Here is a 121896-nt window from a genome sequence, read left to right as displayed (position 1 = left end):
CTCTCAGCTAATGCTGAACTACTGTGAAGTGCTAAAAGTTAATCTAATCCAGTGGTTCTCAACCTGTGTCCCCCCAGATGTTTTGGCCTTCAACAGTTGGTAAACAGGCAGGGATTTCTGGGAATTGTAGGCCTAAACACCTGGGCACCCACAGGTTGAGAAGCACTGATCTAATCAAACAGAATCACTCAGAGATCACGTTTTCTGCAATCAGGACTATGCTAAGTGCTAAATGTATATCACAACATAGAGCAGCCTAAACAGACGAACCCATGTTCATATGTAGTGTTGCCTAAAGACTTGTTATCAATGGGGCAAGCAAGAATTTTCAATGGGACTCTTATCCATTTAAGTCAGACTGGGTTGCAAATTAGTATGAAAGCACAGAAGGACATCATAAATGTTTCAGCTAAATTATCAGAAGACATTGTGCAAAACCTTGTAAACTGTTGAAAGGGCAATATGTTTTGTATGGTTGGTTACAGTGGTTCTCAACTTATGGGTCCCCAGTTGTTTTGGCCTACAAGTCCCAGAAATCCTAGCCAGTTTACCAGCTGTTAGGATTTCTGGGAGTTGAAGGCCAAAACATCTGGGGACCCACAGGTTGAGAACCACTGGGCTAGGGAAGGAACCTGATGGATTGTCCAGCTTTGTGGCCGACGTGCCACCATGACTTCACCATCTCCAGATTCTGGTATTTGGACACATGCCTGATACAGAAGGTTCGAATCCTGCCTTCTCCAATTAAAACATCACAGGGAAGAGGATGGGGAAATATCTCAACCTGTGAACTTTAGAAGTTTCTAGCAGGTTAGTATTACTAACACTGGAAAAAAATTGACCAATTGATTGATTTGCTACAAGGCAGGTTTAGATGAGTTGATAATGTTTACAAAGAAGCCCCTAGAACCAGTTTTTAGCAGCAATATAATCAATGTTTGCAAAACTTTCTGTCAGATGCAATCAAAATGAGAAGAGACAGATGAGAGAAAATGTGTTAAATGACTTGGTGTCTTAGAATAACATTTTTAGCAGCTAACACCAACTCATAAGGGCCGGGCCTTTTATAGAAATGTGGTGGAGTTCATAACACAAGCAGAATGCCTTGAACCATACCAGGATTTTTGCAGTGACATTATGCTGGTTAAACTCTAAACAGACACAACAGTTTGTGTCTTTTTTCAGGTTCTGCATTCAGTATACAAATTTATGGATTTAACTTGTGGATTTTATTATTCATGGGTTTGATTAACACCTTCTGGCAGAAGCTGACCATAGAATCACTTGGGTGGATCTAGAGTAGTGGTTCTCATCCTGTGGATCTCCAGGTGTTTTGGCCCACAACTCCCAGAAATCCCAATATTTACCGGCTGTTAGGATTTCTAGGAGTTGAAGGCCAAAACATCTGGGGACTCACAAGTTGATAACTACTGATCTTTAGATTCTTAGAGATGTGTTCTCTCATGTTTTTTCTTTCTTTCAATACATGCTTTACCACTTTCACTGGAGTCCTGCAGCCCTAACCTCTGGGAATGTGGAGGGTCTACTGTATTTTAAATTCATTTATTTCCTGCATTTCTCCTGCTGTGAAACCCAATGTGTCATCTAGGTCTTCTGATCTACATATAATATATTAGAAGACATAAATGACAACAACTGAACAAATCTTCATGTGCCTCCATTTTGATCCACATCAGCATCATATGCATAAATCTATATTCATGCATAATCTAAATAAATGTACATTCATGCATAAACTTAGATTAGGGCAATAGCTAATCCAATCCATCCACCTTCCCAATTGAGTCCCCTCTAGATGTGTTCTATTGCAACCTATAATCAATGTTGGCAGGAGGTTATGACAGCTAGAATCATAGAGTTGGAAGAGACCTCGTGGGCCATCTAGTCCAATCCCCTGCGAAGAAGCAGGAAAATTGCATTCAAAGCACCCCCGACAGAAGGCCATCCAGCCTCTGTTTAAAAGCCTCCAAAGAAGGAGACACCATCACACTCCGGGGCAGACAGTTCCACTGCTAAATAGCTCTCACAGTTCTCACACCTGTGTCTGAACACATCTGAAGGTTGGAAAAGATGGAGTTAAATCAAAGTATCTAAACACTCTTCAAAATGACATGGATCAATGGCTGTTTCTAACTTCAACCCAACTTGAGATTGCTTACCAAAACCAGTGAGATGTGGAACAAGTTTTTTTCCAGACCTCCTCAAAGACTGTTTTCCTTTTGCAGCCATCACAGTATTTTGTTGTTCTTGGCCATTAAGATACTTTGATTCCCAGCTAAGGCAATGCGGTAGTGTTCACTTGTTTGGCCACAACACCTCTCCTTTCCTACCAAACAGCATTTACCAGAGAGTTGGAGACCCCTAGAACCAACAACTTGTGAAATGATTTCGATGAGCATATGAGTATGTGTATGTTCCTGTTATCTACTTCCAGTTACAGTAGACAGTGTTAATGGTTGAATAGTAAATCTACATGCAGGTTAGTCTACATCAGGCATGGGGAAACTTTGGCCCTCCATGTGTTTGGACTTCAACTCCCACAATTCCTAACAGCCGGTAGGCTGCTAGGAATTGTGGGAGTTGAAGTCCAAAACACCTGGAGGGTCAAACTTTGCCTATGCCTCGTCTACATGCAGTTGAATCCACTAGGCATTTTTGAAAAAATCGTTTTATATCCAAAAGGAAACTTCTCTGCTTCATATAATCTTGATGTTCAAATTGTGTTGAAAATGCTTTAAAAGAAACCTCAGAGAAAATCAATACAGAACTAGAAATACATTTACATATACAATATCCTAGCAATTTTGATGACGTTTTCCATTACTGGAATATACCTGAATTAAAAGAAGGAAAATCCCTAAAACTCTTTATCAAAGCTTAGAAATACTGCTTTAAAAACACAGCTGATCTGCGAGTGCAAAAGGCACACATTTAGGGATTGTTTTATTATTATTATTGTACAGTAATGCAGAAGGAAAAGAAAACGGGTTGGAATCATGTTATTTAGTGACTAAATTGAATGTCTCCATTTGTTTTTGGTGTCCCAAAGCCAGGACTCAATCTCCATTTGGACTTATAACTTTTATTTTCAAAATGCCTTGTGAATCCATCATGTTCAAGGATAACTCCCTTTTTTTGAGTCAAGTGTTGTGTACAGAAGTGCTACAAACTAAGTTATCATTTGTGAGATCTTTAATTTTTGTTGAAAAGGTAAAGTAAGTGATCTTTTTTAAAAAGTGTTTGCACTCTTGTTATAAATTCGTAATACTTCATGACAACCACCAATAATCTTTGTTCCCAGCATCACTGTCTCATTGTAACTTTGGCACCTGTTTTGAAGAAAGAAGCTTTAATAAATAAAGGAAAGGAAAACTCATGAACGAACTGTAATAAATAATAATCATTATAATAACTTAAATCTCAATAAATATTTTTCTCTAGATTTGTCTCTGACTGGATGCATTGCATCGAGTAGTCTCTGCTCACTCACGACGACCCCAAATAGAAATGTAGTTAATTAAGTAAGTGATCTTAGTCCTTTTGTAAACCACAAAGAAAAAAGAAAAACAAAGATCCACGTATTTTTCTTATGGTGTAGTCGAAGCAGGAATAAGTGATTAAAAACACAACTTGCTTTTTCAGAGAGCAGAAAAGGAGGACCGAACCTAACTCTCATCCCTCCCCCAACAGAATAATCATACGAAAGTTCAATTCTATGTGGGATAGAACTAACAAAGCAGGCCCCTTTGGTACAGTTTGCTTGGGATAGGTTTTCAAGTCTGTGTGGAACTTTAGCTAGCTTATTGAAACCCTTGCTTGACTTGTGCCCAATATACTAAAAATATTTTTGCTAGCATCTTGGACCTGGGACTCAGGTTACTCCAGTGGTGTGAGAACTTCAGAAGTGCCACTACTTCCTGTCCCACCAGGTAACACGAGACGCCCCATGCCATGTGAGAGACATCTGTGCCTGGCCCTTCTCCAAGCCAGAGTTAACCCAATTTTCTGAAAGTTACCCCACCCATGAGAGGAGAAGCTGCAGCAAGGGTTTCTTCTGCACGGTGTAGCACTTCTCTCATGGTGCAAAGAGGAGAGACTGTCATATTACAGAAAGCAGGGGCAACCTAGTGATTTCTTCACTACCACGATGAAATGAATATGGAGCCTAAATTATGGATTCTAACACAGACCTTAGAGTTACTGGATTTCAAGCCCTTGGGTTCTTTAGAATGTTATCAGGTGCTCCTCAGGGAGAAAATTAGAGATAGTAGGCATGAATGACAACCTGCCCAACACTACTAGCTTTAAATATACAGCTATAAGAGAATATTGACGGAATTCTAAGTTGCATTTTCAGTTGGGTTTGGGTAGACCAAAGAAACCCAATAGGCCTAGCCACCAGTCTTCAAGAACTCTGAGCTCTTCTTAGAATGTGCCCAAGCTCTCTTCATTACACTGTTTTGCATCTCCCATGTTCCCCTTCATTTGTAGTCCCAAACAGTTACATATCCCATCCCTAGCTTGCACACCCCACCTCTGCTTCAGATAGGGCTTTCAATATGGCTTGCTGCATCAGCTTAATGAAGAAACTAAATAATTGCTTGGCAAACCAATTGACATGGGAGAGTTGCCAGAGGTTAGAAAATCTTAAACACTATGCTTTAAACAATCAAACCCAGCACAGGGTTGTGTATGTGATTACTTTGGTGTGCAGTAGCTTCAGTGGAGCCAACCTTTTTGTCTTCCCTATCTATGCATTTTTGTCCTCCTTCAAATATAATACCCTTGTAACTGCCAATCCCTTTTCTGCTACTTTGTTCTTTAATTTCGCACCATGTTCCTGCTTGCTCTGCTCGTAGGATCTTCATCTGTCTGTACCCAGTGGTAAATGCCCTAGTGGTAAATGCTAGATATTGCATCTGTTCAAACTACAATTCTCATGAGTAGACTTCAATGGGAGAAAGCCATGTGCCTTGGTAGAATAGGCGGTTCTACTGGGAACAGCGAGAAAGAAGGCAATTATTCTCTTTCTCAAAGGTGTTAACTGGCACATGGCTTAGATGCCCATCAATTATAAACTCCTAAAATTATCACCATTTGCAATTCTCTTAAATCAGGAATCCTCAAACTGTGGTCCTCCAGCTTTTTGGGCCTCCAACTCCCAAAGCCCTAGTCAGCTTGTTGAATGGTCAGGAATTCTGGGAGTTGGAGGCCCGATCAGCTGGAGGGCAGCATTTTGAGGATGTCTGTGTTAAACTGACAGGATGACATTCTGAAATTAAGGCTAGCAGTAGTGACTGTTAATTCTAATTCGGTAACTTATAAAGCCACTTATCAAACAGAGGCTGTGTTATTAAGCACCTGCTAAGCCAATATTTGCCAATGGTGGATCACCTCAATGCAAATGGTGGCAGTCACCTTCATCCATCCTGGATGTCTGCCCTGAGCATTGATGTCCATTTGCGTTCCTGTAGAAACAAAGACCTCCAATGGTTGTAACTTCTCCAATCATCCTGTACTGGATTTCAGTCAACCAGGCTCCCCGTAATTGCCGTTCTCCTGTACGCTTGGTCCTCTTCCTTCATTCAGAGCCACCATTCCATCTCTTGGGGAGCCTTGGTCCCTTCTTTGCCATTTTAGCAGGAATGCAATATCATAGCAGTGTCCAAACACCAAAGGACGTCAGACGCATCCACATTTTTTAGCGGAATGTTTTCTCAGTATATGGTAAGTTGATAGGTCATCATCCAAAAATGAAAGGTCATCATCAAAAGCAATGGGTCTGCAACAAGGCTGTGGTCTGATTTTGTCACTGACCAACTTTCTGTTTTGCGTTAAATTGTTTAATATTTGGTCATACAGGGTTACGGCAGACTCGCACGAACCACTACAATATCGAAAAATCAGCTCTTCTTTGGTTGTGTATCCCAACCCCAAGTCGGTCACGTTTAAGTGTATCTCAGCTAAGACACAATCCCGATTTTTGACCCTTTGGCCTCTCCGTCCCTTTCTGCTGCTGGAATTATTTCTGTTTTTGTCTGCATTTTGCCGGTTTCTTTCCCGTTTCGAGAAAAATGGAGTTGGTTTATCGGGTGACCGCTTCAGTCTTTGTATAGTGGCTTGAATAAAATCCACTACATCACCAAGCTGGTTAGGATAATCCTCAGGCATATTAGCTGTTTCAAAGAGAAAGACAGGAAAAATTATTTATTTATTCACACAGGTTTTTTTCTACACTTCTTCCCATATATTATAGTGGCAGTGATCCTGGACTGTGTACACATAGAACTATAAAACATTTGCCCTCTCACACACCCCAAGCCCTACCTTTTTTTGATCCCCGCCTTTCCTCCAAAACATCAAATGTATTGGCTGGTGAAGACCACAAGAACAATATATAAGTGTCTAGTTATTTTGTTATAGCTGAATGTACAGTGATGAGGCACCTTACAGGATCTTGAAAACAGGTTTAAACTACTGATGCATTGCATAATTTTGGAATGACAACCATTTCAAGTTTAAATTAAGTTCCAGAATGAGCAAAGCTAAAGTCAAGACCCTGCATCAGAGGTTACAATGCATAAATTTACAATAACATTGCAGCATTGCTGTCATGATATGCAACCATGATAGTGAATTTTGACAATAGACAGTGTTGTTATACTATTGAGACTTCTGTTGGGGAAGATGTCACTTTGTGCAACAGGGATTCCTACTGGACATTGGCACACACTGTGCACTGGGACACACTGCTGGCTCCATTTGCGCAAAAGGCCTGATGGAGAACATACATCTTCCCTACACTTCTGTGAAAATGGCAATTGTACAACAGCACAATTCAACTTTACATGATTATAAGTTGGGTTAATATTACAAGAACTTTCCAACAGGATGCTAGCCTATTAACGTTACAGCTATTTGATGGTTTTGGCTTATTGATATTATTTTACAGATGAAAGATCAAATTCACAGTTATCTAAGGTTTTTTTTCCTTTTTATTTATTTTAATCTGGGAAATATTTTACCTTTCTTTGCCAAGGTTGCAAAGATTATAAAAAATACTGCAAAGAATAAAGTTTTACCATTGAAATTAAAAGTATCATATCTACCCATGTACAAATTGACCTCATATATAAATTGAGGGCATTTTTTGTGGCTACATGTATGGATTTTGATGTAACCCATGGCTAAGCCTAGGGTAATTCTATGGAGAGAGGAATACACAATTTGTTCCTACTTTGCTGTGTTTTGCCGGGATGCAGGACACGCACACAGGCTGGTCCTTTGCACACACACAAAAAAACCTAGACTGAATCATTAAAATAGACACTTGAGTAATCCATAAGTATCGAATCAAAGTCAATTCAGCCAGATTCATGCATACTGTATACGTTTATGTATATACCTAGAAATTTTAGTCAAAGATTGACCCCAATAAACCACTTCAGGTGGTCAGCTGTTCCTTGCCACCAATGCTATCTTCCCATCAAGGCATTCAAATATGACAGGAGTGGCACCACGGTGGAAACAGTAGAGGAGGGTCAGTTTCTTTTTTTGATAAGAGTTAAGGTGTAGTACTTACATTAAGTTGTGGATAAGTTGACATAGTTTATTGGAGTCAATCTTTGACTAAAATTTCTAGGCATATACATAAACATATACAGTATGCATTAATCTGGCTGAATTGGCTTTGATTCAATACTTATGGGTTACTCAAGTGTCTATTATAATGATTCAGTCTAGTTTTTTTGTGTGTGCAAAGGACCAGCCTGTGTGCGTGTCCTGCATCTCGTCAAAACACAGCAAAGTAGAAACAAATGGCAACTGAATATAGGTGGACAAAGTTGTTTACTTCTGGTGCATATCTCATTCGTATTCTCACCCATCATTTCATTTTATTTCCACAATAATCTTTTAATTATACGCATATCTATTTATTCATTTATAGCATATATGGAAATGTTTACTTTCTTCAAAATATACATTCAGATATATATATTTCTTTTGCTCAAAGCAAGCAGTTGAAAGTCGTGGGTGTGTATCAGAGGTGGGTGTCACTTCCCAAGTTCCCATGCAGTTGATGTACCCTTTTGACCTCCTGAAGTTTCCTGATTCCTGGAGAGGAATTCAGAAAAGGCCGACAGGTTTTCATGGTGGGATGTACCCTAAAAAACCTCCCTCCTCATGCAATATAATTAGAAGTTCTCCAACTGTTAACCTGTGGAGTTGCGTGCAGTCATTTTGAACTGTTCTTGTTATTTGATCTTCCCACATGGCATAGTATGAAAGAAGAATACTGATTTACAGGTAGATGAATATAGATATAAAATGCATATCTTGCCTTTCTACTAAGAGAGAGAGAAAGAGAGAGATCCAAGTGACTTATGAAAGTACACAATTAAAAATAAAAGTTGGCCGATTATCAAAACCAGAAATCAAAAACATATCAAAAGATTGAGCCAGTACCCAAACGGCTACAGAAAATCCACTTCAACAACAGACTAGCTGAGATGACAAAAGCCTGACAAGAAAAGAAATCCCCTTTCCTGCCAGTAGAAGAGGAAAACACACAGAGAGAAGTTAGTCTCTTTTTACAGGAATTCTATAGTGTGGGAACCAACACCACAGGACCTCTCTTAAGTATCTCATCAGACATGTTGAAATGGTGGTGGCACCAATGGTAAGACTTCCCTGAAGATCTTAAAACCTGGGAAAATACAGGTCAAGATCCTACAACATTAGGCAGTGGTACAACAAGACACCTCCCTTGTCAGAGTTACTTATGTTAATGCCAAACATGCACCCTGTTCCCCCAGAAGAAAACCCAAATAAACCTAACTTCTTAAGTCAAGCAGCATTCACACAGCAGGGTTTCCAAGGTATTGCAAACTGCAGTCCTGAGAAAGTATAGCTGCAGCACTCTGGCTGTGGAGCCCCTTGAGATTGGCAACAAGAGAGCCCCCATGGGATTCTACTGCAGCTGCTTGTTGTAACACACCACACAATTGGGGGAGTGCCACAGTCAAGATTCGCCACACCTTGATAGGCAGTGTCTCAAAAAACCCCTCGATCAGGAAAGTGCATGGCTTTGGGAGTCAGGTGTGCTCATTACCAAACATAACTATAACTCATATTTCCAATTTTAACTTTACATTTGGCCTCCCCTCTGTTTTTAATTGTGTGTTGTTTTATTGATAATGTTGTTTATCTTATTGTCTATGTTTTTAATTGCTTTGTTGTTTATTGTTTATTGTTGTTTATTGCTTGTATTGTTGTGTTTGGGCTCAGCCTCATGTAAGCCGCACCGAGTCCCTTGGGGAGATGGTAGCGGCGTACAAATAAAGTTAATAATAATAATAAATAATAAATGTTATGAGATCACAAATCCAGCTTATAAATACTAAATAAGATGCTGGTCAAAGCCTTTTAAATAACCTGGTATATATCAGGTCTTGGAACTGATAGCATTTTGAATTATGCTCCCAAGAAGACAGTGAAATTTCCTTCTTGAAGAAGACACAAAGCTCTCTGTGACTGACCCCAGTCAACTGTTTCAAACTTTCAAAAAATTAGGTAAACTACAAAGCAGCTAACGCTGTGGCCAAAAGCCCCCCTTTTAGTAACAGGGGTTATAAAAAGGGCACACAATTCATGCGTCAGTATGCTGAAATGTTAACAAAACCAACAATCAAAAATGAAATCTCAAATTAACTACAGGCTTCACAGCAAAACCTATAAGGCACTGCTGAAATGGAAACCCATTAGCAGCATTCATTAATGAAAAATAACATCAAAGATACTGAGGTCAAATAATGTTTAAATGATTAATGCTTGTTCTGGTTCATTACTTTACTTGCTGCCTTTCTAATGAAGAGTGGGAGATGCAGGAGGGCAGTTTAATTTATTTTTCCCTTTGCTATTCCCCCTTTCCATGAAAACCGAAGCCTGGACTGATCAGAAAAGAGAAGAAACCATGATATTTTAAAATTTCAGATATAATTAATATGGGTGAGGGAAAAATAATTTGAATTTGCATTGTGAGTTACTGTTTCAGTTATGGAGTGAAATCTAGTCATGCTTCAAATTTCACTCTTCTCCAAATGTAATGAAATTCATAAAACCAACCCACATGTTGGAGGAGACAGTACTGATGAAAATACATGCATTAGTGAAAGTAAAATGTCTTATATTAGGAATTTTGCAAAATTGTGGTTACTAGGTAAAGATGCATACAAAATTGTATGCAATTAGAACAGACTTGCACAAAAATTCATACAATTTTTCATATGGACTCAAAATGGTGCAAATAGAGTGGAAAACCATAAAAACTAAAAGATTTGAATGATTAACTTAAAATTTCTGTTAATGAATTGTTAGTGGTCATTACACAATGGTTGTGATAAAGCTGTGCACGTTTACAACACTATGTTAATAAAAGTTCGCCATTCTGCGCAATTGACTCTTAGTTAAATAAAACTATGAAAAAGTGAGAAAATGTACGATTCATGTTTAAACCTCAGTCTACAGGGACTAATGCAGATTAGTATACAACACTATGTAAATAAAAGTTCACCATTCTGCACAATTGACCAGTAGTTAATTAAACCTATGAAAAAGTAAGAAAATATATGATTCATGTGTAAACCTCAGTCTACATATACTAATGCAGATTAGTATTAAAAGAAAAATCCGGCCCGGCCCCTTCTGTACATGAGGTGTGATAACAATGGAAGATTTCCATTTTTAAGAGATGAAAGGAGGATAGCTAACTCTCCCAGGTCTTCCCATTTGCCTCCAGGTATTAAAAAGTGAGGTCAAAAAAGACAAGGCTGTAAAAGAGAGGAGGGCTCAGTCTGCTTGATCCACGTGTCCTCTTTGCTCTAAAAATGTCTTTGGATGTAGTTGTGGCAGATCTGGATTTATACAAAAGTACATAAAGCATATTGAATGTGGATATTGGAAACCGAAGTTCAAATCCCCACTTTGAAGCTTAGTTTTCTAAACATAAGCAGTATCTCGCTCCGGAAGTAAGAGGGATATTTATATCTTCCCGATCAAACAACTATGGGGCGTACCCATGTGGCAGCATATCCCTAGTTGGAGAAGGAATCACGGGGCAAATGGGTGCTGCGCATGCAGTTCCTTCCCTTGATCCAGCTGCTGGAGCTGCGTGTCAGGAAATTGCCGAGAGTGTGCCAGTCAGCTATTTGGGGTAGTGGAAGCGCTGGATTTAGTTCTGTCTCCACCTGCCAAACAGATAATCAGCACCATCCTTGGCGGTTCTCTACACATAGGCCAGACTGTCGCACAAAGATCCCCCTTTCATTGGTTGGACCTGTAATGCCATAAGCAGACATGGACTACCGCTGCTTCCCGTACCTGCTCCCATACGTGAGTTACCCTGACTTTTCAAGCACATGCTTTCTCTCCCTACCAACATGCCTTTGCATGGCATAGGAGAAAAGGCAGATGAAGCACTTGAAGGGAATGCTGTCATCTCTGTCTCCTCTCCTCACAAGTCACAAAGCGTCTACATACATTCCAGTGTAAGAATGCATCAATTAAATCTGTTTATACCCAGCAAAATAACCACATTGTGCAATGCATCAAAAATTCTGCAGTGAAAGTTACAAACCTTAAATGGTATGCAGATGGCTTAGTTTCGTAAACAGGCTCAGCCTGCATACACACAAAATAATCCAATACGTGGTATTTTGCAAAATTTGAGAGAGTTTGATGTATAGTGACAGAAGGTGATGCTAACCGCAAGGTGACTAAGTCATCTTGGTGTGGGAATACACAACTCTGGAAATCTCTGGTGGCTTTCTGCAGACAATATATGTGTGTTTTCACAGCATGTTTATACAAAAAGATGTTCAAGGGTATGTATTCTGCAAACAATCCAGTGGTTTGGGAAATGCTAAGAAACCTTGTTTTAACAGATTTATGTGATAGGATAACATAGGTATAACCTGGACAGAGCTTCCAATTGGGCCTCAAACATTGTGTAATATTACAATAAGATTTTCTTTCTTGATTGAAAAAATCAAGAAAGAAAGAAAAGTTTTACTAGGGAGAGGATGAAAAGCAATGAGAGGGGAACCTAGCAAGATCAGCTGGAATGGGAGAATTATACCCTTGATATAATTTACAAAGTCTGAATCTCATTGTGGGCACTATGCGTGTGTGTGTGTTTATTTAAAGATGGGTTCAAAGCCAACCTTAAAAACTGGCATAGACACTGAGAACTAGCTGGAGGTCAACTGTGACCAGCAGTGCTGTAGAATTTGGAGAGGTGTGAATGGAGGGTGAAAAAGAGAAACATGCCAAGAGGAAGGCGCATCAAGCCAACCCTGACTGGGACCGCCTTCCACCTGGAAACCTCACTGCAGGAGAACATGTGGGTCAAGAATAGGGCTCCACAGTCACCTACCTACCCACCGCCAGGACACCGTACTTGGAGGACAATCTTACTCGGACAATGAGGGATCGCCTAAATAAGTAGTGTGTATGTATGTGTGTATATATATATATATATATATATATATATATATTCAGCAGCTTGTGTAGGGAAGAGACAATTAGGGGCATGTGATTGTCTGTGACCAGCTCCTACTAACTAAAGGGAAGCAGCCAACAAACTGACAGAAGACCTTCTAAGCTCACTCTGCGCAGAACAACTAATGCCAACCGAAACATTACTTTATCACATTAAAACAAAACAAAACACAAACAAGTAGACATTTTCCACAGACATGCCCTTCAAAGTAGCAAACCAGTCTCTGCTCATCTCGTATTGAGATAAATCCAGACGTCACTTCTTTAAAAAAAAAAATGCTGTCTGTGCCCCTGTTCAGAAGATTTAACCTCACTTCTTGCTTCTGTGATAACTGGATTTTGAAAAAAAAAATAGCTTGTTGTAGAAACAAGGATTTGTGATTCAGCTTCAGCTGAGACACTTTTTCCCATGATAACTCTTACAGGAGTGAATTTCCCTTCCTAGGGGAAGATTTCTCTCACTTCCTGTTGTCTCATCCTCATTATTAACTATGAGTTGTTTGTTTGTAACTTGGGGACTGCCTCTACAGCCTTCCAGAAAGACCAGGTTTCAAAGGCAAAGGAATGAATGGCGTGTAAGGAGATAAGGAAAAACTGGGAACCTACTTCAAGTCATTGTTTTCCAAATCAAATCTTAGCAAGTCTTTCTTTCTTATTCTAACTTCCACCAGCCAGGATGATGTGTGAAGAAATGAAGTTGAGTGAGATAATATTAATAAAACACACCAATTATACGTTGGCCCCATAACTTCAGCTATTGGGTGAGTGGAATAGAAATTAATAATAGGGTATAATTAACTGGACTTAAAACAACACACTAAGTAGGATTTGGTGCTGTTCAGATGGGATTATTATTATTATTATTATTATTATTATTATTATTATTTGAACACAACAAGATGAGTCCACAGCAAACAAGATCATGTATTTGTTTACTACTATATTTGTATACTGCTCTTCTCATCCCTCAGGGCGACTCAGAACGGTTAACAAAGCAAATACAATACTTAAACATGATAAAAACAGTTAAAAACAAGTTAAAAGAATAACATTATAACAATCAATAAACATCTGCTCGGTATTGTATTGGATCACATGTCAGACACTTCCCAAGTGTTCAGAACTGTGTGATGTATCGGCGAATAATGCATGCAGATCCCAGTAAGGTGGACTTTTGCAGATGGCAGATAGTAATTTTATCAGCGCCGGTTGTATTTAAGTGCAGGCAAAGGTCTTTAGATACTGCACCCAGTGTGCCGATCACCAATGGGACCACCTTGACTGGCTTGTGCCAGAGTCAGGAATATTGTGCTCCAAAACTCCAAAATTTGGAAGTATTATTATTATTATTATTATTATTATTATTATTATTATTATTGTTTGCCACAATCCTGTTGGATGGTGTAACTATGCTAGTATGGGTAACAGTAATGGTGCAGAGCTAAAATGATTGTGAGTTCAGCAGAGAAATCTGTTGATGTCAATAACCCAAGAATGCTGCTAACAGTCGTTGAAATACTTCAGAGGTCAAAAGCCGATAAAGTCCCTTTCATTGAAACAGACCAGGCTGAAAAGATAAACAGAATGATAGGCCAGAGAAGCTGTCACCAGAAGTCACAAGAATGAAGACTAAGGGAGCAGAATTGGGAGTGATGTCTTACACAAATTGTGTCCTGTGCTCTAGTGTGATAATGGAGCTCGAACAGTTGGGGGTGTTTTGGTTGTGCTGCAGCTGTTTGCCTCAGTGCTAAGTGAAGCATGGCTGTGTTTATTTATTTATTATTTATTTACTATATTTCTATCTCACCTTTCTCAAGCCCAAAAGTGACTCAAGGCGGCTTACAAATCGGCAGCAATTTGATGCCACAACAATTCAAAATATACAATTCAAACATTTAAAATAGCCGTATAAAATCAATATAAAATGAATACAATACAAAAACCATTAAAACAATGTCTTCCTGTTAATCTCACTTTCCAGAAGCATCGTCTTACCCTTTCCATGTTTCAGACTTACATAATTCCTTGTTTGTCTGTCTATTGTCCTCTTAAAGGGAGGCACAACTTTCTGGTTTACTTTGATAGTTTGAAATGTGTTATATTTGTGTGTTCAATTACTGTTGATTTTGTATTATATTTTAACGTGTTGGAAGTCGTTTTGGTTCCCTTCATGGGAAAAAGTGGCATATAAATACAGATTTAATATTATATATTATTTCTCTTATAGGAAGAGATGGCTTTCTCTAATACCTCCCTAAAGTCACTAATAACCATTTCAGAAAGGGGACTAGCTACGAGAGATACAGGACTTTATCAAAGGAAACTACTATTCCACTACAGTCAGACTATCATTGATAAGAGAATACGTAGGATATTGCACCCCTTCAATCGCACAATGATGGCTTTTCTGCAATTATACTTCCATAAACCTTCATAAACCCACCTTTCCAGTGTTCCTTTATTGTTTTAAATTTTAGGGAAATTTTGCAGTTAAATAACTACAATTCAATAACTCCAAAATATAAAAAATAGCAAATAATTTTTTTTGGGGTGGGATGGGGGAGGAAATGAATCCCACTCCATGATGTCATTCTACTGATGGTGTGCTAGCACAGATGTAAAAAAGGACCTTTTTTTAACCAAAGTAAATGATGGGAATGATGTTGGATTGGGATCAATTGACGGGTTTTACTATGTCAATAGCAAGGAACAGGAGAATCACAGGGAAGAGACAGGTCAGAAGTGGGATGCACACGATACAAAGGTGACAGTCCAGCTGCAATGCCAGTTTGCCTATCAAGTGAGACAATGTTCATAATTTCTGACATGTTCTTAACAGCATGCAAAGGAGTAAGTCTGCCTTATGCCTATGTATGCAACTGGGGAGGAGGGGGGGGGGTTAATATGCCCTTCTACTCTCTGCAATGACTGGATGCACCTCTGGGCTCACTGTAGAGTCCTCCTCCCACGGGTATTTGTGGCTGGTGGTGAGCAGAGGAATACTGGACAGGTGTCACAGCTAGATGCAAAATGATTACATCATCACCTGAGATCTCCAGAATAACCCAGCAAATCTCAACACCTGGCTATGGCAACACAGCCACATAATTTTCCAGGCCTCTCCACCAGCCATGGTGATACAGTGGCTCAATGGTAAGTCTGAAAAGTTCACGGCAACACAGTGACTCCATCCATGAAAGCCTTTGGCAACACATTAAATCTGAATTATTTGCAGGGTTAATTGTAGAAGAATTCCACATGCAATCTACTAAATTATGCTGCACCATACAGGATTCTAGCCAGAACTAGCATAAATCACCAAGAAAGAGAAACTTGAATATTATATATATATATATATATATATATATATATATATATATATATCTCCTGTCCCCTGCCACATGTGCTGTGGCCCAGTCTGTGTATATGTGTTTTGTATGTACATATATTTGTGTATATATGTGGTTTAGTGCATGTGTTGTAATGTATTTTTTATTTTTTGGCTTTTAAAGTCTCTTCCGCTGTGTTTTGCAGTGTTTTTATGAGTGATGGTCACTCGTTGACCTGTTAAGTGTATTGTGTCCAAATTTGGTGTCAAGTTGCCCAATGGTTTTTGAGTTATGTTAATCTCACAAACGAACATTACAGTTATATATATGCATACACATACATACTAGCCGTCCCCTGCCACACGTTGCTGTGGTTCAGTCTGTGTATATGTGCCTTGTGTGTGTGTATTATATATATATATATATATATATATATATATATATATATATATATTTGTATATGTGTATAAATGTGTGTTTGCGTATATATTGCATATATATGTGGTTTTGTGCATGTGTTGTAATGTATTTTTTATTTTTTGGCTTCTCTTCCGCTGTGATTTTCAATGTTTTTATGAGTGATGGTCACTCATTGGCCTGATCGGTGTCTTGTGTCCAAATTTGGTGTCAATTCGTCCAGTGGTTTTTGAGTTATATTAATCCCACAAATGAACATTATATTTTTTTTATTTATATTGATACACACACACACACAAAGCATTATTTTGTGTAAGAATTTTTACAGAATACAGACCGGCGCTTTCCAAGGATCCAGAGGGTGAATGGTACAGAAGAAGGCAGGAACAGTGAAAGTTAAATCATTTGGCCAACTTGAATCATTCCTGGAAGAAAAACGTGGCTTCTTTCCAAAATGCAAAAAGGGAAGCCCAGGAAAAATTCCAGTGGGACGAGAAGGAAAGAGGAACAGACGAGGCAGAAGAAGAAAGAATGTAAATGTGGTTTTGCATCTGCTGGGAAGATGCTGAAGAGGCGAAAGCAGCCTGAGAATCCTACTCTCTCAGGAAAGCAACAGTAGAGACTACTGTGTATACTTTACAACAATAACAAAACCACACTGGGAGCACAGTGCCCTATGTGATACAAAGGCCATGGATGACCTAAAGAACAGTGGGCGTATGTGGCATTTCTGCATATGAGGATGCTTGAGATTTTTACTTACTAAAATTCATCCTCCTGGCCACTTCCTTCCCTTATGCTATGTGTAGACCTTCTCTCCGGCTTATCAGCCCTGAAGCAAAACTGGCCCAAGTTACAATGGTCTGTGAATTTTGCTGTATTTCTCACTAGAATGACACACTTTGAACTTGACTTTTGATCAGACCTTTGGAAATGTATTTTTTGGACTATAATGCCATGAATCCGCCAGCTATCACAGGCAGAGGAAGATTCAGAGAGTCGTGTTTCAAACAACAACAAAAATCCATATTTTCATGCTGTAATTATGATAGAATTCTGGCCATTCTTGTATAGCAGGGGATTGGACTAGATCACTGGTGTGTAACCTTTGCTCTTCCAGGTGTTTGAGGCTTCAACTTCCAGAAGCCCCAGCCAGCTTGGCCAACTATCAGGAATTCTGGGAGATGAAGTAAAAAAAACAAAACCTGGAGGATCAAAGGTTGGAAACCACTGGAGTAGATGGTCCTTGAAGTCCCTTCCAACTTTTTCAATGAAAAAACACTGTTGTGTGGATTTTTTGGTGATGACAGCCTGGTTGTGGAATTTCCTTCCATCAGAGATCTCTGCCTGTCCTTCACACTTTCATTTTCCAGAATGGCTTGTATTCTGTTAGGAAGTTCCATCTTTGTAAGCCAACATGATTGTGCAAAACTGAATTGTGCTTTGCAGAACATCTCTATTCTTAGTAATGAATGGAGACATAGCTACATCATCAGGACTATTATGCAAGTGGAGCCAGCAGCATGCCAATGAGCAATGTATCTCAGTGAGCACCATGTCTTACATCCAACTGTGTGATGGAACATCTTGCATGGTGTCCCATGGTGCACCTTAGAATTCAGTAGTAAAGTTCTGTTTTGTGTTAGTGATGTAGCTCCTTTTATGTCTTTGATACAGGATCTCAGACATTGATTTACACAGACTAGGACAAATAATGTAACCAATTGATTACTGCTGTTTGCATTGTTTTAATGGTATTTTGAGTCCATATTTTGCAATTTATTATTTGTGATTTGAACTATCTGTCGTTGTAAGATTGCCAGCCACCTTGAGTTAGATTGCATGCAACCAAAATCAACAAAGTTCTTGATCCCATCACTGAAATATGCAGCCAACTCTCTGCCATCCATACACATGGTAGAAGATGTGCACCAGATCTCCATGGTATTGGAAGCTCTAGGGAGATCAGGAATCTTGTTATATACATGTTATGAACCAGAGCTTGAAAAAAACATGGCCAATTGTAGTCCAAACGATTAACTTTTCTGAACTCCATTATGAGGTATATACACACTGAATTCACTGACTTTGGGGCAGCCAGGCCCTCATTGGAGTTGGATTTGGTACATACAGAGAAATAGAAAGCATAAGCAGTTCAACTGTATTCTTGTTAGAGAAAATAAAAATAAAAAATTCATCATGAAAATCCCAATGAGAAAACCCCAACGGAATTTAGTTGCAAGGAAATGTGAATCAGATGGCAAAGGCTGGAATTCTGATTGTACTCAGTGGGATTTATGTCAGAGTAAACATGCATGAGATCCAACTATGGTACATAAGCCCTCCATCAAAATCCATTCCTATGAAAGCACTGGGTCATCTCTGGAGCAAGTGGTTTGTGGATTGCAACCTCTGTCCAACAACAGTATTTTCAGCAACCTAGCCCTCTACAGAATCAATGTCGAGCTAGACTATTGCTCTCAATTAATTACTTGCGAAATGAATTTTTATAAACTCCACTTTAGTGCACTGCAATATACTTCAACAGTAGACTTGTCAGCTTACCAAAAATGGCTAAAATCCATAAACTACTTAAACCATCTGTCAGCTCAATAAACAGCATAGTTAATAGTAAAGTTATTGGATTTTTTCCCAGTTAAGTCTTGCAAAGTCAGTAGGTCTTTGTTAGACTTATACAGTCCAAAGTGTGAACATGTTGCAGGAATTTGACATTAAAATGCATTTTTCCATTCTTAGCAGTTATGGAATCATGTAAAAAACTATCTGACCTTCCGAATTCCAATTATTTTCTGCTGGAGATACCCAAGAAGAATAGTATAGATTTCAACAGCCTTGAATTTTAAAAAATTACAAAGTAGTTTGATTTTAGACTTGACTCAGTTTGTTTCAAGAACCACCTTCCATGTATATTCTAAAGGTTTCATGGATGCCAAATGAGATGACAATATCATAGTGAATGAACAAGTCAAGCTAGGCATCTTGGTTCCCAATGTCTTCTGCATCATTAAAACCGTGGGCCAAGCCACAGTTTTATTACCTGTCTGCTTTTCATGTTAGCACACTTTTTGTCTTTGGGCTGGAAAAGTAGAAACCATTACAGGGGAGCTGGCTATTTGGACTTAACTGGGGCTTAAACAACAGAAAGCATAATTGTTGGAAAGATGACGTGTGAGCAGCAATGAGGAAAGGGGAGCTTATTTCCTTACAGTTCATTTGGCCGGCGTAGGGAGTCAGCAGCCTGTTGGAAGGGTGTTCCTCTTCTGTCCTCTTTAGCACTGAGTTGGCCTTCTCGGAAGCAGTCTTACCAGCGGGCAGAGGAAAGGTCGATATTGTGTTGAGTAGCACCACGCAGACAGCCACCACATCCCATAACTTCATCTTAGATTCCCTTCCAGCGCAGGACCCTGGCAAAGGGGAGACATGACATTAGTTTTTGCCTCTTCCCTCTGAGCTCCACCCATATGATTTATACCCCAGTCTTCCCTCCAACCTCCATCTTACCATCCTTTTCCAAATTGCCAACCTTCTGTGTAATTTTCATATTCCACCTAATATCAGTACAGAGTAATGACATTAGCCAACACACATGTTGGTGCCTCAAATGTTAGAGCTGTTTCCAATAATAATAATAATAATAATAATAATAATAATAATAATAATAATAATTTATTTATACCCCTGCAAGTTCAATACTAATCAAGGTGGCGAATTGCAACATTCACACTTGCCTCAAGCAGACAAGAGTTATTTCTACAACCCTGGATATTCCACAAATAGATAAACCCTACTATTTATTTATTTATTTATTTATTTCCTGCATTTGTGACCCGGCCTTCTCATCCCCAAGTTTCCAACAGACCTCACAACCTGTTGGAGCTCAGCCTGTGATTGTGTTTCAGGATCAGGGTGCTTTGGATGTGGGAGTGATGTCAACGTGTTTCAAGATGAGTTTCAAGATGGCAATGGTTTGGTCAGGGATCTTGATGCAGAGAATGACCAGGAGATCCCTGTTCAAAGTGTAGTTTCCCATGAGAATGTCCCTGAGGGGTGTGGGGATGATGGTGTGCTTTCTGAATTGTTACCAGAGATTTCCCATGATAGGGAACATGAAAACAGCTCAGCACCTGGCTCAGCTGCAGAAATTAATGAGCAAATAGATAGATGCAAGGAGATTAGTCGATACAGGAGAGCCAAACAGTGGCTTCGGCGGTCTGCCAGGCCCCGAGAAAAAAAGATAAGAAATTCTCAGTTAAAACAAAACCAATTTCTGAATTCTAGAGACTTAGCTAATGAGGAGATAAAAGTCCCAAGTACAGGATAGGTAGTCAGATGAAGTATCGTTTGGAATCAAGTCAAGTTCTCATTCTTGTTCATTGAAGTTTTGCTTGGGAAATTTATGTTTTAAGTTCCTTTGTTTTATGGTTTTGATTCTTGAATTCCATGCTTTTATATTCATATCTTGGGTTCATGTTTCCTGATTTTTTGCATTATTTTTGGGAAGTTTTGACTTTGTTTTAATGGACTTTGCTGGACTATTACCCTGGACTACTTTGTTCCTGCTTATCTTCTTACTCAATTGGATTTACCTATTTCTTTAAAGTGTTTTTTTTACCTTACTGCTTTTTAATAAAAGGATTGTTTTCCATCCAACGGTGTGGTGTTTAAAGTCAGAGGGTTTTTCCTGTCTTGGAATGCAACATAACCTCTCACTTGCCTAGTTTCCGACAGACCTCACAACCTCTGAGGATACCTGACACAGATGTGGGTGAAACGTCATGAGAGAATGCTTCTGGAACATGGTCATAGAGCCTGGAAAACTCATAGCAACTCAGAAATGCTATACTTTTAAGGACACAGATACTGCTTGCTATTTCAATTCCTTGCCTCAGGTAGAGCTAGAAAACCTACTATCCGAAATCTTGGTGAAGATAATCTTTACCAATTGGCCGATCCCATATACGACAGATGTTCCTAAGCCATTTGCTCAGTAGGAGCCCTACATACTTGATACTATCTGGGAACATGCCCATATACAATCAAATTTAGAAGGTACCTATTTAAACATACATTGAGAAAAGAGAAGGAGAATATTTTTATGAGTAAACTTGATTTTCCATGTCCCATTACCATTTATGATGCTGATTGGGGCTGATAGGAGTTGCAGTCACCCGACTTTCTCATCCCTACTCTAGATATAAATCTAAGTTCTAGATTTCCTATAGTGAAATTTAAGACAGAAACAAAGCAATATAAGCTTAATGCACTTGGAAGCTCAGTCTCTTGCTTCAGTCCAATAGACAAGTAACAATGCTTAGATTTAATCTCCCCACTACAGGACTGAATTGATACGAGTTGTAAGACAGGCAAGTTATACAAGTGTATTGCAGCATGTGGATAAAGCTGTCATATGTGGTTTTGGGGCTTTAGCCAAAAGCTTCTGAGTTTGTGGTGAACAAGAAAAAGAGAGAGTGTGAGAGCTGTGAATAGCACTCTGGAAAGAATCTGTGAAAAGGCTTTGACCTGTGTCTTCTTTTTTTTCCCAAGGAGAAGAGAAACAGGAAACTTACTGGGAGGAAAATGGACTGGACAATTTCACCCAACTGAGTGGATTCCAGTTGTGTTGGAGTACAATTCCCAAAATCTCCCAGTCAGCAGGTTGGGGAAATTTTGGAGACATATTATCCACTATAGCAGAATTTTCAAATTTTGAAAAGGTTGGGGTAGAAGATACGAGGCAAATTGCAGTACTAGAGTGGGATTAGATATCACAGGAAAACAGCTTCTGATAGCTGCTGTTCTTATTTTTCTTTATGTTGACTTCAACTCTCTTTTAGGATTTTCTCAGAATTTTTTTGTTGTATGTCTTAGCGTGCTTCTACACTGACACTATAAAGCAGAACTGTTCCAGAAATCTGTTTGAGGCTGGGACAATGGCCACAGTATCCACTGATCACCGATCAGAACTGAACCCACCAGTATATATTTTTTCTTAACCAGTCTGCTGAGATGCACTGATATGCATCTCCTTGTCCTTTTGGGATCAGTGCTGGACCATGGCAGGGTACAGGAAATGAGAAGAAAAGGGCGGAAAGTGAACATTCTCATAGGAATGATGTGGTTTCCCTCCCTTCTGGCCAGCTGTGTTTCGGCGATTTTAAAAAGTGCACCAGTGCTAGCAGTATCCTGACAAGCACTCTGCATTTTTCCATCTCGGCTTAAAGCCCTGCATGGGCTATACTCTGACCAGTTGCAGCATGTTATCTTTCTTATGTCTGACTTTCTGGTGAGTTCTTTTTAATGCATTTTTTAGGCTTAATAAACACAACATGCAATGGGAGGGGGATATTTTCTGGCTACCCTGCCTCCCAAGCCAGCTGCAAGCTGTATTATATGGTTTGTGTAGATCAGTGGTTCCCAACCTGTGGTCCATGGACCACTTGTGGTCCGCAAGAACAAAAATATGGTCCACAGCTTCACCATTAATACACTGTTGCCTTGAAACCACGTGGCAACGAAAGCGACTGGTCTCGCGAGATCCTCTTATAGTGCTAAGGCAATGGGGATGTTTGGAGGGGAGAGGCTGACCACCCACAAATGATTACTACTATCACATTAGCTCTATATTTTTAAATATGGTTTTCTGTGGGTGAGCAGATGGCGACTACTGGATGGCATATGTTCTCTATCAGAAGCTAGAACTGATGTGGTCTGTCCAATCCAATTTTCTGAATCAATTTTCTGAATCAAATAACCAAATTGAATCTAAAGTTGACCAAAAACTGATTCGTAACCCTTATGGTACTAATGTTAGAGAGTGGTCTCTGTTCAAAGTGGTCCCTGTTAAAAGTGGTCCCTTGTCAAGTGGTTCCTGGCCAAAAAAGGTTGGGAACCACTGGTGTAAATGACCTTGAGAGAGCACAACTTGTCCAAAGGCACCTGCAGATTTATCTGAAGAAGGATTTGAATCCTGGTTTTGAGTCCTAGTCAAACACTCAAGCCACTATACCATGCTGGCTGTTTGCACCACACAAGTATTTTTTAGAGTAACTGTATTCAAGAAAAAAACTCAAAATAAAACATACAAATGATTGTTTTTAGAGATGTAAATAAAAAAACTACACAACTACATGCTATCATACAGGACAACATACTAAACAACTCTTAACAATAACAAAACAGAAAGACAAAAGCAAAACATACACACAAAAAGAAAAACCCAATAGCAAAAACAGATCTACAAACTTCCTAATGTCTATCTAATGGTTTTTATCCCTTATTAGTTTATGCTGCGTTTTAATGATATTATATAATTATCCTTCTGCTTTTGGCTCAACTCAAGGTAAAGGTTTCCCCTTGACATTAAGTCTAGTCGTGTCCGACTCTGGGGGTTGGTGCTCATCTCCATTTCTATGATGAAGAGCCAGTGTTGTCTGTAGACACCTCCAAGGTCATGTGGTCAGAATGACTACATGGAGCGCCATTACCTTCCCACTGACCTACTCACATTTGCATGTTTTCAAACTGCTGGATCGGCAGAAGCTGGTGTTAACAGCGAGAGCTCACCCCACTCTCTGGATTCACACCACCGACCTTTCAGTCAGCAAGTTCAGCAGCTCAGAGGTTTAACCCACTGTGCCACCAGGGGCTCCACTCTACTAATGCATCAGTTGTACAATTGACAAATGCCCGCATCGTTGTTGTCAAAAGGTAATAAACACATCCCAATCTTTCCTAAAGTTAGTCAAAGACTTGTCCTTAGTTAGCATACAATCATGACCAAGTCAAAATGGAAAGCAGTGGTGACTGGTGGCTGTCGGATCAATTGAGTGGTGAATCAGTTTCAGATTTTAGCCCGAAGTTTTAAAGCCCTAGTAAGAGGCTGGAGGAATCTAGTCCATTTAATGTTTGGATTAAAACCCTGAATGGATCTACCACCTCACTGACTTGGAAGCAAGCTACCAGCAAACACTGATGCAAATTATGAAAAGAATGCTCTGCAGATTAGTAAAAGTTTGGGGAGTTCTCTTCTCTGTATTGTCGAAGGCTTTCATCGCTGGAATCACTGGGTTGTTATGAGTTTTCCGGGCTGTATGGCCATGTTCCAGAAGCATTCTCTCCTGATGTTTCACCTGCATCTATGGCAGTCTGACCTCAGAACCTGTGAGGGTGCTTGCCATAGATGCAGGCGAAACGTCAGGAGAGAATGTTTCTGGAACATGGCCATAAAGCCCAGAAAACTCACAACAACCAAGCTCTCTTCTTGTTTGCATCAGTTTACCTTATAAGTAACCACTTCTACAAAAAAAGAAAAAGAAAAGAGAAGTTCCACAGCTAAATGATACCTGGGCAGTACCCGTTCTATGATCTGGGAACCAGATGTGCAACTTCCCAATATACTCTTTGCTGTAGTGTGAAAGGTTACTTTTTGGGGCCACAACTCCCCCTGGTCTTGTTGGTGGGAGATTGAGAACTACAACCTGTAAAAAGCCATGTTCCCAAGCTCTGCCCTCTGCACAGGATCACAGGGCCTTTCCATTTCACCTTCTCTGAGCCCCATGTTATCAGCATTCAGAACAGTTTCCACGGCTCGCTCGGATATAACTTTCTGGTTTTGAACTTTTTTTAACTTGTTTTTTTTTAAAGGGGGAATTCAGATCAGGCTACAGCTAAACGGCCTTGATCCGTTTACATAAAGAAGGATCCTTTGGCTCTCACATCAAAGAACCAGTGATTTGGCAACTTTCAGTCATAAAACATTATATGGGTACCAGTCATGCCTGGTAAAATGGGAACAGGGACGGCGGGGGGAGGCGGGGAGTCATTTGCAAAGCTGGAAGAACATGTAACTCTCCCTTGGCTGCATTTTCCAATCCTGGTTGAAACTATTATCCACCCTGCAAACAGGCAATCTGGGACCAATCAGGCATTTCCCACCCTCTCAGCTAGTTCACCAGACCAGGCTGGTGTGCAGGCTGCATTGAATTCCACTGCAAATATCTCAAACTACAGTGTGTAGTTCTTTCAGAGGTGGATTTCTGACTCGCTGCTGAGGTACTCTGCACAGAAATTGAGGGGAGGCATGGCAATAACGGAAAGTGCTGGCAGATCCCCTGCACCATCAAGACCCAACATGGTGTAGCAGTTTGAATGCTGAACTAGCAATCTTGGGGTGGGGGTGGAGAGTGTATAAATTCCCACTGGATCATGCAACCCTCTGGGTGATCTTGGGTCCTTCTACACCAGGCATGGGCAGACTTTGGCCTTCCAGGTGTTTTGGCTTCAACTCCCACAATTCATAACAATTGGTAAGCTAGCTGGGATTTCTGGGATTTGCAGTCCAAAACACCTGGAGGGCAGAAGTCTGCCCATGCCTGTTCTACATAGACACTATAATTCAGTTTGGATGTGGATTAAAATGAGCTCATTTTGTGGCACTATGCCTACACAAGCACACCAGGTTGGAGGCTGGGACGGTGGTCACAATATCCATTAATCGCGACTCGGCATTGAATCCTGGAATCACAGAATCTACAGCTGGATAGGCTCTGGAAAATGCTTTTTTCCCTTTGAGATGCACTGATGCACATATCCATGGCTGTTCGCGATCAACGCACCGTGCCTACACAAAAACACCAGGTTGGTGGCTGGGACAGTGGGCACAAGATTCACTAATTACGGCTCGGAATTGAATCCAGGAATTGCACTATCTACAGCAAGACAGGTTCTGTAAAATGCTTTTTCCCCCTTAACCAGTCCTTTGAGAGGAACTGATGCGCATGTCTGTTCGTGATCAATGCACTGTGCCTACACAAAAACACCAGGTTGGAGGCTGGGACGGTGGCCACAAGATCTACTAATTGTGGCTCGGAATCGAATCCAGGAATTGCACTATGTACAGCTAGACAGGTTCTGGAAAATGCTTTTTTCCTTAACCAGTCCTTTGAGATGCACTGATGTGCATACCCATGGCTGTTTGCGATCAATGCACCGTGCCTATACAAAAACACCAGGTTGGCGGCTTGGACAGTGGCTACAAGATTCACTAATTACGGCTCGTAATCGACTCCAGGAATTGCACTATCTACAGCAAGACAGGTTCTGGAAAATGCTTTTTTTCCTTAACCAGTCCTTTGAGATGAACTGATGCGCATGTCTGTTCGTGATCAATGTACCGTGCCTACACAAAAACACTAGGTTGGAGGCTGGGACGGTGGCCACAAGATCTACTAATTGTGGCTCGGAATTGAATCCAGGAATTGCACTATCTACAGCTAGACAGGGTCTGGAAAATGCTTCCCCCCCCCCCCCCCTTAACCAGTCCTTTGAGATGAACTGATGTGCATATCCATGTCCATTTGACCATAACAAGGCACAGAAAATGAGAACAAAGGGGTGGAAAGTGAGGGTTCCCATGGGAATGATGTGGTTTCCTCTCCCGGGGGAGTAATTGTTTACCTTCTAGACAGCTGTGTTTTGGCATTTTTAGAAGTGCCTTAGTCTTAATGGTGTCTTAATATTTGCTCTGCATTTTCCAGTATCAAATCAAGCCCTGTATGGGATATACTCTGATCAGTTGCAGCACATTTTCAGGCCTATTTTGGACTTTCTAGTGGTTTTTTTATATGCTGTTTCTGGTTTAATCTGAGCTAAGGAGTGCATTGGGGGTGTGCATTTTTTGGACACCCCGCCCTCATGCCAGCTTGAAACTACATGATAGTGTCTGTGTAGAAGCACTCTTTGCCTATTGAAACAGTAGTGGCAAGCCTCCACTGAGTAAATCTTCCAAAAATAACCCTAAGATTGGATTGTCATAGGTCAACATTGGTTATGTGGCACACTAATACCCCTTACTATCTCTACAGCCAAGGTATGGCATTGTAATGATGGAAGAGTATAATTGTGTGTGTGCAGAGTACCTATCGCTTCACTACTGAGCTAGGAGCCCTTGGTGGTGCAATGGGTTGTGCTGGCAGGACTACTGACCAAAAGGTTGGCAGTTCGAATCCGAGGAGTGTGGTGAGCTCCCACCTGTCAGATCCAGCTTCTCATGCAGGAACATGAAAGAAGCATTCCACAGGATGGTAAAACAACCAGGTGTCCCCTAGAGAACATCCTTGCAGACAACCAATTATCTCACATCAGAAGTGACTTGAAGTTTCTCAAGTTACTCCTGACATGAGAAAAAAAAAAACCCCACAGAGCTAAGGGGAAAGGATTTCTTTCTGGAGGAGGAGCTCTGCACCAGCCAGAATTTCTCCACCAACCTGACTAGTAACCATGCTGGAAAATTATAGCCCCAAAAAGTAATGTTTGTAAGTTCCACAATGGAATGACCACACTCTTTCTCCTCAAAGTCTGGATTAGGGCTTCTAAGGCAAAGGACATGAAATCTAAATGACACGGAGATCCAACACCTCTCCCAGTGCTTGGATTTCAACTGGATTACAGCCTCATCCGCAACCCATTGAAGATGAGACGATTGGATTTAACCCGACTGGCAGCACATCCTGAACCAATTAGATCGGCCGAAACTACACACGTAGAGGGCAATGTTCCCCCTGCAGAGTTTCAAATGCTTGTTTACTCTTGTTAATTTTGGCAGAATACTACTTCCAAGTACTGGGTTAAAACCTGCAATTGGCCCTGGCCTGGAATTTTGAAACACCAGGAATAGATGTCGTTAAACCCTTGCGAGGTTCCTCGGGAAACTTGTTTGCTTTATTTTCTGATTAACAAATCAATGCCATGCTTTTTTAGATAAGCCACCATTTACTAAAGCAACAGAAATACAATAAAAATGTCAAAACCCTGCTCAAAATGTTGGAAAGCATTTAAAGGTATATAAATAGGGGCCATCAGATGGTGTTCAACCATAACTCCCTGCATTCCTTATCATTGACTGTACTGTACAGGGGTTATTTCTGAAAGATAGTTTTCCCCAAAGACAAACAAGCAAAGCCCCAAACTTGTAAATGTTTGTGTTTTCTAATTAAACTCTGAGTTGGCTATGATGGCTTAGGGATTCTGGGGGCTGTGGTCCAAAACAGCAAGATTGCATTTGTCGAGAAAGTAAAGACAGCCCTCCACATTTGCAGTCCCTTTCAAAAAGGGGGAAACCATGAATAAATAAATACCCTTTTACCTGAGAAAACACCTCTATAGGAACCTCATCACATTGATGAGGTTCCCTGTGCTGATTCACCAGCCTCTGTGGCAAATCTGCTGGACAGCGGGGCAATCCCGGTGCCCCGCGCCTTGCCAACAGCGACACTTCCCTATCAAACATGGGGAAGCATCACTGTGTGACTTCCCCCTGTGGTAGCCCCATTGTTCCTAATGGAACAACGAGGAGGCTACTGTGTTACCTGTGTAGTGTCCTAGGACACTGCCACCCAAATTGAGCAACTGAGTCTCACTGGAAGAGAGGCTACATTGTGTGCTGGGGGGGGGGGGTCCATCATTCAACTAGGGCATAACTTTCCTAGGATGCTGAAAATTCTTTGAGTGATGAGGTTCTAGGAATTTCTAGGACCCTTTGGCTTTCACATCAAAGAACCAGAGACTTTCATTCACAAAACATTATATTGGTTACAGTCATGCCTGATAAAATGGGAACAGGGATGGCTGGGGGAAACCAAGAAGTCATCTGTGAAGCTGGAAGCGCATGGCTTTTAAAGAGGCTGGACGGTCATCTGTTGGAGATGCTCTGAGTGTGATTGTCCTGTTTCTTGGCAGGGGTTTGGATCTGATGGCCCCTATTTATATTCCTTTAAATGCTTTCCAACATTTTGAGCAGGGTTTTGACATTTTTATTGTATTTCTGTTGCTTTAGTAAATGGTGGCTTATCTGAAAAAGCCAACTCTATGATTCTATGACTCTATAGTCAACTTTAGCCAGAAGTTGACCACAGTATCATACTGGAAGACTTGGAGACTCCTAAAAAGGTGTCCTCTTTAGGAAATAAGAATTAATGTATGATCGACGTCTGGTGGAAGTTGCATGTAGAATTGCACTAGAGGACCAAGATATTCCCAGAGGAAACTTTTTTTTTCAAATCCATTTATAATCAAATCTGCAAAGTTCAAATCCAGAAACGTGAAGGGCTGGCTGTATTACATAACTGGAGGATGAGAGAGAAAAAAGCCCCTTTTCTCATGACTGACAAAAAGGCTTATTAGTCTTCTTAGAAGGGCCTCCTTCAGTTCTTAATAACTGGACTGTTTTAAAAGAAGCCAGGTGGCACCTTGCATAGAACCAATCATCACGCAGTAAGGGCAGCATCTCACCTATCAACTGATTCCTAGTTTATAAGGCTGGCATCTTGAATCCTTGAATATATATCCAAATGCAAACTTGCACATTGCTGTTTGAGGTATGTTCCACCCTGTCTTATGGAACTTGCTCTTCAGTAATCTTGTTTATCAGCCTCATCTTCAAGCATAGCTTGGAAACATATTCTGGACAATAACTCCCCAAATCTGAGAGTCAACATAGCCATTGGTTACGTTAGCTATTCTGAGAACTGTCCTCCAGAAAGTTACTTTTCAAAGTCCTGCTACTTTGATTTATATCCCTGCATTCTCTCAGTCTCAGAAGAAGGCAAAGGCAATCCCCCCGGAACAACTCTTGCCATGACAGGGTTGCCTTAGAGTTGCCATAAAACAGAAATGACTTGAGACACACAACAACAACAACAACAACAACAACAACAACAACAACAACAACAACAGGGTGTTATTGGCCTGTGACTCCAATACTCAGCATAGCTTATAATAACTAATAATGCGGGCTACACTCCAATAAGATCTTAAATGCCCCTTTTCTACACAGAGGTGCCAAAGGGGATGCAGGCTCTGAGCTCCTTCCACTATAACTGTTGCTGTCTTCCTAAGAGTAAACACCCCCAAACAACCAAATAGGTTTATGGCATCTTAAAGGAAGACTAACTAGTTTTATTTGGTATCTGCTATAGCCCACTTCTTCTATTGGTGAAATTTCCATTTGCAAGTGTACTCTGTATATGCGTTAGAGCCCCTGGATAACTGTACTTCACTCATTCCACCATCTGAAGCATAAAATGGCCCAGGCCAGATTCCAGCTCTGAAAACCACACAGCTGATTCCATTTCAGGGGTCAATAGAATCACTTCTCGGAGAGTGATATTTCTCCCTCAAGCATCATGAAGTACATGTCACCCATCCTTTAGACATGAGAGACAACAGCAAGAGAACAATTTCCCCTAAGTGTGTATTTTCCTATGGGCTACTACACACAAAATGAATAGCATGATAATAGCCTCTAACTAGAGGGGCCATCTTGGTGTAGTGCTGGACTAGGAATCCAGGGGACAAGGGTATGAATCCCAGCTCAGCCATAGAAACCCATTTGAGCAAGTCAACCTCAATTATCCTTAGAGGAAGGCAATGGCAAACCTCCTCTAGTACAGGGTCACCATAAATCAGATTCAACTTGAAGTTATGTAACAAAAACAACAATTATGTTTGAACTAAGATTAAGGGATGTGATATCCCACTGGATGAAATAAAGGATAAAAAATTAGATTAATGGATTTGATAAGGTCTAGCCCACTGCTTTTTAAACTGTGTTTCATGACCCCAAATGCGGTCCCTTTAGCACAATGTTGAGGTTACAAAAAATTGGCAACAGTAAAAGGTTTCTGAACGTCACCCATTTACACAAATCTGTTAGCCACAACATGCAGTGTTTAGGGTGGACTCTGCAGAAGATGCTTCAGGTGTACTTCATAAAAAGGGAAAGTAGCTTGTTTAGCAAGCCTTCAAAATACAGAGCTATTATAAATCAATGTTTGATTTTAATGCCAATTTTATACACTGAGGTCATGTGAAAAATAATCACGAAAAAATGTATTGGGTGGAAATGGGCCATGACTGGAAAAACATGAAGATGCCCTGTCTAGCCTTCAGTTTTTCTAAGGACCTCATCTAAGGACCTGTAGGCAATTCGCCAGCCTCCGTAGTAAATCAGCAGGGCAGCAGGGCAATCCCAATGCTTGCTTCCCGCCTGCAGTGAGGCTTCCCCATCACACGTGGTGAAGTGTCACCATGTGGCTTCCCCCTGTTCTGGCCCTGTTGATTTAAACGGTACATGGGAAGGCTCTGTGTTCTGGATACAGCATCATAGAATACTTACACACCAGTTGAGTCTCAGAGTCCTGCTAGAAGTGAACCCACATTGTCTGATGGGTGGCATGGTGCTCTGTGGCTCAACTGGGGTGAAAGTGTTCTACTACACTGCCGAAGACTCATCTGATGGGGTCATAAGTGAACTTAATTCCCAGCTTTGCTTAACTAGCTATGGGAATGGGTTAATAAGATATAAAATAATCTAATAGGAAAGAAGATTCCACCTGAACATTGGGAAGAACTTCCTAATTGTGAGAGCTGTTCAGCAGTGGAACTCTCTGCCACAGAGTGTAGTGGAGGCTCCTTCTTTGGAGTCTTTTAAACAGAGGCTAGCTGGCCATTTGTCTGGGGTGCTTTGAAGGCAATTTTCCTGCTTATTGGCAGAATGGGGTTAGACTGGATGGCCTACAAGGTCAATGATTCAATGATTCTAGTAGAACCTCTGAAACTGTATCTCTTCAATAAATGGGGTGTGTCTTAGAATTGCAGGTGCTTAAACAGTATAGTCTCTCTTATCCAACCTTCACTCATCCAACATTTGGTATTACCCAGCGCTCGGATCCTCAGCTGTTTCAATACATTGAAATGTTTTGGTGCTAAATTTGTAAATACAGTAATTATTACATAATGTTACCATGTATTGAACTGCTTTTTCTTTTGATTTGTTGCAAAACATGATGTTTTGGTGCTTAATTTGTAAAATCATAACGTAATTTGATGTTTAACAGACCTTTCCTTAATCCCTCCTTATTATCCAACATTTTCGCTTATCCAGTGTTCTGCTGGCCCATTTATGTTGGATAAGTGAGACTCTACTCTCTCTCTCTCTCTCTGTATGTGTGTGTGTGTGTGTGTGTGTGTATATATATATATATATATATATATATATATCAATAAAACTTTTTCTGTTGGTGATCCTAAAAATAGTATGCACCTTACAATCAGTGGTGTCTTACAATTGAAGAAATACAGTAAACGGAGGAAAAAATTCTAGCAAAAACTTTCAGTAACTCAAAAGTGCTATTAGATTCCTTCATATCTTTTTATGCAAAAACAAGACTAAGATAGGTATGTCTTTGAATGCTATTACAATAGCATGCGTTTTAAGACTACGAGCATGTGTGAACATTACAAAAATGAAATTCAGTGTAATACACCTTCCCTCAATATGAACTCAGGCATACCTACTGAATTTAATTGTCACACAGTTTAATATGTGGCTGTCAGATGGTCAATCTAAGCAACCCCAAACGGTATTAAATGTACAGCAAAGTAGTGAAAAATGTTCCAAGACAGAATACTGGTTCATCTAACCTATTATTGTAAAAGGCAGAGGCTCGCCAAGATTTCCGGGCAAAGGTATTTCCTCTGCCTCAGGAGTTCTTAACCTGTGGTTTTCAGAAGGTCAGTGAAAAAGTTGCAGAAACAGAAATAACAAGAACCACCAAAACATTGCTTTCCTCTTGCACTCGATTTCCTTCCTGTTAATTTGAAAATTGCATTTAACTCAGGGCTGTCAGGTGTTCCTTATTATAAGGGATGTTCCCTATATAAGGATTGGAAAAGCTGAATCAGGTCCCACCACAAATCCCATATTTATGGGGGGTTGGCCTTCATACAACCAAAAATGCATGCATCATGTAATGAATGAATATGGACAATGTTACAGAGAAACACAGTACTAAATAAACTGTAACCTTTTATTTACTGTCTAGGTAGAACACAAAACTGGTAATGGGTGTTGCTTATCAAACCTGCATATCACGACTTTCAGCTGTTGTGTATTGCTCTTTTAAAAACTTTGCAAAATTAAGATGCTTTGAGTCTCCTTGTGGAGAGAAAAAGTGGGGTATAAATAAACATAATAATAATAATAATAATAATAATAATAATAATAATAATAATAATAATAATAATGTATTTTTATGAGGAAGGGGCTCCATAAACAAATACACTCTGTCTTCCTTTTCCCTCTTCAAGCTTGGAAATGTTAGGGTTGCTGTGAGTTTTCCAGGTTGTATGGCCATGTTCCAGAAGCATTCTCTCCTGACATTTCACCCACATTTATGGCAGGCATTCTCAGAGGTTGTGAGGTCAGGGGAGAATGCTTCTGTAATATGGCTATGGTATGCTTCTGGAACATGAACATCTGGTTCCCAGATCATAGAACGGGTACTGCCCAGGTATCATTAAGCTGTGAAACTTTTCTTTTTTTGTAGAAGTTATTACTTATAAGGAAAACTGATGCTAAAAGAAGAGAACTGGGTTGTTGTGAGTTTTCTGGGCTTTTTGGGCATGTTCCAGAAGCATTCTCTCCTGATGTTTCACCTGCATCTATGGCAAGCATCCTCACAGGTTCTGAGGTCAGACCTCACAACCTCTGGCGATGCCTGCCATAGAATCATAGAATTATAGAGTTGGAAGAGACCTCATGGGCCATCCATGCCAAGAAGCAGGAATATTGCATTCAATATTAGATGCAGGCTAAATGTCAGGAGACAATGCTTCTGGAACATGGCCATACAGCTCGGAAAACTCAAAACAACCCAGTGATTCCAGCCATGAAAGCCTTTGACAACACCTTGGAAATATTACTTTTGGGACTACAGCCTCAGCAGTCTTGCCAGCAGCCAGGATGGCCATGGGCCAATGTTGTTGCAATATTCTGGATGCTGTAGTTCAAAATAACTATCCAAAGCTTTGTGGGGCCTCTTTGAACCTCAGCACTTTGGCAGATACACTTTCACTAACCCACATCTCAGCAGACATATAAATATACACATAGCCTTTACATCGTACACATTGCAGCATGTGCATATGCACAACACGCACTTTCGCCGCTAACATCTCACTGAACACAAAAAGTCACTCTCACCAACTCCACCTCCCAGCCCTTACAATTATAATCAGTGTAATGCTTTACAGTATAAATAATTGGCTAATCATGTTGTTCATCACTGCCCTAGAGTCTACTGGATACTTGTGTGTGCACGCACACACGCACGCACACGCACGCGCACACACACACATATGGATACTAGAAAGTGAATTTGAGACGTTTTGCATGCAAACGTGTATTATAATTCTCTTTATCAAATGGCAGCACCCTCTTTCTAGCTTACTTTAACTCTATCCATTACAGTTGCCTGTAATCCAGTTTGGATTCAAAGGTCAGTCATCCCCAAAATAAGAAAAACACATCTTTAAATCCTTTATATAAGAGATTCTACTGAAATCAGGTCATCTACCTTAGGGTAGATGACCTGAAGAATTATATCATGTATGGTATATAATGTCAGATTGCTGCATTGCACATCAGTTACAACTCTTTCACACTGCAAAATTATGACAATTCCATTTATACTATTATGGTTCCATTCTATGGGATCTTGGGATTATCATTTGGAAAGAGGCATTAAAGCAGAACATTTCACCCAACTACGAATGCCTACAATTTTACAGAATGCCATTATGACGACCAAAAATGTTACAGCTGTCTAGTATGAAACATGACTGAGATAGAACTCCTTCCCTGGTCTGTGTTCAAAATTAGAATGGAGGAAAACAAGACTTGGAATAATGAATCTGGAAACTGAGCTCCCTTCTACACTGCCATATAATCCAGATTATCAGAGAAAATAATTCACATTATCTGCTTTGAACTGGATTACATGAGTCTACACTGCAAATTTATACAGTTCAAAGCAGATAATCTGGATTTTATATGACAGCATAGAAGGGGCCTGAGATGTGCAAACTGCAAACTTCCATGTCTTGTTGGACTGGAAATATCATAATCCTTAGCCAGCATAGCTAATGGTGAAGAACATTGTGTATTACAGTCCAATGTGTTTCACAACCCCTTGTGTTCAGAACCACAACTGAAACAAGGGAAACTTCAAAGATACATTTTAACAAAGATTTATTTACAACCCACAGACATTCAATTCTACTCAAGTACTTCAATCATAAGTACACAAGGGAGCTGTAGTAGCGCAATGGGTTAAATCCTTGTGCTGGCTGAACTGCTGACCTGAAGGTCAGCGGTTCAAATGCGCGAGACAGGGTGAGCTCCCATCTGTCAGCTCCAGCTCTTATGCGGGGACATGAGAGAAGCCTCCCACAAGGATGGTAACACATCCAGGCATCCCCTAGGCAACGTCTCTGCAGACAGCAGATTCTCTCACACTAGAAGTGACTTGCAGTTTCTCAAGTTGCTTCTGACATGATAAAAAAGTATACAAATATACAACAGCTTATGCAAATACTCTTATTTAACTGGTTTATCATGCACTACATTCTTAGAAAAACAACCATTCAGACAGAATTGCAGAGTTTGAATGGACCGCAAGGACCATTGAACTACTGAGTCCAAACCCTGCCATGTTGACATACACAACTAAAACACTCCTGAAAGATGGTCACCCAACCTCTGCTTAAAACCTCCAAACAAGGACATACATCACCCTTCAAGGCAACTTCTTTTACTGTCAACTAGCTATTGAAATAAAATAAATCTTTCTAAAGTTTATGTGGAATCTCTTGTAACCCAAACCCAAAGATTCGTCTTTTAACCTCCGGAGCATTAGAAAACAAGCTTGCTCTACGTACATTCAGATATTTGAAAACAACTATCAGCCATCTCTTCAACATACCCAGCCAACTACCAGCCATCTCTTCAACATACCCAGCTCCGTAGGTTGTTCCTCATAGGGCTTAGCTTCCAGAACTTCTCCTCTGGAGAAAAGTTAGGCATCATCTGATAGACACGCTAGCCTACTTCTTTGCTTTGCCCAGCATTTCTCAGCCTGAAATGTCAGTTGAATGTAATGCCATAACTTTCCTGGGCAACTGTTCCTTTATCCAATCGTTTGCATAGTTAGGATTCTGCTGTGGAGCCCATGGACAAGTGTTGACATGGCTCACATTTGGCCAGGGCTCTCTGGCACAGCCTTGCATAGGAGAACTGCCTGGCAAAGTGCACATTTTCTCTGGCATACTTGGAGGGCTTTCTGGGTGAAAAGAGCAAATTATATAGTAGAACAAGTTTGCTGCTCGTCATGGGACAGAAATAATGAGCTTTATTTAATTCTCTTTTGTCTCTCTCTGTGTAGGGGGGAATCCCAGGCGTGGGGAGCTCCACATGTCACAGGAAATGGCCAGGAGCCACATACCGTCACCCCAAGGTAGACACTGATGCTTGGCACACCTCATTTGCAAAAGCAAGGTACAAGTATGACCAGCACTGCTGTTTCATTTACCGTACCTACATTTGATAAAATATGTCATTTCTAGACATATTAAGGTATATTATAATTTTTTTCGTGTCAGGAGTGACTTGAAGACTGCAAGTGGCTTCTGTTATGAGAGAATTGGCTGACTGTGAGGTCGTTGCTCAGGGGATGTCCAGATGTTTTTACCATCCTGTGGGAAGCTTCTCTCATGATCCCGCACAAGAAGCTGGAGCTGATGGACAGGCGCTCAGCCCGCTTCTTGGATTCGAACCGCTGGCCTTTCAGTCAGCGGTCCTGCCGGCACAAGGGTTGAACCCACTGCGCCACTGAGGGTTCCTTGTTATAATATTATATTATAATACTGTTCTGCCATGTACAGTGAATATGAAAACTCTGATTCCTATCATTTTGTGAATGCATACTTGTGCATATAAGTACACATGCATGCATCGACTAATACATATATAGTGGTTTTCAATGCATGTCATGTGAATGGTCTTTAAGCGGATCAATCAAAAGGGGTGGAAGCAACCTTCTTGGTAAACAAACATATAAAGAGATCTGAACTATCAGATTTTAAGACCTATCTCTTCCGCCAGGTCTACCCATCAGCTTTAAGTATGACTTTTATGTTTATTATGCTTTAACTTTTGACTCATGTGTTTTAATATGTGTACTTTCAAGAAGGCCTTTAACTAAGACATGTGCCATGGGAATGGGTTGAGTTTTAAGGTTTACGGCTATTTATTGAGGGGCTGAAATGGGGGAGGTGGAAGTTGATTTTTATCATAGATGTGTTTTTATATGTTTTAATTTTTGAATTTTATGTTTTATTGTTGATATTATGTGTTTTATATGCTCTGAACCACTTTGGCTCCAGCCGCGGAGAAAGGTGGGGTAGAAATATCTGAAATAAATATGTTTTGATGTATGCTCTCATGGTCTGTCAGCTCCAGCTTCCCTTGCGGGGACATGAGAGAAGCCTCCCACAGAATGGTAAAATATCCGGGCATCCCCTGGGCAACATCCTTGCAGACGGCCAATTCTCTCACATCAGAAGCGACTTGCAGTTTCTCAAGCCACTTCTGGCATGAAAAAAACGGTTGCATTTTAACTACTTTTTAATATGTGATTTCACAGATGTATTTAACTATGTTGTGCTGTGACCTGCCTCGGGCTGAAAAGAGAGGTAATAAATACATAAATAAATAATTTATAAATAAATAATAAAAAATAAAGGCGCCCAATGACCGTTTCTGCAAGTAGGGTTTCTATATTGCTAACTAGCATATATTGCTAACTAGCACTATATTGCTAACTAGCTTCTATATTGCTAACTGGTTTCTGCCCTTGCATCTTTTAGGAGTACCACATGCGTCCCTAACCTAATTTACAGTTCCCAAGAAATCACTTTTTCCCCTGATTCGTCACAAAATAAACATGAAGACACTGTCCAAGCAAGTACATAATGGGAAAAGATTACCAGACATCTAGGACCCCTTCTACACAGCTGAATAAAATCCAACATTATCTGCTTTGAACTGGAATATATGGCAGTGTGGACTCAGACAACCCTGTTCAAAACAGATATTGTGGGATTTTCTCCCTTGATATTTTAGGGTTCACTTTATCCCAGAATATCAAGGCAGAAAATCTCACAATATCTGCTTTGAGCTGGGTTATTTGAATCAACACTCGGGTAATGTGGGAACATCTAGAAACCAGAAAGTCAAAACTATTAATTGAGGGGCTGGGTTGTGCCTTCCCCTCTGTCACAAAATAGTTAGAGGCAGAGACTAGGGAAACATGCATATTTCAGTATTGACACTGTCAAAAGCCAATTTCCCATCAGGAAAAGCTATTTGGAAAGCACATATTTTGATCAGTAAATTATTTTTTAAAATCCCAAGGATGAAAGAATGGCCATTCATTCAGTGGTGATCCAGTGCATGCTTTCAGTGACGTCACAGTCTCCTCCTTCATGGTTGTGACAACATAGCCCAGCACTAGGACCCATCTTAACTGAAACCCCAAGCGCCACACAAGCAAAGGATGGATTCGTCTCATTGCCAACTCCAAACGCTCTGCTTCCTGAAATGGGACTTCATGTCATTCACTTTGTCATCATACTTTTAAAGCTGCTTTAAAAATGTCCCAGTTTCTCTCACTACTTTCCCCCTTTGTCTGAAATATATTTCAATTGCTATTTATTTATTTATAATTTCAGAAGTGAATTGAGGATTGCTAAACTTGTCTTATTTTGTATTCAAATCGTAAAAATAATTTGTTATCTGCCTCTCCTCATGCTCAAGATAGGGTACAATATTGTTAAGATGTGTCAATAAAACATATTAATTCAATAAGGTTTGGAATCTGGCCCTTCCCATCTACACTGTCATATAATGTAATCCGATTATCTGCTTTGAACTGGATTATAGGGCAGGTTGGACTCACATAATCCAGTTCAAAGCAGATACTCTGATTTCAGAACATGGATTCTATGGCAGTGTAGATACAGCCTCGGGCAAAAGCAAACCGCTGCAGCCAATCCAAGGGTGCATCTATGTACAGTGTACAATTATTGCAGTTTGACACCACCTCATGGTTCGTGGGAGTTGTTTCCGGAGGTCTTTAGCCTTCTCTGCCAAAGAGTACTAGTGCCTCATCAACCTACAACTTCCAGGATTCCATAGGGTTGAACCATGAGGGTTAAAGTGCTGTCAAACTGCATTAATATTACAATCTAGAGCAGGCATGGGAAAGCTTGGGCCCACCAGGTGTTTTGGACTTCAACTCCCACCATTCCTAACAGCCTCAGGGGAAAAGGAAGGGGCCTGGGGTTGTTAGGAATTGTGGGAATTGAAGTCCAAAACACCTGGAGGGCCCAAGTTTGCCCATGCCTGATGTAGAGCTATTCCTCATTTGTGTGTTCTTCCTCATTAGTGACGTATGCCACTTTGACTACTCGGATGCTGCTTGGCTACACCTATCCTGGTTCCCATCTGCAAAGGCTCTAAAACCCAAAGGACTAAATAATATCCCGAAGGCACCAGATCCTGTCTGATCTTGGTACCTAAGCAGGGTCAGCTCTGGTTAGTACATGGATGGGGGACCACCAACAAATCTAATTTCCAGAGATTTGTGGCAAGCCACCTCCGAGTAGTCCTCACCTATGGAAAATCCTATGAAATCCATAAGATTGCCATAATTGACAGGTGACTTGAAAGCATAATACAAATTGTGCCTGCACAACACACCTTGGGCCAGCACTCTGAAAATCCCTTCTGCACAAAGCATACACCAAATACGGTTTGGGACCCGCCTACCTGCGTGACCGCATCTCCATATATGAACCCACACAATCTCTCCGATCATCTGGAGAGGCCTTGCTCACGATCCCACCTGCGTCGCAAACATGTTTGGTGGGGACGAGGGACAGGGCCTTCTCTGTGGTAGCCCCCTGACTCTGGAACTCTCTCCCCAAGGACATCAGACAAGTCCCAACATTGGCAGTCTTTAGGAAGAGCTTGAAGACGTGGCTGTTCCAATGTGCCTTCCCAGAATAGGAAACTCCTAGCATCATGTCCCAAATGCACTCTACTAGAGATTTAAGATTGTCTGCACACGTACCTATCTCCAAAAACCTATCCATTTCACCTGTCACGTCCAGCATTTTTTAAAAAAAATTAAATTTTATTTATTACATTTGACCCGGCCTTAGTTTTGAAATGAGTCGTGGTGTTACTGTCTAATGCTTATTGTTATTGTTTTAATGTTTATTGCTTTGCTTTATGAGTTTATTTATTGTTGTATTTGTTATGCTGTCGTTTTATTGATGTGTTGGGCCTTGGCCTCTTGTAAGCCGCACCGAGTCCTTTGGGAGATGTTAGCGGGGTATAAATAAAGCTAATAATAATAATAATAATAATAATAATAATAATAATACTTGCCAATAGATTACTGTAGGCTTGCTTAATATTATTTACCCTCTTGAAGCTGCTATATTGAACCTGTCGCTAGAGGGCAGTCGAGACCAACCACTCACTCCCTTTGCTATTAAACAGAAAGTGGATGCCTCTGCCCTGTGCAATTGAAGTCTCATCATAACCACAGAGATACCTTTCAAATTCAACCCAATTGTTTCCCCGTGCTCTTTTGTGCATGCGCATAAAAACAGAAGGAGAGCTAGGCAGGTGTGTACAGCCAGTTGAGCACAAAAAGCGAAAAACAAAACAAAACAAGATTATGGAGAAGTTAGGGGTTCATGCTGTCTGCAGGATTCTTCAAAAACTTCATGCTTTCCCCCAGGAAAACTATACAATATCCCAGAGTACTTGTAGGGTATCAGCACAAACAAAAAACAATCTATGTGTAATGTCAAAATATAATGTCAAAAGAGCATACAGTATGCTATTTAACAAAATCCCGAGTACATAGCTCAATTCAGTGGCCCAAAACAAAATCAAAAGGAGAAACCGTTCTCAAATGTAACAGTTCCAGGTCTGAACAAGGGTACCACTGTATATAGGCTTCAGGGATACATACAATGAGACAAATCATACACAAAGTAAGCATAGAGTCATGAGGCTATATGTATACTGAAGTCAATAATGAAGATGGAGCACCACTCTCAAAAATCTTCATGGAAGATTTGTAGGTATGGTTTATATTATATTCAAAACATGGAGCCAGCTAATGGGGCAACTGCATGGACAACCCACTGAATTGTGGTGTTGGTGTGACTACAATGCAGAATTAACGCAGTTCGATGCCACTTTACCTGCCATGGCTGAATGGTATGGAATCATGGGTGTTGTAGATTGGTTAGCCCCAGCACTACTTGTAAAACCACAACACCCAATGCTAAGGAACTTCCCACCAAGAAATTCCTTAGCATTGGGCAAGCGGTGGATGTTAAAGTGGTGTCAAACTGAATTAATTCCACAGTGCATATGCACCTGAAGTAGACTTTCAGGTATTTTTCTCGGCCTCCAGAAATGCAACATAAACTAATAGGGTGATGAACCCCCTCCTTAGCCTGCCCTTCCTAAAGTCTCAGGATTTTTACATCCCAGGACTTAAGAAAGTTTGTTTTTGCTGGCCTCCAATTCCCAGAATCCCCTAGCCAGCAGGACCTGGGCTTATTTTCACTTATGAGAGGAGCTAAGACAAACACCCAAATGAGTCATTTATTTCTGTTCAGAGAGTCCTCTGGTTTCAAAGTGTACTTATGTGCCTTCAAGGGACTGGAGAACAAGCCCTATGAGGAGTGGCTTAAAGAGCTGGGCATGTTTAGCCTTGCAGAAGAGAAGGCTGAGAGGCAACCATAGATCAAGGTGTGAGGGGAAGTCATAGGGAGGAGAGAGCAAGCTTGTTTTGGAGACTAGGATATGGAACAATGGCTTCAAATAACAAAAAAAGGAGATTCCACCCGAATACCAGGAAGAACTTCCTGACTGTGAGAGCTGTTCAGCAGTGGAACTCTCTGCCCCAGAGTGTAGTGGAGGCTTTTAAGCAGAGGCTGGATGGCCATCTGTCAGGGGTGCTTTGAAGGCGATTTTCCTGCTTCTTGGCAGAATGGGGTTGGACTGGATGGCCCAAGAGGTCTCTTCCAACTCTAGGATTCTACGTTGACTTATGGCAACAACAATCCATGAACTTAACAAGGTTTCTCCTAGGCAAGGAATGCTGGGAGGTGCTTTTGCCAATCCTTTCCTCTTTAAGGTTGCCCACAGCAGGTAGGATTGGACCCCATCTACACTGCCAATTTCTTAATCCAGATTATTTGATTTGAACTGGATTATATGGCAGTGTTGACAGACTTCTGCTCTATGCGATGGGAGTGACAGTTTAGGGAGGTATCAGCACTCTTTGGCAGAGAAGGCTTGGCAAAACCATTCCCAGGATGTATTGTCGAAGGCTTTCATGGCCAGAATCACTGGGTTGTTGTAGGTTTTTCGGGCTGTATGGCCATGTTCTAGAAGCATTCTCTCCTGACGTTTGGCCTGCATCTATGGCAGGCATCTTCAAAGGTTGTGAGGTCTAGGAAAATTGGGTTTATATAACTGTAGAATGTCCAGGGTGGGAGAAATAACTCTTGTCTGTTGGAGGTAGATGTGAATGTTGCTATTGGCCACCTTGATTAGCATTTAATGGCCTAGCAGTTTCAAGATCTGGCTTCTTAGTGGCCGGGGGAATCCTTTGTTGGTAGGTGATGAGCTGTCCCTGATTGTTTCTTGTCTGGAATCCCCCTGTTTTTGAGTGTTGTTCTTTATTTACTGATATGATTTTAGAGGTTTTTATTAAATACTGGTAGCCAGATTGTGTTCATTTTCCTGGTTTCTTCCTTTCTGTTTATATTTCTGTGTAATGTCCGGGGTGGGAGAAAGAACCCAGACATTCCCAGGACCCCAAAGCATTGAACCATGGCAGTCAGCGCGGTACCAAACTGCATTAAGGTGACAGTGTAGGCAGAGGCGGCTCGTACATTACGCAAAGTAAGCGGTCGCAGTACACTTTCTTTTGCCAGGGGCGCAGAGGCGCCTCTGTAAATGCCCCTCGACCGCCACTTGAGGTGCGCCCCCTCGGCTCACAACAGCCCTAGCAGTCCGGGGGAAGCCTCGGCAACCCATTACGCAAAGTAAGCATTTGCAGTATAGTTGATTTTGCCCAGGGGCGCTCTTGAGGCGCTCTTGGGGGAAAATAGACCTTGACATATGCGAGTTGTCTGGCATAGAACCATGACAATTCAAGTGTTGGAAAATGCACTAATTCCGCAGTGTAGATGCACCCAGAGATGGGGCATGATTCCTGAAAGAAAAGGACCAATCCCTGCCTGAATCCGGACTAGTACGTTTCCCAAATAGTTTCCCAATTCGGTCTCATCTCTTCCTCCTCCTCCTCTTCTCCACAGAACTCCCACGACAAACAGAAAATATATATCAGTGATTGGTTGGGGGGGGGGGTGCCAAAATACTGTTTGCTTACCGTTGAAAATTACATAGGGCCACCTCTGAGTGTAGGTGCACCTTTATTGCCAGTTTCAAGGCTGTTGCGGGGGAAAGGGGACTCTTGAACCTAAACAATCCCTTGGCAAAAAAGGTCAGAATGGGTGACAAAGCTGCTCAACCAAAATGGGCAAAGGAGTTGAGGGAGAAGAGGAGGAGGAAGAGATGAGACCGAATTGGGAAACTATTTGGGAAATGTATTGTCGAAGGCTTTCATGGCTGGAATCACTAGGTTCTTGTGGGTTTTTTCGGGCTATATGGCCATGTTCTAGAGGCATTTCTCCTGACGTTTCGCCTGCATCTATGGCAAGCATCGTCAGAGGTAGTGAGCATATTTGGTACATATTTGGGAAATGTACTAGTCCGGATTCAGGCAGGGGTTGGCCCTTTTCTTTCAGGAATCATGCCCCATCTCTGGGTGCATCTACACTGCGTAATTAGTGCATTTTCCAACACTTGAACCATGACAGTTCAACTGTTGGAAAATGCACTAATTACGCAGTGTAATTAAGCGGCTGAGGGGGAAAAGGAAGGGGCCTGAGGCTGTGAGGAATGGTGGGAGTTGAAGTCCAAAACACTAGGAGGGAGGGCCCAAGTTGGCCCATGTCTCCTCGAGGCTGACGTTGTGGGATAACTGCCTCGACTCACAGCGGCTCCCATACCCAAGTCATCGTTCCCCCCAGTTTCGCACCCTCTGCTCCCAATCCCCAGCTCCAGAACCAAGTCCCAACCCAACTCACGGCGAGGGTCCTTCCAAGAAGTCTATTCAGGGCCCGGCCTCCCTCCTGGGAACCCCTCCGGTCCTTACCTTGGCTCTGGCCTCTCCAGACCCCGGGGCGACATGAACGCCGGCCTCCCGGACCGGGACACGACGGGCTCCCTCCCCTCTTCTTCCCCCGCTCCGCTGGGTGGGCGAGCCAACAGCCAAAGGGGTCGCAGGTGCCTCTCCTCCTCCTGCTCTGTGGACCGTCGAGCTCAAGAGAGAAGCAGCAGCAGCAGCAGCGGGAAGGGGTGTCTCAGGCAGCCTGTCCTCGAGGGTCTGCGCCGCCCTCCCGGGAGGGGACCTGCTTGTGGGGGCGCCCCTGGGGAGCAGCCGGGGGAGGGAGGGGGCGGGCGCCCATCAACCAAGGCGGAGGGGGGTCCGATGGAGGCATCGGAGGGGCTCCGGCGGCGCCAGCGGGCGGGTCCGGGAGGGGGCGCCGCCCGCAGAGAGGAAGGTTGGCGCCGATGGGTTGAGCCTGGTCGTCCGTGCGAAGCTCAACGTCCTGCAGGGACCTCTCGGTCAGGGATAGATAGATAGATCCACGGAGTGAGAGATAAAGCGACAGGAGGCTCCCCAAGAGGCAAATCCACTCGACTGTCCAGACTTCGCTTGGCTTTTAATCTCCCCTCATCATCATCATCCCCCCTCCCACCTCTCTCTCTCTCTCCGCTTCTTGTCCCTCCGTCAAATTCTCAAAGAAAGGGAAAGGAGGCAAGAGGGAAGGGAGACGCGGAGAAGGAAGCCCTGGATCCCACGCAAGGATCTCGCCAGGGGGAGGAAGTGGGCGGCTGGCGGACCGTCCCCCCGAAAACCCGACACAGGCGTCCACACACACACCGCTCCGGCTCCTGGCGGGGTCTCTTTGGCGGAGAAGCGGGGCCGGAGGTGCCTTTATAGGGTCCGCCTCGGTGACGCGCCGCCGCTCCCGGACGCTGATTCGCCCGAGGAGCCAAACACGCGCGCTCTCGCTCGCTCTCTCTCACATACACACACACACGCACGAGGGGGTCTCTCTCTCTCTCTCCCTTTCTCAGCCCTTCCCTCCTTCTCCCTCCCTCCATCTCTTCCTCTCTTCCTCCCTCACTCTCCCTTTCTCCCACTCCCTCCATCTCTTCATCTTCCTTACTTTCTTCCTCTCTCTCTCTCTTTCTCCCCTCCCTTTCTCTTACTCCCTCTCTCCCACTTCCTCCAACTCTTCCTCTTCTATTTCTTTCTCCCTCACTTCCTCCCTACTTAACCCTCCTTCTCCCTCCATCTATTCCTCCTCCTCTCTTTTTTCCTCTCCCTCTCTTTCTCCCTACTTTTCCCCCCTCTTCTTTTCTTCCTCTCTCCACTCCCTCCATCTCTTCCTCTTCTGTTTCTTCCTCCCTCTTTCTCCCTGCTTAACCCCTCCCTCTACTTCTCTTTCTCCCTCTCTCCCACTCCCTGTATGTCTTCATCTTCCTCTCTTTCTTCCTCTCTCTTCCTCCCTACTTTACTTCCTCTCTTTCTCTTTCTTCCTCTTTCCCTACTTTCCCCTCCCTTTCTCTTTCTCCCTCTCTCCCACTCTCTCCATCTCTTCCTCTTCCTTCTATTTCTTCCTCCCTCTCTCTTTCTCCCTTTTTAACCCATCTTCCTCTCTTCCTTCATCTCCCTCCATATCTTTTTCTCTCTTTCTTCCTCCCTCTCTTTCTCTCTCTACTTAACCCCCTCCCTCTCCCTCTCTTTCTCCCTCCCTCTATCTCTTCCCCTTTCTTCCTCCCTTTCTCCCTGCTTTCCTTCCTTCCTTTCTCTTTCTTCCTCTCCCCCTTTTCCTCCATCTCTTCCTCTTCCTTCCATTTCTTCCTCCCTCTTCCTCCCTACTTAATCGCCTCCCTCCCTCTCTTTCTCCCTCCCTCTCCCTCCATCCCTCTCTCCCTGCATCTCTCCCTCTCTCTTTCTCCCTACTTTCCACCTCTCTCCCTCTCTCTTTCTCCCTCTCCCAATCTCTCCCTCTCTCTCCGTTGCTCATCCCCCTCCCTCTCCCTCCATCTCTTCCTCTCTTTCTTCTTCTCTCCCACTCTCTTTCTCCCTACTTTTCCCCTCCCTCTCTTTTCCTCCCTCCCTCTCTCTCCCTCCATCTCTTCCTCTCTTTCTTCTTCTCTCCCTCTCTCTGCCTCTCTTCCTCTCTACTTTTTCCTCCCTCTCCTTTTCTCTTTCTCCCTCTCCCCCTCCCTCCATCTCTTCCTCTCTTTCTCCCTCTCCTTCCCTCCTCTTCCTCCCTCCCTCTTTCTCCTCCAGCCCTCACACGAGAACGGAGGATCCTGCGCATAACTCTCGCCTGAAGTCAGTGGCTCGACACGTCCCCCGGATTCCGGGGCAAAGCAACGGAGAAGCCTTCTGAAGTCGGGCCGGCATCTTCGGCTTGCATTTTCTTGCCGCTGTAACCCAACACCGCGCTTTGGTGGAAGCCGCCCGCCCGCCCGCCCGCCGGGCATCGCAGAAGCGCCCCCCCCCCACCCCCCAGTTGCCTCCAAAGGGAGACCCCCGCCGCCGACGAGAGGTCCCTCCCGGGCAAAAAAGAACAAGACTTCTCCCCACACCCTCCCTCTCCGAACTTCGCCCTTGTTTATTAGTCGGGGAACTCGACCGGAGGGAAGCCACAGGCATCTGGGGACAAGGTGGGAAATTGGGTGGAAAACCACGCCTCTTGGGCACGAAGACCCGCCCCTCCTCACCTGGAGCCCGGGAATTCCTCACTTGGTGTCCCATGGGCTGCACAGACAGTCCCCCAGTTACGAACGGCTCATAGTTCCAAGTGAGGCAACAGGAGAAATCTACCCCTGGGAAGGGAAACTCACTCCTGGAAGAGTTATCATGCGGGGAAGGGGGCTCCACTGAAGCTTTCTCACCCTCCTTGTTTCCACAATAAGTCAAATTTGTCAAAATCCAAGTCTGACAGGGACAGAAAGTGAAGGGAAATCTTTTGAACAGGGTCACAGATAGCAAAAGAAACACCACAGGGATGTGAATCCTTCCTTCTGCTATCCAAAGCTTTATACACACACCCACACACATACACGTGTGTGTGTTGGCTGTTTATTGGATCAGAAGCAAACCCAAACAGTTGTATTGATTTTCTTTAAAAAAAAAACAACCCCAAAGTTTGAAAACTGGGCATTATACTAAATGTCCTTTGCCCAGTAGCTGGCCACTTGGAATGCCTCTGGTGTTGCTATAAGAAGGTCTTCCATTGTGCATGTGCCCAGGCTCAGGTTGCATTGCAGCAGGTGGTCTGTGCTTTACTCTTCTCCACACTGGCATGTCGTAGACTCCACTTTGTAGCCCCATTCTTAAGGTTGACTCTGCATCTCGTGGTGCCAGAGCGCAGTCTGTTCAGTGCCTTCCAGTTTTCTGTGTGCCCAGGAGTGAATCTCACATTTGGTATCAGTCACTGAATGAGGTTCTGAGTTTGAGCCTGCCACTTTTGGACTCTCGCTTGCTGAGGTGTTCCAGCAAGTGTCTCTGTAAATCTTAGAAAACTATTTCTTGATTTAAGTTGTTGATGTACTGGCTCATACCCAAACGGGGTGGGATGGAGATGTCACTGCCTTGGTCCTTTCACTAAGGTAAAGGTAGTCCCCTGACATTAAGTCCAGTCATGTCTGACTCTGGGGTGTGGTGCTCATCTCCATTTCTAAGCCGAAGAGCCAGCATTGTCCGTAGACACCTCCAAGGTCATGTGGCCGGCATGACTGCATGGAGCGCCGTTACCTTCCCGCCAGAGCGGTACCTATTGATCTACTCACATTTGCATGTTTTCGAACTGCTAGGTTGGCAGAAGCTAGGGCTGACAGTGGAAGCTCACGCTGTTCCCCGGAATCAAACCTGCGACCTTTCGATCAACAAGCTCAGCAGCTCAGTGCTTTAACCCACTGCGCCGCCGGGGGCTTGGTCCTTTCACTATTGGTTGCTATTTCCTGGGGGATGTCAGGGTTAGAGTTACCTGTTAGACAGTGTAATTTTTCCAGTGGTGTAAGGCACCGGCAGCCTGTGATAATGTGGCATGTCTCATCAAGAGCCACATCCACTGTTTTGGCGTGGTGAGATGTGTTCCACACTGGGCATGCGTACTCAGCAGCAGAGTAGCAAAGCACAAGGGCAGATGTCTTCACTATTTCTGGTTGTGATCCCCAGGTTGTGCCAGTCAGCTTTTGTATGGTATTGTGTCTAGCAGGAACCACTGACCACATAGGACTATCTACAGATCCACTAAGAAAATCCAACAAATGCTACATTCAGCAAAGGACGAGAGGGATTCTCTCACCTCTGCAGGAGTCTACCGTATATCATACAGCTGTGGACAAGTCTACATAGGGACCACCAAACGCAGCAGCATTGTCCAAACACGAATCAAGGAATATGAAAGGCACTGAAGACTAACTCAACCTGAGAAGTCAGCCATAGCAGAGCATCTGATGACCCCCCCCCCCCTCCGGGACACAGCATATTATTTGAGAACACAGAAATGCTGGACCATGCTAACAACCACTCTGTCGGGCTACACAGAGAAGCCATTGAAATCCATAAGCATGTGGACAAGTACAACAGAAAGGAAGAAACCATGACAATGAACAAAATCTGGCTATCAATATTTTAAAAAACTCTAAAACCAGGACAGTAAAGAAAGAGCAACACTCAAAAAGCAGGGGAACTCCAGACAGGAAACAATCATGGCCAGCTAACATCTCCCAACCTGTTACCTAGGAAGGCCAAGAACTTGAACACTAGTCCCATTCTAAATATCTCACCATCAACTTAGATCGAACACTAACATTTAGGAAACACTGTATGAACGCCAAGCACAAAGTAGATTTACGCAATAGCATCCTGTGGAAACTTACTGGCAGTGCATGGAGAGAAGACCCCAAATTAATAAACCCTGGCCTTGTCTTACTCAACTGCTGAGTATGCCTGCTCTGTTTGGCATAAGTCTGTCCACACAAAGCAGGTGCATATAGCACTGAATGAAACATGTAGAATAATCACAGGATGTCTCAAACGTACACCTGTTGATAGACTCTTCAAGCTAGCTGGCATTCCCCCCCCCCCCCATGTACAATGGGAAGTTGCTGCTAACTGTGAGAGAAATAAGGTTGAACACTGTGAAAGCCATCCTCTGTATGGCTACCAGCCTCCTAGTAAACTCAAATCAAGGAAGAACTTCACGAAAACCACTACTCCTCTAAATGTTTGCCCTGCAACAGCAAGGGTATCTCTCTGGACAGCTAAACCAGGCAATTCCAACTGGATGCCCCCCCCCCCACACACACAAGGGTCTTCCTCCAGGGGTAAACCAAGAATGTGCAACTTGGAAGTCCCTGAACAGACTCAGAAGTGGAGTGAACAGATCAAAAGACAACCTGGCAAAATGGCACTACCATCCTAGAAGAATCCTCTGCCTTGTGCAACAAACAACTCTGCATCTGTAGGCTTGCTCATCATGTCCTGCCTCATACACAGAAGAAGAATTGTTTAAAGCCACAGATAATGCAGTTGCTGCTGCCTGTTTTTTGGTCAAAAATTATTTAGCCACTTGTGCTCCCTCTATTTTTTTCCAGTTTTATACTTATTTATACAATGCTTTTGGCATGAAATAAAAAAAAGATAAAAACACCTCCCAACAAAGGATTTCCCTAGGCAGGAAGCAGCTAGGTTTTGAAGCTGCAAGGCCATTTAGCACAAATCAAGTTGGCCAACTGCAACATTCACACTTGCCTGAAACCACCAAGAGTTCTTTCTCCCACCCTGGACATTCCACAGATAATATAAACCCCACCTGCCTAGTTTTCAGCAGACCTCACAAGCTCTGAGGATGTCTGCTATAGATGTGGGTGAAACATCAGGAGAGAATGCTTCTGGAACATGGCCATACAGCCTGGAAAACTCACAGCAACTCAGTCTTTGTTGTTCCTTATATTTTAGTAATCTCTAATCATTTACGTAAGGTCAAGTAGTTGTGTTCAGGGATGAGCAAGTCATTCCGCAGGGCAAGTGTAGATGTTTACCGACTCAGGGGGCCCATTGTAGCTTCACACTTCAAAGAATTTTCTACTGAAAGAGTGTTTAAAAGTGGCTAACTGAATATAATTGGGAACAGCTGCTGCATGGTGCTACTGTTCTAGTTGACGTTTGTCTCTGCCAGTCTTTCTCCTTTTTCCCCTGACACAAAGTTTACGGAGATACAACTGCTACAATCCTTGAATTTGCCTTTGCCCCTTATAGAGGGAGAAATACAGGAGAGTTATTGAAGCGAGAAGCAGTTATGTTGTGTACGTTCAAGTTGTTTCTGACCTATGGTGACCTTAAGACAAAGCTATTCCAGGGTTTGCTTGGTAAGATCTGTCTGCCATTGCCTTCCTCTGGTGTTGAGCGAATGTAACTCGCCCAAAGATCACCCATACAGTTGGTTTTATGGTTGAGAGGAGGTTCAAACCCTGGTCTTGAGTTGCAGTCCAACACTCAAAACCCTTTCACCACCATGATTCTCTGTATTGTTACTGCGGTAGCTACAGCATTACTTTTCACATCTGATTTGTACCCAAAATATATATTCCCATAGGGGATAACAATGCTCTTCAACTATCCATTCATATAGACCAGTGGTTTTCAACCTTCCTAATACCACGACCCCTTAATACAGTTCCTCATGTTGTGGTGACCCCCAACCATTACATTATTTTCATTGCTACTTCGTAACTGTTATTTTGGTACTGTTATGAATTGCAATGTACTAAATATCAGATATACAGGATGTATTTTCATTCACTGGACCAAATTTGGCACAAATACCCAATATGCCCAAATTTGAATACTGGTGGGGTTGGGGGGGGGGATTGATTTTGTCATTTTGGAGTTGTAGTTGCTAGGATTTATAGTTCATCTACAATCAAAGAACATTCTGAACTCCACCAATGATGGATTTGAATCAAATTTGGCACACAAAACTCCCATGACCAATAGAAAATACTGGAAGGGTTTGGTGGGCATTGACCTTGAGTTTTGGAGTTGTAGTTCACCTACATCCAAAGACCATTGTGGACTCAAACAATGATGGAACTGGACCAAACTTGGCATGAACACTCAATATGCTCAACACTGGTGGGGTTTGGGGGGAAATAGACCTTGATATTTGGGAGCTGTAGTTGCTGAGATTTCTAGCTCACCTAAAATCAAAGTGCATTCTGAACCCTACTGATGATATAATTGGGCCAAACTTCCCACACAGAACCCCCATGACCAACAGAAAATACTGTGTTTTCTGATGGTCTTTGGTGACCCCTTTGACTCCCCCTCACAATCCCCCCAGGGGTTTCAACCCCCAGGTTGAGAAACACTGATATAGACTGAGATCTTGTATCATCTGGCAGAACATACAATTCCACCAGATGGAACAACACCTATTCCATCCCTTGTCTCCCGTAGCCCAATCTGGTGGCCATTTAGAAGACAGGGTTGGGGAGAAGATAGTCTCAAACCTTGCTATGATCTTGTAGCTGGCTGCACAACACAAACACTAATCTCCATATTCTCCAACTGTCCTGATTTGGCAGGGAAGTCCTGATAAATCCCCTGTTGTTACACTTTATCTGCTGTTTTTCAAATGTGCCAGTTTCTCTCTTTCTTTTCACTTTCCCCCATCGCTTTCCTCTGAGGATATGAGTGCGTGGATTTCCCTAGTTCATGCAATGGCTAAGCAAGGAGTCAAATCCTGATCTCCATATTTGTAGTCCAATGCTCAACTCACTATACCATGTTGTAGATATAATCATGGGTTACAGGGAGAGTGTCTACCCTGATCCTGAAGTTTAGAAAAGTTCCTATTTGGACAACATCTCCCAGAATCTCCCAACAACCCTTTTAAATTTCAGGGCAAAGGTCATGATTTGCATCTTTCTGTCTAATCTATTCAAAGGATTGTCTGAGATAGCTAGAGTTTACGTCAACCATCGCTATTTTATAGTATTTCATAGTTACGCAGACAAAGATATAGACACATAATGCATATGTGGTAATCTGAGGTCTATGTAACCACATGGAATGTAGACAGAGATTGTTGCTCATGAGGATGTTCTCAGGGTCTGGTACTGTAGTTGTAACATCAGATATGGTGGCCCTGGGCACATAATATTGCAGTTACAGCGTTTCTAGCATAGCACAAATGGCAAAGTTCAGCAAAACAATACAAGCCATGGGTGAGGTATCATCTATTATCAGAATGGAGTTAATTAGGCCAATTACAAGAGACCAGACGGATTTGTAATTCCTATTTCATGCCAACAACACCAGATGAAAAGCTTCAGAAAATGTGAATTTTAAACTTGGGCAACTTTATTTGACCAGAGGCGACAACAGAGGGACAAAAGAAATGAATGTATAGACTATGAGCAATGTTGCCTCTATCATACCACTTTTAGCACTCTGAACAAAACTATTGTTTATTTCCAGACAGACCCTGGGTGCAGTGGATTTTGAAGGATATAGCTTGTGAATGAACACAGTCTCTTTTGGGTCTTTACTAAAGGGGAGTCACAAAACCACACATGGTAAGGTCTCTGTGCATCGTCCTCACACAAGTAATTTAGTCCTCCATAGACACCTGGGCATTTGGCAAAACAGTGGTTGTAATACTTAGATCAGTGGTTCTCAGCCTGTGGGTCCCCAGATGTTTTGGCCTTCGACTTCCAGAAATCCTACAGCTGGTAAACTGGCTTACCACTGACTTAGATTCATAATATGTTACTGATGTGGTACATCAGCAGAGTAGTTAATCCATTTTGGATTTTAGTTTGACTATTAAAGAAGGTGCAGAGCTGCTGAAATGGCTGACTGAAAGGTCGCAGGTTCAAATCCGGGGGAGTGGGGTGAGCACCTGCTATTAGCCCTAGCTTCTGCCAACCTAGTAGTTCAAAAACATGCAAATGTGAGTAGATCAATAGATTTTTTTTTTGTTGTGTCAGGAGCATCCTGTTGTGAGAGAATTGGCCGTCTGCAAGGATGTTGCCCAGGGGATGCCTGGATGATTTTTGATGTTTTATCATCCTTGTGGGAGGCTTATCTCATGTCCCCGCATGAAGAGCTGGAGCTGATAGAGGGAGCTCATCTGCCTCTCCCTGGATTCGAACCTGTGACCTGTCGGTCTTCAGTCTGCTGGCACAGGGCTTTAACCCACTGCGCCACTGGGGGCTCAATAGGTACTGCTCTGGCAGGAAGATAACGGCGCTCTGTGCAGTCATACCGGCCACATGACCTTGGAGATGTCTGTGGACAACACTGGCGCTTCGGCTTAGAAATGGAGATGAGCACCAACCTGCAGAGTCAGACATAATTGGACTTAATGTCAGAGGAAAACCTTTACCTTTACCTATTAAAGAAACAGGATTTGTTTTTCCAGGCAGGGCGGGATAGGACTCACCACCTTGGACAGTTCCTTTAAAGCGCATACTGTAGCCTAGAGTCAATTCACCTTCATAAAAGCCAACAGCCACCAAAAGATATGTTTTCAAAAACAATCCCCTTGATCCCAGCCAACTGCAGTTATCAAAGGCAGAATACCAATATTTTCTAGACCACAGATTTTCACCAATATTAGCAAGGTTTGACTGCTCATAATGCAAACATGGTAGGTTGCTGTGATTCTAACTGGTCTTTTAGAAGTATTCCTGATATAATTCAGCTTTGTTGCATTGCTGCCTTTTGTGATTGGCTTTGCCATGTTCCTCATCTTGTGTTTCTCTCATGGAAAATTAACTCTGAAGATAGACAGATGATTGCCTATTGGAGATAGTACTTTGAGGGTCCTCTGTAAGAGATTTTTCTGCCTGCAACAAAGGGCAATCTCTCCCATTACATGTAGAAAAATAATTCCATTGTACTTCAACACCGACAATAGGCTGTAAGTGCAACACCCTACTTTATGCAGGCCATGTGACTCATATGCTCTATCTTGCAGCAGACATGATTAGTTAGGATTCTCAGGAGAATCCATTGGGTAGTTGTCGCTACTGACTTCCCTGGTGTGTGCTATCTGAGGCATTTGCCTCATTTTGCCTAAATCTAGGAAAATCAACATGGTGTAGTGGCTTGAATGTTGTATTCTTCCCTTCTGAGAGATCATGGCTGTTGAGCAATAGAGTTAGCTCATGGCTAGTGATCATTGGAAGAATCGAAGCCCCAATCAGCCATGGAAACCAACTGGGCAGTCTTGGAGAAGTCATACTCTATCAGCCCCAGAGTTAGATAAGGGCAGATGTCTGAACACCTTGGCCAAGAAAACCCTAGGAAAGGGTCACCTTATGTTGGAGTCTATATGAAGGCACATATGACAAAGGCCAGTTTACAATCTTTTCATGTAAAATATGACCGCTTGTCACTCAAATTGTTTTTCTGACTGGACGTTTTCCCCCTAGTTGCACCAATGCCAAGTTCCTCAATTTCTCCACTGCTTCCTTTGGATAGCTTTCAAGAAAGGGATAAACTAAGGGATGAGGGCAGACTGCACACTTCCGTTGGCTGCATCTTCCAGGTTTGCCACTCCCTTTGAGATTCCATGTAATAAATCCCTTAAATCTGGTTGTTCTTCCTATAATAGATCCTTGCTTTCTTATCCCTCCCAGTATTCCCCATTTCATTTAAGTTTAATTGATACATGCCTTCTGGAGGAAAAAAGTCTGTCATCAGATCTTGAAAAAAGTCTTAGGGCTTGTCTACACTAACAACTCACCTCAAATAAAAGGTTGATTCTTCATAATGCATAGCTACTTCCAGAGATGTTTTTTGAAGTTTAAACTGCTTTTGCCACACTTTAGGAACTCTCTTCAGAAACATTTGCTGGAAACTCTGGAGTATCCTGCAGCTTCAGGGCAATCTGGAGGGCTGGATGGGGTGCAATTTGGCCTGATCCACTGTTCATCCTGGACACCAGTGCCATCATCTTTTCCTTGCATTCATCATTGGGAACAGTTAATCTGTTCCTAGTTTTACTCTTACATTTAAAGAGGTTATCCTGGGTGTTGAGAGCCATGTGGTGAAATAGTTAGAGCACTGGGCTATTACTCTGGCAAACAGGAGTTGGTCATGGAAATCTACTGGGTAAGTCACACTCTCTCAGCCTCAGAGGAAGGTAAAGTCTGAACAATCCCCCTAAGAGTTGCTGTATATTGGAAATGATATGAAGGCACACACCACCACCAACATCCAAGCCCTAAACCAGTGGTTCTCAACCTTCCTAATGCCGTGACCTCTTAATACAGTTCCTCATGTTGTGGTGACCCCCAACCATGTAATTTTGCTCCTGTTATGAATCATAATGTAGATATTTCATATGCAGGATATATTTTCATCACTGGACCAAATTTGGTACAAATACCCGATACGCCCAAATTTGAATGCTGGTGGGGTGGGGTGGGGGCATTGATTTTGTAATGACATGGGAGTTGGAGTTGCTGGGATTTATAGTTAATCTATAATCAAAAAGCATTCTGAACTCCACCAATGATGGAATTGAAGCACTCTTGGCACATAGAACTCCCATGACCAACAGAAAATACTGGAAGAGTTTGGTGGGGATTGACCTTGAGTTTTGGAGTTGTAGTTCACCTACATCCAGAGAGCACTGGGGACTCAAACAATGATGGATCTGGTCCAAACTTGGCATGAATACTCAATATGCCCAAATGTGAACACTGGTGGAGTTTGGGGAAAATAGACCTTGACATTTGGGAGTTGTAGTTGCTGGGATTTATAGTTCAACTACAATCAAAGAGCATTCTGAACCCCATCAACACTGGAATTGGGCCAAACTTCCCACACATAATCCCCATGACCAACAAAAAATACTGTTGTTTCCTAATGGGCTTTGGCGACGCCTCTGATATCCCCTCGCGACCCCCCCAGGAGTCCCGACCCCCAGGTTGAGAAACACTGCCCTAAACTATTCTGGCCCAGCTTACCTATTTGAGCGTATCTCCTCTATGAACCATTTCAAAGATTAAGATCTGCCCTTCTCTCGGTCCCACCTCCTCCGTAGGCACAACTGATGATAATGAGAGTCAGGGCCTTCTCAGTGGTGGCCCCTCAGCTGTGGAACTCCCTTCCCAGTGATATTAGATAATCCCCCTCCCTCCTGGCATTCAGAAAGAAAGTAAAAATATGGCTATGGGACCAACCCTTCAGATAGTAATCGTAGTGAAATAAATGGATACGGAATATGTGCAATGACAACTGGAATGGCTCCAGATTATGATCTTGGACTGTGTGGTTTTAATAACTGGTGTAATGTTTAGTTGTTTTAATTTTTTGGTTTTAATGTAAATGTTTATTTTAATTGTATGTTGTTTTTATGGCATTGGATTGTTGACTATGTGTAAAGCTGCTCCGAGCCCCCCTTGGGGTGAGAAGGGCAGGGTATAAATATGGTAAATTATAATAATAAATAAGGTGCTGAATCTCAACTTCAAATAGGTTCAGCACTTTGGATAAGCTTTTTAATGTTTGGACTAAAACCCAGAGCAAATCCAACACTCCACTGAGAGCCTTCAGCTGCAGCAATGAGACTTCGGCTCCAAGCCTACAAGTCATGTCCTCCTTCTGTTTAAGAGGACAGTAAACAGCATTTAATAGATCTACATTCTGAAACAAGAAGACATCTAACAGTTGCAGTTGTGCAAGTGTCAACCACAGTTATGTAAAAAATGCCATTAGGTTTCTCAGAAAAACCTCACACAAATCCCCAGTATCCCTTCATACAATGAAGAAAAAGACTTCTTCTCCCGTTCATGAGATCATATAATTCTATAGCTTTGTTCTGGGATAATTCTGGTATTAATCATGGTTAAAAGACTGTCAGTAGGTTTTGGGCTTGTAAGCTGCCTCTGTCTCCACTTCCATCCCTTTTCCTTTTTCTCTCTCCTTTTTTTCCTTTTAAAATCCTTGAGCTAACAATGAACAGGGACTAGAATCGGCATTTTCCAACCTGGTGACCTCCAGATGTATTGGACTACAGCTGGGGGAACTCCAGACAAGAAACAATCAGGGCCAGCTAATCACCTCCCAACAAAAGATTCCCCCAGGCAGTAAGAAGCCAGACCTTGAAACTGAAAATCAAGGCAGCCAATTGAAACATTCATACCTACCATGAACAGACAAGAGTTCTTTCTCCCACCCTGGACTTTCCATAGATATATAAACCCAATTTTCCTAGTTTCCAACCAACCTCACAACCTCTGAGTATGCCGCCATAGATTTGGGTGAAACGTCAGGAGAGAATGCTTCTGGAGCATGGCTATGCAGCCTGGAAAATTCACAACAATCCAATTTCATTATATCTTTATCATAGGTAACTTATATTTTTAACTTGCTATTTCTAAAATCTGATCTAGAATTACAATCAATCTGGACACTTTGTGTGCTCCTGAGATTTTGTAACTTAGTAGTCATGATTCATGTGCAGTCCTGGAAAAAAGTTAAACAGCTTCAAATCAAAGAAACTGAAATAAATTGTGTTTTTGGAGAGAACTGTGGCTGGCTGCATACAGATAAGTCAAACAGAAGATAAAGCCATAGATGAAATAATCTGTTATTCATGGCCCTCTTTTCACATTGTTCTCATCTTGAGAAAATGATCAGAAACTTGCAGTTTGGCAGAGAAAGCAAAACCGAAGAAAAATATCTGCTGTTTATATCTGAGGCATCACAGTGTAGGATGCAGGGCGACATCTACCAAGTAACTCAGGAATAGAGATCCCTGTCCTTGTGCATAGCTTGGAACTTCTCTACCCATTTTAATGTCAAATATCTAGAAATACCCTAGAATTGGCTGCCATGGTGTTGATCTGGGGCCCTTCTTATTACTTAGTCAGCCCCTTGTTTTCCCCCTGTGTGTGGTGTTGAATGCATAAATGACAGGCATTCAATAAATGCTATTTTTCAAAATCAAAAATGCCGTATTGAACTCATGAAATCACCCATTATTTTTCTCTTATCATTTCTATTTCATTTTCCTGCGCAGATCTTCTTCAGTGACTATATATTCTCCCCAGTTTTACCATTAAAATAATCTTCCTCTCCTCTGCCGAATTAATTAAGTGAAAACTGAACTCAGTTTGCAGCTATTGGACTGAGCTGAAGACAAAGAAGGGAAGTGAGAGGAGAGAGAAAGCAGGGCATTTGAAAAGCAGGTGAAAAAGTGGGACTAAAGAGAGTTTATCAAGACTACTCCTGCCAAATCAGGGTGTAGAGAATGGTGTTAGTATTGTACTGAAACATAGCAAAATGATGTCCCCCCCGCCCCACTTAAATAGCCACCACAGTGGGCTATGGGAGACAAGGGATGGAATGAGTGTTGTTTCAACTGATGGAGCTTTATGTTCTGGTAGATGATGCACAATCTCAGCATATATGAAGGGATGGGTTGCTGTGATTTTTCTGGGCTGTAGGGCCATGTTCCAGAAGCATTCCCTCCTGATGTTTCACCCATAGGTGTCCTCAGAAGTTGTGAGGTCTGTTGGAAAGTAGGCAAAGGTTTATATATCTGTGGATTGTCCAGGGTGGGAGAAAGAACTCTTGTCTGTTTGAGGCAAGTGCGAATGTTGCAATTGATCACCTTGATTAGCATTGAATAGCCTTGCAGCTTCAAAGCCTGGCTCTTCCTGCCTGGGGCATCCTCTCAGAGGTTGTGAGGTTTGTTGGAAACTAGGCAAATGGGGTTTATATATCTGTGGAGTGTCCAGTGTTGGAGAAAGAACTCTTGTCTGTTTGAGGCAAGTGTGAATGTTGCAATTGATCACATTGATTAGCATTGAATAGCCTTGCAGCTTCAAAGCCTGGCTGCATCCTGCCTGGGGCATCCTCTCAGAGGTTGTGAGGTTGTTGGAAACTAGGCAAGTGGGGTTTATATAGCTGTGGAGTGTCCAGTGTGGGAGAAAGAACTCTTGTCTATTTGAGGCAAGTGTGAATGTTGCAATTGATCACCTTGATTAGCATTGAATAGCCTTGCAGCTTCAAGCCTATCTGCTTCCTGTCTGGGGGAATCCTTTTTGGGAGGTGACTAGTTGGTCCTGATTGTTTCTTGTCTGAAATTCCCCTATTTTGAGTGTTGTGTTGAAGGGATGATTGGAGAGCATGGTTATCCCATATCGGGCCATGAATTATCAGTGTAAATCAGATGATAACTTCTTAGCTATTACTAAGCCAGCATAGTGTAATGCAGTGGTTCTCAACCTATGGGCCCCTAGATGTTTTGGTCTACAACTCCCAGAAATCTCAGCCAGTTTACCAGCTGTTAGGATTCCTGGGAGTTGAAGGCCAAAACATCTGGTGACCCACAGTTTGAGAACCACTGATATAATGGTTTTCAGCATTGGATGCCAACTCAAGACCAAATCCCGGCTTGGCCATGAAACTGGGCAAGTCATCCTCTCTCAGCACCAGAGGAAGGCCATGGCAAACCCTCTCTGAATAAATCTTAATGAGAGAAACCTGGAAACAGCCTTAGGGTTGCCATAGGTTGGAAATGACTTGAAGACACCCAATGACAACAAAAACAACATTGCAATTTGGAAGAGACTATTCCCTGATGGCTCATTCTGTGCTTCAAGCTTCTACCACATGCTCTGCTGTGGCTGCTGACATGATGATGATGAAGTAGATGATGGAGAACATGTTTTATACTATAAAGCAGTGACAGTAATGTCTTTTAAAGTAACTAAAGTGTCCATATAGCTGCTTCTGAGCAGTTACTGCAAAAATACATAACCATAATGCTAACTAATTATTCTTCTCAGCAAATTCTTGTAAGTAATGACCTTAAAAGAGACACAACTTCCAACTTCTGATTTTTCTCAGTTCTTAGGTTGCTTGTATGATAGGAAAAAAAGTTAATAGAAACATTTTTCTGCTATCACATTTGTAGAATTCAGGGTCATCCAGGGAAGCTGTATGATAGGAGATTCAAGTTGAACAAAAGCATGTATTTCTTCATACACGGTAGACAGTTATACAGGTAAATTCTTAGACAAATTATTGCTACTTCTACATTTTATTGTCTTGTATTTTGATTTATTTCATATTTCTTCTCTTCCTTAACTTTGGAAAACAAGGCAGTTTCCAAAACTGAAAACATGCAGATAGAAGAGCACATTACTAAAACATATGAATGTTTAAAAGTAATTAAACTATCAGTAGTTTTATATTGGAGTACTTCACATTAGTCAACTCCTCCATCTGACAAGGCCATGCTGGTTTAACTACAGAAGTCCAGAACAGGAACATTTCTGAGGTTTAGGATGTCACTACCACAAAGATAGTTATGGCTCCTATTGTGGTGAACTTTAACATGCAATTAAACAAATTTATGGAAAAGACGTCACCAGTGGCTACTAATCAGGATGGCTCCATACTGCTTGTAAGACCAGTTGCTGAGAAATACAATTGGAGAAGCCTCATGGGCATTCTGAAGGTATGTGATGAGAACAAAACACTGGACTTGGCCTTTGGTCAGATCCAACAGAGCTCTTCTGGCTTATTTCTCAAATTACACCTAGCTCTTTCTAATAGTTGTTGGTTTCAAACAAAGATTTAAACACTTATCCCGTTACTCTTTGTTGTACTCTCTGTATCCCTGAAATGTTATAAAATTCTTATTGTTACAAGTCATACTGTTAATCATGCTTCTATCACATACCATAGTTGCTCATTCATGCTCTTCAGAGATTTTTCAAGTGATCACTAGGTGTGAGTTTACTCTATTGTCCAACAGCCATTTGCTACCCTCCGCATTTGTCCTTTCTTTGTTATTCTGTCTGCTGTTATGGCAGCCTCCGTCAACAGACTTCTTGTCTCCTTTGCTCAAACACCAAGATCTACCTTGTGTTTTTATATTTATGAAAACTCTCAGTACTTTGCTGGGCTGCTTGGTTCAGCTAACACAGCAGGCCAAGGGCAAACATTGGATGGTCCTCTTCTGCTTTTTCTTTCCTACTGTGTATTTGAAACCTGGGGTTTGGTACAGGCTCCATGTATTTAATTGCAAACTCAAAAATAACCCAAATGGCCCATAATCCAATCATTTAACTATTCCTATATACTCTAGTCCATCTTGCTAGGACTAGTTAGCACAAAGGAAACACTTAAAATCCAGAAAATTGGATGATATTTGTTTATTATCTACTATCTACTTAGGCTCGGGAAAAATTACTTATTAAAATTACAATTCTCAGAGTCTCCCAGGGAATTGTAGTTCAATTTCTCTTTAGGGACAGTTTTATATCTCAGAATATCAAGGCAGAAAATCTCACATTACCTGAGTGTGGACTCAGATAACCCAGTTCAAAGCAGATATTGTGGGATTTTATTTAGACTGGTTTTATGGATTGTGATGTATAATTGATTGTTTTAATTGTTTTATAATTGCTGCTGATATATGTTTTTATCTTATTGTTTGTGTTGGCATCGAATTGTGCCTTTTTGTAAGCCGCCCTGAGTCCCCCCTCGGGGGTTGAGAAGGGCGGGGTAGAAATGTGCGAAACAAAATAAATAAATAAATAAATTTTCCGGCTTGATATTCTGGGATATAGTGCTGTGTTGAAGGACCCTTAGTTGTAGCAGCTATGTGTTGTATAAGCTGAAAGAGTGTGTCATTGCAGAATTCAGAAGCCATAGTTCGTTGGAGAAGACATATTTTGCATGAAGTAGGTCTTAACTTTATGATTTGACAATTGATGTAATTGTTTTTAGATTTTTTTTAATTCTCAGGTTTTTAATGTAGATGCTTACCAATTGAATTGTTGCCGATATGTGAGGCCTCTCTGAATCCCCCTCGGGGTTGAGAAGGGCATGATACAAATATAGTAAATAAATTAAGTTAAACTCCTGCATCTTCAGTTGAAAACATGTAGTAGTAAGTGATGGAAAAGACTGGTGTCATTTATTTATTTATTTACTGCATTCCTATGCCTCCCCTCTCAGCCCGAAGGTGACTCGAGACAGCTTACACTGGCACAATTCGATGCCACAACGATCATAAAAACAAAATTAAAAACATTTAACGCACATTATTAAAACCCTGTAAAAAGGTCTATGTGATGCCATAGAACTGCTGCTTCTCCTTACCAAATCTAACCAACGAGGGGAATTAATTCAATTTATTTATTTGTTGCATTTGTATTGTCACCTTTTTCCAAGAGAGGGATCAGAGGTGGCTGTATACAGTACAAACCTCATATCTGCGAAAGTGATATACATGGTTTTGCAAATACACCAATGGTTTCACTTATTCACACTTTCACTTAGTTATTCACTTAAGGCAGTGGTTCCCAGCCTTTGGGCCTCCAGGTGTTTTGGACTTCAACCCCCAGAAATCCCAGCTATCTTGCCAGCTGTTAGGAACTGTGGGAGCTGAAGTCCAAAGCACCTGGAGGCCCAAAGGTTGGGAACCATTGACTTAGGGCCTTCTACAAGCTACCCTTTGTGGGTTTTTTTTTGTTGTGTCAGGAGCGACTTGAGAGACTGCAAGTCGCTTCCGGTGTGAGAGAATTGGCTGTCTACAAGGACGTTGCCCAGGGGACACCCAGATGATTTGATGTTTTTATCATCCTTGTGGGAGGCTTCTCTCATGTCCCTGCATGAGGAACTGGAGCTGATAGAGGGAGCTCATCTGCCTCTCCCCGGATTCGAACCTGCGACCTGTCGGTCTTCAGTCCTGCCGGCACAGGGCTTTAACCTACTGCACCACCTTTGTGGTACCTCTATTGTTTGTCCCACTGAAAATAATAGAGACTGCTGTCATTTATAGTTTCACATATCCATGTGGATTCAGGGATTGCACTGTAAATATATACCTTCCAATGCAGTAATTTCCTCCTGAGATTCCTCCTCTTTAAGCTGTGGATTAGAGAAGGAGATCCAGGTTCTGGGATTCAGAGTCATGTCTCAGAGACTAGTGGATTCTCCTTTAGTTGGCCATGTTTTAGGAGTCCTTTCGTTGTGTTGGTTCCTTCATGCCAGGTGTTTGAACAACATGGTCCCTTCCAACTTGGAGTACATAATTCTAAGGGCACAAATCAGCCTTATAAATGGCTGAAAATACCTTGTAACTGCTGGTAAATTATCAGCACCAAACCCAACATTGGTGTTTGTGGTGGGTTGGCACTGAATAGGAATTTGACACACGAATTTTCTTTCCTGATGAGGGCAGCAAGCTGTGGTTCTTTGACTATACTGAATTTTCTGGTGTTTGAGGACAATTTGCACTTTTCCTATTTAGCTGGATCTCTTCTTTTCTCTGCTGGGGAAAGAGGAAAAACACAGAATCACAGGACTGGCAATTTCTGGTCATGCAGCTGAGCCTTAAAAAAATTATTGCATGCCAACCACTTAACCTCAAACTGACCTTAATGTAGACAAAAAGGAATACTTTTATACAAAACTTTGGAAGCAGTAAACAAAGGGCATAGTTTTGGACAATGAGAAAGAGAGAGGAAGATGTAGCACTCTCTTCCTTGACTTTACAAACCCTATATTTTGTTGATCATAAGTAAACTGCTCTGAGCCTAACCATAATATGGAAATTGGACAGCGGGATGCTCTGATAACAGTGTCCTTAACTTGGTGACCACTCGTGATATAGTTCCTGCTCCATTTGTACTGAGAAGTATGAGAAAGAGGGATTACAATGAATGTCAAGGAATGTTTTAGATTTGTAAATATCTAGAAGGATGTCCAGGTTAAGCATTTCTTATCCAGAAATTTGAAATTCAAAGTACTCCAAAATTGTCCACATGAGTGGCTGAGATTGTAACACTTTTGCTTTAAATAAAGGTAAAGATATGTATAAAATAGGAGGAAAACAGCCAGTTTGTGAATAGCAAGGAGGGACGGGAGAAGGGGAGAAGAAGACAATGCCATCCCCCAACATCACATTAGTGCTGCCATGCTGGCACAGAAACAGAGGGGACTCATTGCACCAAGATAGATGATGGGAACATTGCGGGATTGAGAGCTATTGATGATGATGATGATAATTTATTTCTAAATGGCACCTCTCTCCCTTAAGGGACTCAGGGCGGCTATTGATGAGTTTACCATCCAACTCTATCATTATTGTTGAAGGCTTTTATGGCCGGAATCACTGGGTTGTTGTATGTTTTCTGGGCTATATGGCCATGTTCCAGAAGCATTCTCTCCTGAAGTTTCACCTGCATCTATTGCAGGCATCCTCCATGGTTGTGAAGTCTGTTGGAAACTAGAAAAATTGGGTTTAAATAACTATGGAATGTCCAGGGTGGGAGAAAGAACTCTCGTCTGTTTGAGATAGGTGAGAATGTTGCTATTGGCCACCTTGATAGCATTTAGTGGTCTATCCGTTTCAAGATCTGGCTTCTTACTGCCCGGGGGAATCCTTTGTTGGGAGGTGATTAGCTGTCCCCAATTTTTCTTGTCTGGAATTCCCCTGTTTTTGAGTGTTGTTCTTTATTTACTGTTACAATTTTAGAGTTTTTTTTAATACTGGTAACCAGATTGTGTTCATTTTCATGGTTTCCTCATTTCTGTTGAAATTGTCCACATGCTTTTGGATTTTAGTGGCTTCTCTGTGTAGCCTAACATGGTGGTTGTTAGCGTGCTCCAGCATTTCTCAAATAATATGCTGTGTCCAGGTTGGTTCATCAAGTGCTCTGCTATGACTTGAATCTCTGGTTGAATCAGTCTGCAGTGCCTTTTATGTTCCTTGATTTGTGTCTGGGCAATGCTGTGTTTGGTGATCGCTATGTAGACTTGTCCACAGCTGTATGGTGTATGGTAGACTCCTGCAGAGGTGAGAGGATCCCTCTTGTCCTTTGGTGAACGTAGCATTTGTTGGATTTTCTTAGTGGGTCTGTAGATAGTTTGTATGTTGTGTTTCTTCATCAGCTTCCCTATGCGGTCAGTGGTTCCCTTGATGTATGGCAAGAACACTTTCCCTCTGGGTGGATCTTCATCTTTACTCTCGTGGCTTCTTATCGGTCGTGCAGCTCTTCTGATGTCTATGTGGGGTTTTTGATGGGTTTTACCCACCAATCATTATTTATGGGTTTACCTGCCAATAGCTAGGGACAGGAGAATCAAGAGATAGTGGCGAGGGTAAGACAAATCAGTAGCAAGATGCACATAGCATCATGTGATAGGCTTCAGTTGCAATACCAGTTTGCCTGCCTTGTGTGTTAAATCCTGGGAAAGTGAACGGATGTTCTCCAGGAGCTGCTGCAGAGATATGGCAACAGTGGGAAAGTGTCCTTTGGAGTATGGATGACATCTATAGTGCACCAGTAGATATAAGGCCTTCATTGTGGTCTCAATTGGCCCCATTATGGAGTGAAGCGTGTGTCTAATTTTTAGTCAACATGAACAGACTCCGATAATAGAGCACTTGGGAAAAATGTCTACAAGCAGCTTCTTTTGTAATTTATTGGCCCTTTCTGCCTGTGGTTTAAACTTTGGCATATGCTACAGTACAATACTCCATATAACCAAATGTCAGATATGTGCCCAGAGGCCAAAACCCGAAAAATTAAACTTGATACCCATCATCGCTCAGGCACTGATTGATCTGGTTGCAAATAGAAGAACACATCTGCTGGAATAAATTACATTATTATCGTCTACAGTGTTTTGCTTCTTTTTCCTATTTAATGGTTAGTATGATTAATTTATCGCCACATTAAAAAGCAACAACATTGTAATGGGCATGGAAACAACAGATGAAATACAGGTCTGAGACCCATCGGCACTATAACTCCAATGAGCTACTTTTGAATAACAGCTGAAATTTAACTAATAGGGAAAAATGTAAATGGAAAAGGCACGAGATAAAATAACTTAGAAATGAACAAAAGCTCAATCCTACAAAAGGTATTTTGGGCTACAAGTTTCAAAATCCTCCAGGCAGTGTTTGGAGTTGTAGTCTCAAATACAACTTTTCATCCCCTGAATCCTCCATGAGCAGTTTTGGAAATAAATTCCTCTCCAAGTTCAGTGGGATTCATTTCAAAGCAGTGTCCAGGTTTGCGAACTAAATTCCTTCAAAAGGGAAAGAGGCACATTTTAGGCAGTTTTAATGTGTGCTGCCTCAATTAGCATTGAACACCTCTGTTCTTATTGATATTTGTTGTCTGGCTGTTAATTATGTGGAAGCAAAAGGGAAACATTTTGTAAGGCAAACAAGCAGTCGGACTGATGGAGGTTTTCGATTCCCATTACAAAGTGATTTTTTTAAAAAAAATACTGGTTTCAAGCTTTTTGGGTGAAAGAATTCTTAGTCACAATTCAATTATTTATGTCACAATTTTCCATGTTACCTTTCAGCCATGTTTTCAAGGTTGGTTCAAGAGGACTAAGAACTCAAATTAGAAAATGGAACTAGAGGGGAAAAACACACGATATTGTTGTTGTTGTCGTCTATTTGTTCAGTCACTTCCAACTCTTCGTGACCTCACAGACCAACCCACACCAGAGCTTCCTGTCAGCCATTGCCATACCCAGCTCCTTCAAGGTTGAGTAAATCATTTAAATATTTTTTTAAATTTATCGTATCAGAAGCAAACTGAGGGTACAGTTGTAACGTATTAAAAAGAACCCACAGAATTTAAAAACCTGGCATTATACTAAATGTCCTTTGGCCAGTAGCTGGCCACTTGGAGTGCCTCTTGTGTTGCTGTAAGAAGGTCCTCCATTGTGAACGTGGCAGGGCTCAGACTGCATTGTATCCACTTCAAGGATAACATCCATCCATCTTGCCCTTGGTCGCTCTTCCTTTTTCCTTCCTTTCCCCCCAGCATCATTATGTTCTCCAAGGTATCCTGTCTTCTCATTATATGGTCAGAGTATGTCATCTTTGCCAATATTCGAAGTAGAAAATGGAAACATCTGGTTCTGGCACCAAAAACATAATCTAAACAAGCCACCCTGGTAAGCAAATTCTACAAGCAAGAGATTGCATCTGGGGCTTATTGTATCTGATTTCACTTCTCTCACCACAGGTGGTGGTGGTGGGTCATTGGCATGTAGACTCTCAAGATCAGTCACCTTTTGGACTGCAAATCCCAGAATCCTCTATCAGCATGATCACTGGCTTTATTGACTGATGGGAGTGTTTTGCAGATGGGAATGGGTTTTTAGAACTGCAGTTCAAAAAAGTAACAATGTGATTTAAAGATAAAGTTATGACTTTTCCAAGATGTGACTTCAAGACACAGGCAAGCAGAACTGAGGGACAGTGTTTCTTTCAATAGAATTAACTTTCTAACTTACACAGCATAAAATGTTCAAGACTACTTATTTATGTATCTTGAGAGCATGATTTAGAAACAAATATATTTTAAGGGAGAGATGTTTTGGGGAAACTGAAATAACACTTCTGAAGATGTGCTATATATTTTGTGTATTGGCATTTCTTTGTTCCTAAAACTTCAAAGACATTACTAGGTATATCAGTCTAACAACTGAGAAACCTAATTTGCCTTGCATGAATACTAGTGGACACATACCACTAAACAGGGAACATTGACTCAAATGAGTATTTTAGCTCTTCCTAGGATGGTCACACTTCACAAAAATGTTATGATTATTCCAAATGGTATGAATGCCGATAAACCTCCAAAAGGTCACGCTTCCAAAAGGCTGTGGAGATCCTGGTTTTCCAAAAGATTATGATCTCAAAGGTCATCCTTTTCCCAAAGTAATTCACTTGTCAACTCATCTCAGGTGAGCAATATATTGCTGAACGTAAAGCATTATTGACTCTTAAACTATTAGGCAGTGACAGGTTTTTTTATTTCTAGGTGCAAAAATTACGGCAGACGCAGAGTGCAGTCAGGAAATCAGAAGATGTTTACTTCTTGGGAGGAGAGCAATGACCAATCTCAATAAAATATGAAGAGTAAAGAAATCACCTTGCCATGAAGATCCACACAATTAAAGCAATGATATTCCTCGTAGTAATCTATGGATGTGAGAGCTGGACCATAAGGAAGGCTGAGCAAAGGAAGATAGATGCTTTAGAACTGTGGTGTTGGAGGAAAATTCTGAGAGTGCCTTGGACCGTGAGAAGATCCAACCAGCCGATACTTCAGGAAATAAAGCCCGACTGTTCACTGGAGGGAAGGATATTAGAGGCAAAGATGAAGTACTTTGGCCACATCATGAGAAGACAGGAAAGCTTAGAGAAGACAATGATGCTGGGGGAAAAGGAAGGAAAAAGGAAGAGGGGCTGACCAAGGGCAAGATGGATGGATGATATCCTTGAAGTGACCCTCTTGACTCTGAAGGAGTGGGGCGTGGTGACGGCCAATAGGGAGCTCTGGTGTGGGGTGGTCTATGAGATCAGGAAGAGTCGGAAGGGACTGAACTAATAAACAACAACAAAATGATTAATATGAAGCAGCATTGTTCATGTTTTCACTGCCTGAATAGACTTTGAGCTCAATGTTTGTTAACAAACAGAAGCATCCCAAAGTAGACAGCGACAGATGTATGTCTAGCAAGGTACATGGAACAGAATTTTTAAACCTTGCTTCCACAATTTCACAGGTAGTCAAAGCACTGGCAGCCAGAGCTGTGTAGGAGGTGAAATGCAGTGCGAAGAAAAAGAAACTCACAGAACTTTTTAACTTCAATTACTCCAGTATAAAACTAGAATCATCCCTTGGAAAGCAATAGAATCTACACCATGTTAATGGAGATCAGAATCCACTTCTTAACCTGAAACTATCCTTTTCACTAAGTGGATATGCTGGATAATTATACAACTTCCCATTATGTGACGGGGTAGTCTTCTAGCTGTAATTATACTAGACTGAATAAGAGTAAGAGAGAGGGAGCGGAGGGAAGGGAGAGAAGAGAGAGAAGTAAAAAAAGAAACCGAAGGACATAAAAGGAAATTGCTCGCAATGAAAGTTCTAAGCAGAATGTTTAAAGAATTGCAAGGTTTTGGGAGCAATTGAGACAGGTACAAAATTGAAGGGATACAGTTTTAGCCCTGTGCTATGGAAAGCGGCCTGTGCTGAATGAGAGGCAGCAACCACAAGCAATGTAAAAAAAAGTCAAATTCAAAACCAATTTAGAAAAAAAAGATACATTAGGAGGCAAGGTCAAAGAGCAACCCACAAGCCAGGACTTAACGATGTCAGGTTATCGCATTTCGGAACAACTAGCCAAAGTCTCAAAAATTGTTGCGTATATCTAGTAGGAATGACAAAATTTGGTTTTTATATGTGAAGTAGCTTTCATTTTTCGGCACTCATGCCCATCAATCCCAAGTTGGCACCAGAGACTTCTGGATTAGCACAGTGGTGGTTTGTGTGTGTGTTTCAGTTATGCAACTTCGAAAGTCAAGACCGAGAGTGAAGAAATGAGGACAGAGTGTTGTCGAAGCCTTTGAGTGTGGAATCACTGGGTTGCTGTGAATTTTCTGGGATGTATGGCCATGTTTCAGAAGCATTCTCTCCCGACGTTTCGCCCACATCTACGGCAGGCATCCCCAGAGGTTGTGAGGTTTGTTGGAAACTAGGCAAGTGAGGTTTATATGTATCTGTGGAATGTCCAGGATGCGAGAAAAAACTCTTGTCTGCTTGAGGCAAGTGTGAATGTTTTAATTGGCCACCTTGATTAGCTTCGAAGCCTAGCTGATTGCTGCCTGGGGGAATCCTTTGTTTGGAGGTATTAGCTGGACCTGATTGATTCTTGTTTGGAATTCCCCTGCTTTCCCCTGCTAAATAAAGAACAACATTAAAAACACAGGTGAATAGAGCTCAGAACCAGAGTATTGAGCTCAGAAAAGAACCTTCAGACCCCAAAAAATTTTCCCTCATTAAGACATGATAGCCATGTCTAAGTATGTGAGAGGAAGTCATAGGGAGGAGGGAGCAAGCTTGTTTTCTGCTGCCCTGGAGACTAGAACACGGAACTACGGTTTCAAACTACAGCAAAGGAGATTCCACCTGAACATTAGGAAGAACTTCCTGACTGTGAGAGCTGTTCAGCAGTGGAACTCTCTGCCCCGGGAGTGTGGTGGAGGCTCCTTCTTTGGAGGCTTTTAAACAGAGGCTGGATGGCCATCTGTTGGGGGTGCTTTGAATGTGATTTTCCTGCTTCTTGGCAGGGGGTTGGACTGGATGGCCCACGAGGTCTCTTCCAACTCTATGATTCTATGACAAACTATTGGATTATCCTTGATTGGTAGCAGTAGCCTGTGAACTTGTTGGATTGTGGATTCTGGGAGCTGTAGCAAAATGGCAGCCCATCAGAGTAGGAGAGGAGGCAGTTAAAAAGCAAGCCAGATGTTTATTTACTTCATTTATACCCTGCCTTTCTCACCCGCAGGGGACCCAAGGTTACATCCAGAGAATAACCATGAACAGGCCAGTGCTTAAGTATTGTTCAAGCAATACTTACTATTGTGGGCTGATGGCATTGAGGAGATAAATGCAGATCTGGAAATTTCCAAGAGGCACTGAATATAATGCATGTCAGGTTGATGTAACTATGCATAACACTCTATTGTTTCATTTGTCCTTACTACATCCCTGTGAGATGATCTACATGTATTTATTTTCTACATTTATGTCAATGCACCCACTGAAGTTTGCAATTAACAACAATAGTGATACATATACAAATGTCAACATAACACCTACACAATTTCATGTATCGTCTTTCCACCAATGCACCAACTGAAGTTTGCACTTAGCAATAGCAACAATGATATATTTACAAATGCCAACATAACAACAGCACCCACACAGTTTTCTCAGACAGTTGGCAGTTGTTTCAAGAACTGATGGATCAACATGAGTTTCTCATCCTGGCTTTTCGCCAGTAGTGGATGGTATCTCTCAGGTCATAGGGGACAGAACTTTGCACTTTGGGTAGCTCTCTTAAACTATGGAGTAAATCCTGGTGTGGATTCATTGGAAGCCACCTGGCATCGCTGTTCCTCTCTGCTCAGCGAACTAGCTTGCAAGCCATATTTGCCACACCAAATCTTCCCAGCCAGTCTCTCATAAATTGACTGAAATCTTCTCTGAAGTCCATTCCTTAGAAAGATAAGAATGAAACAGGAAGAAAGGCTGTTATTTCCCTATCTGAGACTGTCTAAGTTTTAAGATCTTTGGAGGTGGGCTTTCTCTCATAGCTACCATTATAGCAGGCATCTTTGGTAAAGACATGAGAGAGAGCCTAGTTGGTGGCTGCTCCCATGTTGTGGAATTTCCCTCATTCCCCATGGCTTGGCTTCTGCTTCAAAATGAAGCAAAGAGTGCTTGAGGACTGGGACATCCGTAGGGAGACCAAGGTGCTTGTTTATAAAGCCATTGTCCTCCCAACCCTGCTATATGGCTGTGAAACGTGGACTGTCTACAGACATCACACACAACTCCTGGAATGATTCCATTACTGCTGCCTCTGAAAAATCCCGCAAATCTCTTAGGAAGACAGGCGGACAACTGTCAGTGTGCTGGAAGAAGCAAAGACCACCAGCACTGAAGTGATGCTCCTCCACCATCAACTCTGCTGTACTGGCCACATTGTCCAGATGCCCAATCACTGTCTCCCAAAGCAGTTACTATACTCCCAGCTCAAGAACAGGATGTAATGTTAGTGGACAAGAAAAGAGATTTAAAGATGGGCTTAAAGCCAACCTTAAAAACCGTGGCATAGACATACAGGACTGGGAAGCCCTGGCCCTTGAGCACTCTAACTGGAGGTCAGCTGTGACCAGCAGTGCTGCAGAATTCAAAGATACGCGAAAGGGAAAAATGTGCCATGCAGAAGGCGCATTAAGCCAATCCTGACTGGGACCACCTTCCACCAGGAAACCAATGTCCTCACTGCGGGAGAACATGTGGGTCAAGAATAGGCCTCCACAGCCACCTACAGACCATCAAAACACCACATCTGGAGGACCATCATCCTCAAGCTACGAGAGATCGCTGAAGTAAATAAGTATGTGAAGTCAAAGTCACCTTTCTCCCTTTCTTCCATCAGCACACTTTTTAAAAATTTAGGCATGCCTTTGACCTACAATTCATATGGCAGATAGAACTTTTAATAGGCTTATGGTATATTTTAATTGTGATTTATATGTTTTTAATGAGATTCTGCTTGATGTGGTTCTAATTTTATATTTTTAACCAAACTGTTGCTCAACTCATTTTTTCAGTTGTACCCTGATTTAAATGGCTTGTAAGGCACTTTCAATCCTGTATAAGGAGAAAGATAGGATATAAAATAAATAAGTAAATCAATAAGAAAGAAAAACTAAGTCAACGTGACTGAATGCCACAACATCAAAGTATCAAGAAGGACTATCTCCTTCTTCAGTATTGCTCAGCATTTACCTAATCAGTTGAGCATTGTGAGCATGGGTGTATCTCCCAAAGCACATGGTCTCCCTCCCACTACAACTCATGAGAATTGTAGTTTTACAATGACTTTAGCCTTCTCTGTCAAAGAGTGCTGGTGCCTCACTATACTACAAATACCAGAATTTTTTTTCATTGAACCATGGCAGTTAAAGTAGTGCCAAACTGCATTAATTCTACTGTGGAGATGACCCTTACATTCCTCTTAAATGCATACTGTCTATGTATCTTGCATGCAGAGGGTTTGTGATAGAAAAAGATGGGTCAGCAAGTATGGTCCTACTTTCTCCTTCTAGTTCTAACATTATGGATGAATGTTTGTCTAAACCTCTACATTGAGCTATTACGGACAAAATCTGCTTTGTCTACACTGCAATCTTTTGACTGCTTCTCTTCCCCAAGAGATGGGCCAGCAGGTGGACTGAATGCTGGGTTCCATGGGACTTTAGATTTATTTGACATTACTCTTATTTTCTTATGAACACATTCAATTAACATTTATTACATTTTAGCAGATCTGCTCCAAATATTTTTTCTTGTGGAATGTAATAGAGTTTTTCATACTCTTGTGATGAAAATTTGTTATCAGCATGTTTTTCTGCCCTTTTAACCTGAAGAAGACCTTGGAGTCAAAACAGATGTGAGCTGGAAAGTTTGTCTTGTTAGTTATTATCTATATTGTTTCAATATGCATGTTTGCTGTTAATTGTTGTCACTATTGGCGGGAATCCTATATCACAATCTACATATGTTTAGTTACTAGCTGTACCCATCACACGTTACTGTGGCCAACCTTTCCTCCCTCTTTCTCTACTTCTTTCCTTCCTTCCTTCCTTCCTTCCTTCCTTCCTTCCTTCCTTCCTTCCTTCCTTCCTTCCTTCCTTCCTTCCTTCCTTCCTTCCTTCCTTCCTTCCTTCCCCCTTTTCTTTCCTTCTCTCCTTCCTTCCTTCTCTACCTCTTTCTTCCCTTACCTTTTTCTTTCCCCTTTCTTTCTCTCCTTTCTTCCTTCTCTATCTCTTTTTTCCTTCCTTCCTTTGCTCTTTGCTTCCATCCTTCCTTCTCTCTTTGTTTCTTACCTTCTCTCCCTTTCTGTCTGTCCTTCCTTCTCTATCTCCTTCCTTCCTTCCTTCCTTCCTTCCTTCCTTCCTTCCTTCCTTCCTTCCTTCCCTTGCTCTTTGCTTCCATCTTTCTTTCTCTCTTTCCTTCTTACCGTCTTTCCCTTTTTCTTTCCTTCTTTCCTTCTCCCCTTCCATCCCTTCATAGAATCATAGAATCATAGAATCATAGAATCAAAGAGTTGGAAGAGACCTCATGGGCCATCCAGTCCAACCTCCTGCCAAGAAGCAGGAATATTGCATTCAAATCACCCCTGACAGATGGCCATCCAGCCTCTGCTTAAAAGCTTCCAAAGAAGGAGCCTCCACCACACTCCGGGGCAGAGAGTTCCACTGCTGAACGGCTCTCACAGTCAGGAAGTTCTTCCTCATGTTCAGATGGAATCTCCTCTCTTGTAGTTTGAAGCCATTGTTCCGCGTCCTAGTCTCCAAGGAAGCAGAAAACAAGCTTGCTCCCTCCTCCCTGTGGCTTCCTCTCACATATTTATACATGCCTATCATATCTCCTCTCAGCCTTCTCTTCTTCAGGCTAAACATGCCCAGTTCCCTAAGCCGCTCCTCATAGGGCTTGTTCTCCAGACCCTTGATCATTTTAGTCGCCCTCCTCTGGACACATTCCAGCTTGTCAATCTCTCTTGAATTGTGGTGCCCAGAATTGGACACAATATTCCAGATGTGGTCTAACCAAAGCAGAATAGAGGGGTAGCATTACTTCCTTAGATCTAGACACTATGCTCCTATTGATGCAGGCCAAAATCCCATTGGCTTTTTTTGCCGCCACATAACATTGTTGGCTCATGTTTAACTTGTTGTCCACGAGGACTCCAAGATCTTTTTCACACGTACTGCTCTCGAGCCAGGCGTCCCCCATTCTGTATCTTTGCATTTCATTTTTTCTGCCAAAGTGGAGTATCTTGCATTTGTCACTGTTGAACTTCATTTTGTTAGTTTTGGCCCATCTCTCTAATCTGTCAAGATCGTTTTGAATTCTGCTCCTGTCCTCTGGACTATTGGCTATCCCTCCCAATTTGGTGTCGTCTGCAAACTTGATGATCATGCCTTCTAGCCCTTCATCTAAGTCATTAATAAAGATGTTGAACAGGACCGGGCCCAGGACGGAACCCTGCGGCACTCCACTTGTCACTTTTTTCCAAGATGAAGAGGAAGCATTAGTGAGCACTCTCTGTGTTCGTCCACTTAACCAATTACAGATCCACCTCACCGTAGTTTTGCCTAGCCTACATTGGACTAGTTTCCTTGCCAGAAGGTCATGGGGGACCTTGTCGAAGGCCTTACTGAAATCCAGGTACGCTACATCCAGGGCATTCCCCGCATCTACCCAGCTTGTAGCTCTATCGAAGAAAGAGATCAGATTAGTCTGGCATGACTTGTTTTTGATAAATCCATGTTGACTATTAGCAATGACTGCATTTGTTTCTAAGTGTTTGCAGACCGCTTCCTTAACAATCTTTTCCAGAATCTTGCCCGGTATCGACGTGAGGCTGACCGGACGGTAGTTGTTTGGGTCATCCTTTTTTCCCTTCTTGAAGATTGGGACCACATTGGCCCTCCTCCAATCTGCTGGAACTTCTCCCGTTCTCCAAGAACTCTCAAAGATGGTTGCCAATGGTTCTGAAATGACTTCCGCTAGTTCCTTCAGTACTCTGGGGTGTAGTTGATCTGGCCCTGGGGACTTGAATTCATTAAGAGCGGCCAGGTATTCCTGGACGACTTCTTTCCCAATTTGGAGTTGGATGTCCTCCAATCCCTCATCCACTCCATCTTGCTGAGGTTGAAGACTCTCTTTTTGTGAGAAGACCGAGGCAAAGAAGGCATTAAGTAGTTCTGCCTTTTCCCTATCCCCTGTCAGCATTGCCCCATCTTCTCCTCGAAGAGGTCCTATCGCCTCCTTGTTTTTCCTTTTTCTACTGACATAAGAATAGAAGCCCTTTTTATTGTTTTTAATGTCCCTGGCAAGTCTGAGCTCGTTTTTTCCTTTAGCTTTGCGGACCTTTTCCCTACAGGTGTTGGCTATTTGTTTGAATTCTTCTTTGGTGATTTCTCCCTTTTTCCACTTCTTGTGCATGTCTCTTTTGTGTCTTAGCACAGTTAGAAGTTCTTTGGACATCCATTCTGGCTTCTTTGCACTTGTCCTATTTTTTCTCTTTGTTGGCACGGTTTGCAATTGCGCCTTGAGTATTTCACTCTTGAGAAATTCCCTTCCTCTTTCCTTCCTTCCCTGGTGGCAGACAAGGCTCTCCCACTCACTGGACCCACCATTGTGGGATTTTTAAGTTCTTTTCACTGTTTTTGGTGAGTTTTTGAGTGACGGCCACTCCTTGGATTAGTAGGTGTCTTCTGGCCAAATTTGGTGTCATTTCATCCAGTGGTTTTTGAGTTATGTGCGTCCCACAAACAAACATTACAATGTTTTACATATAGATGTAGTAGTGGCACTAAGAAATCCTGTTAGTGAATTGTGAAGTTACGCAACAGGACATTCACTAGCTGGTGTTCCAGTGAGCAATAAGGCTACTGCACATTGCATTATTCATCCTTTCTGCGTTGGTCCCATGGTACATTGGTCTTGATGTATGTCAGGCCCCATCCATACAGCTGAATAAAATCCCACATTATCTGCTTTGAACTGGAATGTACGACAGTGTGGAGTCAGATAACCCAGTTCAGAGCAGATTTTGTGAGATTTTCTGATATTCTGGGTTATATGGTTGTGTGGAAGGGACCTCAGTCACTTTGATGCCCCACATAGCAATGTAAGATTTATTTATTCATTTAATAGGTCTTACTGGATACAGATGTTTCAGACCTGCCTAATTATAATTCCTTACAGATGTGGGTCCATTTGCAAAGACATACCATAATTCCCAAACAGAACTCTGGCCACTGACGTAAACGGCATGTTATTTGTTAGTTTAATTGTATTTTTGCTTTAATATTGCTATTGTTATTTGCTGATATTTTAGATAGTCTTTTGTGGCTTTATTGTATGAGGCAAAATGGCATTCGGTGATGGTTCCTATCACACAATGCCGTGTTCATCCTGTTGTCGGTCTGCCTCTGTCCCTAGAGAGTTTCACTCATCAATACCTCCCAATCCTGCAACATTTTCATATCCTACCTTGGTGTGATGGGTCCCTTTTGCTTCTTTGCCAGCATGGTGGCAGTAAAGTGCTGTCATGGGACTGGATTTTTTCCCCTTCTTTCTCCCCCTCACTATTCCAAAGATGACTGTTTTTCTGGAATTGCTAAATTGCTCTAAAAAGAAAACTGAAATTGAAGAAATTAGGGAACAGAAGTAATGCAGGAAGGTGGGGTTACAAGGGTGTGTGGAAGTATGATTGCAGGACCATGAATCAGTGAATTGGCACAATTGCATGATTGAAGAGAGATGCGATACTGAAGGTGCTCAAGTAGGTTTGTATCCACTATCAATGATAGCACAATTGTAGTGGAATAGCAGGTTTATGCAATAATATTGATTACATTATACAGGTATTTATTCCCCTTCCCAGGGCGTTTGTGCTGGTCAGTGACCATAATAAAGTTTTGTATTGTACTGTACAGATATTTATATATCAACTCTCTGGTTCTGATTTGGCTCCTTTAGCATGTATGAACTTTGCATATAACTTGTACCTCTACTTATGTCTTTTGGAAAGAGTTTCAATGAACTGTGAGGATAATGTGTGCGTGTGTGTGCATGTGTGTGTATGTGAGAGAGAGAGGGGGTAAAAATAATGATATATTCTATTCTGAGCTTCTCAGATAAAAAAGGAGCAAAAACAGGTGCAATTAATAATAATTCCAGATTTTAGCTAGGCTGTAAAAGTGAAAGAAGACTTAAGCAACTTGTCACAATGAATTGACCCAGACTTGGATTTTGGATTCTCATTTTAACAGGCGTATTTTAATCAATTGTTTTAATTACTGTTTTTAATATTTTTAATGTATTGTTGAATTTTTTTATGATGGTATTGTATAGTGTTTCTGTGAGGCTGCCCTGACTCCCCCCTTGGGGTTGAGAATGGCAGGGTATAAATATAGGAAATAAATTTCACTTTGCTTTTCTGATGGTTTAATTCTGCCTTTTTGTGTATTTGCTTCAATACAATTTTTGTATTGTTATTTTTACAATTATTTACATTTTGTATGGAATTGTGAGCAAATTAAATGAAACATGGGGTGTAATTGATTAAGATGCTTCTAACCCATTCTTTATTGAGGGATCTCAAGACAATGTATAATATAAAACATTTGAAACACTTCCAGATTAAAACCATAAATAATTTAAACAAGGTAATAATGCATTACAGAAAAAGAGAACAGCTAAGACAACTTTAAAAGATACGGCCTTTTAAAACCATGTACACATATATTTTGAAGTAAATTAGTCTACAAACTACAAGAGAGGAGATTCCATCTGAACATTAGGAAGAACTTCCTGACTGTGAGAGCCGTTCAGCAGTGGAACTCTCTGCCCCGGAGTGTGGTGGAGGCTCCTTCTTTGGAAGCTTTTAAGCAGAGGCTGGATGGCCATTTGTCAGGGGTGATTTGAATGCAATATTCCTGCTTCTTGGCAGGGGGTTGGACTGGATGGCCCTTGAGGTCTCTTCCAACTCTTTGATTCTATGATTCTATGATTCTATGAAGTCTTTTAAAATGTTTGAGAGTCTAGATCAGCTACTTAGTTAACTACCCTATTTCATGTATAAGTCTAGAAATTGTAGACAAAAGACCAACCCCCCAAAACTGGGTCAGCTTATCCATAGTTCAGTTTGAGCACTAGCCTTCTGCATTCTGGGTAAACTACAATCTGGTTCAGTGTCCCAGATTTTGGTGCAGGCCCTGACCTGTTTTTCAGGAGCCTCCCAATTCAAGAGGGCAGATATCTGTTTTCACTCTGGGGTGCCAAAAGATTCATTTTCTATCCAGACCATAATGGGATGGGGGGGAGGCTTCCCATGCTCCCCATGCTCCCCTTCCCATCATGTTAGACATTTAAACTGTTTCTAGTTCAGAGGAGAAGCGCTGCAGGCACTGGCACACATGCTTTCTCTCCCAGGCCTGCTCCACAACATGCACTCTTTCCAAGGCATTTAAAGGAGGGCTTCTCAAAGCTGTTTCTACTCTAGAGGAGAGGTGCTGCAGGCAGGCATGCACACTTTCTGTCCCAGGCCTGCACCATGACACGCACTCTTTCCAAGGCATTTAAAGGAAGGCTTCTCAAAGCTGTTTCTACTCTAGAGGAGAGGTGCTGCAGGCAGGCACATGTGCTTTCTCTCCCAAGCCTGCACCACACCAGCACTCTTTCTAAGGCATTTAAAGGAGGGCTTCTGAAAGCTGTTTCTACTCTAGAGGAGAGGTGCTGCAGGCAGGCAGGTATGCTTTCTTCCCCTGGCCTGCACCATGCTACACACTCTTTCCAAGGCATTTTAAGGAGGTAAGAAAGACTGATGGCCTGGACTGGAGCTATCCTCCCTCGGCTTCCTTTAGAAACCTCTCTTTTTTCCTGGCACGCTTCAATCTCCTTTCTGCTTTGGGTTTAATGCTTCCTTGCAGCTGTTTTTACTCTCTACTCTAGAGGAGAGGTAACTGGTAGTAGTTTTCAGGGAATGGGGGTTTTATTTTTGTTTGCTGGGGTTAATAAAAAATATTAAACTGTGATGCCGAAAAGCAGAGGAGGAGCTGAGATCGGCTCCCATTTGTTTCTGTTGCGGGCAGGTTTTTGTGCGAGGAGGCCTTTACTCTTTCATGGTACTGAAAGTATCAAAGGTACCGAAGAAAATCAGATCTGCACACAAGTCTATTGAATACTGTACCTTAATTCTTATAACAAAGGAACCACTCTTTTATCTCAGTCAAGTGGTGAAAGGATAGAGCTTAGTCTATTCCAAGAGAAACTAAAAGAGGCCCCAACACTCAATTTTCTCTGAATGACCCCAAAGCCTGCCCTTTACTTAAATATGAGGTCAAATTATACATGACCATATATATAAGTAGATAAGGTAGCATCTTGACCTTATGTTTTCTCCTGGCAATTGTTTACTGGATACTAGATGTTCTGAGCAATGGAGGTCTGTTCTCCTACTGATTAGGATGATTTTTGCAATCCTTCCTCTAGTGAACTCCAATGTGACAATCAGAAGTGGCATCCCCGTTGCAGTTCTTCCTCATACCAGTGATCATTGACAAGAAAGGGTTTAAGAGGCTGATAGAATAGGTCTCTGTTGATCATAATGACTGCTTCCCACTAGAGGAGGACTGCAGTTGTGGCAATAGCATCATGGACATAAATATATAGGGATAATAAATATCAATCCGTTATAAATGTGTTCTCCTAGGTTGTGCATCTGTAATTGCAATAGTGAATTGCAGCCCATGACACTAGAATAAAATGAACATTAACACCAGTTGGATGCCAAAGGGAGGACATTTCTGATGCATGAAATGAAACATAAAAAGGATGTAGAACCTGTAGTAAAATCTTACAGCATTGTTTGCACCTGTTCAGGATACTAGATGCCATTCCTCCTCCTTCTAGCTTTTTGCACTCCGCTCCCAATAGTCAGCATTCCATGACTACTGAGCATGCTCATCCTTTTCTATTAAGATGTTTTGAGAGGTCATGCTCTTGGTAGTTCATCCCATTTTTTGTTTTGTTTTTGTACTGGCAGCTACCTCTTTTGCATGGATGAGTATTTTTGGGTCTCTTTTCCTTATGTATAAGTACAAGCTTGTATGCATCCCCTAAAAGAGGAGACTGAATATCAAAATATGAGAAAAGAAGACACACATATGCTTCAAAGTTTCATATGAAAATGTTCAGTACTGAACATTTAATCACTGATAGATTCAGTGTCTGTTGTCCAGGTGATAACTGTTAATTGGCAATTTCTGAGCTCCTGCTCACCCTTCTTGTTCATACACATACATACAACTACTCTTCATAACCTGCAATACATACATGGGCTTTGTACTTGGGTAGCAGGAGGCAGGCATAAATGTCACTTCTACACCTGACATTGCTCATTGAATTACAAAATGATTTAGTAGAAGGGCATGATTACACTGTACTGTATGTACTAATGTATACTGAATGAGTGCAAGATCTAAAAATACACTGAATGCTGACCCATATTTTAGATAAGTACATAGTGATGTCCAAACTATTTACATAGGCATGCATTCTATTGTTAGTTCTTACTAGAGTAGACACATTCACTTAGTGGTATTATCTACATATTTACTCACCACTCAACAATTGCTTTAATGGGTCTTCTCTAGCTGGAATTAACCAGGCCCTAGTATTTTATTTCACTTTGCATGGGAGGAAGTAAGTGGTTCTCCCTTGCCAAATATTTTAACTGAATTTTTACACTGGTTGGATTTTACTATACTCTTTTCCTACACGTTTGAATATCTGCATCCTTCTAATTGAAGTGGAAGAATGTGACATAGGTAATTGTCTTGTTGAGAGGCAGGGAAAATGTTTCCTGGAATGTGTTGAGGCTGGTTTCTTGAAATAATGAATTTAATTCCTCTGCTTACCATACTTACCAAACTTCTCAACCACAACTCCCAGATGTCTGAGGATTTTCGCTCAAAAATAACTTTTCCAGGTTCTGTTTGACTGCAGAAAAAAGAAAACACTTGTAACTCTAAACTTTGAAACCTGTTATCAGAGGCAACTTTTTGTTTGGGAGGAGCTGCTTGATTGGAAAGGGAACTGTAAGCAAATTCATCTTGGATACTTGAACAACATCTATGAATCTCCAAGAGAAGTATCCAGCTCTGTTCCAATAGATGAATTCACAACCACAAAGGCAGCTCTAGGGATGTGCTGTAGAGACACAGCTGGATTCTTCCCCACTTCTCTTCTCCTCCACTCTTGACAGGTGACTAAGAGCACTTCTACACAGCCCTATATCTCAGAATATCAAGGCGGAAAATCCCACAATATCTGCTTTGAACTGGGTTATCTGAGTCCACAGATAATGTGGGATTTTCTGCCTTGATATTCTGGGATATGGGGCTGCGTGGAAGGGCCCTAAATGGGCAGCAGGAAGATTGGGTAAGTTCTGAGAAGGTTGGAAATTATTGTGTGAGGTCATTGAATGTGAATTCTTCCCTCTTCAACAAGCACAAAAACACCATATCATGTCTGCATACATCTCTACCAGAATGGCAACTCCTTTGAAAATATCAGCATGACAATGATAAGTAATTATTTGGCCCAAATTGTGAAAAGGTCTAGGCACCTGTAAGATACTGAGATAGTCCTTATAGATATATATATAGGGGGGGGGGGGGAGGGAGGCATACCTTATATAGGTATCTTAGAAACTGAAGCTAAAATCTTGTTAGACCCAATTATAGTAGAGCCATTGAATTAACGGTTGAATGGTAACTCTACACATATAAATTCAATTCATTTGATGACTCAACTTGTTACATAGACTATGTAAATGCAACTATGTTGCCCTGGCATTGACAACCTCGTGGGCACATGAAATAATGTGGTGAGCCAGATTTGGCCCATGGGCCTTGCATTTGACATGTGATTCTTAGAAACACGTTTGGATGATGAGGCGATCCGGGGTGGGTTTTTTGCGATAACTGTGTATTAATGTTTGTTTATTGCTAGCAATAGAATTGTGTAGTTTAACTGTTATGATATATTGATTAATGCTGTTTTTACTGTCTGTGTTGTTTGCTTTCTGGAAACCGCTGTGAGTCGCCCTCGGGCTTGAGATACAGTGGTATACAAGAATAGTAAATAAATAAATAATAAGGAGTGGTCATTCATCTTTTACACAGGTGGTAAGGCCTCCTCCACCATTTAACATCAAACACACACACATTTTTCCAAACTTGGTGTGGATTTCTGGCCATTTCCTGTTTGGTATGGTTTGGTTGTCCATCGCAGACACTTTGGGCAGTCTGTGTAACTTCTTAGGATAACCTGGACTCTCAGACCTGCTGTTACTGTTCACTCTTGTTGTAAATTATCTTGCTATTATTCCACTTTAACTGCCATGGTTCCTTCCCATGAAACCTTAAAATTGGCTGCTTAAGGAGAAGCATTTAAAATCCGCTACTAGAGACTATAGTGCAGTGGTTCCCAACCTTTTTTTGGCCAGGGACCACTTGACCAGAAAACACTTTGACCAGGGACCACTCTCCAACATTAGTACCATAAGGATTTTGAATCAGGTTTTGGTCAACTTTAGATTTAGTTTGGGGTGCTGATTCAGAAAAGTTCATTGGATAGACCCCATCAGCTCTAGTTTCTGATACAGAACATATGCCATGGTCAACGACAGAGAAGGAATGGCAGGCAGTGTGAAAGGAGTGGAAATAAAATAAAATAAAGAGGAAGGAGGATAACAGACCAGAATTTTGTTGTTGCAGCCCACTACTGGTCCGTGGCCCACAGGTTAAGAACCACTGCTCTAGTACCTTCCGAAACTACAATCCCCAGATTCTATAGGATGCAACCATGGAAATTAAAGTGGAATGATAGTGTTATAATTATGTAGCATGGATGGGTCTTAGAAGTCAACTGCACAGGGAGATGGGTAATAATTTAATGAAGGCATTTTGGGTAATGTCCACCACCACACTTGAGATCAGTAGGACACATAGTAGGTCCAGGATAGGCAAGCAAACCTCACTCTTCTAAGAGAGAGAAATGGCCTAGGTAGAGTAGGAAGGAAAGAATGGAGGCTACTGTTGCCCTCATGAAGTGATTTCCTCACCCTGCCTGGTCCGGCCTTGAACTTATTGCTAGAGCAAGAAACAAAATCTCTTCATCGTGTCAAATGCTCTGTGCAACCAAAGGAAGATGATATTAAGGGGAACAAAGCTTGTTATTGCTATGGTAAGAATGTCATAGCAAAAACTTGTTATTTCTTTTTTTAAAGATTGGAGGCATGTCCGGAAAGGATGTAACAGCCAACATATGTGACAAGCTCAGAAACCACAGCACGTACAACTAGGGCTTTTGATAAGGAGCCAGATATCACTGGCAGAAGAACATAATTTATAGGTCAGAAGAAACTTGGATTAAGACATGTTGGGACTGCAGTATATTGCGAGCTCAGCAGAGAAGGCAAAGAGGAAAGGAAACCAGCAATTGTCTAGCAAACAGACAGAGGAAGCAACTCCTGTAAAACTAAGAACCATACTTAATATTCACTACACGTTATTTTCCATTCCTTTCTTACATGTAATTTATCTACTATTTATCCAAAGAAGGCAGGTGTCGTACTACAGATAGAAGTCTCTGAGGACCAGCATGCATTCAGACCACAAGGACCAAAAGTAATAGAGGAAATTGAGCAAAAGAGACAATCGCATTTGGCAAGTCTATTTTCCAAATGAATGGGGAAAAAATGAATGGAATGTTGCCCATTTGGTGCAATTTTCATTCATCATAAAAGGAAAGCCATTGAGAAATGACTAGGTTGCATTTGTACTCATTTGTTTCAGTTTTGTAGTATTTGGAGTGTAGGGGTGCATGCCCCTCTTTGGCAACATCAGTGGACTGAATTTGGTGACCGTTCTTGGATACAGACATTTTACTTCCCATTGCACTCTGGAGTAAAAAAACAGATCCCAAAAACTAGAACACTTAATCTATGCAAGCATTTGTCTGAATGTGAGACAGCAAAACAAATAGGACAGCAAAAAGCCTGGCCCTATATGTCCCCAAGCCTATATTCTATGAGTTCTAACATTTCCACATTAAGCATGGAGTCCAGAAAAGGGGGCTCTTAGCTCTTCTTGTGGCTTCGTTTTCAACTCTTATTCAAAGGCGATTTATCAATTGCCTCCCTCTGAAAATGTGACTTGCCCGAAGGTCGCTCAGTGCAATTTAGTGGCAGGGTAGGAATTCAAAGCCTAGTCTCCCAGAGTCTTAGTCTAATGCTTGAATATACTAAATTTCATGTCAAAGGGGACTCTAATCATGTTTACATGAATATCAGTGGAAGCCTCTCTTCAATTGGTAGTATCATAAAAGCATAGAAAACTGGAACACACCACAAGCATCACCTGATCCAATCCCCTGTCACTTTGGACAGATTGGCATCCAATCTTTGTTTAAAAATTTCAAGAGAAGTGTTATGTGATTTCAGCATCCACAAAAACCAAAGGTTGAGTGAGACACAGACAGGTTGAAGCCAAAATCGTTGGTTGATTCTCAATGGCCAGAGAGGATGTCAGCAGAGAAAGTCCAAAGAACTGACATACTGCAATTGTAAAAGGTTACTGTAGGGCAGTCAGAAACAACCATGTAGCTAGCTATATTTTTTAATTGGGCCATGTTTCATAATTCATAATTTTGGGGTCTAATTTTTGATAACAGAAGGAGACTCTGAGACTCCATTGGGAAGTTTTTCCTAATGTTTAGGTGGAAAGCTCTTCTCCTACAGCTTGAATCCATTTCTTGCTGTCTTAATCTCTGGAGTAGTAAAAACAAAACAAAAAACAAGCTGGTTCAATCTTCAGTATGACATCCTTTCAAATATTTGAACATAGCTATCATATCACCACCTAACCTTCTCCTGGCTAAACATACTCTGCTCCCTAAACTGCTTCTTATAGGGACTGGTTTCCAGATCTTTTACCATTTGGCCACCTTCCTCTGGACATGCTCCAGCTTGTCAATATCCTTCTTGAATTGTGGAGCCAAGAACTGACCACAGTATTCCATGTGAAATCTGATCAAAGCAGAATGTTGTTGTTGATTTGTTTAGTAGCTTTCGACTCTTCATGACATCATGGACCAGGCCACACCAAAGCTCTCTGTTGGCCGTCACCACCCCAGCTCCTTCAGAGTCAAGCCAGTCACTTCAAGGATATCATCCATCCATCTTGCCCTTGGTCTTCCTTTTTTCCTTCCATTTTCCCCAGCATCATTGTCTTCTCTAAGCTTCCCTGTCTTCTCATTATGTGGCCGAAGTACTTCATTTTTGCCTCTAATATCTTTCCCTTCAATGAGCAGTTGGGCTTTATTTCCTTGAGGATGGACTGGTTTGATCTTCTTGTCGTCCAAGGCACTCTCAGAATTTTCCTTCAACACCACAGTTCAAAAGCATCTATCTTCCTTCGCTCAGTCTTCCTTATGGTCCAGCTCTCACATCTGTAGGTTACTATGGGGAATACCATTGCTTTAACTATGCGGAACTTTGTTGCCAATGTGATGTCTCTACTCTTCACTATTTTATCATGATTGGTCATTACTCTCCTCCCAAGAAGTAAACATCTTCTGATTTCCTGGCTACTGTCTGCGTCTGCACCAATCTTTGCACCTAGGTATACAAAGTCTGTCAGTCCCGCCACATTTTCTCCCTCTATTTGTCAGTTATTAATCAGTCCAGTTGCCATAATCTTGGTTTTTTGATGTTTAACTGCAACCCAGCTTTTGCACTTTCTTCTTTCACCTTGATTAGAAGGCTCCTCAGCTTCTCGCAGAATAGAGTCGTACTATTATATCCTTCCATCTAGACCAGGCGTGGGCAAACTTCAGCCCTTCAGGTATTTTGGACTTCACCTCCCACAATTCCTACTGGCTGTTATGAATTGTTGAAGTTCAAAACACCTGGAGGGCCGAAGTTTGCCCACTCCAGGTCTAGACACTATACTTTTATCAGTGTAGCCTAGAATCACATTGGTTCTTTTAGCTGCTACATCATATTCATTGTGGTCTGCTAAGACTCCTAGGTCCATTTCATATGTAGAATCAATATAGAAGTCTCCCAGGACGTAAGCTGATGCCCCCAGGTCGTAAGCTGAAACCTCAACTCTCATATTATTCATATCATATTTAAGTAACATTAAAATCTTATAGACACCAAAGTTTGGTTAGTCTGAAACATTTTATAAATAGAGAAGTGGATAGAAAAATCCAGATAAGTACATGATTTTAAGCAGAAAGACAAAGAAAGAAGGAAAATGTGTGGAAATGGAAGTTTTATCTCTTCATGTAGAGTGTGTTTGTATGCGTTTTGCCTAACAACTTCACTATATTTCAGTTATGCAGTTGGATACTGAGAGGTTTATCAGAAAGAACAGGTCATCCCATTGCACTATGGAAAGGCCAGCAATTATTGTTCCAGCTACTGTTCTGGCATGTGACAATATGAGAGAAAACTGATTTAGTCCTTCTAATGGAAACCCCCCAAAGAGAAAACTGTCCATAGTGACACGCAACAGATTTAACTTAAGCTCATGCCCCATGCCATGGATAACTCCAGCTAATATCTGTAGAGCTGCTGGACTCCGGTCAGACTGCCTCAGGCAGTCCTTCTGGATTCCAGTTGATACTGGGTGTGTTGGAGGAGCTTCGAGGCACCGTGTTTTATGACAGTCTCAGTAAAGGGATTTCTGGGTTTCTGTTGCTGTGTTGTGAAAGTGACCTATCTGGTCCTGGGATTAGTTTTTAATGCCTGTGAAAAGAAATTATTGAAGCATATGCCATCCCGATAACAGACATGCAGACCTTCACAAACCAAAAGACATGCTGGTTATCTGGATATAGGTTTGTATTTAAGGTTTGTATTTAAGGTATATATGATCCACACTGTCTCATATCCCTAAAAGGTAGAGAAAAACAGTAGAGACTTATGGTCACTGGATAATAACTCTTTACTGCATAGACACAGAATGTGGATAGTGAGAATAGTACTTCTCAAAGGTGGTTTCATAGACATTATTTGATGTTAACATCCAGAATCCTTGCAAATCGGTGTCCAACAATGTCTGGGGACACATAGTTGGGAACCATGGATCTAGACAGAAAGCTGTAGCATAGATTTCCCCTATGGAAATGGTGCATGCTTGTGGGCTCAAAAACAGCAAATGCAGGCTTTTGTCCCTTTCTGAACTAGACTGCAATGCCTGAAATAGGGAGTATTTTGCCAGTCACAATGGTTGGAAATAGCAATCTCCCAAGCCTTTCATTATTGATTTGTATATATATATATATATATATATATATATATATATATATATGCGCTAACCTGTATTCTATGTGTATGTTCATTTGCCAGTTTGACTTACCTCTTTGGTGTGGGAGGGATTATAGACATGTGATTGTACTGAACATACTCAGACTCAGGACTCCATTTTGCATTCAGTCTGATTACCACCTTATTGGAGGTGGATGTATCTGTTTGGACTTTAGTAGAGAAGTATGATTTATAGACTTTAGAGAGTACAACTATACTTAAAGACTATGGACTATTAAGAATGATATCATGTGTACTCAACACAGAGAAACCTACATCCTATTTATAACTGATCTTCAATAAGAAATGTGTCTGTAAGGTGAATTAATACAGGTTGTTTATGAGTAAACAAGATACGTTATTTTTCAAAGAAGACTGTGTTTTTATCTCTGAGTGGATATTTTAACTAAGAGGTTACAAGGGAGTGTATATCTTTTGGGCAACTGCAAATTTCATCTTCAAAGAAACAACCATCTTCTGCTAACCCAATATATTTTTGTAGTGGCATGTCTTTATTCTTGGCAGTTTAAAGACATGGTTCTTCAGTTTAACAGCTGAGTTATCTCTGTGTCATTACATGAATGTTTATGAATATCACTTGTTCAAAGGGTTGACTTCTAACAAGGTCACGCTTTTCTTGACTAGTGATTTTCAAAATATGGTCTCCGCTTGTTCATGGAGATTCACATTTGCCAAACAGATGTGACATCATTTTTACTTTTTCAATAAGGTTATGGTGCACGTATTTCCAATAGGTTATGAAATTTCCAATAACAACCAATCTTCATTTAAGCAAACATATTTCAGTTATCAATGCTGACTGAGATAAGCTGGTAATTAAGTTAATGATGTGCACCAACCAGGCTGAGGCCCAGGCAAGAACAAAAGCATCACTCCCCTACACTTTAGCGTCAGTACGATCAGTGCTCCATGAGGAGACTATCTCTGATCTTCTGCTTTGAAGGGTGAGAGGTGAACCATATCTCAGAGAAAAAAAAAGATATTTGAATTTGGAATCTACTAGAGATGTGGAAACATCTGTAGGCTTACTTTTTTGATGCTGGGGAGAGGATGAAAAGATGTTCTAGAAATCTGTGGTGATCTTGAAGAGGCTGTGGATTTGAAGGTTCTGCAGCTACTCTCGTCTCCAATATGGGCCCAGTTCTACAGAAGTATAGATACAAAAATTTATGCTGAAAGAAAAAAAAACCCCAATAATGATCAGGGAGAAAAAAAGGCAAAAACAACTCTCTGCTCTCAATTTTGCCCAGTTATTGTGAGTTTAGTAGGATTTTGATATGCTTGATCCTACATCCATGTCTTTAGCCTTTTGCTAAAGGTCAGGAGGGAGGGGTCTGATCTGATTTCATTAGGGAGTGAGTTCCATAACTGAGGGGCCACCACTGAGAAGGCCCTGCCTTTCATCCCCACCAACCGCACTTGTGAAGGAGGTTGAAATGAGAGCAGCCCCCCCCCCCACCGAAGATCTTAACCTCCTAGCTAGCTCATAGAAGGAGATACATTCGGACAGATAAACTGGGCCAGAAACGTTTAGGGCTTTATAGGCTAAAGCCAGCACTTTGAATTGTGCTCAGTAGTACACAGGTATGAGATATATAAATGCTATATTCATTATTCAGCAAACAGAGGACTGAACATCAGACAAGATCTTGCATTGCAGGCTGCAATCTATAACTTTGCAATGATGGAGCTATATTACTTACATAGTATGCAGCCATGCCAGAGAATTGTGACAATGTGTATGGGGAACTTCTCAAAACGTTGCATTATACAATGAGGGCTCTTATGTTGCAAGATGTCCTTTGAGCAATGGGGAGTTCCATCACACAATGGGACATGGCAAAATATGGTAATATTTTTCTGTCTGGGAACAACACATCTGTAATTTCCGACTGACCACCATTCTTGATTATCTGTGAGTTTTCTGGGCTGTCTGGCCATGCTCCAGAAGTATTCTCTCTTGATGTTTCACCCACATCTATGGCAGGCATCCTCAACCTCTGAGGATGCCTGCCATTGTTGGACATAGCAACCTTCCAAGCCTCTACTAAATGTTTGTAAATGTGTATAATTGTTAATTTATATTGTATTTACATTTTGGTTTGCCAGTTTGTCGGTACCTCTTTGGTGTGGGTGGGGCTTCAGATACAGGACTCCATTTTGTATTCAGTTTGTATCAGACCTCAGAGGAGGTGGATGCATGTTGGACTTCGATAAGAGAAGAATGACTTCTGGACTTCAGTGAGTTCAGAAGACTATGGACAATTGATTAAGTATCATACCCTGTGTACTCAACACGGAGAAGAAACTACATCTTCTCTAACTGAACTCTAATAAGAAATGTGCCGGTATGGTGAATATATACAAGAAGTTTGTTAGTAAACCTGAGATGTTATTTTCAAAGAAGACTACTTTGTTTTGCCTCTTGAGTGCATGTTTTAAACAAAGATTTTAAGGGAGAGTAGATGGGCAACTTCAGCTTCAAAGAAACAACCATCCTCTGCTAGCCAAATATATGTTTGTAGTGGCATGTCTTTATTCTTGGCAGTTTAAAGACATGGTTCTTCAATTTAACAGCTGGAGCCCCCAGTGGCGCAATGGGTTAAACACTTGTGCCGGCAGGACTGAAGACCGACAGGTCAGAGGTTTGAATCCAAAGGAGAGTGTGGATGAGCTCCCTCTGTCAGCTCCAGCTCCCCATGCAGGGACATGAGAGAAGAATCTCACAAGGATGGTAAAACACCAAAACATCTGGGCATCCCTGGGCAACATCTTTGCAGATGGCCAATTCTCTCACACCAGAAGCAACTTGCAGATACTCAAGTCGCTCCTGACACGAAAAGAAAATTTTAAAAATTTAACAGGTGAATTACCTGTGTGCCATTACATGAATGCTTATGAATATTTCTTGTTCAAAGAGTTGATTTTTAACAAGGTCATGCTTTTCTTGACTAGGGGTTTTCATAAGGTGGTCTTCACATGTTCATGGAGATTCACATTTGCCAAACAGATTTACATCATTTTACTTTTTCAATAAGTACTTATTTCCAATAAGTTGTGGAATTTCCAATAGGTGTGGGTGAAACATCAGGAGAAAATGCTTCTGGAACATGGTTATACAGCCCAGAAAACTCACAGCAACTCATGAGATGGGTTTCTCTAAGAAAGAGCAGTTGGCCTATAATAACCCAGTAACACTTAGGAATGAGTGAAGAATTGAACCTGGATCTCTTTACATCTATTTATCACAATTGTAATGTTCTTTTCCACTTTAATTTTCATGGAAAAGTCCAATGGAATCCTGGGATTTGCAGTTTAGGGAGCTGTATTTAGAATGCTCAGCTTCACCATGCCATGGCAATTAAAATGCAATATAGCATGATAATTGTGTAGTTTAAATGCTGGTCTAGTAACCTAATCATTATACAGTCTACTGGCAGTCAGTAAAGCTTTATTATTCTTCAAAGCCATGTGACTTACTCAGGATAAATATGTGTAAGATTGTGCTATAATTTTCCTGTACTAGTTCTTCAGGGCATTTTACCTATTGAACTTTTAAAAAATGTCACCTGGGTATTTTGTATGCCATTTTCCAATGATAAAAACAAAATGTAGAATCAGATAACAATGTGAAGTCATTAACTGAAATGCAACAAACTTTTCTCATAATCACATTTTTAAATTCTGGTCCTCTTTCTTCTCCTTTGCCCTGGGATTTTAGTTGACTCTCGGGAAACGGAAAGATCTAATTTTCTGATATTGTTCTGTTAATTCACTTGAATTTGAAGTCCTCTGCTGTTCTAAGTACAACTTGGGAGGGGGAAAAAAAGATAGATTTCAATTATGACTTTCTTCTGCTCATTTTATTCAAACTATTGTACTCTGTGCATTTTAACATTTTACAATATTTCAGCCTCTGAATTACTAAATGAAGCAAAGGCATCTTTTACTAGGCTGTAATTTCCACCTAGCACCCATTAACCTTGACCCGGGAAGCTCTCTTCATACTTGCTAAGTTTACTGCCTCTCCTGGGAATGGCTGTTAGTCCATTGTCTTCATGCTCAGCCAGTTTCCTCACAGACATTAAAATTAAAAATAGAGAGAGATAGACAAAACAGGAGACGGGCAGGTCTTTCCCTCTGCTTCCAGAATGACGACTCTCCCCTGTTTATGTGCATATATAAAGTTCTGACTCATGATTTGGCAGCAAGAAAACCTGTGGAATAAACCAGGTATGTGTCTCTGCACAGCTCTATGCTTGCCTGGCTTGTTATGAGGTGTGAAACCATTTATGCCAACAAACCATGGTTTCTTAACCAATCATAATCCACAATATTAACCTAGACACTGGGTTTGTAAATTGAGCCATAAGGAGAGGTGGGTAAGTGTTGTAGTGCAGCCTGTGATGGTAATGGGGTTGAAGACTTTTCTGGGCCTGGGCCTGTTGGCACTGGGGATGAGGGTTTTCCTGGGCCTGAGTTAGGTCCAGGCAAGAGGCCCAAGTTGTCTTATGAACGGAGTGTTTTTCCTGCAGGTTCACAAGGTCACATAGGAGCCCCCGGTGGTGCAGTGGGTTAAACCCCTGTGCCGGCAGGACTGAAGACTGACAGGTTGCAGGTTCAAATCTGGGGAGAGGCGGATGAGCTCCCTCTATCAGCTCCAGCTCCTCATGTGGGGACATGAGAGAAGCCTCCCACAAGGATGATAAAACATCAAATCATCCGGGCGTCCCCTGGGCATCGTCCTTGCAGACGGCCAATTCTCTCACACCAGAAGTGACTTGCATTTTCTCAGGTCGCTCCTGACACGACAAAAAACAAACAAACAAAAAAAGGTCACATTCCTGGGAGAGGTCCTCAACAGTCTTTCTCTGAGAAACAACTGTCTTCTGAGGATGATTTGTGAGGTGCAGAATTTAATGAGAGTGAAGATAGAAAGCAAGACTTTTGTAAACAGAGACAAAATTCTCAGGTGCAACAAAAGTCAATTCGTCTGCAGGAAAAGAGATATAAGAAATCCTTATCTGGTTGTAAGAGCAAGAGAAATGCTTCCCTTTTGGTTCTGGGGTCAGGAAACGCTTTATATTTATACAAGGGAAACGGCTCAATCTTGTCAACGTTGGAATTTCATGGCGGTCTTGTTTCTAAGAGTTCCAAGTTTTGTCAGGCTCCTGATCTCTGAACTGGAATTTCATGCTGCCTTGTTCTTTTGGATCTTGTGTTTTACCTTTGTGCCTTGAATCTCATGGATGATCTTTTATCTTTGGACTATACTATTTTTACCATCTTTACTGCTTTGCTTACATATATTCTTCAATAAACTGCTTGGTGATTATACTAAGCTGGTGTGGTGTTTAAAGACAGAGGTGTTCCTGCTCTGGAGCACAACAGTAAGAAATAACAACAACAACAACAACAACAATATATCATAACTTATTATGAACCCACAATTGTCATTTGTCCCTGACTCCTTTTTAATTTCTCTGATGGCTTTTCATTTGAAATCAGCAGTTGTTAGAATTCTCTTGCTTTAGGCTGCAGTCCCATCCCTAAAGTCTCTAAAGTGACTGAGCGGGTGGATGCATATTGTCAGAAAAAGATAGCTTTCCTTAATGCTTGTGAATGCAAGGACAATTCAGGGTTGAAAGAATGATCACCATCTCTACCTGTATTAGTGGGGTCCAATTCTGGTGGCAGCAAAACCAAACTGTATTCTCTGTGTTGGGTTTCTAATATATTAAAAGTATGTAAAATATAACAACACAGCAGCAAAATAGTGGCTAGACTATACAGCAGAATTTCAGACCAAAGTAACATCAGCAGAAAAAATTAGATACATTGCCCCACATGAAACCAAATTAAAGTCATCCATGCCTTCTTTCAAAATCCAATTCTTCAAATGTTTGAGAAAAAAAATGAAAAAGGTATCATTTGGTGAGAAAAGGTTCGAATTGTGGAGGAAAATGCAGTGTAAAAAAAAAGTAGGTACAATGCTTTCAGTAAAGTTCTACCTGTCCCATTATTACACAAATAGAGACATTTGGACTTGGCATGTATGAGCACCAACAGTTCTCAGCTCATATGCATAGTGTTGCTTTCTGTTGTGTGACGGCACCATCCTCGGAATAACTACTCACTCAGCAGTGATGTCGATGGTGTCTTCTGTCACTACGGGATGGATGAATCCTAGTTACTTTTATGGGCATGCAGATGGGGGAGAAAATCTCAGTTGCACAATTGCAGACACCCACTGTAATAAGACAGTAACTGCAAACTAGGACAGTGCCTTATGCACCAGGCGCCTCAAAGACCGACAAGACTGACGCCCTTTAGTCCATCAGTAGCTATGCTTTGCAAGGTGATAATTCTACTGGACTTTAGGGTGGCCTTTAATGTATCCTGATAATGTTTCAGCTGCTCACCTCTCTTTTGCGATTCAAACAGTAACTCAGGACAGGCATGTGAACCAGCTATTTGGTTTTATATCTCCTTACATCATGTTTCCAAGAACATCACCATTACCCCAGTTCTTTGGCTCAATTCATGTATTATTTTGGAATCATGGTTGCTAGCGAAAACCTGCTGCTGTGCGCTTAAGGTCCTTCTGAGCAGTGATGGGCTTATTGTGTTATAAATGCTATAAGATTGACTCCAACTTAGAGAAATCCCATTAATGAGAGATCTATAGGAGCCCCAGTCATCATCTTTTCTGGTTTCTTCTTGCACATTTAAGGCTATGGTTTCCCTGATGGAATCAATCAATCTGTCTGTAATATGCTCTCCCTTGGTTTCTATTGTCATCCACTTTATCAAGCATTATTGTCTTTTCTATGACAATCTCAATTTACTTACTTTTGCTACTAGTGAGAATTCTGACTTGATTTGTTCTAAGACCCATGGATTTGACTTTCTAGCCATCCATGGTATCCACAAAACCCTTCTAATTTCAAATGACTTGACATTCCTTCTGTCCTGTCCTGATTTTGGTGCAGAGAGCCAACGATGAGAGCTTACTATCCTCTGCATATAGTGAAATACTGGAGCAGTGCTCCTTGCTGATGCAGCAATCTTAATTTTAATCAGTATTATGGAAAACAAGAAGCAAAGATGTAATGTTCTCCTTCTTAGCAAGGCACAATCTTGTGGGAATATCTGCTGTTGTTGTGAGGAACAGCAAGCAAAGTTCTGATGAAGTCAGAGAGAACTATTGAGATAAGAGCAGCAAAGTAGAGTCAAAGCTGTGATTGGTGGCAGAAAGGATAGAACTTCACCTCCTTCTGCTTGTTAATTCAACACACTATGTAGGCTCATAGAAAACACAAATGATTCCTACTAGTGATGTATTTTCTATCATGGCTAGACTGGGAATTTTTCATGGGTGGGAAACTTGGAATGTAGTATGCAGTTGCACTAGTGTCCTCCTGGTTGGCTTTCCATAGCAACTTTTGTAGTGAGATGGGAAACACACTGATTTCAGATAAAGTCACTTTCGTTCATGAGCTGACCATCCATTCTTGAGGGAGCATGATTTAGCTTACTAAGTTGAGAGATGTCCCTGCCAAGATTAAGGACAATGCCAATCACGTAGTAGTCTACAATAAGAGAGTGCCAAAGTAGCAGCATTTTATCAACGACCTTGAATTGTATATTATTAACTAGAGGTCCTCCTGGGCTAAAAACCTCACAGGATACAACTTTGCTGTATCTTTTACAAGGCCAAAGGACTGCTGCTGCCCAAGCAAAACATTAGAATAGTGATGTGCTAGTAGTGGCCTATCTACTACTACTATTACTACTATTACTACTACTACTATTATTATTCTACTGCCACACAGCAAACAAGATATATATGCTGGATTTCATATCACAAAATCACAAGTCAAATACTTCCCAAGCATTTAGGACTGTGTGATGTATTTTTTAATGATGTGCACAGATCCAAGTAAGGTGGCCTTTTGCAGTTGACAGATTATGATTTTGTCAATGTTTATTGTTTCCAAATGCCAGCTGAAATCTTTTAGCACGGCACCCAGTGTGCCAGTTACCACTGGGACCACTTGTACTGGTTTATGCCAGAGCGTTTGCAGTTCGATTTTGAGGTCTTGATACCAGCTGAGTTTTTCCTCAATGCGACTGTCACCCGGTATGACGACATCAATAATCCAAACTTTTTTCTTTTCCACAATCATGATGTCTGGCGTATTGTGTTCCAAAACTTTGCCAGTCTAGATTCGAAAGTCCCACAGTATTTTTGCGTGTTCATTTTCTACTACCTTTGCAGGTTTATGATCCCACAAATTCTTTACTACTGGCAGGTGGTACTTGTGACATAAGTTTCAATGAATAATTTGGGCCGCAGATTTGTGCCTCTGTTTGTAGTCCATTTGTGTGATTTTCTTGCAGCGGCTGAGGATACGATCAATGGTTTCATCAGCTTCCTTTCACAGATTATTATTATTATTATTATTATTATTATTATTATTATTAGCCTTCAAGTCATTTCCAACATATGTCAATCCTAAGATGAGCCTATTACAAGGGCTCCTTAGTAAGAGTTCTTCAGATTTGCCTTGTCTTTTTCTGAGTCTGAATTTATATTTATTCTGTTTATTCCATATTAATTCTGATGACATGCAATGCAAAACTTAGTTAACAAGAAGAAATATGATGGTATTGATTCTTTCTGCTGAAATATTTAAAAATTGCATATTCTTGGTATTCAAACTAATCTTGAAGATGGATTTTTCAAGAGCTGAGGTGGAGTATGCATTCTTTCCTAACTCCATTTAATAGCTAATATTCTGGTTAATTCTAATGTGGTTAAACATTGTGATGGTGCCAATGAAAGAGGAAGATTTTGAATGTATTGAATTGTTGTATGGTGGAGACATTCTTCTAGAACAGGCATGGGGAAACTTTGGCTCTCCAGGTGTTTTGGACTTCAACTCCCACAAATCCTTGCCTCGGGCCCTTTCCTTTTCCTCCTGAACCAGTTAAGCAAGGGGCCTGAGGCCAGGAATTGTGGGAGTTTAAGTCCTAAACACCTGGAGGGCTAAATTTTGCTCATGCCTGTTCTAGAACATCAGTTCATCTCCTTGGTGCAGGGCATGCACAGTTAAACAGTAGGCTGTCCAGTCTCTGCTTGGATACTTTCCTTGTTTGTTTTGGTTTATTCCATCGTAATTGACTTTTATAGCCAATAGATGTCTCCTAATGATCTACAAATGTATTCAGATATGGAATAGTCTAAGTTTAGATATGATTCACTTTTATAGCAATTTTTCCATGGTATTTTGAGATGTGATTTACATAAACCTTGTTTTAAGAGGCAAAAAATGTGTAAACATTTTGTCCCTATGGTAAATACTGGGACACATGTCTTGTTTATGAAATGGATCATGGAAACCTGTAAGCTTTTAAGTGGGATCTTTTCATTTGAAATTCTTATGGAATTAATTGGATGCTGTGAGACACTCTCTCAGATAGCATTCTCTGGTCTGTCATTGTGGCTCCTCCATAAATGGAACTATCTCAGCTGAGCAGTCTCTGTAAGGAAGCTATTTCTTCAATTATATTCAGTAACAAACTGAACCCTACTATGGCGGGGTTAAAATTTTGCCTTCCTCTTTTAGCATAATGTGGACTGACTCTTTAAAAAAACTTTAAAAATATAATTATTTCTTGTACATTTTATTAAAATGTCTTTCTTGTACATTTTATTAAAATAATAAAGTAGAAATATTTCAAACAAAATGTAAAAAATGATCTAAGAGAGGAAGATAGATAGGACTCCTTTGGTGGTGTTACAGAAATTAACTGGCTTTCCCTCATTGACATTAAACAAAGCCAAAAATATTGCAGATCTGCTTTCCTATATAATCTGTCTACAACTGGCAGAAGTAAAACATGTCAAAACTTCTGGAAGGCAGTGAAGGTGCTGTCTAGCTACCATTACTTATTAAATATTGCTAATGGTCTCACCCTTGCAAACAAATTGGCTGTGATGGTGACAGGTGTATATGCAAACATATTGGGCGTGTCTCTATTGAATTTCTTAAAAAAATAATCAAGAAAAAAGGGTCCTACCTTCCTTCCAGTTACACCAGTCTAGGCTATCAAAAGAACTGCAGACATCCCAAATAGATTAGTACAATGCGCTCTACGTGGGGTTGCCTCTGAAGACTGTTCTTGGAGTCCTTGTGGACAACAAGTTAAACATGAGCCAACAATGTCATGCGGCGGCAAAAAAAAAAGAAGCCAATGGGATTTTGGCCTGCATCAATAGGAGTATAGTGTCAAGGTCCAAGGAAGTCATGCTACCCCTCTATTATGCCTTGGTTAGACCACACCTGGAATATTGTATCCAATTCTGGGCAGCACAATTGAAGAGCAATATTGACAAGCTGCAATGTGTCCAGAGGAGGGCGACTAAAATGATCAAGGGTCTGGAAAACAAGCCCTATGAGAAGCGGCTTAAAGAGCTGGACATGTTTAGCCTGAAGAAGAGAAGGCTGAGAGGAGACATGATAGCCATGTATAAATGCGTGGGAGGAAGTCATAGGAATGAGGGAGCAAGCTTGTGTTTTGCTGCCCTGGAGACTAGGATGTGGATCAATGACTTCAAACTACCACCTGAACATGAGGAAGAACTTCCTGACTGTGAGAGCTGTTCAGCAGTGGAACTCTCTGCCCTGGAGTGTGGTGGAGGCTCCTTCTTTGGAAGCTTTTAAGCAGAGGCTGGATGGCCATCTGTCGGGGGTGCTTTGAATGCAATTTTCCTGCTTTTTGGCAGGTGGTTGGACAGGATGGCCCATGACGTCTCTTCCAACTCTATCATTCTATGATTCTATTCTTAAACAAATCAATAGGAAAATTTCCTTTTCCTAACAAGAGCAGATTACTTTCACTCCACTCTTCCCCTTTGCCTGCTGCCCACAGGAAATGAGCATTTAAGAAAGAGAAGTTAGAAAATCCCATTGGTGCAAACAAAGATCTCTAATAAAAGCTTTTGTAAAAATAAATATATTAAATCCAATTTCAACAGAGAGAAAACAGGGAGCCAATTAATATTCTCCTTGAAATCACACACACACACACACACAGATTTAGGTTGAAAAATTCCCCCTTTAAAGACTGTAATTTGAGAAGGCTAGATGATGCATGAAATATCTTTCTTCCACAATAGGTTAGACTTAAGGGATAATCACTCTTTCATTTCATTCTTCTGCTCTAGCGCTGCCTTGCAGCATGACCTTGGGTAAAGCAACGAAACTTTTCCCCAGAGATAAAACTAGATCCAGCTGTCCCAGACTGTAGTCTGTCTGTCTTTGCTGCTTTTGGAATTCTGTGTGCATTCAGGTAGCCATTTCATACAAAGCCCCCATTCAAATGAATGGGCTGCCCGTACAGGACGGGTATATCTAGTTGCACTAAGTAAGGGCACACATTTGGATCTCCAGGACATGACACTTCAACAGGCAGCAACACTGTTAACATTGTTGGTTTTGACACAGCTGCAATTAGAGGTCTGGATACATTCCATTAATACTAATATGGGGGTTTGCCCCTTTCTCCCCATGCAATTGATTTTAGTTTTTCCTGATCTCTTAAAAGCAAGAGTGCATTTCAATGACAGCTTAGGAGGTTGAAGAAGATTTTCTAAAGAATGTGGAATTGCACGCTGAAGTCTGGCTTCTTCGTTGCCATTTCTATACTTTTACAGCAGCGGTTCTCAATCTGTGGGTCGCAGTCCACAGAAAACAGTCCAAGAAAACACAAGCAAAGCACTCTTGAGAGATAGCCATTCAACTTCTTTTTAAAGACCCCCCCCCCAAAACAGAGTCCACCACTCTCAATTCTACTGTCAAACAATTCCTACCATCAAGAGACCCTTCCTAATGTTTAGATGGAATCTCTTTTCTTACAATTTGAATCAATTGGGCTGTTCTAGTCTCTGAGGAAGCAGAAAACAAGCTCGCTTCACTTTCTAAATGACATTTCTTCAAATATTTGAAGATGGCTATCATATTTCCTCTTAATTATATCACCTCTCAATCAAAGCTAAACTTACCCAGTTCACTACACCATTCTTCATAAGGTCTCATTTCCTAACCTTTTGTGATCATGGTCATCTTCATCTGGACACATTTCAGCTTGTCAATAATCTTCTTGAATGGGGCACAATATTTGGTGAGGTCTCACAAAACAGAATATAGAATTGTAGTGCAATTCCTCTCTTTGATTGAGACATTATACTGCTGTTTATGCAGTCTAGAACACTGGGCTATTTTGCTGTTGCATTGACTTATGTTTAGCTTGGTTCCCTAAGACTCCTAGATCTTCCTCACATGTACTGCTTTCAAGCTAGGTGTTACTCCTATATTTGTTACAAGATCTGCATGCAGAGTGGCATATTCAACGCATTTGTTATACTTCCTTTTGAGCCTTATCTCAATAATTTAGCTTTGTGTGTGTGTGTGTCAGGAGTGACTTGAAACTGCAAGTTGCTTCTGGTGTGAGAGAATTGGCCATCTGCAAGGATGTTGCCCAGGGGACATCCGGATGTTTTGATGTTTTACCATCCTTGTGGGAGGCTTTTCTCATGTTCCTGCATGGGAAACCGGAGCTGACAGAGGGATTTGAACCTCTGACCTGTTGATCTTCAGTCCTGCTGGCACAAGGGTTTAACCCATTGCATCACCGTGGTCTAAAGTGGCATAACAAATAATTATTAAAAATTAAATAATTTAGCTAAGTGACATAACAGGAAAACTGTCAAAAATCAATGGAGGCTGAAGCCTTCCATGCCTGTGGGGAGTGAATCTACCCCAGATTTTAGCCCTGACTTTAAAGGAACTCTCCAAGGTAGTGAAACTGTTTGAGGATAGGGTTCAGCACTTTAAATAGCTCTTTTTTGGGATGAAAATCCACAGTGCAACATGAAAAAAGACCACTGCTACACACAGTTCTAAAAACTCTAAGTTTGTCCTTTAGAGGGAATTCCTCTTAATCAAGAAGAATTTTTTCCTTGTGATAACTAAGCAAGACTGCATTTATCCAAGAAAAGCAATGGTACTGTTTGTTGACTCATTGTGTATAAATTTGGAATCTGACCAATGCATTTGCTCAGAATTACAGTGCACTATCCAAAGTAATGTTGACAAAAAATATAAAAGCCGACAAAAACCCTTTCTAATCCCCCCTCTTCATTTGTATACTGGATTTAATGTTCATTATATATTTTGACATGGAAAATGCAATCTCCCTAGCACACACGCACACAAAGATTTATGCTGTGGTTTCAAACAACAAACTTCAAGCATGTGAGGAGGGAGGAATGGAATGAAGAGAGAGGATTAACCAATATTGCCTCTCCTGCCATCATCCTTCTCCACTCACTCAAAAAATAAAGAAATATTTAGACAGGAAGTGCTTAGCTTCCCTAAGGGAGGGCTACTTCCATCTCAGCCAACGAGGTATTACAGGTCATGTCAAGTGAGGTCAAGCAAGTGCTTCTAACCTCCAATGTTCTGTTGATTTATTCTGTCAGCTGTTACTTGACAGGCAGCTCAAGACCCCGAGTGCAGAAATACTGGAGCAGGATAGGAGAATGTTGGTTTAAATAAGGATATAGCATGTTAAAGTGAAAGACACACTGGGTGTCCCGCTGGGTGATTATGGAGATCAATGGGCGTGACGGAGGGATGGTATTTCAGCGCAGCCTGTGCATTTACTGTGCTGTTTCTTCCTTTGAGGAACCTTGTATCGTGTCATATTCCTCTTTGCTCACACCAGGGGTATCCCACAGAGGAGAAAGAAAACAAAATAGGTTGTGCTCTGTTGGTTAAAATGAGACACAATTGCAACTTGAATTGTGGCTATTTGAAGGACTTGTATCTCTACAAGATGTTCAGGGAGACCTTTGTCTTGGAATTAAAACTGGCATGATTGTTGAGGGTTTAATAGTATACAGTATTATAACTTGTCCTGTATTTCATTAGATCATATTTTTATTCATATTCTGACCTGATTTGGCTATGAACATGGGGAGAATGGGAGAATAAGCCAAAAAGCATTTAAAAGAGCACCTACTCTATTGTAATTTCACTCTTAATTCAAAATACAAAGCAGCTCCATCTTCTTCCTTTAGCTATAGGTATTTATAGACACAAGATCCTGTCTGACTTTGGAAGCTAACATTAGTGCTGGTCAGTGTGTGGATGGGAGACCACTAAAAAAGACCAAGTGCTATAGCCTATAGTTCAGTGGTTCCCAACCTTTTTTTTGACCAGGCACCACTTTTACCAGGGACCACGTTGACTAGGGACAACTTTGACCAGGGACCACTTTGCCCAGGGATCCCTTTGACCAGGGATCACTTTGACCAGGGACCACTTTGACTAGGGACCACTTTGACCAGGGACCACTTTGACCAGGGGCCACTTTGCCCAGGGACCACTTTGCCCAGGGACCACTTTGACCATGGACCATTTTGCCCAGGGATCACTTTGACCAAGGACCACTTTGACTATGGACAACTTTGACCAGGGATCACTTTGACCAGGGACCAATTTGATCAGGAACCTCTCTCCAACATTAGTATCAAAAGGGTTATGAATCAGTTTTTGGTCAACTTCAGATTTGGTTTGGGGTGCTGATTCAGAAAATTGCATTGGATAGACCATATCAGCTCTAGTTTCTGATACAGAACATATGCCATGGTCAGTGACAAGGAAGGAGTGGCAGGTGGCATGAAAGGAGCGGAAATAAAATACATAAAATTAATAAATAAAGAGGAAGGAGTCTCGCAGACCAGATTTTCATCTTCATGGCCCACTGGTGGTCCATGGCCCACAGGTTAAGAACCACTGCTATAGTTCAAAGGAAGGAACTGGCAAAACCACTTCATGCTAAAGAAAACCCTCTGAAATGTGTGGGGTCACCATAACTTAAATACCTCCATGAAGGAGAGAGCACTAGTTCCTGAAGCAGTCTGTTCCATTGTTGACAGCAAGAGAGAGAGAGAGAGAGAGAGAGAGAGAGAGAGAGAGGAATGTATACCCAAAGAAAGGAAAGAAATTCAAATTAAAAACTGCACAGTGGAGGGAAGTACTAAAAACCAGGTATTGAGGATGTTTTGAAAAGGCAATGTTTTAGATTGAAACTTGGAAGAACTGAAGAAAATTAATTTTTAGGAGGGTGAAATCAATAGTGACCTATAGAGAACAAAGAAAATAAATTTAAGGAGACTTTGGGAATGAATGTGTTTGTTTTTCCATAAAATGTTCATTTACATTTACAAACCCTCACATGATTGGCAATAGGAAGAAATATATTTTGTGTGATTTTCACAGTCATGTTTCTGATACACAATTAAAATGCTCATATTTGTAAAACAAATGCGAGACAGAACACCTTGGTCAATGGGGAAAGGCATTAAAACGTGCACATCCAAAAATGTGAGAAAATGTACACCTTAGGGAAAATTCATATTGAAATCTACACAAATACCAATTTAGGAAGAAAAAAAGAAATGGTCTCACTGAAAAAAGAAATGGAACTGGGATTTGGTTTGCTTGTCACTGAAGTTCTGAGAAACATAGCAAAAAAACCATGCAAAATGCTAGAGATGCAAATATTTAAGTAGGATGCAAATATTTTGAATAATTTATTTGCTACTATCTTAGAGGGTAATTGATGAGAAATGCTCTTTTTTGAGGTGATTAATTTGAACGAAGAATTAATTGGCTTGCCACCTCTGAAATTATGTCCCACTGTGTCTCCCAAAAGGAAATTAAGATACCTAATTAAATGTTTTGTAGTTCAGGCACATTTTTGCACACTTACTTTGACTTCTGTGTTATTTGGAGCATTTTGGAGGTCTTACTTTTGTTCTAATCATCTAATCTTATCTTCCAACAATGAACCATGTTTATTTTAGCTTCATATACTTGTCCTGACTGATAAAATAGGCAGATATTGTGTTTCAAATGTCTATTGAAGATCGACTGTAAAAGGCAGCAGTCTTGAACCCAATACCAAAGTCCCTTTCTGCCATACAAAGAATGTAATAAAATCATTTTTGCTAACTCAAAAAACAAAAACAAAAAACAAAACAGCCATATATTTATCAGAATCATGGCTGTAAAGTCACACAACAACAACAACAACAACAACAACAACAACTTTATTTTATACTCCGCCTCCATCTCCCCGAAGGAACTCGAGGCGGCTTACATGGGGCCAAGCCCAACAGAACAATTAAAAACATAACATATTAAAATGCATATCAACAAAATAATAACAAGAAACAACATAACAAAATAAAAACAACAACATTAAACAGTATATGAGATGAACACCAAAACCAACAGCCAATAGCAAAGTTCAATGTCTCGTTGTGGGTGGACGGACTGCTGCCATAAACATTAGAAGATAGAGCTAATGAATAAAGTGCAAATATCATATAGCAGTGATGAGGAGGATAAGAGTGATTTGTCATTAAGGAATTGGATATAACAAGATTTTTGGGTCTTAACTGGGGCCAGCTTTTGAATGGTTCTGTGGTACAGAACATATAGCAGAGACTTAGTCAATGCACACTGACTGAAGGCAATCTTATCAAACTCCAGCCTTATCCCTCAACAGACCAATTGGTGATTGACCCAACTGTATATGTTACTGCAATATGGGATATTCCCTTTAAATCTCAAATTGAAATCTAGAGTACCACACTGACATTGAAGTTATTAATGACCCTTGTGATCTCTTCTAATTCTATTATTCCATGATAATCAGCCATTACTATAGATCTAGGAACTCAATTGAGGAAAGTGATTCTTTGCATACTCTCACTTTCTTTATTCAAATCAGTACAACTTAACACTATGTCATTTTGTTTGAATTGTATGCAGTATGTGGTTGAAAACTGCATGCATTGGGTTGTTGAAGGTTTTTTTGGGCTATATGGCCATGGTCTAGAGGCATTCTCTCCTGACGTTTGACCTGCATCTATGGCAAGCATCCTCAGAGGCAGTGAGGTCTGTTGGAACTAGGAAAAAGGGTTTATATATCTGTGGAATGACCAGGGTGGGACAAAGGACTCTTGACTGTTGGAGCTAGGTGTGAATGTTTCCACCGACCACCTTGATTAGCATTTGATGCCCTGGCAGTGCCTGGGGCAATCTTTTGTTGAGAGGTGATTACATGTCCTCTGAGGATGCCTGCCATAGATGCAGGCGAAACATCAGGAGAGAATGCCTCTAGAACATGGCCATATGGCCCAAAAAAACCTACAACAACTCAGTGATTCTGGCCATGAAAGCCTTCGACAATATACTGCATGCATTGTTATGTAATTTTATTACATTTTTATTGATGGAACAATTGTCAACCCTTACAAAACTGAGGTCATTTACAGAAAAAAATCACCTTCTTAAAAAAGATCACTGTAGTGAGAATAAATGCAGTTTATTTAAAATGCATCTCTGGAAGATCTAGCAACAATGATATTCAACAACATTTTCAGTGTGGTTCAAATGAGTGAGATATTTCCTGAAATTTTAAAAAATGAGAATGAGTTATGAATTACAAACGGAAAGACACAGAAATGTCACAATTTCTAATTCATGCTAATAATGAACTTGAGTCACAGATATCCAAGATCTTATTTACATGAACAATCTTCATTGCTTGCAACTAATTAGAAACACACAGGATGGATAAGGATGATTCCCCTGTGAGTCATTAACTGAAAGTCAACATTTTACAAATCCCTCCCGTTGTATTGGTGTGCTTATGTCACCATGCAGTAACCCAGAAGGCATCTTTTGCTAAATGACGACTCACAAGTGTATTCCTCATCTCCATCCCAGTCAGCCTACTGCACTTGCCAAAAATAATGGAATTTTATCTGCTTTTTTGCCATCTTACCTCCCATGCCCATTTTAAGGTGAACATTCTCACATTTCATTTTAAGTTTATGTTCTTATAAACACACAACAAATCAGGCCCAGACTACCTCTAGAAGGGTTCTATCTTGGGAAGAGATGATTCACTAGACAAGTTTATAATGCTTGGTAAGGCAGAAGGTAGTAGGAAAAGAGGAAGACCATATTCCAGGTGGATGGACTCCAATCAGTCTGCAAGACCTAAGTAGGGCTGATGAGGATACAATTCTACATCTAACACCCTAGGTAAACTACATCAAGAACAAGCTAAAATACTTTTAGGTGAGCATTTAGTGTGGTTGAAAAAGAAGTACGAAGTTAATAGATAGATCAGCGGTTCTCAAACTGAGGGTCCCCCAGATGTTTTGGCCTTCAACTCCCAAAAATCCTAACAGCTGGTAAACTGCCTGGGATTTCTGGGAGTTGTAGGCCAAAACACCTGGGGACCCATAGGTTGAGAAGCACTGAAATAGATGGTTCTTGTGCAAAGTTTTTCTGCAGGAAATATAGTGACTACTGCTCATGTTTTCTCCTTTTTGCATCAAAATATTCAGTAATTAAATGTACTGAATAAATGTACTGTATTGGGCTAGTTTTGTTCTGTCTGAACTCCTCAATAAGGCTCTGAGCTTAGCGTTCACCATAATGGATACAGACTTCAAAGCTCTGTACTGAAACAAAACATTGCCTGTCAGCACAACCCCCTTCTCTGAAGACTTGATCTTCATGGTTTTACTTATCCATGCACCAGAAAACCAAACCAAACCAAAACACCCTCCCAGAAGTATTTGCGAACCTCTCTAGGTCTTCCAATGTTGTTCTATTGCACATATCTCAAACTCAAGGTCTGTAGCTTGACTCTGACTCTCCATGTCACTTTATGTGGCCCTCCGGATGCCACTCCTGTATTCCTCATTAGCTATCATGACAAAAGCTTATGGGAGTTGTAATACAGTAACATCTGGCAAGCTGCAGTTTGTTCTGTTTAGTAAGGGGAGTGGGGTTTTGGATTTAGACACAAGGCCTGTGGATATGATGTCTAGCTTTAAAATGCCCTTCAACCTTTTGCCAACCTTGGAGACACGAGGGCACTGGGTTATAAACAAAAGAACACTGAGCACTATGTAAAAAAAAAATAGTTAGCCCTCTGTATCCACAGATTCTCTGTCTGTGAATTCAATGGCCCATTGAAGGTAACCAGAAGGTGGTTCTTGGTGAAAAGGTGATTGACACACCCCTGTTCTATGATATATTATAGTCAAAATATAAAGTTCAACATTATTCTCAGTTTCAAGTATTCATAGGGGGTCTTTGAACGTATCACCTGCCGATATTGGACCTATATGTATACACACACACACATTTATAACTTCTAATTTATGATATGACATTTTGCATTTCCATCAAGCTGCATACTAGGGTTGTGTATGAATGCCATTTTATGTGGCTCCTGTGGCACTTCCAGCACTTTTGGGAGCTTGTAACATAGAGGGGGGCCCTGGTACAAAAATCAGCTCCACACGAAAGCAAGCGGGAACTGATCCTAGCTCTTTACTTGCTTTTTGTGAGCATGTGGTGCTTGCCTCCTTGCCTTCAAGTGTGTGTGTGTGTGTGGTGTGTGGGAAGTGCACATGTCTGCCTGGCCAAGTGACTCCCTTCCCATCTGTAAGAAAATCAGAAGAACTTGCCTCCTTGTCTTGGAGAGTGCGCATGCGGCGTGCCGGCCCAGAAAACGCATGTGACTGCCTGCAGCAGAGTGCCTCTCCTCTAGAGTAGAAAGGGAAGAAGCCTCCTTAAAGTACCTGCCTGCCTACAGTTGAGGGCTTCTCCTGTCCCCTCTAAAATAAAGCAGCTTAAATGCCGATAATGGGCTGATAGAATACAGATCTTTCGGCACCTCAGAGCGAAAACAGATATCTGCCCTCCTGATTTTGGGAGGCTCCCCAGAAATGGAGCAGGGTCCCCACCAAAAGCTGTGACACAAAAAGGGGTCAAGGTTTATTGTACCCCAAAAGCACAACCCTATTGCATACTCTCACATATGCATGGGAAAAATATTCATTTTTCTCTGTCAAGGAAATCATCAATGTTTACTAGAATTTCCTTAACTATATTTTTAGCCAACATGTATTTTAAGCAGTTTTTACTGTTTGCAAATTTTATCCAACTGGATGTGCTTAATCCCATTACTGTATAATTTGTATACTACAGTGTAAAAAGGGTCTTTGGACCATAATAAAATGTATGTATGTTTAGGTCTTCTGTACTAGAATTCTCACTTCAAGCATGAGAGTGAATCAGTAAGAGCTTCCCCTTTCAGTGAAGTTTCCATAGGTTGTACAAAAATATCTTTTCCCCTTTTTTATAAGAAAATATGTCCCCTTTCCCCTAATAAGCACCGAAGGCTAGGTTGAATAATAAATATTTAACTAAGGAAAAGGCTGATTGATGAAAAAGATGTAGTTTTGTAAAGTCAGCAACATCAGCTAGTATAGTTTGTGCAATTGTGCAAATCTGAACAAAACTGGTTCTAGCAAAAGGGACCACTTTCACTGTGATAAGGAAATGTAGCACAAATTGGCAGGCAAGAAGGAAAGCATGTTGTTTATTTTCTTGCAAGAGAGGTGAGGATCCTAGGAGCGGTCTTAAACATTGTCAGCCATTTAGTATGTAAGCATCCCATGGCATTAGAGAAACCACAGAGTCATCAAACATTGGTTCAGATGAAAGCAATCTGAATGTTAACTAAGCACTCAGATACCTTGGTGATGGCAGCAGACAGGACAAAGTCTACTTAGAATGGGATAATATTTAGTGCTTGAAGAATGGCTGGTATTGTTGCTGTGCCAGGATTGACGTTTCTCCTGCCAATCTGAAACAGTGTAAGTTGTATGCCTTGGTTGAGCAATTTCATTGTTATATTAAGAGAATGCCTCTTCTTCCAAAATGAAAGTACCCAATGGCCTGTATTGAATGAAGACCTTCCATTGATGTGACTTCATGAAATTATGTTTTCCCATCAACTCTAGTGTGTTCTGCCAGGTCCAAGTCCACATCTGAAAAAAATCTCTGGGCAAAATGATGGATCTCCTTCTATGTTGGTGATACCTGTTATTTCCTGGCATGAAACACTGCATCAGATCCTGGCTCAGTGGGTAAGAGACATGATTAGTGCCACTTTACAACAAGGTAGGGTCTTTACATACCCAGAGGAGGCAGACGTGAACAAATCTGAAAAAAAATCTTCCTTGGATCCTTCTATATAGGATAACTATAGGACAATCTCCAACATTTGATTTTTGACAGGTTACTGGAGTGTATGGTGGTTTTGCCACTCCAGGGGTTGCTGGAGAAGTATCTCAATGCAGTTCAGTCTGGTTTCAGGCCAGGTTATGGAGATAGCTTTGGTTGCTTTGGTGTATCCACCTATGTTGGGAACTGGACAGGGAGTGCAATTTATCAACGATCAACCATTTTCATTTTTTTTATCTTTTGCATTTTATTGTATTGTTTTTATATGCACCATCTGTGGAGTCTTTTTGTTTTTCAAAGACCTTCCCCTGCTATTTCTGTTTTAGAGTTTTATGAAACTGAGGGGTATCCAGTCCAGATTATACAAAAGACCATATCTCAATATATCTAAGATCTTTGGCTTTCTCTCAGTCCCACTTGCCCTCACGTGTACATATGGTGAGGATAGTCTTGGTGGCTGGTCCCAAGTTATGGAATTATCTCTTTAGGGAAACAAAATTGGCCCTCTCTGTTCTCTTTCTGCTGTCAGGCAAAGACCTTTTTATGCAAACAAGCATTTGGAAACTGATAAGCTATCTTGAAAGACCTTTTAATAAGGTGTGAGTGATGTACATTTATTGCTATTGCCACAACTTATAATTATTTTACATCATTTAAAGGTTTTGATATTTTAATATGGTATCTTATTCTTTTTTTGAAAAATCATCATTATGCTTTTTAAAATGTACTTTATGTTGTGAACTGCCTTTGCTTCTGTGTTGGCAGGAAGGTATGATATAAATAACTTCTTCCTGCCCATGTTGTAAGTTTAATAGGATGTAGATCATCAAATACTGTATTTGTCCTTGTTCTGGTACGGCCGGACTAGGAGCTCCAGCTTATCTTGCTATTTGTTGAGTGTTGCATGTATTTTAAAGTTCTATGCATTTGCAGTTAGATGGCTTTCTTTACTTTGCAGTTATTGGGTCAATGACCTGTCAATTATCATTAGGTTCCCTAGTTCCGCCCCCTTTTGAGTTTTGGTGGGAATTAGGAGCCATTTTGGCTCAGCCCACACAGAGAAGCCTTCGTTACAGGACTTAAACCAGGGCCTCCTGTAAAAGGCTTCATCATTTACAGCTTGGCCGGGGAGAAACAGCCCCATAGCTTAGCCGGGGAGAAAAGGCCCCATAGCTTGGCCAGGGATATACAATTACAGCCTCACAGCTCCCTTGCTAGGGATCCAGTCCCACAGCGCTTCAGCCAGCCATCACTGGGAAGTGAACATCTTCCTCCTCCAGGAAATTCTGCAAAGTCTCTGTTCGGTAAGGGCCCTTTGCGGCAACCATAAAGCAGATTGGACTGGGTTTAGGGGTCCCACGCCAACATAAGAGAAGACAGATTGCCCAGGTAGAGGTCGGGGATTTTCCCAACAGTGAAAACCTCTCTCTGAGGCAACCCCGGCGTCCCGTTGGGTTAACAGAATTAAGTCCTGTTTATAATCTTTTATAGGAGCCCAGCGCGCGACAGCACAGTCCTCCATTGTCAAATCCTCATGGAAAGATCATCAAAGGACTTCATCACACACAATAAAATAAGCGTTACTACACACTTAAGAAACTGCAAATTTCAGTGCCCTTCAACTGTGGGGAAGAGGTATTGTGCCATTTCTAAACTGTGGGTTTTCCTGATCATTCCTAAGCTAGTTGGCAAGTGACTTATTCCTCAATTACCCATATAGAGATGTGTAAAAATGCTGAATTTAACATGTGATGGGAATTCCCCTTCATCTGTTTGTAAACAATAACAATGATGTCACTGTGGAGGGAGGAGCTGAGATGGGCAGTGTTGATTCCTTTCTTCTGCCATTACCGTTTTGGGACTGAGGAAGTATAGCAAACATAAAGATATTCAAAACATTCAGGAGAAAAACTCTGTGTCTCAGAGTTCACTCTTTCAACATTTCCCCCTCTTCATGATCTCTCTTCCTATAAAAGTTCTTTTGAACGCTTATCTCAGTTGGCTCTCTGAAACTCCTTCTGTGCTGTGAGGTTTTTGTTTTGCCTATCAAAAGGCTAGCAGAGAGGAACATAAGAGAGCTAAAGCTTCTTCCCCCTCTTCCTCTAATTCTGCAATGTAAGAATAACCCCTCTATATATGTTCTTGTAAATTGAACCCCCAAGATTACAAATACAGATGGGTTTTTTAAAAAAAATATATAAAGAAAATGGGAATAGTGGAAGGAAACCATGTGATGGCATATCAAACAGATAAATCCTAAAGAAAGTTGAGAAGGAGAAGTGTGTGATGAGGGTAGGGAAATCAACAACTATTCCAAACACTTTACATATCCTATGTGCTGAAGTCCTAGGTCCCACTTCCCTAAGTCAAGGCCATGCTAGTTCTGTAACGATGAGAACTGAACTCTAGTGCATCTGGAGGGACTGCAGAGGAGTATTTCAGGATCTCATGAAAGCCATCTTCTCAAATGCTGATGAACAAATGACTCAGAGAGGATTCATTCCCCCATTTCCTAATTCCTATCTTTATAACTTCCTATGCTTTTTATTAGACATCTGCAATGGGTTGTGGAAGAAATCCTTAATAGTATACAAAGTCCATATGAATAAGGCTGCGGATATCTGTGACTCAAGTTCTTTACCCATTCACATCTGAAAATGAATGATGAATTCACAGTACTTTAACTATAAAAATCCTATAGTGGTCTTCCAATTTACAGTTTATAATGTCTGCGTGAATGAAATGTATTACGATCAACAGATCAGACAAAACAAGTTGAACCAAACAAACAATAACGAGAACAAGATCATACAAAAACAAATACCATTAAATACAGGTAAAAATTCCCTTAAGTTTATGGTATCATTTTTTGCCAACAAGCGAGCACAGCAGCACAAAAGCTGGCCACTTTAACTATTACCATTGGATTCTGTAAGGTAAAGGTAAAGGTTTTCCCCTGACATTAAGTCCAGTTGTGTCCGACTCTGGGGGTTGGTGTGCATCTCCATTTCTAAGTCGAAGAGCCGGCGTTGTCCATAAACACCTCCAAGGTCATGTGGTCAGCATGACTGCACGGAATGCCAACACCTTCCCAGCAGAGTGGTACCTATTGATTTACTCACATTTGCATGTTTTCGAACTGCTAGGTTGGCAGAAGCGGAGGCTCCATTGGATTCTGATTTGCCAGCAAATAGTGTATGTAAAACTCATAATGTCTAACTCCATCCACCTTCAAGTGTGCAGAAACATTACTGCTTCTAACCACATTGTAAATGGATCTGGAAATTACTGCTACCAGATTTACCAGATAAACTGTGGATAATCTTTTACCTATAGCTTCTTTACTTTTCTTCTTGTTTCCCTTTATTTGAAACATCCCTTTATATATATACTTTTGGACATAAGCTTCCACCTATTAGGTCACTAAATAAAAAACCAATTTTATTGCCATAAACTTCTATAAAGAACCTTAATTTTATGATCTCTAATTCCCATAATTCAAAGGATTCCCAGAGCAAGGACACTGCCATTAAAATTACTGTTAATTTTGGATTGTGCATAGGTATGTATACAGGTCACTTTGATGAAATAGCCCTGAAATTATTAAAAGTCACATTCTCACTTTTTAAGCCTTTGAGGAGCTGTAAGGACACTGCTTTCTTCCCTTAGAGAAGGCTATATTCCACTTATTCTACTGCAGATATCAGTGAAGATGACGGTGCAATTGAATTTGCAGAAGAAGAAAAAATAGAATTCGCAAAGCCTGCAAGATGAAATAACAGTATTAACAGGGAAACTGGCAGTTGGGCAAAGGCCAGGATAGAAAACTAAGGATTAGGCAGTTTCTTCAATGTCACTGTAACACTAGTCAATAAAGAGTTTCCTTTCCTTGTAGAAGGTCAGACATCAAGACACGCAGGTTATTTGGACTGCAGTAAAGAACCAGAAATGCTTGCGGTGCTCTGAGTCTTTGGATGGACAATGCTGGTCCATAATACGAGGGGTATTTTTTTAAGTAAGGTCCATTTGAACATAAGTCCACAAAGAAAGTTGATTTCAAAAAAGTAAATTTATTTTCAGAAAGTACATACTTCACTCTATTTTTCGATATAGTTGCCAAGTTTGTTCAAACACTTATCATTTCTCTGAACCAATTTTAAAATACCCTCTTCATAAAAACTTGCCGCCTGCTCCAATAACCAAGAGTTTACTGTACTCAAAGAAGGGCGACCAGAGCTGTCCTCATCATGGACGTTGTCACGGCCATCTTTGAATTGTCGTACCCACGTATGCACTTTGCTTTCACTCATAACAGTATCACCGTACACTTCACAAATCTGTCGATGAATTTCTGCAGCAGGCAGGTTCCTTGCTGACAAAAACCATATCACTGAGCAAACCTCACATGCGGCGGGTGAGTTAATAGTCTTAAACATTTTTAAAGCACAGAACAGAACTGTACAGGTTAGCTACAGAGCTGAAACTGAGCACAGTGGTTCCCGAAGCATGTGCTCGTTGCGGTATGCGCACGAACTACTAGTGTCTACAACAAAACGGACCTTACTTAAAAAATACCCCTCGTAATATGTGATGCATCGTAATGGTTCTCAAACCGTCACTTTAGCCTGAGAAAAGGGGCAGAAAATGCCACAAAAACCTCTTCTCCACCACATATATTAAGAGCGCAAATTCAATAATTCAATGCTGGAAAGACATGCAGTGATTTACTGTTATTTATTTATTTATTTATTTAGAGCATTTGTATCCCGTCCTTCTCAGCCCCTGAAGGGGGACTCAGGATGTCTTACAATTGGCAATCATTAGATGCTGACAAAGAAACAGAGCACAAAATTTAACATGAACAAGTCAACAGCAATAAAAATATATTAAAAAGGCAATAAAATACATTAAAAATATTGACTCTTAAAATATTAACACAATCAAGCCTGAGTCCGCAAATCCAAATCATAGTCTATAGTTTCAGTCCAAGGTCTCTTAATTAATAATTATCATGAGTCATTACAGATGTTGCTCAGCCAGCTGCCCGAATGCTTGGTCACAAAGCTATGACTTGAGTTTCTTCCTGAAGAAAAGGAGAGTAGGAGTCACCCTGATTTCACTGGGGAGTGCATTCCACAGATGGGGGGCCACCACCGAGGAGGCCCTGTGTTGTGCTTGCGAGGCTGGCAGGATCAAGAGCAGGGCCTCCCCCGATGATCATAAACTCCAAGGTGGGTCATAGAGAGAGATACGTCCAGACAAGTAAACTGGGCTGGAACCATATAGGGCTTTATAGGTCGAGACCAGCACTTTTAATTGTGCTCGGAAGTGGACCGGCAGCCAGTGGAGCAGGGTGTGTGGTATGTTTCCTGTAAGAAGCTCCGGTAAGTAATCTGGCTGCCAACCGTTGGACTAGTTTCTGAACAGTCTTCAAAGGCATCCCCATATAAAGTGTATTGCAATAATCTATACAGGATGTCACAAGAGCGGGGACCACATATCAGACTTCCCAAGGGACAGGCGCAGCTGGCGCACGGGTTTTAATTGTGCAAAGGCTCCTCTAGCCACCGCCGAGACCTGGGGTTCCAGGCTCAGCTATGAATCCAGGATCACCCCCAAGCTGCAAACCTGAGTTTTCAGGGGGAGTGTAACCTTTCAACTAACCAGAAGGACCTCTGTCTTGTCTGGATTCAATTTCAATTTGTTAGCTCTCATCCAGTCTGACACAACAGCCAAGCACTGGTTCAAGGTCTGGACAGCCTCTTTAGTGACAGGTGGGAAGGAGTGACAGATTTGGACGTCGTCTGCGTAATGTTAATCTTTGGAGTGCTGAGAGGAGATATATAGCATTGTTCCAGACATGGAATAATAGTCAACTATTGCACGAAACCATTATTCCATTCTACTTGCACATATTAGAGGTATTAACATGTCATGAAAAACCAAAACCCAAAACGAAAAGTGCATGTCTCCATTGCATGACATTAGAGAGACCAATCCAACTGTTTTTCACCAGAAAGATGAGCTGAAATCATTTAATTGCATTCACAGTGCTGTGGTTCTGCGAGAGCTCTGCTGTTCACTTAATGCCTTTGGCTGCACCAATGCAAATAAATTGGCAATGTGGTGCTGCACATGGGTGACTCTACACTGTAGAGCAATTGCACACTGTAGAGCAATTGCACAAGTTGAGGTCACTAGGGTTCACTGTGCTTGCAATTTGGGCTCTATTATGATACAATTTACTTAGGAACAAATCGTATGCTATTTCAAGAGAGAGCACAAGCAGTTCCCATCTTAAGAGACCTGACTTGTCAAATCTAAGTGCTCTCATTATAATCATTAGTTTAGTGGTGAGGTGAAATGATGGTGTTGTCACTTTATTTCCCCCCTCCAAGTAGGACTGCCAGAAAGCATTTCAGCTAGTTAGGTAATGTGAATTGTGAAATGTGTAACAGAAGTAATTTAAAACAGCATTGAACAGAGCAGTTTTATAGCAATGTTTCCCTGAAGCATTGTTAATATGAAATATTAGTTATTATGAGGATGTTTTTAGACTTCTGAATTCAATCTCTCTTTCTGATTTGTCATGATATATAACAAGAACCAGGACCATCTAGGGGATCCTGGGAAATACAACGTAATGGCTGTGCCAAAAATTCTCCAGTGAACATTTTAATAGACTTTCTTCAAAAGATCCCAAAAGCAAACCTTTTTATTCCGTTCTTTAGTATTCACAGACTAGTGGGCTTCAAAACTAGAGTTGTGTAACTTGTTTCCTACTATCTAAATAAAGTTTGCGACACACTTCGAAGGCAGTTCCAATCTAAAGCGCATTACAGGAGTCCTAATGGGATGGAAATAAGGCATATACCATTATAACTGGATCGAACATTTTTAGGAATGGGTGCATTTAGTACACAAACTTCAAATGTGCAAAAGCACTCCTCGCTACTGCAGAAACCTGGGTCTCCAGGTTTAAACCTGAGTCCAGAAATTTATTTATTTATTTATTTACCATATTTATTTACCATATTTGCATACCACCCTTCTCAACCTGGAGGTGACTCAAGGTGGTTCACAGTTGTCAACAATTTCATGCCTCAACAATTATAAACAAGTAAAACAATAATAAAATACTATTAAAACATTTAGCATAAAATATAAAAATATTAAAAAAACGTACAAAGCCATAAAAACATACACCCAAAGTGTGAACCTGTGTCTTCAGGGGGAATGTAACTCCATCTAGGTCAAGCTGATCTGCCTTTTGATGGACCAGGATCTTGTCTGGATTGAGTTTCAATTTGTTTGCAGCAGCAAAGTTATATCATTGTCATCCCTCCTCTCTTTCAGAAGGAAATTAAAAACATGGATATGGGACCAGGCCTTTGGGTAATCTGGCAAACTGACAATGGACAATGACGACTAAAGCTTTGGAAATGGACTATGATAAGTGGAATGAATTTATTAATTACTAGCTGTCCCCTGCCACGCATTGCTGTGGCCCATTCTGTTGATCTGGAAAATAAAGTAATGAGAAAGTGTTGGTTTCTAATATATGTCATGTCTTTATGCTTGTGGGTAAACAGTATTTCTTGCTGTTTCTTTGTCAGTGTTGATGTGCAGATTGTCTGGTTTGCCCACCCTGGAACATGCAACATATAATTTTCCTTCTTCAGGGGTCCCTTTCAAATCTATGATACTATATCTCTCTCTGTGTGTGAATCATATCTATCTATATATCTGGCTGGATGGCTCTTTGTCAGGAGGGCTTTGATTACATGTTCTTGCCCTAGTGAAGGGAATTGGACTGGATAGCCTTGAGTATTTTCTGTTGGTCATGGGGGTTCTGTGTGGGAAGTTTGGCCCAATTCTGTAGTTGGTCTGGTTCAGAACGCCCTTTGATTGTAGGTGAACTATAAATCCCAGTAACTACAACTCTGAAATGTCAAGGTCTATTTCCCCCAAACTCCATCTGTATTCATATTTGGGCATATGGAATATTCATGCCAAGTTTGGTCCAGATCCATCATTTTTTGTGTCCATGGTAGTCTCTGGATGTAGGTGAACGACAACTCCCAAACTCAAGGTCAATGCCCACCAAACACTTCCAGTATTTTCTGTTGGTCAGGGCAGTCCTGTGTGCCATGTTTGGTTCAATTCCATTTTTGGTGGGGTTCAGAATGCTCTTCGATTATAGATGAACTATAAATCCCAGTAACTACAACTCCCAAATGACAAAATCATAATTTTTTGAGTGATGGTCACTCCTTGTGTTGTGAGATGTTTTGTTGCCAAATTTGGTGTGATTTCATTCATTGGTTCTTTTGTTTTTAAAGAACTAATTATGCACTGAGCATTTTTATATATATAGATGGGCTTGGCAAAACGATGGCCACCAGGCTGGCTTTTTATTGTATTTTTATTGTATTAATGTAATGTTTTTTTAATTGTTATAATTATTGTTACTATGTATTTTATTGTGTGGATTGTAGGCATCAACTTATGCCGGTTGGAAGCCGCCCTGAGTCCCCCTTAGGGGGATGAGAAGGGCAGGGTAGAAGTAAATAAATAAATAAATAAATGAGAAGAAGTAAGCACTAAGCACTAGCAGCATGGAAGAAAAAAAACAGGCAGGCAGCTTTGTGATGAGTTCCTTCCAATCCATCCTCCAAGTCTGTTGCAAGTGATCTCATTCCACAACTGATATCTGGAAGTACAAAGCAACTTAACTTTTCTTTAAATTAGCCATTGATTGGGTTCTGTGGTTTCTTAGGCCCCTTCTACACTGTCCCTGTATCCCAGGATTGGATTCCATGTTTTCTGATTTGAACTGGATTATAGGAGTTTCCACTGCCATATAATCTGGGATAAGCAGTTAGTCTGGAATCAGATCCTGGCATATTGGGCAATGTAGAAGGGACCTTAGACACCAGCAACTGACACATCAGCCACTACATATGTATATCAGTGAAAGGATGGCTATAGATTGCCTACTCTAATTACAGTTCAATCACACTAAAGTAACACAAATTCTGTTCCTGGGTTATAAATGTCATTTCCTAATTGGTTCTATCATAAAAACATGGAAAAAGGTTAATTAAACTATAGCTTGCCATAGTTTTTCAATGAACAGCTCATAAAGTCTCAACCTATTCACCATAGTTTGTAGCAGCCACAAAAATAAAGTTTCTGGAGTATAAAAAATGTTTTCAAAGCAAGTACCGCATAATTAAACAATTAAACACTTTCAAACCAAAAACAGGTTTTTTTTTCAAATTTTGTTACGTAGTGTAATGAGTCCATTTGCGTGCCAGAAAGAGAAAATATATGAGTAATAATATTGTGTTGATGTTACTTGTCATTGCTCCAATTCTGAGACAATAGAAATAAAGATGTTTGGTTTTGGCAGCTTCTGCCATCATTTTGTGGATGCTCAGGAAGTTCATTTCATTTATTAAGAAATGAATTTAATTAAAGCTGGCAACTAGCTTGTTAACCCCAGCATGATATCATAGAATCATAGAGTTGGAAGAGACCTTGTGAGCCATCCAGCCCAACCCAAGAAGCGGGAAAATTGCATTCAAAGCACTCCCAACAGATGGCCATCCAACCTTTGAATAAAAGCCTCCAAAGAAGGAGACTCCACAAATTCCGAGGCAGAGAGTTCCTCTCTCTGTTCATGCCATTTGCAATTTCTAACAAATAACAAATCAATACTCAATTTTAAATATGTATTTTTTTCAATCTATTTTTCTATTTTTTTCAGGGTTTTATATAACTGTTATATTCAGATATCTCCCCCATCGCTGCATTGTTTACATTATTCTGTTTCCCTGTCATTTGGTAGATGTATACTTTTCATAAAATTCAAATAGGATATTATTCTGAAAATCCAATAATTTGATATTCTGTTACTTTGTGGAGATCACTATTTGTAGATGTTTTTAACAGATGGACATGGTTGCCCTTGCGAGTACTTATATGTGCTCAGAATAAACTATTTCTTGGGAAAGATTTTGCTTTGAAATCTTTATTTTATCAATTATATATCCCAACATCCCCCCTGGAGCTCTGTACAGCATGGGGGCGGTTACAATCATAGTTATGGGAATTATGAGATCTACTATCTTAGAAAATCACAGTTGTTTTGTGACTAATAATAATCTTTGACCTCAGATTTTTAGCTCCTTGGACTTTGCCTTAAGCTTTACAGATTGAATTGCGTACCTTTAGGCAATAGAAAAATCTATCTGTATCTCTTTCTTTCATATTTGATTTTAAAATATCTACTGCTTTCAATTCCTTTTATTGCAAACTTTGGCCATCTATTATTTAACACCAACAAACAAACAACATTTCATCTTCCTATACAAGCTAAACTAAACGTGCATAGCTATTCTCAAGATGACAGCCAGTGTGGTGTAGTGTGGTGTAACGTGGTCTCCCTCTATGAACCAATTCACAGATTAAGATCTTCCAGGAAGGTCCTGCTTCCGGCCGAAATGGCCTCACAGGTGTGGCTGGTGGGGATGAGGGATAGGGCTTTCTTGGTGGTGGCCCCATAGCTGTGGAACTCCCTCCCAAGTGAGATCAGGTCACCCCACTCCTTCCTGACCTTTAGGAGGCAGCTAAAGACTGTGGAACTAAGCATTCGGCCCATCAAATTGGAACAAGTGCATTTTTTAAGTGTAACTCCAGCCAAAATATATCTTTTTAAGCTTTGGATAGCATAGGGAAGGATGAATACCCCTTGGTGTTTGTTTTGCTGTATGTATCCCTGTTCAGAAGATTTCACCACATTTTTGGTCTCTGGGAGAATTGGATTTTGAAAATATTGACTTGTTGTGTAAACAAGGTTTGGTGAGAAAGCTTAAGTGGAGACACCTTTTCGCCTTGATAACTCTTTGAGGAGTGAAGTTCCCTTCCTAGGGGTAGATGTCCCTCACTTCCTGTTGTTTCACCCCCCCCCCCCATTCCTAACAACGAGTAATTTGTAAGTCAGATGTTTGTAACTTGGGGACTGCCTGTAGAGAGGAATTCAAGCTCAAGTTTTCAAGAGTTTAGCACTCAAGATCTTGCTACTTCATTACACTAGAGAATGAATCCTATTTAAATCCAGTTTCTGCTTCCTGCAGAATTCTGGCTGTTAATGGTTCCTCCCTAAACTACAAACCCTAGAACTCTGCAGGAGGCTTCAACCAGATTTAAAGTGGATTCATCCTCTAGTGTGATGAGGTCCTTGGTTCTGTATTGATGACTCACCCATACAATTTGTAATAATCTGAGTTTTCCTCCCTATCCAACATAGAATGTAATTTGTGCATTTTAGCTGGTTCATATAAAAATACACTGATATAAAAATCTCACCTGTTCATAATTATTGGGAAAGGCCTTACTCCAAAGAGGTATTTCACTTAGGTAAAGGATTCCCCCTGACATTAAGTCCAGTTGTGTCTGACTCTGGGGGTTGGTGCTCATCTCCATTTCTAAGGCAAAGAGCCGACATTGTCTGTAGACATCTCCAAGGTCATGTGGCCAGCATGACTGCATGTAGCACCGTTACCTTCCTGCCAGAGCAATACCCATTGATCTACCCACATTTGCATGTTTTCAAACTGCTAGGTTGGCAGAAGCTCAGGCTAACAGTGGGAGCTCACCCCGGTTCCTGGATTTGAACCGGCAACTTTTTGGACAGCAAATTCAGCAGCTCAGCAGTTTAACCCACTGCACCACAAGGGGCTCTGCTATTGCAATTGCTTCCTTCTATTAGCATTCTATTATTAACCATTCTGAAGATGCTTGCTTCTGTAATTCTGATTTTCATAGGCATCTTGTTGCAATGTGATTACTATATAAAAAAAAAAGAAACTGTAAGTCCCATTGCACATGACAATCACATGGGCCATATTGCATCAGCCTTTTGGGCCATGGCCGTTATTGTCTTTACAAAGTAGCAAAAATCCAAATACCAAGCCTTGATCGGTCCACTTGTTGGGATTTAATGATAATTTTTTGGGGTCAATGAACCAAGCAAGTTAGCAATAAAAAGAGTCCCCCCAACTTTGGCTAGCAGTCCTTTAAAAAAAACCACACCTTGTTCAAATGAAAGATAACGACTTTGTATCTCATTTCAAAGGAGAGAATGATTTGCCTATTAAGCATGAACAATGTTTTTCAGAAAGATTTAGCAATTTAAGATGATGCCAACATGTGGAAGACAGCACAAAGCTGCTCATATTGCAGAGGACTGAGAAGTCAGGCTTTGAGAAATAGTAGATTTTTGACATAATTAATCCCGCAGGACTGATTCCAGATGTTCCCAGGAGATTTTACAGAATGGATTTTGTGTGTAAGGGTAGTTCTGAAACAAGGTGAAAGAATAACAAATTTACAACTGTATTCTTATCAAGGGTTTCAAACTGATTTTGATGTTGTGAAGCAGAATTTTCAGAGAAGCTGGAAAAGTATGCCAGCGGTGCAAAAAACTTCTGCTTACTTCTGCACACTGACTATGTTTCAGAGGACATAAAGCTGCATTTGGCTCAGGGACGTGGCCTTCAATTTGACTTCCAGCTTCCAGGAAACTTTAGAATTTCTTAT

General features: G+C 41.2%; 1 protein-coding gene across 1 annotated transcript; it reads right to left on the bottom strand.

Moving 5' to 3' along the window:
- Positions 1–546: 546 nt before the first annotated feature.
- GDNF (glial cell derived neurotrophic factor) lies at positions 547–44764 on the bottom strand. Its single transcript, XM_060761408.2, has 3 exons — positions 44561–44764; positions 19553–19750; positions 547–6197 (listed from the first exon to the last, which is right to left on the bottom strand). The coding sequence occupies exons 2-3, from the start codon at positions 19722–19724 to the stop codon at positions 5704–5706; spliced, it is 666 nt and encodes a 221-aa protein (XP_060617391.2). The 5' UTR covers positions 19725–19750; positions 44561–44764; the 3' UTR covers positions 547–5703.
- Positions 44765–121896: the final 77132 nt, after the last annotated feature.

The sequence above is a fragment of the Anolis sagrei genome, chromosome 2 (assembly GCF_037176765.1).
Source record: "Anolis sagrei isolate rAnoSag1 chromosome 2, rAnoSag1.mat, whole genome shotgun sequence".
Lineage (NCBI taxonomy): Eukaryota > Metazoa > Chordata > Lepidosauria > Squamata > Dactyloidae > Anolis > Anolis sagrei.
The sequence above is the reverse complement of the archived record's forward strand: the minus strand, read 5'-3'. Positions and strand labels throughout refer to the sequence as shown.

Coding starts and splice junctions, on each gene's coding strand:
- GDNF (XM_060761408.2), bottom strand. CDS start 19,724: ATGAAGTTATGGGATGTGGTGGCTGTCTGCGTGGTGCTACTCAACACA. Junction 6,198..19,552: donor CTACGCCGGCCAAATGAACT/GTAAGGAAATAA, acceptor TCTTTGAAACAG/CTAATATGCCTGAGGATTAT.